At 55.8% G+C, this 137,180-nt stretch overlaps 6 protein-coding genes across 15 annotated transcripts; 2 read left to right on the plus strand and 4 right to left on the minus strand.

The window, feature by feature from the left end:
* Positions 1-1,753: 1,753 nt before the first annotated feature.
* On the minus strand, positions 1,754-28,503 carry KIFC3 (kinesin family member C3). 5 transcript variants are annotated; one of them, XM_064519376.1, is made up of 23 exons: positions 28,267-28,503; positions 19,311-19,425; positions 19,148-19,195; positions 17,426-17,568; positions 15,197-15,305; positions 12,956-13,152; positions 9,802-9,867; positions 9,305-9,445; positions 8,972-9,211; positions 8,515-8,688; positions 8,235-8,382; positions 7,952-8,082; positions 7,689-7,800; positions 7,303-7,484; positions 7,066-7,170; positions 6,494-6,624; positions 5,492-5,615; positions 4,804-4,933; positions 4,296-4,525; positions 3,377-3,511; positions 3,070-3,178; positions 2,840-2,868; positions 1,754-2,666 (listed from the first exon to the last, which is right to left on the minus strand). In XM_064519376.1, the coding sequence occupies exons 1-22, from the start codon at positions 28,486-28,488 to the stop codon at positions 2,864-2,866; spliced, it is 2,997 nt and encodes a 998-aa protein (XP_064375446.1). In that variant the 5' UTR covers positions 28,489-28,503; the 3' UTR covers positions 1,754-2,666; positions 2,840-2,863. The 5 variants fall into 5 exon arrangements, with proteins under 5 accessions (XP_064375446.1, XP_064375445.1, XP_064375449.1 ...); XM_064519375.1 differs by lacking the exon at positions 2,840-2,868; XM_064519379.1 differs by lacking the exons at positions 2,840-2,868; positions 28,267-28,503 and adding an exon at positions 20,477-20,608.
* Positions 28,504-33,507: 5,004 nt separating this feature from the next.
* Positions 33,508-69,801, minus strand: CNGB1 (cyclic nucleotide gated channel subunit beta 1). The gene is made up of 32 exons (XM_064519522.1): positions 69,697-69,801; positions 69,361-69,412; positions 69,101-69,203; positions 68,749-68,878; positions 68,431-68,473; positions 68,020-68,098; positions 67,589-67,670; positions 65,637-65,679; positions 65,099-65,255; positions 64,929-65,004; positions 64,267-64,300; positions 60,286-60,460; positions 58,137-58,196; positions 56,129-56,258; positions 55,344-55,386; positions 52,806-52,950; positions 47,685-47,792; positions 46,471-46,628; positions 45,552-45,731; positions 44,571-44,779; positions 43,226-43,276; positions 42,688-42,774; positions 42,224-42,288; positions 41,553-41,675; positions 41,156-41,297; positions 40,663-40,822; positions 39,762-39,859; positions 39,592-39,675; positions 38,859-38,977; positions 38,053-38,199; positions 37,190-37,385; positions 33,508-35,666 (listed from the first exon to the last, which is right to left on the minus strand). Exons 1-32 carry the CDS (start codon positions 69,799-69,801, stop codon positions 35,463-35,465), a joined length of 3,588 nt encoding a protein of 1,195 aa, XP_064375592.1. The 3' UTR covers positions 33,508-35,462.
* A 10,045-nt stretch (positions 69,802-79,846) lies between these two features.
* Positions 79,847-91,081, minus strand: ZNF319 (zinc finger protein 319). Of its 2 annotated transcripts, none has more exons than XM_064519383.1 (2): positions 90,799-91,081; positions 79,847-88,345 (listed from the first exon to the last, which is right to left on the minus strand). In XM_064519383.1, exon 2 carries the CDS (start codon positions 87,959-87,961, stop codon positions 86,294-86,296), a length of 1,668 nt encoding a protein of 555 aa, XP_064375453.1. In that variant the 5' UTR covers positions 87,962-88,345; positions 90,799-91,081; the 3' UTR covers positions 79,847-86,293. The 2 variants fall into 2 exon arrangements, with proteins under 2 accessions (XP_064375453.1, XP_025959795.1); XM_026104010.2 differs by lacking the exon at positions 90,799-91,081 and adding an exon at positions 90,180-90,709.
* Positions 91,082-91,095: 14 nt separating this feature from the next.
* On the plus strand, positions 91,096-97,809 carry USB1 (U6 snRNA biogenesis phosphodiesterase 1). 3 transcript variants are annotated; one of them, XM_026104013.2, is made up of 7 exons: positions 91,096-91,478; positions 91,817-91,977; positions 92,915-93,098; positions 93,677-93,730; positions 95,144-95,249; positions 96,157-96,240; positions 96,547-97,809. In XM_026104013.2, exons 1-7 carry the CDS (start codon positions 91,375-91,377, stop codon positions 96,649-96,651), a joined length of 798 nt encoding a protein of 265 aa, XP_025959798.2. In that variant the 5' UTR covers positions 91,096-91,374; the 3' UTR covers positions 96,652-97,809. The 3 variants fall into 3 exon arrangements, with proteins under 3 accessions (XP_025959798.2, XP_025959799.2, XP_025959797.1); XM_026104014.2 differs by having other exon boundaries at positions 91,820-91,977; XM_026104012.2 differs by lacking the exon at positions 91,096-91,478 and having other exon boundaries at positions 91,493-91,977.
* A 3,104-nt stretch (positions 97,810-100,913) lies between these two features.
* Positions 100,914-110,297, plus strand: MMP15 (matrix metallopeptidase 15). Of its 2 annotated transcripts, XM_064519384.1 has the most exons (10): positions 100,914-101,356; positions 104,614-104,762; positions 105,189-105,311; positions 105,643-105,950; positions 106,122-106,283; positions 106,464-106,687; positions 106,894-107,032; positions 107,446-107,596; positions 108,365-108,480; positions 108,804-110,297. In XM_064519384.1, exons 1-10 carry the CDS (start codon positions 101,231-101,233, stop codon positions 109,265-109,267), a joined length of 1,962 nt encoding a protein of 653 aa, XP_064375454.1. In that variant the 5' UTR covers positions 100,914-101,230; the 3' UTR covers positions 109,268-110,297. The 2 variants fall into 2 exon arrangements, with proteins under 2 accessions (XP_064375454.1, XP_064375455.1); XM_064519385.1 differs by lacking the exons at positions 100,914-101,356; positions 104,614-104,762 and adding an exon at positions 104,817-104,974.
* Positions 110,298-117,689: 7,392 nt separating this feature from the next.
* On the minus strand, positions 117,690-129,356 carry CFAP20 (cilia and flagella associated protein 20). Of its 2 annotated transcripts, XM_064519387.1 has the most exons (6): positions 129,008-129,353; positions 122,405-122,484; positions 121,209-121,320; positions 120,635-120,823; positions 119,059-119,169; positions 117,690-118,177 (listed from the first exon to the last, which is right to left on the minus strand). In XM_064519387.1, the coding sequence occupies exons 1-6, from the start codon at positions 129,089-129,091 to the stop codon at positions 118,172-118,174; spliced, it is 582 nt and encodes a 193-aa protein (XP_064375457.1). In that variant the 5' UTR covers positions 129,092-129,353; the 3' UTR covers positions 117,690-118,171. The 2 variants fall into 2 exon arrangements, with proteins under 2 accessions (XP_064375457.1, XP_064375456.1); XM_064519386.1 differs by lacking the exon at positions 117,690-118,177 and having other exon boundaries at positions 119,050-119,169; positions 129,008-129,356.
* Positions 129,357-137,180: the final 7,824 nt, after the last annotated feature.

The following is a 137,180-nucleotide window of genomic DNA, read 5'->3' on the forward strand; positions in this document are numbered from 1 at the left end:
GGGAGGAGTGAGGATGTCACCTAAGGGCTTGCTTAGTCTAACCACACCTGAGCAGCCTTATGGAGCAGTGGGGGCTCACCTGATCTAGGCACAGATGCCTGGTGTTTGGTTCGCTCTCCCTAAAGTGCTGACAACCCTAATGTTAACAGTTAGGTCCCAGCTTGTATTCTGCCATCATCTTCGTGCCTGCAAGCCAGTCCCGATGCAGGGAAGCTTTGGTCTGCTCCTGCCCAGAACGGTCACTGCTGCAAGCTTCCTGCACAGTCCCAGCTCACTGGTCTTCATGGTCTGATATGGCTCAGCAGGGTTATAGAGGGCACACATGGCTGCTGATGGCTCACGCAGCAAGGGACCCTGACAACAGGCAATCTCAAGAAAGGATGAGCTGGGCTGAAGGTGCTGTTTGCTCAGAGAGCATCAAGGAACACGGGGAGAGCAGGCTGGCTGCCCGCTTGTCTTCACTCTAGCTGCTTGCTGCTTAACCGAGGGGCTTTCTGGAGGTATTCCCATGTCTGGATCCTGACGGAGGTGTGAAAAGGCTCCGACAGCCTCCCACCTCCAGCTCCTAGTCACCCACACAACTGGGAAAACACAAGAGGGAGCAAGAAGCTGTGGTAACAAACCCTGATGCACCGGGAAAGTGTGAGAAAGCAGACCGAGCTGGGCAGTAAATACTAGCTGGAACAAAGCTGGGAGCTTTGTTGGTAAGCACTGGAGCAGGTCTGGCAGATGATTATAGTAGGAGTCTAAATCTGTGCAACGCCCGAGGCAAGAAGCAGCTCTGCCCATGCTGCAGTAGGGCAGCTACAATACCGTAGCAGCAGGTGAAGTGCCCTCTTCCTCCACCGCCGCTGCAGCCCCTGCCATCTCCGAGAGCAGCCTGCGGCTCGCGGAGGAGCTTAGCTCCCCGGCGGGGCAGCAGCCGGGTTATGCCAGGGCAGCCTGCTCCTGCTGCAAGGCGGCGTGCGTGGCGTGGCAACGGGAGCCTCCGTGGGGCACAGTTGCAGCTCAGCACGGGGTGCGGAGAGGTTGTGGTTAAATGCATGCATTAAGTGTGGCCTTACCCTGCGCTTCCTTGTGGGGCATCACTCCTTCCACTGGAGTCTTGGGATGCATTTTGTGCATTTGCTTTTTTTTTTTTTTTTTTAATTCTTTTTATTTCTTAGCAGGTTGGGAGCTGGGGGCTCCGCGTTGCATCCAGCTGCCTAACGATGGGAGCCAGCGGCAGCTTTCACAAGGCCGTTCCCACGGAGGCAGCGAGGAGCAGGGCTGGGCACCCCTCGGGCTGAGCCTGCACCCCGGGGAGCGCCCGCCCTCCTCTCCCTCTGCTCCCATGGCCGGCCGTGTCCCCTGCTCATTTGTGAGCACCGACCCGTCCCGTTAAAAAGCCGGGACCCAGCACATCAGGGCAGGGCTTTGCTTCTCCTGCTGACCATGACAGACGCTGCTCCTCCGCCAGCCCGAGCTAATGGGGATTTACCAGCGCCAGGGATTAGTTCTGGTTTAAGGAGTAAATCACACGCTAATTAAGGGAGCTGGATTGCTGCAGTCTGGTCCCAGCATCGCTGCTGGTCGGGCCTGAGCCCTGCAGCCACGACACTGGGCTGGTGCCCGTCCCCGTCCTGCCAGCAGCAGCTCAGTCCTGGGCCGGGGGCTTTCCACCAGCCCTGGGGAGCCACGTTGCAGGGGACGAGGGATGGACACGCGCGTGCGGCAGTCCCTGAGGAAGAGACTAACAGCAGTGCATGAGAGCTGGCTTCAACAGTTTATTTAAAATAAGTTTTGTTACAAAACAGGATTTTTTTATTATTAATTATTAAAATACATAGAAACATCTAATCTTACAAAAGGTGAGATTTATTTTTCCTTTGTTTTAAATAGAATACGCGGCGGAAGAGTAACACGGAAAAGGGCTGTTGGGAGAAGGAGGCATCAGTGCACGCAGTCGCTTAGTTGTTGTAGGAAGAAGCATAACTGAAGGCTGCGGTCCTGGCAGTGCAGACGGGCACCCCAGGAGGGGGACTGGGGCACACGTGCCCCCTCCTGTGACCATCCCACCCTCAGCCACCTGCCAGCCTTCAGTATATATAAACCAAGAGGGGTTTGGGCTGGAGGGGATTCCCCCCCCCGCCGCTTGCTTTTCAGTCCAAGACCACGTAAAGGGGATATAAATATTTCAAACACTTCCGTCTCGACCACACTGTGATCTCGTGCGACATGACAACTCTTAAATAACTTTACACCAGCTCCGGCAGAGCCTGCTAACCTCGTGCCCGCATCCGTGCCCGGGCTTGAGGCAGGGAATGGGACCGGTTGCAGCCGCTGCCGCCTCCCCGGCGGGACCACCGCGTCCGGGCGGTGAGGAGGAGGAGGAGGAGGAGGCCGAGGCTGCCAGCCGCGCACAGTCCTGCGGGTGCCGGCACAGGCCCTGCTCCAGCTTTGAGTCAATGCCTTCGGCCTTCAGCATCCTCGAAGCGAAGCCGGTGAGCCAGAGGGAGCAGCCAGCAGCCCCGCACCCCCCCGCGGGGCAGCTAAAACCACCCGTGAGGCCAAATGAAAGGATACGCGGCACCGCATGTCCGAGGCGGTGCTGACACCTTCACGCCTCTCGAGCAGCAACCGGTCGTCCGCAGCGCTGCATCACACGGGCACCGGCCTCAGCTTCCCTGCAAAGGAGCCCCGGCGGGGTTAGGCCATGGCGGCGGTGGGAGCCGGCCCGCGGGGCCCCAAGGGAGCGCAAGCAGCTGCCACAGCCCGGCCGCACCGCCCTCGCGCCAAAGCAGCGCCCTTCACCAGCACCGCTGCCCTCAGCCGAGCCTCCTCGCTCGCCTGCACTCACCTGGGAGCCGGGGCCGCCCCTAATTCATGCTGAAATCAAAGGGGAGAGAGAGGTTCGTCGCCGGCGCTTCGCCCCCGTGCGGAGGCGGCCGCCCCGAGAGGGCTCGGTGCCGTGACCGGGCGCCATTTTGCTCCCACATCCCCCCACTGCTGCAACTCAGGAGAGCGGGGCAGCTTATGCTTCGCTCACGGAGCCCTAATTAGTGATTAGCTAACGAGCTGAGTGCCCACCTGAGGTCTGGAGCTTCCTGCGGATGGAGGTGGCGCGGCCGGCCGGTGGCCCCGGGCTGGGCGACGAGTGGCCCCGTGCGGCGGGCGGCGCGGCCCCCGGCGAGTCGCCCTGCGGGGAGGGGAGGGCCCGGGGCCTGCTCAGCCGGCGCGGGGAAGGCGCCGGGGCCCCACAGGGAGGGCTCGGCTACCGCGATGGGCTCCGCGGGGAGAGGAGCTGGCTAGTGGCCCCCAGGAGCGCACGCTGCGGAGAAACGGGGGCACGAAACACTGCCGGGAGCGAGACGTGACATGGCGGCGGCTTGGTTACCTCCAGCTGCTCCTGGCTGGGCCAGGAGGCCAGCTCTGCCCGGCGGGACCCGGGGCCCAGCTCCACGGAGCGAACCCTCTCGGCGAACTTGAGGGAGCAGAGCGTCTCGCTGGTGTTCTTCTCGGCCGGTGAGACCTGCGGCCGGAGGGAAAGGGGCGGCGTGGGGCACTCCCCGGCGGGACGCCTCCGGCCCACGCGCCGCTATTATTAACCCGCCTCGCCCAGGATAGCGCCGTCCATTTGCCCGGAGTTCAGCAGCCGACTCAAATATGTCCCTCATAACCAACCCCTGCGCCCCCGTCGGTTACAGGGGCCATATTTGTCCCGAAAAAGGGGAACCGAAAAAAGCGACAGCAGGTGGCAACGGTTCAGCGGCTCCCCCAAACGGGAGAAGGGCAGACACAGGCATTCGGGGGATTTAGGGTGAATTCCTGGAAGGCAGGGGATGGAGGAGCGGCATGAGCCTGAAACCCTCCCCGGCACAGGAGGGGACGGCGAGTCTCCCCCCACCACGAGGACACCATGCCCATAGGGCACGGAGGTGTCTGGGGCATCATCTCGAGATGGTCTGCAGGACAGCCCTTGTAGGCAGCTGATGTTCCTTGGTCCCTGGCCAAGCTCCGGCTGCCAGCAGGAGCCTGATGCGCTTGGTCCCCCATCGACAAAATTTTGTGCCCCCATGGACAAAATTGCTCCAAGGGGCTGCTTTCTGCAGCCAAGTCTGCCATGTTGCAAGCTCCGTTTTCTCCAAAACGCACCTACCTGGGAACAGCACCGGCCTCCCCAGGGACACCCGCTCACTTTAGTGGCCAAATTTTGTTCCCCACCTTTGCTCTCATCACCCTGGCAGGAGCCAGCCAGGAGTTTTGCCAGTGCTCCGTGCCCAGCCCCTCCTGTGCCAGGCGCCCGCTGCCCCTACCTGCACCATCATGAGGGTTTTGCTGTCTCCGCTGAGGGAGTCCTGGAGCAGGTAGGTCAGCTTGGAGTTGCGGAAGGGCACGTGGCCCTGCCGGGAGCGCAGGGCATAGATGACGTCCCCCAGCGCCGACAGCGACTTGTTGATGTACTGTGCCTCGCGGAGCCGGCTCCCCTCTGCGCCCGACCTCCCCACCCGCTCCGATCCAGCCAGGTCCACCAAGTTCAGCTTCCCTAAGGGCAGAGACCCCAAAAAATGAGAACAACCCCCCCGGGGCACATGTCAGGGCTGCAGCACCGAGCCCGCAGTCTGCAACCCCATGCCAGTGCAGGTGCCACCCATCCGGGGTGCCAGCTGTGCCAGGATCAAACCCAGCCCATGAGCTGGCACTGGGCAAAAGCAGGGCTGCAAGGACACACTGCAGTGCACTGGACCAGGCTGTGCGGCCCGGGGTGTCCTGCGCAGCACGCAGCCCTGAGGCCCCGGCGAGGGGCCCACGCAAGGCCCCCACCTGCGGTGCGCAGCCCCGTGCTGCGGTCGAGCCCGCGGACGGTGACGATGAGGAGCGCGTGGGAGCGGGAGCTGTGCTCGTTGAGGTTGGTGCACTCCGTCGCCCGGTGGACGTGGCCGAACTCGAAGACCTGCGAAGGAGGCCAAGGCACTGAGTCCCCATGGCCCGCCACGCTGCGCGGGACCTGCCAGCCCCGGGGTGATAACCTGACCGCCAGCTCCCCAAAAGGTGCCCACGCCTCGGATGGCACGCTGCCGCCCACCAGTGTGATGAGAGCTGTCAGGTCTCAAGCTAGGCGACATACAGGAGTGAGATGGCAAACGACAGCCAGGGCAAAGTGAGCGTAAAGCAGGGAAGTCTGGTATCCTGCTAATCCCCAAGAGCCACCCAGGCCCCAAACTTTATTCTTTTTAAACCCTCAGGAGCCTGCAGCAAGAGTTGGTGCCTTCCAAGCTCCTCATGGCACGGTGCTTGTCATGCTACACCCAGGGCCCTATTTTTGGTCGCCGTTGCTCCCCAGCACTTCCCAAATGCTCCTGATGCTGCAGGGATGAGTGACTCCCATTTCTCCCTCCCCAGCAGCCCTGCTGTCCCCTCTTGTTATTTTCGTTATTTATATTTTGCATCAGGACAGAGCAACCATGCAGGCATGGAGAAACACAACCCAGAGCCCGCTGGCGGCTCTCACCTTGTTGATGTCCTCCACGCTCTGCACCCTGAACTCGGTGAGCCCGGGCACGTAGAGCTGCCCGCTGCCGTCCGGGCACAGCTTGATCTCCAGCTTCTCCTGAGGCTCCTTCCCCAGCAGGTCCCTGCGGAGAGGGGACCCTGAGCCACCCTGCTTTGCCCCCAGACGGCCTCCTTGGTCCCTAGCGGCCGCAGGCGCTCGGCCGGCTCAGGGGCAGCGAGCCCAGCCAGGTTGCAGCAGGAGCCGTTTCCTCCCGGGCTGCTCCCCAAGCTATTTATAGCACTCGGCTCTCATTTCCCGCCGGCTTCCCGCCCGGCCGCGAGACGCACTAACGCGCAGCAGATGCGCGGCCCCCGCGCTCCACCGCCCTCTCCCACCTGAGCCAGGCCGTTCTCGCCTTTTTTTTAGTCCTCCGCTACGATCCCTCCCCGCGCCGGGCCGTTTCCGCCGGGCAGGCGGCTGCGGCGACGCCTCGGGGCCCTGCCGACCGGCGGAGAAGCCGGCAGGGAAGGCCAATGTTTCTCATTCCCCGAGCTCCTCCTTCACCGTTTCTAAATATAACGGCCGGAGAGGCCAGGGCAGAGCAGAAAGGCGGACTCCCCGCGCGGCGGTTTCAGAGCCCTTAGAGGGAAACCAGGGCAGGAGTTGGGGCGGTGGTGGGAGAGGGAGCAAACGCAGCCGCCGTTCGGACGGCCTTGGCACGGCAAAGCAGACGTGCAAGCGGAAGGTGGCCAAGGAACGGGGGGGTTGGGAGCGATCCCAGCCGAGCGCTTGGAAAGGGCGGCTGGCAGTGGGAAAAAAAAAAAAAAACACCCTTACACGGCCAAATCCACTGCCCGGAGCGCCGGGAACAAAATGTACGGCCAAGGAATAGCTGTGCAGCAGGGCCCCCGCGGCGCCGGCTCTGCCCGCCGCAGAGGCGGAGGAGCAGCGAGCCCCTGGCAAAGCGGCCCCGCGCCCCAGCTTGCCCTGCTGGCGGTCGCCCGGCTCCCCGGCCGCTACCTGAGCGCCTCGTTGTAGATCTCGGCCACGCTGACGGTGATGGCGTAGTCCCAGTCGGCCGCCTTGCTCCGCACCTCGGCGAAGAGCAGCTGCAGGGCCCGCTGGTTGATGCCGGGGTTTGCAGACGTTCCCTAGCCGGTCGGAGAGAGAAGGGGATGAATGAAATAAAAAAGCACCCTCATTACCGTTTTTTTTTTCTGCGCAGAGGATGCAACCAAGCAGAAGCAAAGCCTGAGCTGGGCACGCGCAACTTGGCCATACATCCCTGGCGCCAACAGCAGCAACAACCTGCGCTGAGTTTCCACCTGAGCCTGTTGTGCACTAAATTGCGGGCTGCCAGCAAATACTGCCCGAGGCACGGCCAGCACTCGGCTGCTCCAGCTCTGGGGTCCTTGGACCGAGGGGAGAGCTGGCAAGCGGTCACTTGGGACTGGCACTTATTCTTGTAGGGACCTGGCCACTGGCAGGATCACCTGCCTAGAGGAGCGACGGTGCCGAGACGTGGGACGGAGCAGGCAGCGCGGGACGGGAAACCGGGGAAGAAGAAGAGAGGCAAAGCCAGGCAACTTTACCTCCATCGTGTACGTTTTGCCCGCCCCTGTCTGCCCATAGGCAAATATGCAGACGTTGTAGCCGTCGATGCAGGAGGTGACCAGCGCCTGAACCTCTTGAAATACCTGTTGGGGACAGGGGAGCGTCACGAAGGCTTTGCCCGCACCTCCTGCGCTGCAGCCCCGGGTGCCGCGGCGCCAAGCAGCTCCTTCACCAGGCTCTGGCAGTGCTGCAGGAGCGGACACGGCCGTACTTACGTCCTCCTGGCTTGCTTGCGGGGGAAAGACCTTGTCCAGCTCAAAGGACACCTGCTTCCCTTTGTGCAGGAGGTGCAGCACAGCGTCGTCGTCAGGGTCAAACGTCACCGCGTTGGCTGCCTCCACGCCTTCCCCGTCCTCCTTCGTTATGGGACGGACTCGCCCAAACACGCGGATGTTGCCTTTCGGAGGAAAGCAGAGACCAACTCAGACCCCCGGTCCATCTTCTCGCCCCGGATAACCCCGCTGTCTCCACAGGCGCTGTCAAACACCGCACGGGCTTAACACAACGTCTTGCCCCACCACAGCCCCGGACCCCCGGAGATGGACAGCCAGGCCACATGCATCCAGAGAGGACCAACATGCTGCTGGCATCTCCTGCGCACCTTTGAGCCGCACCAGCTCGTTGTGACACTTCTTGCGGAGCTGCAGCTCCCTGCGGTACTTCCGCAGGAGCTCCCGGTTGGTGCTGTTCACCTCCTCGATGGCTTGTCCAATCTGCACGAGATGGGAGGCGGTCAGGACCGCCGGCATGGCCATCCCAACCCTCCCATCTCCAGAGTGCTGCAACCTCCTGCGGAGGTGGCGATGGGAGGACATCGCCTCCGGCTCCCCCACACTGCCTGGGGGGTGTCCATGGGGGCCTCACCTCCGACCTGGCGCTCCGCAGGGTCTCTTGGAGGAGCAGGGGGAAGTCGCGGACCTGCCGCTTCAAGCTGTTGTAGTCGTTGGTGAGGGTGCGGAGTGCCGGCTGCAGTGTGAGCAGGTTGGTCCGAACCCCTGCGAACACAAGGCACGCGTCCCCCCACCCTGCGCTGAGCGGAGGCCGGAGAGATGCGGCCTCCGAGCCGGGACGCTTCCCAGGGGACGCGGAGGCAGCTGCGAGCCCCGGGCGCTCAGCCGGCCACGCACGGACCCTCTGCCCGCCTCACCCGCCAGGTTCTCGTGCACCGCCTTCATCTCCACTTGAGCGCGGGAAAACGCCTCCTCGATAGCTCGGTTCTTCTCATCCTCCATGGCCTGCATTTCCTCCAGCATCTGCCCGTGTGCCCGCTCCAGCTCGGCCTCGTACATCATGATCTGGCAAGTGGAGGAGGCAGGTGGTGAGGCCGAGGAAAACACATGGCAAGGCGGCAAAGAGCGACGGGAATCCTTTCCGGCGTGCCCCATGAGCTCGGGGGTTGCCCAGCTCTCCCGCGGCGCCCCGAGTACCTGCGCGCGGAGCTGCGCAGCCGTCTTCTGTGAGCCCTGCAGCTGCTGCTCCATCTCCTTCAGCACCTGCCTCTGCATCCCCACCTGCTCCTGCAGGTACTGGTTTCGGGACTGGCTCTCGCACAGCGCCTGCTTCGCCTTGGATGACTCCACTTCCACCGTTTTGATGATGTACTGCGGGAGAACAGCCTGGACATGAAACGTTGGGGCACGCAGCAGCAAGCGGCTCCCGTGGGGCCCGGCGTGGATCCAGGGGGGTTAATTCATCAAAGATTTTACCATATTCATGTGGCCAAGCACATCACCCAGCTGGCAGCGTCACAAGCTCCAGCTCCCCACCTCCTTGCACATCTCTGAGGGCCTGGAGAGGACATCCCAGCCAGCCGGGCCCTCTCGTTTGGGCAAGTGCGACTTGCCGGGGGGTGGGAGGCCGAGCAGGCTGCCCCATGGAGCTCACCTTGACCTGCTGGGGCTGCGACTTGAGGCTGGCGATGGTCTCCTGGCTGTCGCGCAGGCGCCGGCTGAGCCGCTCCTCCTCCTCGGCTTTCTCGGCGAGGGAGTCCTTCAGCCGCAGCTCCACCTCGGCCAGGCGGTTCGTCTTCTGCTGCACCTCGAGGTCCAGCTCGGAGAGCTTGGCCCGCGCCTCCTCCACCTCCCGCTGCAGCTGCGCCAGCCGCTCCTGCAGCCTGCCGTTCTCCTGCCGGCCAAAAAAAGAAAATGCAGGGCCAAGGCTGCCGTGGTCCCATGGGGCACCGGGCACCCACTGCCACGTCGTCGCCGACCGACTCACCTGGACGTGCTCGCAGGCCAGGCACGGCGCCTGCTGCTGCCGCAGCGCCCGCAGCTCGCCCTCGCGGGCCTTCATCTCCTGCCGCAAGCGCTCGTTCTCCGCCGCCAGCAGGTCGCGGTGCTTCTCCAGGTCCGTGCCGCCCTGCGAGAGCAAAGGATGGGGTCGGAGGGGTGGGAAAAAATCACGCCGCTGCCCCTTCCGTGAGCGGGTTTCGCGGCATGGGGATGATACGCCACCGGGGATGCTCAGGCAAAGGCCCCGCTCCGAAGCGGTGCCCCGGGGCCACCACCTGTGTTGGAAAGAAATTCCCACGGAAAGCAGTGGGCCTCCGTTCCTCTCCTGCAGCCGGGTTAAACGGCAGCAGGATCAAGGGGAATGTTTTGGGTGCCCGTGCTGCTAAGCTGCCCCATCCCGCTGAAATCCCTCCGCTCCCGCCTCGAACAGCCCAGACCGCGGGAGCCTCCCACGGGGGAAAGGCTCAGCCTCAAAGCGCTCACCAGCTCCGAGCGGAGCCTGCTGATTTCCTCGGCTTGATCCAGCAGATTCGCCTTCAAATTTTCAACCTGGCGACACAGGCAGGGTTAGCCAGCGGGTTCGTTTCGTCACCGCGCAGCAGCAGAGACTCGTTCCCGGCAGTGATTTCGTCCCTTCCGCGCAGATTTATTCCCTCCACGGAGCACCCAGCTGCACCGCGGGGAGCTCCTCGCCCCCACCTTCCGCCGCCGGCGCTCGACCCTTCTCTGCCCGGCTTCGCCCTGGTTCCCCCAAGGACAGTTTCTCCTCCAAACGCGCCGGATCGCACCTTTGCTACACCTTAATTTTCTGCTTCTCTATGAGAGCCTGATTCACATGAGCTGACGAAAAAGAGTGTTAATGAAAGGCTTGCTTCTCAGTTAATTTGTCCACCTTGAGTATTAGCAGAAACCATTATTAAAGAAATAACATCTGCTCCGGAGAAAAAAAAAGACCTATCCACAATTGCGTTTAAGGAGCCAGAAACAGCTCATCCTGCCCTTGCAACAGAGCTTTGCTTTGCCTTCTCTTTTGTTGTTGCTTTTTCCTTTCTAGGAAAGTTGCCTTGGAAGAAAGAGGGCAAGCAGAAGCTCTTCAAGGAGTGGAAGTGTCACAGGAGGATGCTCCCAGCCACACCACCACATCTGCCCGGACAGGCCTGCTCAAAACCAGGTGGATTTTAGCAATCCCGGGTTTTTTTGCGCGTGAACTGCCTTCAGTTTGCGTCTTTGCTCCTTCCCTCCCTGCTGCAGAAGGCAGAGAGGCTGCGGAGAAAAAGATGACTGCAGTTATTCAAATTAACTGCTGCAGCTACCGCTGCAGCTGCATCGCGGGAACTGCCGGGTTTTCCGTCGCAGCGGTCACCCGCGTGCTTGATGCCTCGCCAAAGGCACCGGCCTCACCCCAGGCCCTTTCTGCCTGAAAACCCGCGCCAACCGTGTCCTCCCCACGCTTCCCTCCCAGTTCACCCCAAATCCCTGCTCCGGCCGCAGGAATCGGGGGCCTCCCCGAGGCTGGTGTGCGGAGGAGGAGAGGGTCGGCACGGGAAGCCGCGACGCACTTCAATCCCCCCGCCGAAACCGGGAGCAGGATATTGCCCCATCCGTGTAGCCAGCCTTTTATAAACAACCGGGCCACCGTGGACCATAATTTAGAAACTGCTGATTTATAACAAATGCAAACGCGCTCGCATTGTGCTGTAATTAATTAGGAGCGGTTAATTACGCCACTCCTGCCCGGAGCTGCCAGAACGACTGGCGGACGGCGCGCGGCCCCGGCGCGGCGCGCTCCACCGGGGCACCGCCAGCAACCACGGCCCCGACGCGAGTTTTACAAGGCAAGTTTCACGCACTCGAGGCTACGAGCCCAGCTCCAAAGCAAAGCTGTTCCCTTGCCGAGCATTACGAAAGCGCCGCCTGGAACGTGGCTCCCGCGCTCGAGCCGGGGAGGGAAAGCGAGCACTTAGCGCGCTGGCACCGGCTAACCTGTCCGCCCAGCTTGTTTTGGAAAAATGCAGTTTCCAAACGCAGCGAGTTAGATGATTAAGATATATAAAAGCATTAACGTCCACATAGCTTAGCTCTTACTGCAACGCCTCACATGCCTCCCTCGCTGCAGGTCGGCTTATGGCTTAAAATAGCGTTCGGAGGGGGGAGCAGCAAAGACCAGAGCCAGGAATGTTTTAGGAAAGCCTCCGTGCCAGCAAACCGAGCTATCTCGCAAGCGACCATGCACCTAGGAGCCCGCCTCACGCGCTTCCAGCCGCAGGCACGTCCCGCCGCCGTATGCGCTTTCAAAGCAGCACTTCCGGAAGCTCGTAGCCAAACACTCATTTAAACAGAAAAAAAAAAAGGAGCAGGGAGCTGGGAAGGCGGTTACCAGCAGTACGCCCGACATCAGCAAAAAATCACACCGGAGAGGAGCGACTCATCTCTGCTCCCCAGTGCCGGGGAGAGGAGGAGCCGCTCCAGCGCTACCTGAGCCTCGTGGGGCACCTCCGGACGGATCCTGCTCTCCGGAGGGGACAGGGACTCTTTGGCGGCTCCATCGGGCGCGAGCTGTGGCCCTGCCATCCACGAGCCTTTGCGGTGCCGGCTCGGGTTTCGCTCCCAGCCGCACTGGGGAGTCACCAGCCTCCGCCAAGCTGCCGCCCGCCGCTGGCTCACGGAGGGCCGGATCCTGCCTGCGCTCCCAGTTGTGTCACGCAGACTATACCGACCAAATCCAGGACAATTACAGCCACCTTTTCGACACCAGTGGAACAAGCAAAACCTGACTGTAATAGCTCCCACAACATCCACAGGCAAATGCTTTTATTAGCAGCCTGTATTTCAATCTCCCTGCACGGGAAAAGGTCCTCACACCGAGGGACACGTCTGTATTGTTACAGTAAACGTTTGGGCATTTGCTTGTAAAGGCTGCAAAAGGGGGTTTATCCTCAAAGGCAAGGCAAGGTTTTTGTACCGGCTCAAACATCTGTTACTCTCCACTTGATGCAATCCACTCCCTTAGCCACTTTCTCCTTCTTAAGCAGACGATACTCTTCTTTAACGTTCACTTTTTCCTTCCTGACTTTCGAAAGTCGCTAGAATTTATGTGTTTGGTCGGTTTTACAAGCTTATCCTGATAGGCCTTTCTCGCACCAGGGGAGGACTGATAATTGCACTAAGAGCTCTACTTCCAGCTCTCCTGAGCCTGCAATGCCCAGTCCTTACAGGCCATGTCACATCAAAGGACCTGTAAGCATCTGCCAGCGTTGCCGGAGTGTCACAATAACGTCAATTAGGCGGTTACAGCCATCGCGAGGAAGGCACAACGCTGCTTGGCCGAGCGTTGGGTCAGCTGAAGCCAGACAGGCAGCCACGAGAGGAGCTCCAAATATTCCAGCTCCCAGATCCCTGCTCTCATTACTATGCATCCGAGCTGACTGCAGCAGGCCAGCCGAGCAGATGCTCCGTGCTGTTTGTCCACGTCCTAAACGCCTTTCAGATGCATCCCTTGCTAACGGTGTCGCCTCAGGCATTGCATGCAAGCACATTCAAAATGCAGCACTCAAACCGAGCCACAATTTACGCCTGGAATCCTTGACTGTACCTCTCTTTTTTCCCCCTGCCCATCCTTCCCCTGCCCATGCCATACCTGGCCTTGCAGCTGGACGGACACAGCGATTTCTTCGTTTTCCCGGGTGGAGAGTTTCTCCTGCAGAGCCAGCAGCTCCTGCTGCAGCCGCAGCTTCTCCTCCTGCAGGTGAGCCATGGATTCGACCATCTTCTGGATCACCGGGAACTGCCGCGCTCCTGGCAGGCTGGCGCGTTTCCCGCTGTAAAGCCTCCCACCTGCAACGGGAAGAGCATTCAACACAAAGGCAGAGCAGGTCGGGGAAGCCTGCCTTGATGGGGAGTGGGGCACCAGCCTCCCAGCACAAACATAGTGGGTTTGGCCGAATGAAGAGTCCCCACGCAGGCTGCAGTGATGTGGATCGCAGGAAACAAGACTGGCAGAAATACTGCCCGTCCAGGGATGATCTACCACCCTTGCAGAAGTATTGCCCATCTGAGGACTATCTACCAGCCTTGCAGAAGTACTGTCCATCCAGGGATTATCAACCACTCTTGAAGAAGGATTGCCTGTCCGGGGACTATCAACCACCCTGCAGAAGGACTGCCCATCTGGGGACTATCTACCACCCTTGCAAAAGTGTTGCACGTTGGGGGGACTATCTACCACCCCTGCAGAAGTATTGCATGTCAGGGGACTGTTGACCACCCGTACATGCTACAGATGTGTTTAAGCATGTGTAGAATTAAAGTTGAGGTATCCAAGGGGCCAGTGGATGAAATCCCGCTTCTTCAGCACGTTAAAGAACAGTCTATATGCATAATGTCAAGCTCGCTCCCAGACCGAAAAGGCTATGGAGACCAATGACGGGCGGGGAGCCGCATCCCAAGCACCGCGACGCAGACCGTGGCCGGCTGGAGCAGACCAAGGTGCAACACCCGAGAAGCCACAGTGGCGATATGCCACGGGTTTAGGGCTAAGAGAAAGAGGGGCTCAGCTCAGAGCCTCACACAGCCGGTGTTTGAACTTGCGTTTCGGATGGGAGGTAGCTGCATGATTTCCCGTGACAGGCCTTCTTTGCAGTTGCATCTAACTTGCCCACATGCGATGGCTCGGGAGGGACTATCAGGGACCAGCCCTGCATCCTGCATCAGTCCTCCACCCTCAAAACAGCTCAACACACGCTAGCAAAGCGTCCCGTTCCCCTCCCTGGACGGGCTCTAGAGGCAACAACTACCTGGCTAACATTTGCAGCTTCAGCAGATGCCGCAGCAGATCTGCAGATGCCAGCAGAAATGCTGGGCACCTAATGCCATAAAGCACAGTATCTGCTGGGGAGTTTTTTGCACATTTTTGAAGTGTAGGAAGAAACACCACACGTAGATGGCTAAAAACCCAGTTAGGAAGCCAAGCTCTCAGCACATGCGGATGGTCAAATGGAGGTTGGCCGTGCAGCCCCAGTCGGGCCACCGTGCACGTATGTGTTATGACACAGCCCAATTACATGACGAGATGCTCTGCTTTCTACGGCGCTGCCACCTCACTCAGATAACAACTGCCTTTACTACATCACTCTGATTCATCCCCGGAGCCCAATATCCTTTTTTCTGAATGAGCAGGTGCTTGTGGAAAGATGGTATGTGATCATGTTATTAAAGACTGCATCATAACACAGAAATATAATGGAAGCCAAATTAAAATTATATAGGTACCCTGAGCAGCAATGTTGCCTAATCTGTGTGTGTTTGGCTTTATAACCTGCCTAGTATCATTTTAAACAGTTTTCTGCGTGCATTATAGTCATCGCGGCTCACAGAAGCCTACCTGGATGTACATCAGAGCCTGCAAAATTAATCCTTAAATTACTCGGTAGTTCCCAAGAAAAAATGAGCTGGCCCTGACTCATTTCCAGTGTGGGGGTGAGGCTCCACGGCAGCGGGAAGAGCGCCTCGGCGCCCGCACAGCCAGCCGCCAGGACCACAGCTGGACCGCGGCCCCTTCCCCTGCCCTGAATTTAATCCGCGGCCCCCAGGAGCGGCACCGTCCCCAGGTCTGAACGGCAAAAGGTGACGCTGGGAGTTATCTGGCTCTCTGCCACAGCTGATGCTACCCGCTTTATATAAAATGTTTGTAACACAAGAAGCTGGCTTGGCTGCAGGACTTCATTTGGCACAAGCCACAAATAGCTGTGCCTTCTGTTTTAAAACATGCTCGCACGAAGCAGACTTGTTCTATGTTTAAGGGAGCCAGCAGAGAGGGCAAAAATATCAAAAGAGGCTGAAAAAGAAATGCACAAAACCCTCCCCGGCCTCCCCCCGTTACCTGGTTTCTCGAGGCTCATGGCGGGGGCTGCCGGCGTGTCCCGCGGCGGGGGCCGGCGGCTGCCTTCCTCCTGCCGCGGCTGCCCCTGGCGTGCCGCCTCCTGCAAAGCCTGCGCCGGGGACAAGACACGCGGCATGGCATCACCGCCCGAGAGCCGCGGGGGCGGGCGCCGAGACCACGCACGACAGTGTCTGGCGGAGCGTTTCGGGAAGGAACGAACCGGGGGGAGGTGGCAGAGGACGAAAGAAGGGAGACTTTCGATATAAGGAAAGAAAACCAACGAAAAACCAACAAAAAAAGTGCTCGGTCATGGTGCCGGTGGGTGACCTAGTCCTCACGCGCCGGGTGGTTTAGTGATCACAGTCAGGAGGGTCGGACTCAGACTGGCGAGAAAGGGGAAGAAAAATGAGCGTAGCCAAAATTAAATTGGACAGAGCAAATCAGAGTCAGGAGCGAGGCATTAAATCATAGATTGCTCTACCCCATCTACATCGGGCTCAGGACAGAATTACTCCTCCTGCTACCTTTCAGGTTGTTTGTCCCACTTAGCTTCAAATGACCTAGGCATTGGGTCTCTGCGACTCTCCAAGGACGATTACACCTCGTTCTGGGAGATTTTAGCGCCAGGAAGTTTCGATGATGCTTGGCTTTAAAAAAATCTCACAGATCCTCTCTTTGCCAGTTGCTTAGGCCCCGCAAAATATTGCTGGATGGTCATTTACCTCCACCCTTCAGTGTAGTTTTGTCGAGATAACCTTATTTTCCATCCCCTCGATCATTTAGCTTTTGTCTGTGTTCTCTCCACCCTGCCCTAGAAAGCCCCTGCATTGCACGCAGGGTGGAAGGTGAAGTCCTCGTGCCGCCTGGCACTCTGGACTTCTTTGGCACGTCGAGCCAGCCGCCGTGACAGCCAAACGCCTCCCGCCCCGGTGCTCCGCACTGGCAGGTCACACGGCAAGCCGATTCCTGGTTCGCTCTCCAAGGAGCAGTCAATGCCACAAAGCCCCAGGCAGAGGCACCCGATCAGACGGAGCACCATCTCCAACGCGGATAAATCAAGGAGGAGGGAGAGGAATATAGGGAAGGTCAAAAATGCATGCATCTACCCTGTAATTCTACGCTCAGTGGCTTGCAGGGGAAAAAAAAAATCTATTTTTTCTATGGTAGAAAAGGGCTGGTGGCACGCTTTCCCAAAGGAAAGCCACTCATTAGCTGAGGCTGCATAATTCCTCCCTAACCCCAGTCAAAAGTTCCTTTTCTTACTTATATCTTATCTAGGAGCACGTGGCATCATTCCACCAGCAAACAATGTCAAAGAAATAGGTCTCACGCGGGCAGAGGGAGCCCAAGCGGTGAATGCTCATTACAAGCGAAATGTTTCTGAATGCAATTTGGAAGGGGGCAGCACAAGCCACAGAGAGCAGCCAAGACCGGAGAAGTTGCATTTCTAAGGTGCCCTTCATTTGAAATTCTAGAAGGCTTTTGCTGACGGGAATTCATTAAGGTTTTTTCAAGGCTAGCGTGAGATAACAAGGTATTTTCCTTCCTTTCAAAGGAGCAGAATTTAAATGGTTTGCCTGAAGTCCAAAATGACCTGGTGGCAGCAATGTAAACAGCATCCAGGTGTCCTGACACTGTCCCCTGTTGTAACCTGCCCCACACCCGATCGATCGGCAGCCCAGGGTTTGAGGCAGAGCGTTTCCTTATCTCCCTCCTGCTCCAAATTCCTGTTCTTACGCGAGTCAAGAAAAGCCATAGCAAATGGCCCCGTGGTCCGTTCCCCTGCAATTCGGATGCCCTTAAAACTTTCCAGGGAGGAAAGCCCTGCAGGGCTCACCCCGGTGCCTCCTCCGGTCCCGCGGCCCTGCACTGACAGCAGGGAACTTTTAAACCACCTTTTAAGCCCAGGGGGCAGCTCAGCAAGGACACGGGTCCTTCACTGCAGCCCAAGCGCATCCCGTCTCCCTGAGCTCCATCCTTGAGGCGGCCGGCAGCAGCGGCCAGGCTCGGCTCCGCGCCCGAGCAGCGAGGCGCGACAGCGGGAACGCGCCCTCGTGCTAAGTCGCCCTGCACCCTGGCTGGGTGTAAAATTTAGGTGGCAATCACCCCTGTAGACATGCAGCTGGGGACGCTTGGACGCTTGCAACCGGTCCCCACCGGGTGTCGGTGGAGAGAGCAGCACGGTTTTGGTCCCCTGGCTCTATCTCCGCTGGAGCAAGCGTTTCTTACCTGCAGGGTCAGGCAGAGACTGTGCGGACTTGCAGCCTCCGGCCAGCTCACGCTGAGGATTTTCGGCTGGACGAGAGCAGGCAACGCGGGAACTGGGGCGGAGGCGGCCTCCTCACTCACGCCAAGGGAATCCTGCCCACGGCCTGAGACAGAGCAGAAAGCGCCGCTGCACACACCAGCCGTGGACGGACGACCGCCCGGGAGGGACGCAGCCGTTGGGCCGACCCAGCCTCGCTCGGCAAACCCACCTCCCTCGCCCCGCTCCCAACCCCACGCCGGTGGGGTGAAGCCAGCATCGAAGATGCCCCAGCTCGCGGCTGACAGCATCGCAAAAAACCGAGCGCCGTAGGAAGATTCAGCATTATTACAAATGCTGGCGAGGCTGGTGGGCTGCACGGGGGAAACCAGCCCGGTGGACCCTGCCCGCGCGAGCTCACGCCGTCACCTCCAAACACACTCATTCGTCACGCCACCGAACCCAAAGGGACACGTAGCCGGGGCCATAGCAGCTCTTCTTGTGCCCTTTGGACCCAAGTGGGAGGAAACCAGTATCTCAGGGAACTTTTTCCCTGGCTGCGTGCTCCGTCCAAACCACTCTGCCTGTGATGCATGTTGCCACAATCTCATCCCCCCCCGCCACACTCGCCCTCAGCACCAGCCACAATGTGAAGATTTGACCTGGGAAAGCCTCATCGAGCGACTGGTTTCCACCGGGGGTTTCGCTGCCGGCAGCCCGGGCCCACTGGGGACATGGACAGTGCCAAAACCGGACTGTGGGCATCGCCCCGTCCACCCGCCTCCCGCGCACCACTGGTCCCCAGGCCTCCCACCTCGCCGAGAGAGCCGCCTCGTCGCTCTGCGCCTCTCCTTCCCGGCCTGTCGCTAGCAACAACGACATTACACCCGTGCTGGGAAAAATCAGCATTTTGGCGGCACACGCAGAGCCCAGCGTACGAGCTGAGTGTGGGCAACTTGTCCCCCTCCGTCCCCCCTCAGCTGGGAGGCCCTGGGCAGAGGGAAGCCGCCGCGGACACCTCCTCCGGGCTCGGCCCCGGCCGCCTAATGAGACAGGAATGTGCCCGGGCCACCGGGCAGAGAGGAAGCAGCGAAGAAACCCCATTTTCGGGGTCTTTGATGCCGACCGGTTGCACCGCCTCGCAAAGGCACGTCCGTGGTCGCTGCTGGCTGGGGCAGCCCCGCAGCGCCGGGGAGGAAGCAGCCCGCAGATAAGCCACTGCCAGCGCTCGGGAATGCAAACAGCGAAGCCAAAGAGCCCGAACAGTTTCAAGCTGTCCTTTTTTCCAAAATCCAGTGCGCGGCCCCTTCTCCCGCCATCCTGCCGGTGACCCTGGCGCCGGGAAGCGGCCGGCACAGACGGAGGCGGTAACGGCTGCCGCCTCCCGAGCAGGCGGCGGCAGGTTTGGACAAGCAGCTCGCGGCTCGCCTGCCAGGCACGGCGGCGGCGGCGGGAGAAAGCGCTCGGCTGAACTCACCCCCACGGCCAGCGCACCGCGGCAGGCTGGCAAACCCTCCCGAGGAGCCGGGACGAAGGCCGGCAAGGGCCGCGTGGGCTGCCTGCCACGCGTATCGCTCCATTTTCCTCCACACATGTTAAATTTTAACCTTTCTGCCCAGGTTGCTCCCCGGAAAGGGGGCTCGCTAGCACTTTGCAGCAGCCGGGAGGAGGCGAGCGGCACCCCGGGGTGCTCAGCCCCTGGTTACCTATGCGCCGGCTCCCGAATCCGTTTCTCAACGCCTCAGCTCTGACATCTGGAAAGAAATGCGAAAAATGCGGGCTTGCTGGTTCTCCGGCGAAGTGTGAGAAAGGGCGTGAGCGAGGGAGGCTGAGCCTGCAGGCAAGGGCCGGGCCGCCCGCGACACTCACCCGCCGCGGGAAGGTCCTTCTTCGGCCACGCGTCGCTCGCGGAGGGTCCCAGCTCCCAGCTCAGGCGGGAGGTGATCATGGCACGGGGGGCCCGGGTGCAGCGGCAGCTCGGCGCCTACGGACCAAGGGCAAAGAAAGACATCGCCGGCTGCCTTGGATTCGAGCTGGAGATATTCAAAAGCCCAGAAGACTGTATTGCAGCAAACCATGGCAGCTGTAATGTCCCTGACTTGCTTCCTAATCCCACATAAAGTTGCATCTTTCCAGCTTTTAGGAAGAAAAACCCAGAAAACACTAAGCTTGCAAAATGCACCCAGTGGATGTTACATAAACTGTGCCTGCAATTAATTTACTCATTTCTGTATCCTTTCCGGACTCCTCCAGAGGCTGAATGTGATTTATTTTTTTTTAAACTTCAGGGCTGTGCACTCCCTGGGGCAATACCAAGCGCAGGCCAGGCAGCCACCACCAGCCGCTTCCCGGCTCGCTACGCGCCCGAGTTTTTAGCGCGGACCGCTCCGATCGGCCTCTCCGGGCAGCAGGCTGCAGACGAGCACCGGGGCACGGGCCGCCCCGCCGCCGCCCGGGCCCGGTGTCTGCAGCCCCGGGCAGCTGCTGCCGCCGCAGCGGTCACTTGTTGCTCGCTGACCCGGCTGCTGCGCTGCCGCCTGCTCCCCGCCGGCCGCCCGGGCGGACCGCGGCCCCGGCACAGGCGGGCATCGCCGCCGGGCGGCTCCGGTCCGGCCCCGGTCCCGGTCCCGGTCCCGATCCCGGTCCCGGTCCCGGTCCCAGCCCCGGCACTAGACCCGATCCCGATTCCGATCCCAGCCCCGCCATTGGTCCCAGTCCCGATCCCGCTCCTGGTCCTGGCCCCAGCCCCAGTCCTAATCCGGATCCCGATTCCGATTCCGATCTCAGTCCTGATCCCGATCCTGGTCCTGGCCCCAGCCCTGGTCCCGATTCCGATTCCGATTCCGGTCCCGATCTCGGTCTCGTTCCCGGTCCCGATCCCTATCCCGGTCCCTGTCCCGGCCCCAGCCCCGATCTCGGTCTCGTTCCCGATCCTGGTCCCGATCCCGGTCCCAGCCCCGGCGGCTCCGTGCCAGCCCCCGCGGACAAAAGGAGCCGCAGCCGCGGCCGGGGCCCGCTGCCCCGGGGCCACTCACCGGGCGCGGCGGCGGCAGCAGCGGCGGCAGCAGCAGCGGCAGCAGCGGCGGCGGCGGCAGCGGCGGGGCGGCCGCCCCATCCCCGCCCTCCCGGGCCACTTCGGCAACGGAAATGAGGAACTCCTCCCCCGGTGCTCGTTGCCATGGAAACCCCCGAAAACCCCCGGCGGGCGGCGGAGGCGGGCCTCCCTCCCCCCCCTCCCCAAGCGGCGGCGGCGGCGGCCGGGGCGGGCGCGGCAGCGGCAGCGGCAAGCGGGGGGGGCACCGCGGCGCTGCCAGCCCCGGGGAGCCCCCGCTGCAGCCCCCGGGCTCCCCCCCCCGGGGACATGGGGGCCGCCAGCTCGGGGGCAGCTGCCCCAGCCCGGTGCCCTCCTGCCCGTCCAGTCCGGGCCCGGCACACCCGGCACCTATAGCGAGGCCGTCGCGAGCCGAGCAGATGAAGGCCGGATGAAGGCAGATGGGCCGTCGCGTTGGACCCCCATCCCAGCCTTGGGTCACCCTAGCTCGCCGCGGTGATAAAAGAGCCGCAAGCCATAACAAAGTGCCGCTTAACGCGGCGCGTCAGCCCGAAGGTGCCCTGGGCGCCGGTGGCCTGCGCGCCTCCTCTTTGAGGACCAAAAATTTTTGGCCTTCCTCCCCAGCGAGCCCTCGCTGGCAGAGCTCCGCTCCAAAATGCCGTCGCAGACCAGCTGCGCTTGCACAGGGCCGGAGAGCAGGCTGCCAGCACAGCCGGCAATTTCCCCTCCTTTGCCCCAAAACGCCACCTGGAAGTGGGTATGGAAGAGCTCGGCACGAAAAGGTGCAGACGGGGTCGAAGCGGCTGCTGGTTCGCGTGGGGAGAGGGAGCACAGGGCCGCTGGGCAAAACGCTCATCTCCTCCGTGGGGAAAAATGAGAAGAATGTGGACAAAGCACCCGCACGTGGACCCCGCCGCCCGGCACCGAAACGGTTTGGTGGGGACTCGGCTTGCCCGGGGCAGGCAGAGCGGAAAAATAAATTCCAGCTTCTCTTTGGCCCGTCTCCTCCCTCCTTTCCTTCACGACCTGATCAGACGCCTGGCGCTGCCCACTCACATGTCATCTGGTGGTTCGTTAACCCCGATCTCCCAGGGAAAACTATTTCTATCCTGTGCACGTGAAGCAAGCAGCAAAATACGGCTTGAGACCTCTCAAAGGGCTTTCTGACCGTGAATGGAAAGGCTCCTGTATTCACAAATAAAACGTTGTTTCGGATATATTTATATACATTTCCAGCGCATGGTTTATATCTGTCTATATTACACATCTAATTATTATGTTAATCTCTGATTTGGGAGGCGCACGTTACTCATGGTTTGTTAATGGTAATTAACTGGCAATACCGGATATTTCCCACAACAAAATGTAAATGGGCATCTGCGGCGGCAGTAGGCACCCACGTGCTGCCAGCTCACTTCCATCTGCCCACGGCTGGCAGTGTTGCCTGCCGATGGAAAACCGAGGGTTACCCGCAGAGCTGCGGGCGCCGGCATCCCTCTCCCAGCGGAGGTGTTTCCAGCCACGCGTGGGAACCGGGAGCCTGGGGGGATGCTCGGCGCCGGGCAGATGTGGGCATAGGCTTTTCAGCTGGAGCTGGCACGTTTGCCCGCCGGAGCCCCTCGCTGAGCTGGGGAGCAGCTCGCCTCTGCCTTGCAAGACGTGCGGAGATGCCCAGCTGGACAGCCCCGCCGAGAAATGCCCGCTTTATAACAGAAGTCTTGTATTGTGGAGAAGAAAAAAGCACTGTCAGCCAGTGGAAAGCAGTGAATGTGCTGCCTTCATGTGCCAGAGAATTAAGCTAATGCCTCCTTTCCCTCCCACACAGCCCTACTAAATCACAGACTTTCACTGACTTCTCTCGGGCGGTTTAGGGAGCAGGGTTCAGCCTCGCTCACTCAGCTCCGGCTCCATCCCAGCACTTCCCCCCGCCCAGAGCAGCACTAAGAGCAAAATGAGCCCCCGAGCTGGCTTGGGTCCGCTCCATCCCCTGCCCCGGGGCCGGCAGAGAAGTAGGCATGGAAAGGAAAAAAACACATCCGAGCTCTGGCTCTGCTCAGCGCTATGAGCGGCTCGCGTAATCGCCACCCTGCCTTTCTGCCGCAGCTCCCTCGCTCCAGCCGTTCGTCCTAAGCGCCCGCCTCCCTCTGCGAGCGTCTCCTGGGCAAGTGCTTAATCTGCAAGCGGCATTTTGGCGGGGTGCAGCCGCCTCTGCGGAGTGGGCAGCGCGGCGGCAACACCCGGAGAAAGGCGCCGAGGCTCTGCAAAGCGGCAGCGCCTCCCTCCCTTCCTTCTCCGCCGGAGCTTTGCCTCCCGTTTCCAGCACACTGCCCTCTGGGTGGCTGCGCAGGCATGCACACGGAGCTATGCGTCCACGTAGGCCCTGACCAGCAAAGCACGAGACGTATATCTGCGCGGCGTAATGCGGTACTCGGCAAAGACGCGGCAGCTATCCCTGAGCAAGCTGAACGCCGGTGCGGCATGATGCCCTGTCCCCAGCTTCTCGGCGGGGCTGATGGGTCCAGGCGGCACGTGGGGTGACGTGTCCCCACGGCTCGTGGTGGCACCCGCGGGAGCGCACAGCATCTCGGGTGCCTGCCGGCAATGCCTGTTCTCGCATTACCTTTTGCAGGACCCTTTCCTCCGGTAAGATAAACCTGCATCTCCTCCCCAAGCCGTACGTGGAAATACAGGCGGCGGACGCGGGGCTTGCAAGCTGAGGAAACCTTCCCCATACCCTCGATATAAATAACCACGCCACTCCTACGCTTAAAATTATACCTCAGCTTGAGTGTGTCGCCAGGCTGCGGCTGCGATACGGCCCACTTCCCATAACACGGGGCACAAAAACTCCTCAGGCTGGGCTAAAGCATCATAAATCTGCTGCCAGCAGAAGGGGAGTCTCTCGTACGCACCTTATGCAGCACAGACAGCTCTGGCACGGCTACGAATACAAAGAGAGGGGAAACAGTTAGCTGGGGATGATTTGCACAAAGATCCCCTTCTCCACGCAGTTCATTCGGCCAGGTTTGACATAGTATTGGCGCGTGGCAGGTCACCTTATGGGTCCCAATAGCAACCGTAACGCTGCGTTGTCGTTGACTTAATTTATGAGCTGCAGGGGTAAAATCATGCTTATACGAAGTACTTTAACCGGGAAGTAATTTCCTGCCTTTCAACTGCGACGGGTTTTTCTTGGTATTGCAATTACGCGAGGCGCATCAGTTGTATCAGTCACAGTGAAAAAGCCTAAATTAGCAAGGCAACAAGGCATCTGTGCGAGTCCCTCGGTTCAGCGAAGCAGCTCGGGGAATAGGCAGGGCGTAGGGTCAGATACGCCGCCGGATTCGGGCGCCGGCCGCTGCTAGTGTTGGAAACGGCGGGACCAGCCCCCCACCACGAGGGCGGATTTGGGGAAAGGAGGGTTAGCTATTGCTAAGCGGAGGGTTTTCCAAGGGACCCAGCACGTGCGGCAGCGCCTAGGCCAGCGGAGCGTTTCCGGGTGGGAGAAAGCATCGCTTTCCCTAAGGGAGCCTAACGAAAGGGGCGTTTCGCTCGAGGGGCCATCGGAAACGCCGCCGTCTTCAGCTGGCATTTGGCCCCTATGCGCGACAGGCAACCGTAGACCCCCTCCCTTGCTCTGTTTGCAAGGCTTGACCTAACCTGGCTGGCATAAGCCCAGCTCGGCCAGCGCTGCTCCCGCCTCCGCTCCCTCCTGCAGCTCGGCTTTCCCAGCCGGCGCCCGCCGTGGGCTTAGCCTGCAGCGGCTGCCGACAGCGCCGCAGGTATTTTTAGCCACGCCGCTTTGCAGGCGGCCGAGAGCGGCGATAACCGCTGTCGCTTCGCTGCCCGAAGCCCCCCCGGCACGTGTGCTTTCCCAGCTGGGTGCAAAGCAGCCTCCTGCAGCCGAAAAGGCGGCAGAGCGGCGTGCAGCCGCTCTCTCTCTCCTTTTCTCCTTGTTTTTCCCCCCTTCCTCGCTGACGCAGAGAAATAAGGTAGCTGCTAAGGCAGGGAGGTTAATGCGCGTTTCACCCGCCCGAGGCAGCGCGCTGGATTAAGGGGAGCGCCAGCAATCGAAGCGCCGCGCTGCTTGGCGCCTTGCGCGGGAGCCGGCCGCTCTGCCCCGAGCAAATATTTAACCTACATCTGTGAGACCTCCGGGGGAGTGAAAACCCTGGCAAAAATTTAACTCTCCCTCCCCTCCCTACGAGCGATGCCATCGCCGGGCCAGGAGCTGCAGGCAGGCGCGTACCTGGAGCCCCTGGTGCATTTAGACGGTCCTTGGAGAAAATTCCCACCGGCAGAATCAGGCGTAATGCGAATTTATCCCTAGAGAGCAATTAATTACAACCTAGCTCGTTATTATAATTTGGCTCCTCCTCGAGAGCCCCGAACGAGGGGGTTTCTTGGCGTCGCCCAGGCAGGGTTGGTCACAGCCTGCGGAAAATGATTAGCAAAGTCGTAACCCCCCCACATTCCTGCCTCGCTGTTTCGTGCAGAGATATCTAAGCTCTTTAGCAAGTTTTAATTAAGCCCTAGCAGGCTCCGGAGAAATTTGTACTCATCTGAAAGTGCGCACACGGAATTAATTAAGCCCGGTGGCTCCGATCCGGCGCTGGGGCCGTTTCGGAGGCGGCGCGGGAAGCAGGTCGGGGAGGAGGAGCAGGGTTGCACCCGCGGCGCTGGCAGCAGCCTCGGGACCGCGGCGATTTGGGCAGCCGGGGCCGCCAAACCCTCGGCCTCCCGCGCCCCTCTTACCTCCCTTCGCTCTGCAGCGTGTTTTGCAGTCGGCCACCGCTCATAACGCGCAGCCTTCGAGGAAGCGCCCGCAGCTCGCCTGCTAAAGGCATTAATGTTTCATGGCGTCAAGCGAGGCCGGCTCCTGCTTAGCAGGCGCTTCTTGGAAACCGGGCTAAGAATAAGTGCGAGATGTCGCCGCGGAGGCTCAAAGCGCCCCGTGATACCACCGAGGCCGGGAGACGCTGGCGCAGACCCTGCGTGGGGGCAGCTGGATGCAAGTACATTCGACCCAAGACATTTTAACCGGCGAATAAATCATCAGGCCGCAGCGGGAGGCTCAGTCTGTACCAAAACCCCCAAGGAATTGGGATTTTTTCTTTTTTTAGCGCTTCGCCACCCCTGCCGCTCGGAGCCCCTCGGAGCCCGGATCAGCCGGTGGCACCCAGCGCTTTGCTCCCGCTGGCTCCGAGGGTTTCTTCCGCAGCAGCAGCGATGCTCCTTTAAAAAACACGCTCTGCTCTCGGGAGCATCAGCTATTTTTAGTGCCCCCCCAAAGGGTGCTTGGCTTTGGAGAGGAAACGGAGCAACAGCTTAATTAATAGTCATGAATAATTTAGAAATCAGGGTTTGGAGGTGGCGTAAGGGGCTGCAGCGGGCTGCAAGGGCGCGCGGCCGGCACTAATAGCAGCCAGCGCGTTTAGGGACTTGCACAGCTCATTAAATACCCAGGTCAGATTTGCAGCTCGCACGAATTTGTGCAGGGACGCGTGAACCCCGCGGCACCAAGGCAGAGCAGGCAGAGCCTCGGCGGCGAAGGGGAACTGTTTCCGCGGCCCCAAAATCAACGCGCCCGCCGAAAACGTTGCGGGGGGGATCCGTAAGGCTGCTTTCAGCTCCTTTTCCTCCCCCCGCTGCGCGGCGGCAGCGTTCGGCAGGTTTTAAACCCGAAAGCTCGCCAGCAGGAGGGAAACGTTATCCTCCTGCCATGTATCATTTACGCCCGCGATTTATAATGGATGCGGCTGTGCCCGCAGCCTGCGCTTTGCTGTGTGGCCGCTCTGCGCGTGCCGGCAACGTTTGGGACGGTTTTAACCCTCTCTAGAGACTTCGGACCCAGCCAGGTCGACACCTTTTTAAAGCAATTGGTTGAAATGTGTTAAAAGTGGCTGCAATGAGATGGGGCTTCGTGCCTGCAGCGCGTGCAGCGGGCGCGATGTTGGGGTGCGCCTTGGCTTCGGAGAGCCCCATTTCCACTGGTGTTGCAGGGATGTCACCCTGACTTGCGGTGTCCCCACGCGTCCTTTGCCACTTGTGGCAGAGAACGGGCAGCGGGAGATGCAAACCGCTCCTTGTCCAGCACGTGGCACGGCCAGCGCTTGGCACAAGCACCGAGCTCCCCAGCGCCAGGCAGAAACCCACAGCTACGGCCCCACGTCCAACCCACAGCTACTTCCCTACGTCCTGCCCACAGCTACGTCCCTATGTCCCACCCAAAGCTACGTCCCTACGTCCTGCCCACAGCTACGTCCCCATGTCTAGCCCACAGCTATGTCCCTACGTCCTGCCCAAAGCTACATCCCTACGTCCTGCCCACAGCTACGTCCCCATGTCTAGCCCAAAGCTACGTCCCCACGTCCAGCCCAAAGCTACATCCCCACATCCTGCCCACAGCTACATCCCCATGTCCAGCCCAAAGCTACGTCCCCACGTCCAGCCCAAAGCTACGTCCCCACATCCTGCCCACAGCTACATCCCCATGTCTAGCCCAAAGCTACATCCCCACATCCTGCCCAAAGCTACATCCCCACGTCCAGCCCAAAGCTACGTCCCCATGTCCAGCCCACAGCTACATCCCCATGTCTAGCCCAAAGCTACGTCCCCACGTCCAGCCCTTGGATGCAGATGAGGATGCTGTCCCTGCCTGCGAGCCGGGGACCCTCGGGTGTAGCGAGAGCGCTCCCAAAGCGGAGAAACACGTTAAGGGTCGCAGGAGGGATCCACAAATCTGTGTGCACGCTTACAGGCAGAAGTATTTTTTGCTCACGAAACAGTGGGAAGACTAAGACCCAGGTGAGCAGGCAACTGCTACTGAAATTCATGCTCTGGAAAAATAAAAGCACAGGTTCTCCCTCCCATGCCAGTACTTCAGAGACTGCTTTCTGGTGCCACGAACCACAGGATTTTCAAATTGCAAATCAAGCTCTGGCTTCTTGCCTTGAATGGGTTTTACACCCAAACGAGGTCCTCTCCTTCTTGGTTAAGCTGGCGGAAGCTCAGAGGAGAATCAGATGAAACACCAAATTCATCGCGTTAGCCTCCAAACTAAGCCTCAAAGAAACCAGAGCCACACAAAGGTGCGCGATGATATTTTGCACTAGAGAGCGTTTAGGGTGTATGCCCAACGAACATTAAACCACCGCGCGTTTCACGGCTCTGCCGCCCGCTCGGGCATCGTGCTCAGCATCGCACGGAGAGATTTCATCTGTGTTTACAGGCAGGAACAGACCCACACCCGTATTTCTTCGTGTACGTCTCCGAGATCGGCACGAGAGGAGCGGGACGAGAAAGGTGCATTCAAGTCCTCGACACCAGGCGTTTCCCTTCAGCAATCGCTCACAACTGGCAGACCGGGGCACTGCTAAGGAAAATCCTTCTCTCCCAGCTGCTGCGGCATCGCCGATCTGCTCCCTAAGGCCGGCTGCTTTCCTGGGAGAGAGCTGGCGACAGCTTTGGCTACGATTTGCAAATACTGCAATGCAGCCTCCAATGCAAACCTTCCCTTACGCTGCAAACTGGGACCGACTAGCGCTCATGCTACTGGGCTTTTTTTTCCATGCAAGTCTTCCTGTGTTTGGAGGTTTAGACTGGTGTCTAAACGAAAAAGGTGAAAAACAAAAAAGCAAATCTTAAAAGCGAGCTACCCGAGCGGCGACGTCAGGGCTCTCGCCACCGTGGCGAGCACAGGGAGCAGAGCTGAAGTCACCTCCCCCCCACCCTGGGGCCCGGCAGCACCGTCCCCACCCCGCCGTCTCTTACCTGCGCGCCGGGCCGGGCCGCCTTAGCACCCGGGTGGACCTTTCTGAACCAGCCTCCGGCGCCCGGGTGGCTTCGCGGGGCGCAAGCGGGAGGGCAGCGAGACCTCCCGGCGCCACGAGCCGCCTCCGCGGCCGGCGTCTCGCCCCGTCCCTCCCTCTGCTTCTTGTCTCTGCCGAGCCAGCGGTGCACCGAGAGCCCTATCAGGGCGCTTAGCATATACATGGCAGCCCGGCGGCGGCCGGAGGGCTTGGCGAAGCTGAGGGCAGCCGAAGCCGGGACGCAGCCCGACCGGTGGGTTTTCCCGTGAGCGGCCCGCCGGCCGGTGCCGTGCGGCAGTGGGATGCACTGGGCCGGCGTGGAGGGCACGGGATGCCGCGCCGGGAAGCCTTGTCCTTGATCAAGGGCTTTTTGTCCCCCTACAAGCTCTCCAGGCCACGAGCCGAGCCCCTGGACGTCTTTCTCTTCCCTCGCCAGTGACCAAGAAACGTTTTTCCGAGGATTGTCCGCTCCCTGATGCCGCCCTTTGAGGAGTGATGAGGCTGGTTCTTAGCGCCTGCCGCCTTCCTCGGGCTCGGAAGCCCGGCGCAGATCCCAGCCTGACGTCCCGCACACGACGCGGCACCTCGGCTCTCGTTGCGATTTAGCACCGCGGAGCGCTTTCCCGCGCCACGGAGCGCTTTCCCGTGCCGCAGAGCACCTCGGGCCGGCTGCTGTCTCGGCCGAGCCGAACCCCGGGCGGCTCTGACCCATCCGCGCCCGGAGACGGAGCAAGCAGCATCCCCTCCGCTCCCATCTGTCGGTGTATTAACAAAACGAAAGCAGCTTAAAGTCCATCCCCGCCCGAGCACTGCCGGTCCCCGGCAAACTGCTGACACCAGCTCTTTATTAGCATCGACGGGCAGGTGTGTTTTCCACCCGCCTGGGACAACCAGACCGAGAAGAGATTGGGGTTCTTAGGGTCGCTCGCTCTAAATATCGGCTATAGTCGAAAGACGGGGTTTAATTGTAAAGGAGGAGGGTAGTAGCTGCGTATTTTCCCTTTGCCAGCTAAAAAAATCAGTGCCCTGCTTTGCAAACACGTAGCACCGGGCCGCGGGCATGTGGCGGGGAGGCGGGAAGGGGCTGAGCAGGGAGCGCTGAGCCTTGCAGCCACCAGCTCCGCGGGCTGGCGTCGCGCCGCGGGTTTCAGCAGCGGCCAGGAGCTCTCCCGTTCCCGGAGGAAGGAAACCCACCAGGCTCCATTTCCCGCCGGCTAATCTCCACATTCAGGCCCGAAAGGGGCTTTGTAGAAGCCAGCCGGGAACAGTGAAACCGGGCAGCTCTGCAAAGCAAACAGCGATCGGCTGCAAAGCCTTTGGTTACTGCGCTGTAGGGCGTTTGCCAAGACACACAGATCGTATCGGGCTAATTTACAAAAGAAAAAACCAACATAATTAACGTGCAGGAAAACACTTTAATAAAAGGCGCATTAAGTGCAAAAGGCGATAGCGCTGAGAGGTCAAGCCATTTTTAAACGTCGGAAAAACTGGAAGCGGGCACATCTGTCAGGCAAATCCAAATTCTTGAGCTGCGTATGTGTAATATATATTGAAGCATGTTTTCGTCACCTTTTTTAATGGGCTTTCAGGTTGCTAGCAAGGCAGTTACAAAGTCCAGACGTTGCCTGATGACGGGGTAGCAACATTATGTGCTGCTCTAAGCGCCTTAATGTCAGGAGTGCCAAACTCATCCGAGAGAGACTTATGCGACATTCATGTGTATGTCTTCCTCTATTTGAGGCTTAATAAAGATTTTACCATCAGGGTTTCACGCAGCCGACGCTGAAGGCAGCCGAGGCGGCTCGGCCCGGCGCCTCGCTCGCTCGCTAGCCGAACGCATGCAGTAACCATGGCAGCCAACAGATTTTTTTCACGTGATGCTGGTATTTTTGCAGGACAAAAGAGCCTCTTATCTGGACTGAGTCACTAGTCTAGTCTTCGTGCCTCCAGTTATTGCAAAAAAGGAGCGCTCCAAAGAGGAACAGCCCATGAAGATGCAAATTCAGGGTGACCTGCCGGCCAGGACACGGGAGCTGGCAGGGTGCAAGAGGTTGAACGCGCGGGTGCCGTGGTGGTGGTCCTGCTGCAGGGAGACCAAAGCGGTCCCCACTGCTTCTAAATAGCTAAAGGTGAAAAAGGTACTGGCTGCCGTCACGGCGTGCACATGCTTTAAAACTCACCTCGGCGCTGCATTTGCTCAGTAATTGCAACTGCAGAGTCTAAAGTGCGTTGGGACGTGCCGCTCCTCAACGGCTGCATCAGCATACCCACAGTCCAATTTATCCCACTTTTTCCATTTTTTTTTATATTGTCCCCCAACTACCCTTCCAGTTTAATCCAGAAACCTGTTTTTACAGTTTAACTATCTGACCTCCCACTCTCCAAGTTCTTCACGCATGTGAAGCGACTCTTAAAAGCAGAGAAAATGTGCCAAATAAAGCAGGTGTCTTGGCTTCAGACGACTCAAAACTGACTCGCTGCATTTTGTTTAAATTGCCCCAAAACATGCACCCTTGGACAGGGACCAAACTTGGAAAGTTTCACCCCAAAACAGGAACAAGTCAACGAGGAACGGGTGGGAAAAGGGAAAGCAGCATCCAAGGTGAGCCAGCACAGCCGCCGTTAACAAGTGCTGGCACGTATAGCCATGCATTTCTATAGTTCTCCATATGACCCCGTCCCAAACGGTGATCTGGCCTTCTCTCAGTGCATTAATTGCAGTGGGAATATTACTACACCTATCCACTCCATTTAAAATGAGAGTTAGGCTTCAATATATCACTAGGTCAAGGCCAGAGAAAACAAGGACTCGTATTAGCTCCATTTTATAGCAGGGTAAAGATGGATTCAGGAGAACTGAATTGCAACCGCAACTCAAAGCAGATTTACATGACAGAAAAGAAATATAGGGAGAGAAAGTGGTTTGCAGACTGTTTACAGAATTAAGAGCGCGTCCTGCTTGTTCAGATCTCCAGGTTTCCAGATTAGAGTGTTTAATTTTATTTCAACCTTTATAATTAAACGCCATTTAACCGGGCTTTCCATTTATCCTGCAATTTCTTTACAGTCCCAAGACTAATCCACAAACCTGCTTATTCGTTTTTACTTTCATTACAACCTTATCGGCGATTAACCTGCAGTTGCTCTTAATCTTTTTAAAAGATTGCTCTGCCCATGGATACGGAGAGGATACCTGCCCGTAGGGCAGCAACTTTCTACGCAGTTAAGTATCTTTGTTGGGCTATATTGTCCCTTTTGTAACTTGATCTTTCAGTCCGTGATATATTCGTTCTCAGACTTTGTACAGACCATTAAATCAGCCTCAGTTTTCTGAAAGATAGAACAGCACAGCCTCAGAGAAAGTCTGGCATCTGCCATATGAATACACGAAACCACCAGCAAAAAAACACTAGTGATTTGGGGGCAAAAATTAGCACATTAATAAACATCTAACAGCAGCATACTCTGCTATTGCCTTCGACAAAGTTAGTTGCCCATTCCACTTGCTACTCAAAAGTAGCAAAGGGTAAAATATTGCTGCAAGAATATCTAGTTTCCGTGAATATGGACATCTGAGAAATCAGTTATCAATAAAGGGAAATATAAATCAGTAGACAGGACGGCACTGCAGAACTTGCAGTGTGATGGTTGGTGCCGGATTGGCAATAAGCAACCCATATACTATATAAATATTATGCAAGGAACAGAGTCACCTAGATCAGATCGATCCAGCACTTGGATGACATTGAAACAGAAGGGGCAAAAGCTAATAAAGCAATAAAAATATATGGAGCATGACAAAAGCACTCAGGAATGTTACGAGGGCAGTGGAAACAACGGACTAGTGATAAGCGTACGCTGTAGAAGTATTTAATCAGAATGGTTATAAAGGAAACCCGTCGCAAATGCAGCAAAACTGGAAAGTAGCATGGCATGGTAAATAAATGGATTTGCAAAAATCAGCAGAAACCCAATTTTATGACAAACTCCCAAACAACAGAGACCTTAAATGGGCCTAGAGCTGCCCATCTGCTCAGCTTACGTAGAAGAGCTGGGATTTCCAAATAGTCCTGCACAAGAAATGGATCTGGGCTCACATCTCCAAACTGCTAAGCCCGGCCCTACCTTGACCTGAATTATTACCTGGGGAACAACCTCGAAAGGACTAAAGCCGTAAGCAGATCACAGAGGAGGAGAGCTTTAAATCTTCCTGAGTTTCCAGAATTACCAGTTATGTTTCCACTATCATCTTGAAAAACCGAGATCCTCATGCGGATGTATTTATCAGTTTAAAAAAACCCTCTTTTTTCCTCCTTATGGAGATAAAAAATAATACATAAAAATCTCAGCTGCTAGAATTGTGTGACCTCTGACCCCATCAAAAGTTTACTGGAAAATTTGTGAACCAGCGCGGCTTGGCTTTTTCCTCCTGTCCTTGTCTCCGCTGGATTCAGGGAAAAGCCTAGGAGGGCTGTTTTCTCATTCAGCTGGAGCAGAAATGTTTCCAAAAGAGATTTGGTTTTTTTTTCACATAGTCTGAGCACTGCAGTAATTTCATAGGCCACAATGCTTATTTAAAAATACACACATTTTAGTATTACGGTCTTGAAATAGTCCCCCAAATTGTTTAGGAATGGTTCTTTCTTACTAATATTTACCTTGTTTTTCTGCATGTGAGTGAATTTGAATATGAGTAAGTCATATATAAGTCATATAAGAAAGTTCTGATAGATATGCTCAACATATAAACATTGATGTTCATCATGTTCATAATGTTCATCATGTTCATAATGATGGATTCAGACTTTTAATTTGAAGTTTAAGAACATATGCCCTATACGCCTGCACATCAATTCTGCTTTCAAAAGACTAAAAAGGAGGGAAACAATTGGAATTTTGAAATAAAACCATAGAAAATGAACAGTAATCTAAGTGGGGTTTATTGTAAATACATTGGATCATGAAAGCCATTAAAGCATACTAGTTATTTAAACTATTCTTATAAACCATATAAAAATGCAGCATGAAATCAGAATCCTGGTTTGACTTTTACACATTTTCTGGTTTGATCATTTAAATGTTTATGCAGTGAAAAAATACTTTACCCTCCCCACCAAAACCTTCCACCAGGAAGGGCATCAGGGAACAAATTGTGAATGATTAAGGAAAAGAAATATTTAGAGAGGTTTTGATGCTCTTACCAGAGTTCAAGCTTTCCTCTGCAACCTTAAGGACAGTGGCAGCTTCAGATCCTCAGGTAACATAGTGGGGTGTCCTGAAGTTTTACTTAAAAGAAACCAAGTCATCACTGATTAATATATATCCTGGCTTTTTCCTCCACAGGAAACCATGTATTTTCCAAGAGAAAGGAAAAAAATATGGGTATTACAGCAAAGCACGAAACCCCATCATGAGGTAAAGAGCAACAAAAAGGTTCTTTATGAAGAGAGGAATTTTTGCAAATAACTACAGGCGTAGATGACACCTGCACCATGATACCTTTTATTCGGAGCTCTGCCATTTCATAGGCAGACTCGCCAAACCTGCAGCGCTTGTCTGGGTATTTGCTGAGCAGCCGACATTTGCCTCGACTACACCTCGGTGACTGCTCCATGCAGCAAAATGCGGCTCCTCTTTTCCTCCAGAGGAAGGAAAATCGGCTTCGTTCAGTGGAGCGGGTGATGCCACAGAGACCTGGCAAGCAGAAACCTAGGGGAGATGATCTGCATCTTCCCCTGGTTAAGCATCATATTGAGAGCAGCCGACTACTGCTGCCTCATCCGAGGAAAGCAAAACTCATGTTTTTGGATTAGAATAAATAGCAACGGAGGAATAAATGAGCGGGGCTGCCGGCAGACGCAGGGAGGCCAGGCTGGACTTTCTCCGTCTGGGAAGCCTGACTCCTCCACACAGTCATTGCGTTTCTGCTCAGCAGCTTGTCTTAGAGTAATGACGAGGTTAAGGAAGCTGAAGGATTGGTGATGTTGGAGAAAAAGCATTAGCCCGGGGCACTCGCCTTCCCTCCCAGCACCCTGTCCTGGCGCCGCATGTCTTGCCGTCAAGCGGGGGACCAAGGCGTTGATGAGCGCCCTCGGCAAAGTGGTTGAGATCCAACAAAGTGATGGGAAGGGCTTGGAAACGGGCCTTTAGAAAGGTTGATGGGTCACGGGCTCACAGGGAGGCACGCGGTGACCAACACGCCATGGGATCGACAGCACATCCACTTGTGCACAGCCAGCTCTGGGCTGAACATGAAATAATGGCTTGGAGAGGATACCACTCATCTCGCTTTTCTTTCCTGGTCCAGCAGCAAGGCTTCTCACCTTCTTAATTCTGTTTTCCTCTTCTGTGATGACAGAACCGTGGACAACCAAGGCTGGAATGGCTCTGCAGAGGCCATCACCTGGCCCAAGATGGGCTCAGTTTTACTTCTGTTGTCGCTGAAAGATTGTTGTCAAATCTGTCCTTAAAAACTGCCAACAATGGAGAGCCTACAACTGCCTTGGCAGTCCGTTCCTGTCAGTCACTCTTCTTTCCAACGGCAAACTTGAATTACTCCTGACGCAAAGTAAGACTTTTTCTCTTGTCCACTCCTTCCTCATGGAGTGCATCTTTTGCAGTTTTGCTCATTTTTGCATCCTCTAACTAGGCTACACCTATATGGAGCAGCAACCTGAGCGGAGCAGAAGGGGATGCTCACCTGCCTTGAAGCCTGTGCATGTCAGGGCAGACTTTGATTTTTTTCACTACAGTACTATTTGATCTCTGTTCAGCTTGTGAGACTAACCCAAATCCTTTCCAGATGAATCACTCAGTAACTGCTTGTGACAACCTTGAGGCCAACAGAGGAATCTTGTGGTTTTTTTTTCCTTTGTGTTTGTCTCTGGCTAAGCAATGACTCAGATTTCAGAGGAGAATAATTCTTCATACTTTATCTGAACAGACACTCATTAACCACTCAGAGTGGTAAAAAGCGGTTGCTTAGAGTAATGGGTTTTATCAACAGTGGGTGAAGGTCTAAATAAAAAAGAAAGGCAGAGCCTATCGACATCTATAGCTAGCAAAGCCTATAGCCACTGCATGGAAATTATTAACGAGTAAAAACATCTATTTGTCTGATTCCTACTCGTGGCACTGGCCCCAGAATTTGCTAGTTTTTCATTTTACTTCTTCTATCTCTGAAATCTCAGCAGAGAGTATCTCTTCGTCCTCTTGTGGGGCGGAAATCAGACGAATAGCGACTAAATTGTCCGAAGACGTTGCGATGATTTCTTCTTCCTTTGGAGTGGCTGCTTTGGGGGAGGCTGTGGGTGATCGCTGGTGTACTGGTGATTTTGGTGGAATTGGACTGAAACTGGAATCCTGAAATCCAAAAAAGGCAAAACATTAGGAGACCCAGGTCCATAGCAGGGTCCCTTAGCCACTACCCCTGCGCTACAGCCATTAGGGCTATTCCAGTTTGTGTGTTTGGCCATCCATCAAAGACGGCAAGGCATTTTGGAGAGTTTTACCACACCAGACCTCATCTTCAGGATTTCACCCTGCTGCAAAAAATTATCATTGAGAGAAGGGAAGCTAGATTATAACCTCAGCATCTTGAGACAAATGTGCAGAGACGAGTGCAATGAAGCTTTCTCACACCCTGAACTCTAGCTCTTTTTATGCTCCTGAAGCATCTAGAGGGTTTGCACGGGTTCATCTTGGCAATAACTTTGCAAAACTGTTGTCATGATGAAATCAACCCCTGACTGTCCTGTCTTAGGGCTCAGATTTCCCATTATAGAGAAGTGGCAACAGGTTCAGAAGCCCCTTCTCCAGACGTGCCCTTAGTGAGGGACGAAGCCACAGGTCCGTTTAACAGGGCACTGACTGGCACCTGGGGCTCTTAATTAATGCACCCAGTGGTGATGGATTTTGTTGCCGACACCATCTGTGCAGCTTTTAACTCATGTTTAATTCGGTCAAACCCTGAGTTGTATGAAGTCTCGCCATGCTTTTGTGAAGGACTGCAGAAATGCATTCGTGGTTCTCTGTGTCTCCCTAGATGTTTACCCAGCCATCAAGGCCACAGTGCACTTCATCTCGACTGCTGTTTCACCTCTCTTGCTTTTACGCCTTCAGATGTGACACTCTGTATAACTCCACACTGAGGAGATTAGTAACAAGGTCTGCATGGAGATATAATCTTTTTTTATGAGACCAGCAGAGGGAGTGGAAAAAAACAAGAACTGGTGGGCCATTATTTTTTTCAGTCATTTATGACACAAGGCTAAGGGCAGTTTCATTCCGAATCGTACAGAGCTAGAAGGACAGGGCATCTGCTGGTGTGTGGCTCTGCCCAAACCACGCTGTGAAAGCTTTGCAGATATTGACTGCCCCATCGACGCTGGGTGCCAGCATCACTGTCCGTCCCGCCAGCCCATCGATTAGTTATGAACGGCTCTAGGGCTGCAGCGTGCATGAGACTTTATTCTGTGGCTATATCCCAGCTACTAACTAGAAGAGGCTTAACATTGTCAAATACTGGGCAAAAAGGGTACCATGTTTCCCTTTTGTGTTGCAAAACAAACTAATGGATGAGCATAGGGGATGACGACCCTCTCTCAAGGCCATATATAACCTGGCTGGGTCAGCCCTTCCCGTTTATCCGTACTACTTCAGACTCAGCTTGATGGTCTGAGCTCAGTTCTTCAAGGTGCCTACAGCAGCTTTTTGGCTGTCCTAGTTGGAGAAAAGCAAAAACAAGGACTGAGACACCAGGCTTGATGTTGTCTAGGCTAGATATAAGCTCCGTGAGACCCTTACTCAATCCCTAGAGCCCACGGCGGAGAGCAGCAATTTGGCAGTTAATGAAGCAGACCCAAATTCCCGCCCGGTCTGCTGACCTGCATGGCCTGCATGGCTTTCAGCTCCCTGAGCTTCCACCGGAGGTGAGCGAGCTTCCCTTTGCCTCCCATCCTCCCCGCGGCAGCCAGGGCAGCCTGGAAGAGTTTCGGCGTGTCGGGTTTTGGGGGAATGATGACTGAGTCTCCAGGCACTCCTTTCTCATCTTTGGGTTTATTGTTGGTTTTCAGCATTTTCCTGCAGCAAGAAAAACAAGAGACGATTTCTGTCCGGGGATATGTTATATTAGCTTGGTTTTATAATGCCAAAAGATCGTAATTTTATTGTAAAGGGACCTCTAAAGCTGTGGCAAGGACAGACTAACAAATCTAAGCAATGCTAAAACCAAAGAGGATATTTTAATAACATTTTAAATGAATATACTTTGGCCAAGTTTGTTCCCAAGTTGTTTTGTGGTGAAGCTTTACAGGCTCAAAAATACCGTTAAAAATGTCATCTACCCTGTCACTCACCCCTCATTAGCTCTGACATGGTATCGTAGGAATAGCCCTTTTTTTTGCGGAAAGCTGCAAAACAGCGCGTTTGGGACCTCTCGCTCTCACGCCTCGCCCAGAGACAGCGGTGCCGGCAGCCCCGGCGGCAGCTAACTGCAAGGGACGGGTGCCCTCTGCTGCCTCACCAGCAGCTCCTTAAAATCAGGTTTTGTCTTCTGCAGATTTTCCATAGGCTCAAGCATGCTTCACTTCTGGGGGCTTTATGCTTGTGGCTAAAGGGAAACGTGCCCACAGCCTTTGGCGGGTGCAGCCTGCGTTTTCCCAGCGCTTTGCATGCAGCTTCTGCCACTTTGAGACCTCTGCTCTGTCTTTTTAAGGACCCGCGGTCTAGAAAGCGGCCTGACACTCACTTAGCTTTTCTGCGCAGCAGCTTTTGGGACTCTGGGTAATGCACCAGAATTTCGTTCAAGTCTTTCTTATCCAAAATGAAAAGATTAGCAAATCCGTGAGCTACGACGTTTGCCGTTCGGCGATTTCCCCCTCCTGCTGCCAGCAAGCTGCGTAAAACACCAAGAGATGTTAAAGCTGCTGTTAACAGGCTCAGTGCAACATTCATATTTTTAACTCTCCCTTTCCCAGCATGTGCCTCCATCACTCCATTTCAGAGTACACAGAGTTTAATTTTTACCCCCAGTGAAGTTTTCCAAGTCCAGTGTTTCAAGAATGCTGTGAAACATTGGCTCAGGAAAGGCTATATAAAAAATGGCTTGCCTGTTTGTAAAGTTTAAATATTGCAATTTAAAGCAGGTGAATATACAGTGGGCTCTAGGGAAGCTTGCTCTACCGCTGCGTGACAAATTGGTACAGCAATTTGAGCACCCATGCGAAGGGTATTAAGAGCTGGGGGCTGTTTCTGGCTAACAAACCACCTTCCCTTATTCGTTTTTCTTTCCCTCCATTTCTGTCTGTGAAACTATAACCAGCTCCTTGGTCAGGAGACAGCACGATGACAGCAATATTTAAAAGCACCAATAAAACGCTGCAGCAGACATTCATGCAGCAGGCACTGCTCAGTGCCTATGGCTTTTAATTACAAAGATCAGAGTGATGATCTGCCTTCCCAGGCCTTGTTTCCCAAACCCTGCTGATCTGCGCACCTCCCACCTTAGTCTCCCCAGGCCGATTTGCCGTATTTCCCCGGCAATGCTTCGCTGACCTTATTTCTCCAAACACGGATCCGGCTTTCAGAGTTACCAGCACGCTTTTGCCGTCGGGTCCCCCGAGCACCTGCACTTGGCCCGCCTGGATGATGTACATCTCGCGGCCGATTTCTCCCTGCAACACAGATGGGAGCAGGCAGCGCAGGGTGCACAGCTTGTCCCTGTGTGCCCAGAAAGAGCCAAACTGGAAACAAGGAGATCTCCTGATGGAGACCCCTTGCCCCTATTCATACAGCTCTCTCCAAGCATGCAAACTGCTCTGTCCGGATGCTATTCCCTCCAAGAAGCCTCATCTAACCCCAAAGTCTACTCCAACTCAGCAGACTTTTCCCAGCACTCCTGCTGTTCAGGGCTCTGGCAGAAGAGGTCAGTCTTTGCACAGGAAGATCAGGAGCAACACTACTAATTGCTACTGAAGAGGGTTTTGTTGTGAATTTGCTTGCCCTGAAGTGGCTCAGCGCCTGCCGTGCTCGGCCAGGCCCAGCTTTTGCCCTTCCTTATGGCCCCAGGTGCCTTGCAAAGCACCACGCAGCATGTCAAGCCCTGGAGGGTGAGGGAAGCAGCGGCAAAGCATCAATTCACCATCTGCTGCCTTTCGGGTTTCTTTGGCATCCATGCAGCTCCTTGCACTTCTATCCCAGGGCCATAGCACGCGGCAACAGGTGTCTGCAGCAGACCACATTGCTGCCGAGATGCCGGAGAGAATAGAGGGTTCAAGGGGCTCCTTACCTTCTTACACACGTAGTCGTTAGGTAGGTAGACAACCGATCTGAGCCGCTTCAGCATGTCAAAGATCATCTGCCTGTCACAGCCCTAAGGCAAAGTAAAGCCGACAGCGCCGTTAGTGTGCCGCAGCATGCCCCGTTCCCCGTGTCCGGACCTGCAGGCATGAGCGGTACCTGGAAAAGTGCCACTTTGCTCACGATGTTGTAGTTCACATCGATCGCAATATCCAGCCTCATCTTGTCCGGCAGCTGCACCAACAGCTCTAACTCATCTGTGAGGGGCAGAGAATGCAAAATTGGCTATTCACAGCCTTTTGTCCAAAGTGTCAGAGCACGTGCTTGATGTCTAACAGGGAAAGTTGCCCACATTTTGGCAGGAAAACATAGGAGCCAGCTGAACCAGGAGGGTCTCCTTGAGCTTCTGTGGGCCTGGGAACCCGCAAGTCTGAAGGCTGATGGGTGGCATTGGGTAACCTTTTGTGTTTTCCCTGCTCTGATGGCTCACAGGAGTAAAACAAACCTGTCTCTCAGGCCACACCTTACAGCAAGTCCAAATCTATACATTTATGATCCTGGAGAGTTGGTCCAGGAGCACAGAGGGGATGGGGCAGGGGACCCCACAGAGCTGTCCTGCCACAGAGGCACATCACGGAGGCTGGTCTGCGCTCCGCTCCTCCAGCCCAGCTCAGTGCAGGCTCCAGATCTCCAGAGCCAGGAGGTACAGGATGATCTGCTGGTAGGATAACTTGGTGGAGCTGTTGTTTGCCACGATCTGGCCATTGATTTGAAGTCACTGTTCTCCGCCCGCGGACAGAGAGTGGTGATGCTGGGATGGGTGCGTGCTGTGAGTGACGCCAAGTCACTACAACTCTGCATCCCGGCAGCAGCCTAACGTGTTATATGGGTGGGCAAACAAGCACATGCAGACAAAAGAGCAAAATAAGCAACACCCTGAACCTGCAGCACTAATGCCCTACTGCTGTTTTGGCAGTAATACTTTACCTCTGCCAAACAACTGCAGCTAAACAGTGCAAGCCTTATAAAGACATTAATCCCCAAAGCAACTGGCACTCACCTAACATGCCTTGGGAATGCCACGTGTACTCGTACCACGTTTTGACCCGGTTCTGAACAGTTCGGGGGATTTTGTAGAAGTTCATGTATTTAATAGTACTGTCCATGCAGCTCCGATAGTAAGTTTGGCCTGCGGTAGCGGCGCCAACCACATCTCTCATCTGAATCGGAGGAAGAGTTGGAAGAGATGGTTGATTTGTTGTTACTTATCCATCATGCTGATTAAATAGTCTAGTGAACATTAAAGTGGACATATACGGAACCTAACAGAGGTTTTTTAGCATCTCCCAATTCCTTTTTGTCTGCTGTTGATGCCAAGCTAAAGAGCCCTTGCATCATTAAAACAAACCTGAGAATAACCAGAGAATGAACTGATCGGACCAAAATTTTTCCGTGTCTGAGAGTGAGAAGTCCTGCTTGCCATTGCATCGCAACACAGCTTTGGGAAGGGATGGTAAAACAGCACCTCTTGGAAAATGGAGATTCCCACTCACCTGGCCTATCATTACAGAGAAAGCAAAGACACCCGTGAAATAGTTCAGCAGCTGGAAGACAATCTCAAACAGCGTCTTGGGGTCCGGCAAGCCCCCGATGGTGATGAGGGTTTTGACTGCCCAGTAATAACAGCGGATGTAACTAGAAGGATAAGAAGAAGCGGTTTTGAACAGGTTGCCTTAGATCTCAGTCCAGCCATAGCCTTGCAGCACCTTATTTTAACTGCACCGATTTCTCATTCCAACCCCCTCGTTCCAGCCATTCTCCCTGTCTCCTCGTCCTCCCTCCCAGGGCACCCACCTTGCATCAGGGATTTTTAGGAACCCAGCTGCATCCTAACACCTTCTCTTTTGCTCCTGTTCATCACCCTAGGCTGTACCAAGGCCTGGTTTGTACCTGTTTCCTTCCCCATCATAGACCCATGTGGTAGAGCCCAGTCCTTCATATGCTGATGCCCAGTAATAGAGGCAGGAGTTCACATGCAAGCTGTAGAGTAAGTAGGCAGTGGTCCGAATCACTCTGCCAAAAAAAAGAGGTAGCAAGAGGGAAGATGATGTGTTATCTGCTGGGAGAAACATGCCTGACGTCTCCCAAATGTCACAAGTAAGAGGAGATAGGAGTTTTAGGGAGACGAGCTGAATTTTGACAGTATAAGTCGTGCTGACCCAGGAATCGGAGTGCTCCCAAACGTGCAGTGCCCCACTGTTCCCTCCAGCAACCATGCAGCAAAAACACCAAGCAACTCTCAGAAAATTGAAGAAAAGCAGCTTAACTGTTGGTTCCACCTGTTCATTGTGAACAGCACTATCACTGCTGCTTCAGGGAGAAGGAATCGTATGTTTGTGGGCTCCGAGACCCACGTGGCCCTGTGCTGCTGGCGCCTCCAGAGCCTCCAGAGGAAAAGGCCAGAATTACTGATGTATGTTTTATCAAATATGGGGAAGTGTAAGAAGCTAAGTTGGAAACTCAGAATTGGTGAGCCAACCCAAAGGGAACTTATTTCCCCACTACTAAATAGCAACTCCACGATATCTCCCCGCATAAATAATTCATCTGTAGTTTCTCACCTGTAGATGTACGCCTTGCTCAGGATAGCCTCAAGGCGGTTATTAAACTCAAAGAAGGCCATGTACTGGGAAGAGAAGGAGAGCAGCGTGCTTCAGCTCCCAGCAGCCACAACCAAGAGCTTCTTCCAAGCAACTTCCATGAGAAACCAACTGGGAGCATTACATTTTAGCACTGTATCCCCTTAAAAGAAAATCTAATTTCTCCTTCCATTTTGCTCATACAGTCACTCTGCAATAGGAACTACCAAGGACGGATTTTGATTACGATCGATACATACCTTTTTATTAAAATGTCAGTGTATTTTAGGACTGAAATGAAGTATTTTATCAATGATTTCCTCAAGGCCTTAGATATAAGACTTCCCTTCCATGTCCAGCAAACAATAACTTACCCCAAACAGTGTTGGACTCTGTTATATCCATGTAAAATGATCTTCTGAGTTATTCTGTAAGCTCCAACTTACCTTCAGACAGCGAGGGAAACGTAGGAGCGGATTGACCCCAACTTTGAAGTAGAAGAAATCGAGAGGAAGGAGGCACACCATATCCATCTGAAATCCCCACAAAAAGAAAACTCACTACGGTGAACTGCAAGCGTGGCAGGGCTCGTCTGCACCCCGTGTTTAGTTGGGAAGAGCTACAAGGGGGCCCTCCCAGCCTCGAGGGCGTTACGCCTTGTCAGTCCTTATGTGTTGTAAGCCCTGTGCTCCTCTCTCATGTGGGTAGTCTCCATCCAAGTACACACATGGAGAGAACAGGGGCCTAACGTCCTTTCCTCTCCCTTCAAATCCAGTCAGGTCAGCTTAAGTACATCCTCTAGTACACTGAAAGACCTTTCCCAGCTCTACCTGCCCCTACTTGAAAATACTTCAGATTAATGGTTCAAATTAATATTCGAATTGATTTTGAACACATGGCAGCATGTCTTCAAAAATAGGGCTGTATCCCAGGTGTCCTTAAAACAGCAAAACGTACGGGACAGGGAAATAAAATGTGTCAGACCTTAAAGCGTTGTGATTTCAGGTAGTTCTCCTTCATGGCCTTTTTATCGCTCTGGTTGGGAATAGGAGAGAGAAAGCGAGATCATCACTTGCAGAAAGGAGAGTAAGCACAAGCACAGTCATACCTTGAGTTCCCCTTCTGCCCTCAAAGGGGAATATGCTCCCTTCATGCATGGGAGGGGAACCAGAGTGAAAGGAGCAGAAGAAAGCATGGCCTCATGCCATCTCCCCACCATGCGCCACAGCCACCGCACCATACCTTCTCCACCGGGGAACGCAATTTGGCTTTTTGAAAGCAGGGAGGAGAAGGAGGAAGGTGTCCAGGAGCAGCCTCAAAAAGCTTCACTTCCAGCCTGAATCAGAGTAATTTTTTCCTCTTATGCCACATCCTCTCCCACCTTGTGGGGCTGCTGGGCCAAGGAGACAATTTGCTGTAGTAGTCTAGACTTGTAGTCAGTCTAGACTGGGAGAGGGATGGTGGAAGCACAGTACCTGAAGAATGTCTTTCCTGTACACATTTTGAGGTCATTTCTTAGGAAATCCCATGCTCATTTTGCATCCTGGAGGAATGCCGCACAGCAGCGTCAGCACCACGAACGTTGGAGTTTGCAGGAAAAGCCTTTCTGTCTATGCATTTGCTTGGACAAGGGGAAGGCTCTACCCTCAGGGCTTTGTTTTTCACAGCTTATTTCTTGGATTTGGAAATGAAATCAAGGGCTTTCACTTCATCCTACATCTCGGACGGGTGATCTGTGCGTTCAGATCGCAGCCCCTTTTTTCCTGTCACTAATACATGCTGCCTAGTTGTGCTCTGGGGAATTAAACCCAGAACTGATTATGCCGTTTGTTCTTAGCTAGAGGCATATAAGCTGCTGGCTACACCAGAGCCGAACAGCATGTGTCTCGCTCGTCTTTGGCAGAACCGCCCCGCGGAGCTACCCCCACGGAGCAGCAGCCACCTGGGCTGGCGTCTGAGTATCCCGGATCTGGGAACGAGGGTGCCGGGGATCATGCATTTTCTGAGTGGGCCGGCATTGACTTTATGGGAATAATATATACGTTTGAAGGATAAAAAGGCTGCCAGCTTATCAGTCGCACGGCAGGAGAGATGTCTGCAATTCTTGTTTCTCACAAGAATAGGCCCAATCCCGATGGTAAATGGTGAAAAGGAGTAAATCACGGCTGTGACGGGAGTGCTGCCTGGTGGTTGGGAGAGCTCGTTTCAAATACTTAGGATCAAAGCTGTCCTCACCACTTTGGGTGATGGAGTCGAGAGGTCCTCGACATCAGCCAAGGACCCTTAGAGGAGTTTCCCTCCCCAGGAGGCAATGCCTACTACCACTCACTATTATGTCTCCTCCTCGGACAAACTGGAGACGGGTCTGAAAGACGACGATGTCCAGGAGGTAGATGAGGTCACAGAGATAGTCCATGAGCAGCCAGTAGTGGATGTTTCCTGGCGTCTGGTAAGGAAAGGCCCAGCGGACGGGAATCAGCCAGCAGTTCCAGTTCCAGGCCAGAACAACGAAGAACAGCCACAGCACGTAGAACAGGTCTGTGCACACGGAAACACGGGCCAGGATTAGCTAGCAACACTTCCTGAAGTCATCTGAATCCACCACACATGGAATTTTTCGTCTCCTGTCCTGCCCTAAGTACAGTGATGTCTCCCACGAAACCTGCAGGAGATTTCAGACTTCTCCTCTCTACAGTATTTGATTGCAAACGCCAAGCAGGGTTCAGCAGAAGGATGGCAGAGCGGGACTCTAAATGCCAGGTTAATGCTATTTGTTACAGAGCACACCGTTTTTTGTCAGGAATCCCCTTCTAACTTCATTGGTTCAACAAGGTTCACTTTAGCTTTGCTCCCACAACACTAATTTAGTTTCTTTCCTTTTTTCCCTTTGAGACTATGCTGGGCTAAGAGCTGGCTGCCTAAGACTGGTGGCTTCGAAATGACCAGAAAGTAGAAAAGGTTAAGGAAGGAGTTGGGTTGCTGTGGGATTTGCACGGTACAGTGACTGTGTTTGCCCACTGAAAGGACTGAAAAGCAGAAACACGCTGGCCCTTCACCGCCTGGTAGTGCTCCTGACAGTCACAGCCATCAGGGAATATTTAGAAAAGCCTATGGATTATAATGGAAGCTGTGACTCTGATTTTTTTGCAGTCACATCTAAGCATAAATCAGTCCTTTCTTAGCTTTCTTCCCTTCTCCATAGCTTCCCATTTCTTGCACTTCCTTGCCTGCTTCCCTCACGTTTCCCTCTCTGCTTCCACTGCCAGATTTCTCGCGACCGAGGCGGGCAGAGCCACTCTCCATCACTCACTGGTGAGCGGATCTATGCTGCTTGGGAACCGGTAGCTTTTCATGCGGCCCAGCCAGGGCCGATACTTGAACGTGCAGCACAGCATCTCGCAGTAATGCTCATCCTCCACCACCTTGGCCGCCTCCGGCTCCTTTTCCGGGGCAGGCGGCGGAGCTTCCGCAGGGGCTTGCTTGGAAGGGGCTGGGAGAATCCACATAATTATTTTCCATAGCAGAAAACCCTCTTACAGTCATTTGTTTCAAGAGCTTTAAACCATTAATAAAATAGCTGTCTTCCTGAAAACACAGCGTGCATGGGGACCAATGAATTAAACGGTTGCTGTGAAAGCCTGGGGCTTTTACAATCCCATGCTCGCAAAGCTCCCCCCAGCTTGAAGATTTCAAAGCACTGACTGTAAAGCTGGAAATATATTTAGCTTCATGGCCTTCCTCCTGAGCTGGGAAAGTATAATGACTCCATAAACACTTAAAGCACAAACCAAGTCACCTGAGTTGCCCAGAAGAAGGGACAAGGAAGCTCCTGATTCCCAGCCTAGGGCCTTGGCCAGGCCCCTAGAAGGAGGAATTGGAGCCTTTTATTTCAAAAAATGAGGAACTTCAGTAAAAGCATCAGTCATGTCTCAGGAGAGCCCATGTTGTTCATGCTCACTGCTCTGGTTCACCCAGAGCTCCCAAATCATATTTTATACACAAGGAAGGCAACCTGCTTCTCTTCCTGCATCCCTGAGGATTTTCTAGGAAGACAGCGAAGCCGTTAAGCTTCCAGCTTATAAAACCAATAACCGTTTCTATTGCTTGAACGTCTCCAAGCCACAAATGCTATCTGCAGACCTACATTTTCTCCAAGTCAGCAACTTCTAATTTTCCCCCCCAACATTCAACATTATCAGTTTTGACCTCCCAACTCAACTTTAACTCACATGCCACAGGGGTCTCATCGTCAGATGTGGCATCAGGGTCCGTCAGCTTCTCTTTCACCTTTTCAGTCCTCTCTTTAAAGAGCTTCACCAGCTCCTGGAGCCGGTCGTTGATGACTGCGCTGTTCTGGCTTGCAGCTGAACCAATGCGTTCAGGCAGGCTGTAAAGAGACCATCAGACATTTCACTCATGTAGGAAAGCCCAAGAGTAGCTTCTTGACCAATTTTTTTAATGTATAGGAGCATTAACTGTATTTACCTAGTTGTTGTATAGTTAGAAGAGCATGTGTGACCCGTAACATGGATTCAGTAAAATACTCTCAACAACATCAGCGTGATGTTTGCTTATGTTTGCTCTAAGATGGAAACCACACTTACAGGTGTTTGGGAAGCCCCAAGGTCCCATCCTGGATTTCATTTTCTTGGGACTAGGAGGGCATTTTGAGAGAGCTGTGGGCTGAAAATGTACTGGAAGCTTCTGAATCTATAAACTACACTGTTCTCTTTGCTAAAACTAGAGCAGATTCAGTTTAGGATGTTTTACCTAGAATGATGGAAAACAATTAATATCAAGGAGGACAGAAACTAGCCACATTTAACATCTCAGGGCCTGGCTGTTTATTACTGTAGCTCTAGGCTGGTTTATCGCGATAACTGACATGGCAATTTGTATCCAAAAAGAAGACAAAATCCTGTATAATGTGGAACTGAAGTCACTCCCCAAGGCTGTGCTTCCTAATGAAGGCAGGTGCCTCCAAGTCTGCCCCATGGGTGTGCAGGGTAGGGAAGCCAGGACCTAGAGTGCATCATGCATAACTTGTTTTCTCTTTCTAAATGGAAGAAAAAGTTTATTTCCCAGCAATCAGTAAAAGCGAGGTGTCCTGCTGTGACTGTAATGTGTGCGGGTTAAAGGTGCATCATCTCTGTGGTTAAACCTGGTCTGAAGAAGAATGTTTCTATCTGGATAGAGAAAGCAAGAAAATAGTTTCCACTCTGGGAGATATCACACTTATTGGTTTTGGAGAGGGTCAGTGGGAGAGAGGCACATTATTCATTACACAGCATTAAACCCCCTACGTGCACTGCTTCCTCTCTCTTTGGTATCCCAGTATTTCTAAGATCTGCATTTCTGCCCAAGCACCAGGAAATGAAACCCTAAAAGCCAAGCCGATTCCCAGAGAAGCCTTGTGCCTATGCTCCTTGCTCTAGCTGCGCACTTTTCTCTCTCCTCCTTGTCCTGGCCAGGCCACGTTTGCACAGGAGATTGGCTTGTTGAGGCTAGAGGCACCTCATCCCCGCTGTCTTCTGGGGTCTGCACCTTCCTCCTAAAGAGACAAATGCAACAGTCAAAGCTCAGAGCACAGGAAGAAACTGAATCTCCCCCTTCCTCACCCAATTCCTCATCCTTCCTCTCCTTTTCCCTGCTCTCGTCTGTTCTAACTTTCCCTTCTCCTACTTGTGTCTGCTTTTCACTAATTCTTGACATCACCTGAGGTCACCTTGTGAAAAATACCCTGCTCCTTTCGCTACTAAAGAGCTATTCCTTTGCGTGCACCGAGTCCATGGCTAGAGAGGCATGCAGCAGGCCGGTGTGTCTTGAATCCCCTCTTAGACAGCCTTGCCAGAGGGCTGGGAAGGAGGCTCTGCTCTCTGCCCTCCCCAGACGCCGCAGTGCCACTGCCCTGGCGTCTCTACGAGAAAAGCAAGGAAAATCCAGCTACTGAGAGAGTGAAGCAAAGAAGTGAAATTGGGGGAAAAAAGGCAACTGAAAAGTACCTGGGATACAACATGGCTCTAAACTGGCTCTGTGACACTTCACACCCCTGAGACAAAGTAAACTGCAGGGCAGCCGAGGAGCATTTAAGACATAATATGGGCCCTCCAATGGCTGCTGCTACCTGTAAAGCAGAGTGCAAAGTGTAACAGCCAAGGACGACTCAAACGTTGAGATAAGCCCTATAAACACTGCCCTTGAGATACTAAGCTGCCCTCTTCCTAAAAGATATGCCCTAACACAGCTGGTGCATCTCCAACGCTACCGAAAGGTTTCTGGGAGAACTTCCTTAAATATTGTTTGCAAGCTATCTAAGTGGTGGAGGTAGATCTAAATGTGATGATAATAATGGCAAAAATCCAAACTAGCTTGCAAACCTACAGTTAAGTCCAGAGGGGAGTAATTTTAACAGCAACAGAGAAATTGGCTTCTGCCACCACCAACTTTTCCTCAAAATTAATAAGGATTTCAAATAGCAAACAGCAGCAGAGCACTGATCTTTGTACAAAATATCTCCGTGTGACCTGCAGAGCTCTACTTCTCTACAATCCCATTCCCAAGCGTGGGACTTTGGGAACTCAGCAAGACCAAGCAGTTTATTCAGACCACTTCCCCATAAAGGCCCCTAGGCACAAACAGGATGGCCAAGAGAGGTAGTCATGCCATTACAAATAGCCTGAAGAAAGCCAAAAGTGGCAGAAAACAGCCATCTCCAGCTTTGCTGGCTCTCAGACGTGCCCCTCTTGAACATGAGCTTCTGCAGAATCTGGCAGAGATGAACAAGGTCAGCAAAACCTTGGTTACTCAAGCGTGAGATGTAAAGGCAGAAGAGAAAACAACCCCAATGCTCCCATTAAAGTGCCGTCATTTCACAGCTTCATATGCTCAGTTATGGACTGAGAGGTTCCCAAAACCACATCAGTGTGTCTCCAACAGAAATAGTCCTTCCAAGTGTCTTCATGCTGTTAGGACAACTCCATCACCTCTCACCAGTCTACACAGCTTCCCTTCCCTACATTTTCCTTCCTCGAGGGATCAGGCTGTCCTCCTCACCCAAAAGCAAGCCAACTCCATCAAGCACCTGATGGACTCCAGTTTGAAAATGTGCATTGCTAAAAGGGTATCACCATCTCCCCTCCTTGCCCACAGTATTTCACCTGATGTCCCTCAAAGCTCACTCGGCTTCCTCTGAATATGCACCAAGTTTTTTGTGTCAGCTGTTGTTTGGAAAAACTTCTCTAAGTTTTTTGCTTCAAATGAGCAGAATGCCCTTCGACAGATGTAAAAGATGATAAACATCCTCAGGAAGGCTGTACATCTAGAGATTCAGAAAAAAATCCTTTGATATTCTCCAGTGCCTGCAACTCACCTACTTTCCTGACAGATGCTACTATCAGAGGGAACAGGAGCTACCCAAAAAGGAATGTAAATCTCAGCTCATTTTGAAAGGTTGTGGGTAAAAGTTCTGAGGGAATTGTGGAGATTATGTTAAATCCTATGGAGGAACACATACATGTGCAACCGAGTCTAAAACCCTATCAGGTCTCAGTTTCTTGGTCATCTTTGGGAAAAAAAAAAAAAAAAAAAACCAAATGAAGCACTGTGTGGTAATCCCCTGGACAAAATCCAGTCCTTTGATATGCTCCAGCTGCTCTTCCAGTGGATGTTGTTTGGGATAGGACCTTCAGAGCAGTGGTCAAATTGGCCCTAAAGACCAGATTTTTCCACTGATACATAAAGACTTGAAACTGCCTCTCCTACGAAGTGAAGTGAACCAGCAGACACACAGCTAACTAACGCGAGGAATGCATATATGCAAAGTAAAAGCTAAAGGTGAGCAATCAGATAAATAAGCAACACAAGGAACTAAGGAACAAATTCCAAAGTCTGTTGTGTATAGCCAGAATTTCGCCTTCCACAGTGAATGCGCTTATTAATGGCCATTGAAGTAACTGAACCATTGCAATATGATCACTAGTTCACTAATAAAGACATTTTTACAGTGTTGTACAAGATGGAAATCAAATCCAACAGAGCATGCAGCCACGAACCTAAAAATAGCAAAGTGAAAAGAGCATTTTTAGAAGTGGAAATGTGCAGTGCAGGTAGGAAGAGATGCACAAATCGAGTTACAAAAATATGCAGGAAGAAAATTATGAAAGAATTTGAATACAGGCAATAAAAATGTAAATTGCCCCCTCAAGATCCCCGACGGGGAGTGTAAATGCCTAAATAAAGACATAGCGTGAGACCTATGCAGGATGCACAGAAAGCTAAGGCTCAGCAAGAGCTGCTGCACCAACGTCTAACCATGCCCAGGGGGACTTCCCATGGGCGCTGCCTTACGATAGCGTTATCCCGTGTATCCGGATATTTATCGTCTGCAGGAGTCAGCCTATGTTATTTAACCAGGTGAACTTTGGCAACTGATAAATGAATCAAAGCAAACAATTATCAGCAAATATATGAGTCCATGCTTGGAGAGCATGAGCTTGCAGAGATTTTTGTGACATTGTGGCCACAGAGAAGAGGAATGGGCAGTGATTCCCGCAGAATCTATTTCCAAGGCACCAGTCGCACAAAGATCAACACAGATTCACAGCCTGGATTTGGACTCCATCTCTCTATAATGTTTTTTTCCCTGGATATGGTCTGTGTCCAGTTCAATGCCATGGTTTCCTAGTACTTTCTTTCTGTATTAAAATAATGGAATTTTATTTCTTTATAGAATGAAATACAATTTGCTTGCTTTTAAAAAGCTCTGTCAAGGGACCTCCATTAGTCTGCTTGAGACACACTACCTGGATGCATGGCAGAAAGTTGTATATGCTCATACACAAAGCTGCGAATATGCAACCTGCTCCTTCATCACATGGCTAAAAAATAGCATAAGAAGACTGAGATGCTCCAAAAAACGTCCACTTCGGGGAATACTGAGCTGTTTTTCTGGTAAAAGGTGGGATGAGTGCTCTGTGCTGACCTCTTCTTCCTCTGACTGCTGCTGTCTTCTTGAAAATGAGATACCTTGCTAGTGTTGAAAGGGGCATTAAGAGAAAAAAAAAATTGAAGAAGGAACTAGAGCTTGCCTGTGATAAAAGATGACTGCAGGAGATGGATTTGTACATCGATCTGATTGCATAAGCTAAGCCCATGCCCATGGCTAGCTGGCTCCTTAGCTTCAAACATGCCTGAGCTTTGCTGGGATGCTTAACACGGGCATTATTCTGAATTTTTGTCCATTTTCTACATCTGTTGATGGACAAAAGCAAACTCAGGAGCCTGAGCCAGATTCAGAGATGAATAAGCATCTGCATCAAAGTTACACATCTCAACCCTCTGCTGATAACAAGAAGGCCAGATGTCGTGGGGAAAATAAGGGGTTGGGCAAACACCTAATGTGACTCTTCTCCTTTCCAAACAGAGGGGGGTACACAGATTTAGCTAGTGTGCAAGGAAAGAAAGATGAACTTAAGCTTTAATGTCCTTACAATGAGAATTTATCTCAAGGAATAAGGCCAAAGACTGTTTTGGGAAGTGGTTATGCCCGTGATTGAAAAGAATGGCTAGAGCTCAAATCAGTTACCCAAACACAGCACCTGGCACCTTTTGAGATACCTCCCAAGACAAATTACGGATGCTGCTGAAGAGGAAGGAGTAGGAAAGGCTTCCCTGGGGCAGAAGCCACATGCCGCTGGCCGGAGCCCAAAGCGACGCATGGTGCCATGCAGCAGGCAAGGAGGCAACCCCCAAGCTGGCCCACTTGCCAGCCGGGCTGCGACACGGGAGCTTTTCCGTATCAGAGAGTAACCTGTAATTTTCATTAACCCAAGAGAGAAAAACTCATCCTGACCAATAACTGCAAAGGGTCCCAGCTGTGCCCAGACTCCTTTTAAGCACCTTTCCCCCCCCTGCTACCGCCTGTATCAGCGCCCAGAGAGGAGCCGTCTCCTGGCTCCAGAACTGGAGCCGTTAATAGCATCGCCCACTGCCCTCTACTTCGTCAAAAAGAGAAGTCATCTCCTTTCCCAACCTCCTGTCCAAAAACCAAGCTCTGTCACTCGGTTTTACTGGGCGCTCAAAGCACATGCCCAGTTCAGATCACTACTACAGGCTCGTCTCTAAGGCTGTTCAGCAGCGGATTAGCTTTGCCGGCTCTAGCTGGGATCCTCTCGTCACCGGAAAACTTTCATCACTGGGTTAATAGAAAAAAAAAAAAAAGGCAGTAAAATTCAGTGGGTGGTAAATACCCGCTGAGTGGGCTGCCTCAAAGCTGTTCGGATTTACACTGCAAGCGTTTCGTAGGACTGCTTTGAAGCTGGTTCTCTCCATCTAAAACCCTATTCAATAGACCGGATTATGGACACCTTTGCTATTTCATTTTTTTCCAGCTGTTGCAGGAGCTTGTTTACTAAAAGATCAAAACCATTCAGTCAGGATGGATATAACATCTGGTTGGCAGCGCTTAAAAAACACCCCATTTGCTATTGCTTTGCAATAGCGAGCCTGAAAAACCCTCCAAAACGATATTACTAAGGTGCAAAGCGGGGAGAAGAGCAAGCCCTACCTGGGGGAGGCTGTCACCGCATCGGGCACCGCCAGCGCATGGCTGGTGCTCAGGGCCGGCGCCAGCAAGCACCCGCCTTCGCTCTCCTGAGCATCAGCTGGGCCGTCCACGTCCTTGATGCTTACGGTGGGGTATTGACGTGGCCCTTGAAGAAGAAGAGCATTGCAAAGTCAATCAGTGTTTTTGGATTATTCCTAGCCATGGCTTTCCCTCAAAATGAGCACTGGCCTGTTGCTCTTAATTTATATTTAAGGTTATGTGAGCTGCATCACTCGGGTGAAAGTCTCTCAAACAGCCCCAGTTAAGGGCTGTTTTTCAGCAATGGGTCCAGCCTGCAGCTGGGAAAATCCCCCAAACCCCATCACCCTCCAGCGAGGCTCTCCTGCTCCTCACTCCCTTCGAAGCCCTCGGTGCACTAAAAGACTCTCCTTTCACTCCACGTCTTTTGCCATTTCCCTGTCACATGGCACTCCTTTCTCCTAATATTTTGGAATGTTTAATTTTTTTTCCCCCCCAAATTTTTAACAAAGTAAGAAAAACTGCTGGTTGCTCCCTTTCTGCTTTCACGCCTTGCAGTGATTTAAACTTCTCAGTGCCATTGCTTAGCCTCCGGTAGGGAAAACTATGAAGAAATTACTGGGATTACCAGCTGCAAAAGCTGCCTCCTGGGTTATAGAAAAGCTCCCGGGTTTTCTGAATATGAATATATTTATGCAAAATACCCTCGGAGCAGGGCTGCCTGCCTAGCAGTCCCTCGGGGCTGCTGCAACCTTGTTATGCTGCTACATCTTTATGCTCTGTGGGGGTGATTTAGGCTCCAAATTACAGGACTGTGTGGTTTTCATGCAAAATAAGGCATTATTCAAAGAAGCACTTAAGGCCCCTCTGGTTGGAGGAGGTAATAGCTGCTCCCTGCAGTAAGCGAGGCTAGGAGCGGAAAAGACAGTTGTTTACAGTAGCTAAACAGAGATGTCACCTGCCCGATGGAGAAACAACTTGCCACGGGGGGTTAGTCTGGTTAGATCCCTGCAGCCGGCTTGGTTGCAAAAAAATCACCCTTTTTCTTAGCTATATCACCAGATGCGAAGAGTCCTTGCAGATTTTCTTCGAAGGGGGAATTGCAGCCATCTAAAGACCCTGGGCAGCCCCTCTTCTCCGCGTGCCGCTTTGCGTTGCCATGAAGGGCCGCGCGTGATGGGGACTTGCAAAGAGCAAAGCTCCAGCTCCTAGTCTGAACGAGTTGCACAAACGATACAGAGAAAATGCACGTGCTGTGGCTACTTAACCCTCTGCCTGCGGGTCTCTCGGGGGAGTTTTGAACCACCGCAGTGAGTATTTATGGCTTGAAAATGTTCTTTAGGAGTTGAGTTAGAAGGGGACGTAATTACGAGGCAGAAGCAAAAATCGTGCTACGCGACCATCTGTTTTGTTCCTCAGCTTCTGTGATGCAACATGAAGCAGGCTTTTATTAAAAAAAAGCAACAAAGACCAACTACTCCAGGACTAAAAGCCGCCCCCCCCCCCAAGCTACGCAAGCACATGGCCAAAGCTAATGTCGCTACTACCTAGGGCTTGGGCAGGGGACTGCTCCTGATTGGAAAAATTGGGGTTGACAACCCCAGCCTTTGGCTTTCTGGAGATGAGGACGGGGATGCGGGAGGCAGCGGCGGCTCGGTAGCTGGGGACATGGGGCAGGCGCTCTACGGCACCGCGGCGGGGAGGGGAGACGCTCCGGCGCTCCAGCGGCTTGTCGTGCACCAGCCGGCGGAGCTCAACGTCTCGGGCGCGCTCGGCCATGCTGCTAGGCGCCTAGGTGCTTCAAGCAAAGGGCAAGGCATCGGGAGCTGCAATAAGAAACAGAGTCGTCTGAGATGGGACGGTTATTCTGGGCACCTGGAGAGACGCGGGGCCGGCGCGGGGAGCGAAGCGAGCGCCGGGAGGCTGGCTGAGCTGCGGCACTACATTGCAATGCTCGGCCGGGGCTGCAGGAACGCGCTGCTGGCGGCGGAAAGCAAAGAAACCTCCAATCTATAATAGGGCCAGCGTCGAAGTGTCCCTTGTGCAACGCCAGCGAAGTCAGCGGAGTTATGCCAGGAACTAGCGTCTCTCGCTCGGGCTGTGATAGCAGCTCCGCAGCTCATTTTCATTACCAGTCCATTACCTCCTAAAGCATTATATTAGCATGTACTTTGTGCAACCAGTTATTTCCCAGACTGAACAAAGCGGCAATGAAAATCCTTTTCCCCACGCTGCCTTTCTCCTTCGGCTGAAGGAGAAGCTCTTATTTCGCGTCGGGGATTATTGAATCAATGAGACTAAGTACTGGGTAAGGACCAGGCCTTCATATCTGGCTCCAGCTAACAGTGATACTGCCAGCGTACCCTTCCCACAGGATGCTTTCAGCTAGGGAAAAACCCAAATTGACCAAGCAGGCCCATGCGGTCAGAAGGACAAGGCTCCGGTTTCCCCCTCCCCGGGCATCTCATCGCCTGCTTCCATCCGTGGCAATTCAACATCACCCCGCGTTGTCTGCTGTACCTTCAACATCGGCTTCAGCGGCCTCAGCTATCTTCTCTTCCACCTTCAAAACCCAAAGAGCCAATTTAAGGAGAAAAATATCTATTCCAGCCATAAGCGAAACAGACTTAGCATTTCTGTAAGGTTTTAGGATGTCCCTGGTATCCCCCAGGCCATACACCAGCTGCAAGCTTCTCCCCTGGAGCTGCCCTTCTGTTCAAACATTTTGGAGCAAAAACTAACCTCAGTCGTCCACAGCTTGTCAAAAAAGCACTGCGTTATACTCCAGGCTGCTTTGGAGATCCATTGATAAGCTGATGCAAGCGAGAGCATGCAGTGTGACCCCAAAAGCCCCCAAAGCCCCATCTGTCCCCACCATGCCGTATGCGCCCCTTGCTTTTCACTGCACCCCGCTGCTGTAGACGGCAACGGTGTTGCCAGCGTTGCAGAGCCCGTAGCTTTTCTCTTTTTTTTGGCAATTCATTACTTCAGGCTCCTCTACGCCCTCGCAGTATGGATTTTAACTTAAATGTCATAGGGCTGCTTTCAAAAACGGCAAGCTGTCAAAACCCGGGGGACTTCGATAGCATCCCACATTTCCCGCAGGGAACAGTCCAGCGCCGTCACTGCAGAGACAGGGGCATCCCCGGGCTGTGCTCCCCACTGCGGGGAAAACGTTGCCAGCATCTGAAGCGGCTCCTGCCGGGATCCCCCAGAGATGAGCCCCGACTTCCAGGTACCCAGTGCGTGGCAGACTGTGACTAGCTTATTGCAGCCCGAAATCTAAGCAAAAAGCATTCCCATACCTGTATGAAAGTGCCTTCATGATCACTTAACTCGGTGCCTTTGAGGTCTTCAAAATCAGGGGGGTCTTCTACAAAGAAGCCTTCATCCACCTCATCATCAGCACTAAGGCCAGGAGGCTGGAGCAGGGGTCTGTGCGACATGGAAGGAGCAGCGATGTGAGGCCAGGAGTGCTTTCGGCCCTCTCTGAGGCCAGGCATGTTACGGACAAGGCGTCCTTGCATCGATGCAAAGGATGCACGGGTGACCCAACAGCAGGCCGTTCGGCCAGCCGCTTTGCAAGCCCCGCTTGCAGATGAATAAATGCACATGAAGGCAGAAATCTCAGCTTACTGCATTAATTACACAGAAAAACTTACCACTTGGATTAGAAGAGACTTGAGCATAACTTCAGAAAAAATTCCAGATGAGTAGTATGGAAAATAATAAATAGCATGGAAAAATACCAGGGAGCCCAGGTGGGAGGTATATAAACTACGCAGAGCATTTTCCGGAGATTACATTTCTCTTGCTATACAAAATAATTTCTCATATAGTTAAAATTTGCCAAAGAACAACCCAAGAGCCCAATTTCCATGCAGGAGTACATCATCCGAATCCCACATTTGTCAGTATAAGGTATCAGTAGGACCCATAATTCTTATTTTCCTTTTCTCACTGCCAGTTTCAGCCCCAAGCGCAGGCTCCAGTTCCACCACGTTGACAAATGGGGCTCACAAGATTATTTTTATTGGTTTAATATGACTTTATAACTGGAAAAAAAAGTGATCATGCTGTTCTGAGCAATTGTTTGCTGCTTTGCTGTTTGCTGGAGAGGAAAGCAAAGGACCAACTGGGGATGTTGAAAAAACTTAGAAGATAGCTAAATCTGTGAAAACCAAGAAACCTTCTGCATTTTCAGCTGGTCCTAAGCCACAAGACTTATCTAACAAGCAGTGGCTGATTGGTTTTAAGCTCCATCTCTTGAAAAATGATTATTTCACAAGTTTGGGGGTTTTTCCTCCATTTTGTATGTTTAACCCTCTCCTTCCAAATGCAATTGCAACCCTTTTCATCCTAGAAAACCTCTTGGCTTCTCTCTTTTCCCATAAACATACGAACACACTGAAGGCTGGAGCAACAGCTCGTCCACCCCCTAACCAAAAGGCAAATCTCTGCAGTGCACTCGCAGGAGCGTGCAAGCTGGAGCGCTTGAAAAAGAGGCTTTGATTAAACAAAAAGGTAACGCTGAATAATCATGCAATGTCAGCTTCTTGCTGAGAATCCAGCTGTTTGCAAACAGCAGGCAGAGAGCAGCATTGCAGCACTAGTTCTAGGTAATAAACCCCCAAATGTTTACAACATGGGAAAACAGAGCAACCCACGAAAGCACGCAGATTTTCTAAGCACTGTCTAGCCTGAAGTTACCACCTATAGCAGCTGACAATAACAGCTATTTTTTACACCAGGAAAAGGCGTAAAAACGTACCTACGTGTCTTACGTAGCGTTTGCAGGTACAACGGATAATCCCATCCTTAAATCCAGCTCCATGTTATTCGTAATAATCCCCACTGCACTCAATTAACATATATGGGTTTAAATAACCTGGAGCCGCTTGCAGACCACGGTTTTCTCACCCTGGTTTTGTCGTCCCTGGACAGAGCTGCAGAGGTGTTTTCCTGCCGACGGGGCCGGGCGGCCGGGGCGAGGGCTGGGGGCCCCGCGGGCTGCGTTGCTCCGGGGAGCCGTGCGGCTCCCGAGCTGGGGACCGCGTCGCTAGGAGACGCTTGCTCGTTACTAGGTGCCGCACGGCAGCGGATAAGCCCGGTTTGCAAAAGCATCCTTTAAAACCGGCCTCCTCAAAGCAGCCCCCTTGCCGCTCCACTAAACTGGTCTGCCCGTGAACGCGTTGGACTTTACGGCTCGTGAACGCATTTGAAACGACGGCTGCATTTGAATTTGTTTCCACGGAAATGGGAAATGCAACGGGAACGGCTCTGGCGGTGCTCGTGGCCCCGAGCGACACTCACCCCGCGCCCTCCGTCTCCTCCTCCTCCTCGGCGCCATTCGGGGAGCACGACACCTCCAACCTTGGAGAGGGAGAAGCTCGGTGGGTTAAATAGGAAAAATACATCCGACCCTTAAAAGAGCAAAGGGATTCCTGGCACGAACACCGCTGGCTTTATTTGCAAGGCTTTGCAATAACCTTCCCATCCCGGGCGGCCTGAGAGGCTCTGCCGCCGTACCCCACACCAACATCTGGATGGGCACGCCAGCCACCGGTGGGTCGCCACCCGCTATCGCCCGTGGCCTCCGGCGCCTGGGAGGGAAGGCAAAATGTCAACGGAGGGAAAAGGGTTGGAAGCACAAGACCAGAGTCCTGGAGACCTCGCAGTCCCCTTGCCGTGCTGGGAGAGGGTACGCGGAGGGGTTATTTGCTGCCGGTTTTGAACAAAACCGCACCGTTAGTGAAATACCCCCTCCAGGGCAGGGAGGCACTTGCTGCCAGCTTCTCAGGTCTGTATGCTAAGGACAAAAATCTTGAAAATACTTTTATAAGAGGCCCCTTTGGCACAGCGAAAGGGAGCCCCGTTAAGCGGCGAGTCACTGAAGGGGACGCCGGGGATCGCTTGCCGTTAGCGCAGTCGGTTATTCTAAGGTCAAGTAATTGGTGCGAACGAATGGGATTTACGGCTCCCACGCTAAAAACCTATCAAATGCCAGGCCCAGGCCTGCAGGTTGCCATCGCGGGCAGCAAGCGGCATCCCGCTGCCAAGGAAGCCACGACTACAGCTCCCAGCATGGCGGGAAGATACAGGGAACGCTCTGCTAGACCTGCTGTGCTGCTGGTTTCCCCCTCCACTGTATTTGCACTCGGCGCAAGCTGCGTTTAGCAGGGATTGTGCCTCTCAGAGGGGATTTGCATCGCTTTCGCTGCAGCCAGGCAGAGGAAAGGGAGCATATGGGATGCAAAATGTGAGAGCGGTTTTAGCTGCTGACTCAGGGTGGCAAAGAAACTGGGAGCCGGAGGCAGCAGTGCACTTGTGGTCAGCAGGCCCAGAGCGAAATCTCTCCACTGCCCCATGTTCCCGCTTGGAAAAATGTTGTTTGCTCCCTTTCAGGTGTCTACACCAGACACCGGAGGAGAGAGAAGTTGAACGGTCAGCCCTCCCAGGCTGGGCGCGGAGGTCTCAGCCTGGAGACTGGCATTTCCCGCCAGCCGGAAGAAAGCCTCAGCTCCGCAACCCTCATGCAATGCAGCCGGGAGCGTCTGGCTCCAATCCTGCTCCAATCCTGCTCCGCAGAAAGCGGTGACAAAACTTCCTTTGACTGCAGTGGTGTGCGAACGGGACCTTGGGTATGAATGGCTCCTTTCATGAAAGTGATTTTGGAGGACTTCTCCATAGAGTTAAATAGGAATATTAAAACTACTGAACAATGCGGCATATTTTAGAGTCTGCACACCACGCACGCATGGCACAGCAGCCGTTTAAGCCTGGACATGACTTGCATTGGAGTATCTTGCACAATGATGTCTTTGCTATCAATCTACTACAACAACTTTTGCCTAGAAGAATCCCAAACTGCTTGGGAATGTATATACAAAACCTCGCATCTCACTGCTGAAACGCAGGCCCCTTCTGGCACCAAACACTTTACCCCGTCCTTGGGAGGAACTCAGCAGGAGCTTCTTTTGGGAGAAATAGGATGACTTACGTGAGGAAGACTACAGTTTCCAAATTTCATGGCAAATGTATGTGACATTGATCTCAAAGAGGCCAAAACTTTCTTTCTTTAGGGCCTGAGTCTACTTATTAGACACTTAGGAGGAGCCACCCTTTAGTTGTCTTCTGCAGGATTCGTCTCAGCTGCAGCGTGAAGTAGCCAGTGCCCTGGACTTCACGGGCCTGATACGCTCTGCTGTTGCTCCTGAGACCCCAACACCAAGGAAAGCAGGAGGAAAGGCGGTTTGCTTGTGCACCTTTCAGGTCCTTTTGCTACCCACCACTTTGGAAACGGGCATCTTGGCCAGCTCACCCACCCCCCACATCGAATGCTCACAAGAGGGTCGTGTGGGAGGGTGTTTGTCCCTCCATCCCGCAGCACCACGACGGCCTCTGCATTCATAGCAGAGGAGCACGCCAGGGCTGTCCTTCAAACTGAGCGCACATCTCCTACCTGTATTCTTCTTCCTGAAGTTCCTCTTCTATGGGGGGAAGACGATGAGCATCTGCCACCAGCTTGGCCTCCTGATCCGAGGCCATCGTCATGTACGTGGCTTCGTTACTCCCGTCATCATCCATCTCTTCCATGATGAGATCTGTCTCCACTTGATTCCCCAGGGGGATGTGAACTGGGATGGGAAAAGAGATGAAGAAGTAAAAGTAGCACATTTTGGAGGGGCCTGTCTACATCAGAATGTATCCCACATTCTAGTTGTACATTACAACCATTACTAAGTGCGGAGGTGCTGCTGTGTGCCGCTCAGCCGTGCACAGATTTGTACGAGTGCTGGTCTCTCCTGGAGCTGTGCCAGACGATGGCTGGGGTATGTTTTACGGAAGGAGGAAGAAAGCTCACCAGTTCGCAATGAGCATGTCGAAAGTCCCATGAAAACATCCCCCTTTGTCTAGTGATATCTGTCAACTTCCCTAAGGGTGCACTCGCCTCCGCCAGCGGAGGATTTAGCCTGTCTGTGAACAGGCCACGTTTCAGTTCTTCTTGCAAGCACAGGGAGATGCAAGCACAAGCAACCATGGGGAGCTGCTCAAAGCCTCCTCCTAGCACAAAAGTATAAACGGCTGCGATTACCCCTTGAGTCCCAGCGAAACCCTGCACATAGGAGACGCGGGCCCCAGTTTTCCACACCGAGACACCGCGTCCCCACGCAATGTCTCCCGCGCTTCCAGAGTCAGCCCTCGCTCCCTGTGAGCAGGGCACCACCAGGAACCTGTCGCGGCAGCCACCACCGAGGATGCTGCATTGACTCCCAAAGCTATCCCAGGTACTGACTGAGCACTCGGCTTTGGAGATATCCCTCATCCACCAGCTACTTCCCAGCACTGCGGAGGGAGACGTATGCAACTGTTATTTGAGAAGTCATCAGAGCAGCTTTCTGCAGAATGAAGAGCACAGGTCCAACCCACAGCCCCGTTGCCTGTAAAGGGCACTTTCCCTTGCCCTCAGTTGATACTGGCCCAGGTCCCACGGTCCCTATGCAGCCCCTATAGCGCTAGTCATGTGCCAGAAAAACAGGAGGAGGAAGTACATCCACATACTGTAAAAACAGTTTATTGGGAGATCTCACTGACAACAAAACTCAGGGGAAGTTAGATATCCATAGTGAAATTAATAGGAAACATGAGCAAGTTTAAATACAGACAGGTAGGAAAAAACCCGCTTTAGATGCTGTCTGCTCTGCATTATATTTATCATATCACACGCTCGCCTGGGAGTGGTCCACGCAACCTCGTTCCAATACCACGCTGTTTCCTTTGCTTTTATTCCGTTTTCTCTAGATCTACATTCCCTAAAACACAGCACAAGGATGTTTTGGAACATGCTGCAACATTTTGATACATTACATGGAAATGGGGCAAATGGTAAACTTGCAGCCTGCTGCCAGCTGGGCTCAGTCCAAACACAGAGATAGGACCTGTTAGTTTGGTCATTTGGATAATAACTCATCGTTAAGGCTGCCTATCTTGTCCTAAAGGGATGCAAAGAGCAGGTGTGTATTAAAACGGTGGTACTTGGAGGCTCTTGTCCAGCTCAGCACAGGGTGCCTGTGCTTCCTACGCCTGCCTGCACACATCCATGCGGGAGATCCCCACGGGAGGTGTTCTCCCTGCTGGGAAGCTCCCATCTCCGTGTTTCATCACTGCTTCTAAGAAACTACATCGCATCGGGGAGAGCAGCAATAGTTCAGGATGTATTAAACACGCTCCTTCCCGTAAGGAAAGCCCAGGCAGAGGCTTTTAGCCATTAACTCCTACCTATTCGTCTCAGGATTAATCTCACCCTCTGGCATTTGCTGGTGCAAACCAGACCCTTTTCCCCTTGCTGGAAGAAAATACTCAGTTAATGGAAGAAAAACAACACGAAGCTGCTGAGAGCCTGAGGAGCTTTGCAACGTGACGTCTCTGCGAAGCAGCAGCAGATTAAAGGAAGTCTGCAGGCTTCAGCTGAAGGTCTCGGTGGGGAGTACTGGTACACTATGGGGGTTTTGAGAGGTTCACGAGCAACTGGAGCAGGAAGCTTTTTGCCTAAGAGGTGTTCTGACTGATGTTTCTCTTTCCTCACATAAATTACAGCTTTTGTCTCACAGACACTAGTCCCAGCCCTGTTCTGCACAGTCAAAACCTCTGGTTCACAGAGCTGTCAAAGCAAGCAGAGGAAAAGACACTGCTGGCTGCAAGAGCATGAAAGTCAAGTCCCCTCCAGCAGCCAGGAAAAGGTCTTCGCCGATGTTCCCTGCAGAGGACGCGTCAGTCCCGACACACTACGTCCTACCGCTGCCATCAGCCGCAGGGGTCCTGGGCCACACAGCCAGCATCCCTGCGGCGAAGGCAGGCGCCAGCCTTGGGGCACCTGTACCAGGTGTCCAGGGCTGGGAAGCAACTAGAAACCTTTAGCAGACTCCGCTTTGCTTTTCCACCCCAACTGCGCTCTCTCTTCAGGTTGGGTTCATTTTACTGGGGGAAAAGGCTGGCTCTCCACCGTCTTCGTTTTCCATTTGTTTCAGAGGCGCTAAGCCCCTTTGCCCCCTGAAACAAAAGGAGAAGGAAAACGTTAATGAGCCCATTGGTGGTGTGGCACGCGAGCCCACGTCTTGCTCGATCCAAGCGCTTCCTTCATTTGTCACATAAAATTATTGGAGAGGCCACAAGACACCGAATCGGGGCTTTAAAGCGGGCAATTATGCATGTAGGGTGAATGTGTATCCTGGACATGCAACAGCAACCTGCTAAATCCCCGCCAAAATCCTTCTTATTGCCCCCAGAAAGGGTCGGAGCTGCAGGCGGGAGAGAGCATGCCGATCCCCGGAAGATTTGGGGGCCTTTCCTCTCTCGGCAAGGTTCATGGCAATAGCCAGGTCGCCACTTCTGCACGAGCCCGCAGAGAAATGCCTTCCCGCAGGGTTTCCTGCACAGAAATCCCACGAGGCTGCTTGCTCGCTCGCAGAGAGCGGCTCTACTCTTCCTCCCTAACGGGACACGTCACCGCGCTGTGCATCCACGCTCCCGGTCAAGGTGCCGACATCCGCATTCCCATAGGAAGATCTCACGCTCCGGCTGACAACCCCGACTTCCGCCTCCGGAAACAGCACCACGCGTTGTGCAAGGATCATTTGAAACTAACCCCCAATAACAACAAAAAATCACTGCTGTGCTTCCAGCGAGGCCGCGCAGCACATGCGGTGACAGGCAGGCTCTCCTGCCCTAGCAGGGGCATCCATAAGGATCATTTTTGCTAGAGTTATTCCTTTTGGCCATGCCACACATCCATGGGTATGGGCGAGCGGCAAGGCAGACCCCTAGGTATTTTCCCACAAAAGCGCATACTTGCAGATAATGTATTTAAACCTACTAGTGATAGTTTTTTTGTTTTTCCAAGGTACCTCTTAGATCCTTTGCACCAGGCTTTGAAAACGCCCTCGAGTTCAGCAGCAAACGTGAAATGGGTTAACTAGAAGGGCCGCTTTGGGTTTCATTGCTAGTGTGCACCTCGGTCAAATCCCAACAGCTTGGAAAACATCCTTTGGCATAGCTCGAGGATAGACCTTGATCTCAAAAACTCAGATTTAAGCATCCCAAGGCTCTCCTGTCTCCGCTGCATTTGGAGACATAATCCCAAGGGGTGAATCTGTGCTGGGAGCTCTGGTCTGCAGCAGGGCTCCAAAAATCACTAGAGCTTTCCAAATTGGTGCTCCGGCTTTCCAAGGATTGTAGTGGGATCTGTTCCCTGCTCCCCGGCAGCAGTAGCTGCCGACGGCCTCGCACGGCTGCCTGGGCATTTTCGGAAGCTCCCAAAACAGCACCAGCAGCAGGTTAGCATGCGAGACCGATGACTACCCGCAGTCCCTCTTCCTCAGCCACTTCATTAAAAGTGTCTAACCTCTGCAAGTTAAGCGACGTGGGGGGAATGAGAAGCACTTACTTTCTTGCACAGGAGTCAAGGTTGCTGCTTCTCCCTATCAAAAGGAAAAGGAAAGCGTGAGACACTGTCACCAGCTCCTGGTCGCGCTGTGCGAGCGCGTGTGCCCTCGTCTTGGGCCACCCAGGGACCAACACATGGAGCCTCTCACTCCTGACCCACGACGAGGCTGGTGCCCCAGCCCAAAGCCTTGTTACTTAGAGCTTTTTGGAAGAAATGCCCATCCTCTGTCCTGATTATTTGTCTCTGTTTAAGATATTGCTGCCCTTTCTCGTACAGCAAGACGAATTATTCCCAGCATTCAGTAAAAGTGTCCATTTTGCCCTAAACGCCCCATGCAATTTCTACCTGACACCTTTTCTCCACTGGGCTTCCACCTACTGCTGTGTTGCATTAAATGGACTCTTCCCCTGCCAAAATACTACTTTTTTCAGCTAAACTGGAAAACAAATACAGTGGCAGGTCTCGGGGATTTCTCCTGGGAAGGAGCTGGTCGGGAGGGAGCGAGGCGAAGCATGAGGCACCCGTGAGCCCGCTGCGACCCGCGGCGCAGCCAGAGGCAGCGGGTCCCCCAGCCTGCAGCGCCGAGCCCCGGGCTGGCTGGCTCAGCACCGCGTGGGATCCTCTGCCCGCTCGGCACATCGCTTCCCAAGCGGCCTACGTACCCGAGCATCCTGCGGCGCTTTGATCACGGGCTGCGGCATCACCTTCTCCAGCTCCTGGACAAACCAGCTGAACATCCTGCGCAGCAGAAACCCTCGTCAGACTCCGCTCTGGAAGCCCGCTCAGCTCCCGCAGCGGCCGTCCCTCCCCGGCCCCGCGCCGCCGTCGTTACCCGCTGCCGTCGGTGGGCAGCGACCGCGGGAGCAGGGGGGCTCCGGGTCCCGGCTGCGTGGCGGCCGCTGCCTGCTCCACCGCTCCGGGGAGGCTCTCGCCAGTGCTGCCTTTGGGCTTCGCCCGGGTTTTACTCCCTTTTGTGTCTGCTTGGGTTTCTTCAGAGAGAAGGGAAAAAAGGCAACACGGTAGTAATTTTATAATCAGACAGGGAGGACGACTGAGGGAGGATGATTCACCGCTGTACAGAGGGACCCTGGGGAGTTCCCCATCAGCTTGGTCCTGGGAGGACCCAGCCCGGGACGAGGACAAGGGCAGTTTGGGAGCACACATGGGGTTCGGATACCCCTATCCCGCCCGTCCACCGGCTCTGCCTGCCTAAGCCAAGAGCGATGCTCTGCGCTCAGTAACACGTGGGTGCAGGCAGCGTTAAAAGAGAAATTAAGGTTTTAAAGGGCGTGCCGGAAACAAAGTGCAAAGGGGGGTCTGGCGGAGCAGGACGAGCGCATCTCCTCCATGCCCAGTGGGAAGCTGCTCACCTCGCGCCACGGCCGCCTCTTCGGGCCTTTCCTCTTTCGGCGCCTGCGGCAGAAGGACACAGAGAGGGACGGATGCAGCAAGACCCCGAAGCGCGGCCGCCGCCACCCCCAGCCCTGCCCGAGGCAGGGGCCGCAGCAGGCTCCAGCTCGCCATCATCCTGCCCCACAGCGTCCCTCTCACCAAACCATGTTCAAACGCTTTAATAAGCAACCACAGGCCAGAGACCCTAAACTGTAATTTTGGCCCCATTTTCTTTATATGGGCCTTTAAGTCCCATGCTGGTCCCAAATGGAGAGGGGCACAGACCCCTGTGTGCAGCCAGGCTGGGGAGCGCCGGGAGCAAAGTAAAACAAGGTTTTTCTCTCCCTCCAAAGCTCTCAGCAGAATCTCTGCGGGGTTTTTTCCCTCCCTGGAGAGGTCTGAGCCTGAAGAGGACGAATGCAGGATGATGAAGAACACTCTGCACTCTTTGATCCCTCCTGATCCAACTTGAACGACAGCATCCTTGAAGCTGGTGTGCCCTGCTCGGGATAAGGATGCTTCCGCAGGAGAATCCTGCCTTTCAATAGGAATCTGTTTATTTTTAATCCTAAAGCAGTTTTCATGTTGAATTTTCCCTCCCCTCTGCTTTTTTCAGGCAAGGCAATGTCTAGCCTGAATAGGAAGACACGTCTGGGTGCATCCAGCAAGGCTCAGAGAAAGCAAAGCGGCCCCTCGGATCCCTCTTTCCTCGAGCTACAGCTCTGCCCGGAGGTAACCCTGCTGGTTTCCCGTGGCAGAGGCGACCGCTTTACATCTGGAGCAAAGCGCCCTCCACACTGCGAGCATAGACTTGCTTCTCGGTGAGCGACCGAGCCCCAAGCCCAGCTGCGCCACGTCCAGACACGTGCCAGAAACCCAGCAAGCTACTGCGAGCTTTAAGAGCTGGGTTCATGGCCCTGGTTCACCCATGGCTCAGTCTTCCCAGCAGCCGGGATGAGCCCAGTGCTCAGAGATCGGTGGCCGCATCCCGCTCCATCCCAGCCAAGCCTTGGGCCCTGGTTGCACGTTGCCTGCTCCGACAGCTTTGTGTGGCTTTTGGACCAAACTGTCGTGACCGTGCAAGCTTTTAGGCCAAAAAAAGCCAAGAAGTGCTGAGGAAGACATAGTTTGGTTAGGTAAAAAACATTATCTTAAGTGTTGCTTCTGCTGGAAACGCAGGCTGGGGCTGTCACCGCTGGGCGACGAGGCTGCAGGGCAGCGCGTGACCTCCTAGATCAGGCGTCCTCAGCTTGCTCCAGGCTAAGCAGCTGCATCCTGACCTCACACAGCGGGTGGCTGCCTGGCATCCTCCAAACACAGCATTCGTGCATTAAGCAACCAGAAAAATCCCATTCAAAATGAGAAAAGCGACTGCCTTCCGCTCCTCCCTGAGGACAGCGCTCCTCCGCCAAGCAGCGCGCTGGGCTGAGCACTCTGGTTTCTGCAGAATGGAGAATTGTGCTTGCAAGGCTGATTTGTGGTGGGAAACATGGGGGTGGATCACGGCTGAGACCACGGGACAACCAGGGCTCCGAAAACATCAGTGCCCCACACGCATGTGGGTCTGAGCCTGTTAGACTGAGCTTTGAATATGCCATTTTTTGAGTGTGGTGTTGACCGACACTGTAATGGAGGAGGCATTTGCTGCTGCAAGGAGCTTCGGACCAGGAGGCCAGGCGCCGCTCTGCTTGGCAGCGAGCGTGGGAAGAGCAGCAGGCAAATTCCCGCCTCCGCAAAGGAGGTTTGAGGTGGATGGTTGTCTCAGGAAAGGAAGGATGTAGCAACGCAAGCACGTCTGGCTCTGCCCGTACCTCCGTGTTTAAGGAGAAGCCCACCCTGGCACCAGCGTGCACGCGGTCGCGGGCACACGCCGACACAGCTCCTGGCGGGCTGCAACCCCTCCGGTTGCCTCCAGCTGGGTTACACTCACCTTGGGCCTTTTCACCACCTCCGGCTGTGGCACCATTCGCTCGAAGCCCTGCACCAGCCAGCCGAAGACTCGCGTGGGCCCCCTGCGGAGGGAGCAGGCCATGTTCGCCGGGCTGGTCCCACGGCCCCCTCCGCTCCCGCCCCAGCTCCATCCACCCTGACCTCCTCCACGGATGGCATTTCTCCCAGCTCCCACCTCCAGCACTGACTGAGGGACCAAGGCACCTTCGTCTCCGGGCAGCAAGGGCAACCTGCTCCGAGCTTTCCATCCGGGGCCCCTCGCCAATGCGGAGGCACCACTGGAGACGCAGGAATGTGTCTCTCCAGCAGCTTCACTATTGCCCCGGGGGAATATCTCAGCGGAGATGCAAAACCCCAGTCGGATGGCGGCCGGGGAGGGCTGGACCTCTGCAAAGGCACCACAACACCTACCAGTTCTCTGCGGTGTCCGAACCGGCCTCACCCTCGCAGGCTTCCAGCTCGTCTTCCTCCGGATCGAAGGGGGTTATCTCTGCAAGCGGAAAGGATAAAGAGAGGACGAAGGGGAGAGAGCAGGGGCCTGAGGGGAGCGCGCCCGGCACGCAGGAGTAACCAGCACCGCTCGGTGCTCCCAGCTCCTCTCCCACCAGCCCAAGGCACGGCATTGGCCAACGGAGAGGATGGAAACACTCCCAGGATACGCACCCGGGGCTGCCCCGGCATGCATGACAGGGTATTTAATTCAGCTTTCAGGATACGTTGATGTTTGGCCTCAGTGCGGGGGCTGGTTTGAGCGGTGCACAGCAAGGGCTGGGCACCAGCACAGAGCTCCGAGCTGCGGCCCGACCACGAGTATCGCCTTACCTAGCGCATCCTCTTCCTCATCCTTGAGGATCTGGACTTCAGTCTGAAAAGTCAAGCGCAGACTGTTACCAACCCAGTGGCCAGAGGGCTTCCCGCACCAGAAACCGCAGCCACCGCTGGGCAGGACACAGGCTGCCCGACAGTGGTGGGAAGGGAATTTGCCCTTTCCCTGGAGATGCACGAAGGCAGGAACCCAGCGGGGTAGCGTTTTTGCCTGGAGAAAGGGCCTGCGCTCCTGATTCGCACTGGGAGAAAGTGAGAAATGGGGAAGGAGGGGAAAAAAAAATCAAATAAAACAAAATATCAGGGGTCACCCACCTGATCGGGAACATCGATGCTTGTCTCGAAGCTCTTCCCGAGTGCCTGCAGTGTCCCTGGGGCCTGGGCTGGCTGGGGAATGACCTTCTCCAGCCCCTGGGACAGCCAGGAAAGCACACCGCCTCCCACGCTGTGAGGAAAAGGGTGGAATGAGGGGCTGGGAGCGGCGTGGAGCCGGCTGCCGCAGGATACACCTGGCCGGCAAGGTGCTCCAGCACAGGGCACCCATGTCCATGCAGAGCCCCCCACCCTAGACCTTCAGCCGTCAACCGCAGCCAAAACCTGGGTGAACTGGGGGGGGGGGGGGGGGGGGGGGGTCACAGCCCAGAGGGCGCCCGTGCAAGAAAAATACCTCTCAAACACAGACGTCGGTGCTGGGTCCTCAGGAACTGCAAATTCAACCTTCTTCTCCACCGCTTCAATGACAGCAGCAAAGAGAAGACACAACCGGCGTCAGCGCCTTGGCCGCCCCCAAGCACCCGCACTTTGGGCGCTGCGCAGAGACCGGCCCCGCGGGCGCAGCTCCACGTGCGTGGCAGGACAGGCAGCCGTCGGTAAATGAGTGTTGATTAACGGCCTGAATCACTGTGCGTCCCCGCCGTGGGAACTTACCCTCCGCGCAGTCGGGAGCAGCCTTGGGGCCACCGGTGTTCCCTTTGGGCAGCTTTAGGGTGAAAGAGTGAAAGGATGGTTTTGGATGAAGAGTTGGGCACGTCAGCATCCCTAGCTGCGTTTTTTCCTTTTCTGCTGCTTGGACAAGAAGAACGTGCCCCGGCCCACATCCCCCTGGGAACGCGGGGGCATCGATGCTCACCCACGGGGTTTCCCACGCTGTGCCCAGCCTAGCATGCTCATGGACCGTAGCGAGAGGCTGCTAAGCCACTGAGCGTCCCTTCGCCCGGAGCATCCCTCATCCAGCTCTTCTAGCCCAGCTGATTCCCCGCTCACCTTCGTCGGCTCCACATCTTGGGTCTTGGGTGCTGGGCTCTCGTCCTTCACCGCGGGAACGGGCTCCGGAGGCTGGGGCACCACCCTCTCGATCCAGGCGAGCATCCTGCCGCCTGCGGGCAGCAAAGCCGGGTCACTGCTTCCCTCTGGGAAGAGGAGCAGCAGCAGCAGCGCCCACGGTCCACGGTGTGCTGGGAGCCCCAAAGCACGCTGAGAGGCGGCACCCCAGCACACGGGCATTTGCCATCATGGGACATCCCCTTGCAAATATCTACCTGAGCACAGCCCTATTTTCTGCTTTGATGGGGACATGGGGTGAATTTCCCCCCACCTTATCCCCAGATACGGTGCATTAACAAAGCAGGTGCCCTTTAGAGCAGGTTTTGGCCTTCCTTCCCTCTCCCACATCATGCAAACCCAGACCAGGTCCTACTCACCACCAATCCTCTTGCCATTACCATGAGCAAATTACACCTTCTATTTTAAGCTCAGACACTCTGTTAAACTGGCTCTTCCCAAATGTAATCGTACGTTTAGTTTTTTCCACCTTGCACGTTGTTCCAGCAGCACAACTATCCATTGCTGGAGTTAGGAAAGGAGAAGCGCGTATGCAATTGTAGCAGATAGCTCATCGAAACTGTGATGCTCTGCTCAGGGTCTTTATGTTTCCCCAAAGTGCTGAAAGTCATTTGCTCCAAGGGATGCTAAATTACAGTAGCTCAAGCAGAATCCATTTGTGGGCAAATTCATGTGCTGACGTACGCTTCTTCATTTTACTTCCAGGGAATGGCTTTGCTCGACTGGCGTTCAGCCATTTGCTGTGTGCTGAACAAATTTCCAAGACACCAAGTTTCCTTGGACCTTGCACCCTCTCTTCCCACATCGCCTTGCCCAGACGCCTGTCTCCCAAAGGCTGCAGCCTTTGCGCACCCCCGTGCACCCGCTCCCAGTGCCTGTGCCCCCACACCTTTGCCTGGTCCCAGAGGCCTGCAAGGAGCTTGGAAGACAACATTTTGCCTGTTTTGGATGGGAGCTTTTTTCTGCCTCATTTCCCAGCTATCTGCAGTGATGTGCGGGCATCTCAGGCAGGCCCAGCGCTCTGCAAAACTGCCCCGGGCCTCCGCTTGCAGGAGAAAGCATGCCCAAAGCCAGGCATCCTAAATTTGCAGGCAGCTAACAAAAGCGGGCAAAGGTATTCGAGAAAAGTCCTCCCAAGAAATGCAGAATCCAATTTAGAAATTGCCTTTTGCCTGCAGCTGGGTGTATTGGATTAAGGAGCTCTCAAGAGCTGCGTCACCCGGGGATGGTGAACGGGACGGCCAAGATGACCTGGTGGCACGGCGCTGTGCGGCGCAACGGCTACTCCACCCGCGCTCAGGGACGCCCGCGGCTCTTGCAAGAAGCAGGGGGAAAGCAGGCGCAGCTTACACCAAAAAAGCACGAGTAAAGCCTCCCCAGGCCGGAGCAAATCCCCTCCAGCAACCACGGTCTCCTTCCCTGTCCTGGATATAAAGCTTGTGCAGGTGTAAAATCCTGGAGCTTAAGCCCGTCCCTGGCATGGGAAGGACAGTGCCGGAGCTGGGGCCATATATCAGAGCAAGGGAAGTGCAGAAACATTTGCAGGTCCCCAAAGAAGCTATTTGCTGGAAGAAATATGAAATAAACAGCCAGAGATCTGTCCGTGAAGGCACCACAGACCGGGCAGCTACTGGGGGAAGCGGTACGGCCATCGCTGCTGCACGGCGGGCAGGAGCGAGTGTCTCGCATGCCTTCTGTGCCACAGCCCACGATGGCCACCGCGCCGGCTGGCGAAGGTGCCCCTGCTCAGCCTCCAAAAGCAGGAGCAGGGTGCAGACCCCAGCGCCCCCATTCAGACCAGGCAGCACCAGCTTTCATGCTGTGCTTGCTCAGATCCCCCCCTCACATCTTCAGGGGCTGCATCTGGCCTCAAACCCGCTTCCATCCTTCCTCCTGCACCCAGCAAGAAGTGCCAAAATCAAACGGAGCTTGCAAAGCACCTTGGACAGGCTGAATTTACCCTCCTGGCTAAGTGAGGGGGGAGCCACCGCTTTGCTGCCTCAGTTACCACCCAAATCCCCTCCGGCTCACGTCCTCTTTCACTCCCTCTGCTTCAGCAGCCCCCGTCCCCACGGGAAACGCGGATCAGACCCTCCATGCTCTCCACGTGAGCCACCTTGGTTGCCCCCTTCCCGGCCACCTCCCTCACCTCCATCACAGGCCGAGGCCACGGGGCGGCCCCCGGAAAACCTCCACCGGGACGGAGCGGGCTCCCGCGGCCCCCGATCCCGCAGCCCACCCCAATCCGCTCAGGGTGCTGCGGGGATTAGCCGAGCGCTAGCCCCGGTGGGATTACCAGCACCCAGCTGTCCCATCTCCCCCCCACTGGGTACCGGCAGGGAGCTGCCACCTGCTCACTGTGGGCCGGCACCCAAGGAGGCCGGGCTGTTTGAGCCCAGCTTGGGTGTGGGATGGTGCAGACAGACCCCCCCCCCCCCCAAAACCGGTGCTAAAGGAGCTCCGGAGCGGCTTACCGTGTGGGTGCGAGCCCCGCTGGGTGCCGGCAGCGCTGGGAGCGAAGGCTGTCCTCTAGCTGGGGTGCAGGCAGGCGCGGGGACATAAATCCGAGCGGCAGCGGGGCCGTCTAAAAAACCACGGGGCCCTACAGGGAGAAACCCCCCGAGCTCCGGGCTGCGGTCCCCGTCCCACCTGCAGCACCGCGATCTGGGGCAGGAGGTGGGAAACCCGCGGCGGGCTGGAGCGGCTCAGCGCGGAGCTAATCCTGCCCTTGCTGAGCCTGCCGATTGCCGCTTGATCCGTTTAGCAGCAGCCCTGGGCAGCTCCCCGCTGCCCCCAATCTCTCCCGGGGCGAGCACAACACCTCGGGGCTCAGCGCCCGGCCACGGGCGACCCAGTGGGGAACAGCACCCTGAGCCCCTCGCCAGCCCGGTGCTCCCCCAAAAGGGAGCGTTTTGTCCCGAGCCCTGGCCCCGGCCCCTCTTTCCGCCACCCTCCCCAGAGCGTGCCACCACGGTGCTGAGCCCTCGGGTGCTCCTGCGGCCCCCCGCACCGGCCGCTTCGCACGGGGCACGGGTGCAAGGTGTCACCCCGGGGCCAAGCATCGCCCTGCCGGCCCTGCTCCACCCACCCTCAGCGAGGGAACAAAGTGGCTTTTTGGGGGACATTTCCGCAGCAGGCAGAGGGCCCACGGGTGCAAAATGCTGCTTTTTGGGCAGCCCAAATGGCAGCGGGGAATACTGCCCCAGCACCCTAGCAACCCGGCAGCCAGCACCCACGGCCCGTAGTGGCTTCTTGTTGCCACGGGGAGGAAGAGGGCGGCAAACAGAACAGCAGGAGCCTGAGCCAGACCCGGGGCCAGACTCGCTCCCGGCAAGGAAAGCCAAGAAAAATTGGCCTTGCTGCCACTTTAGGCATTTCCCATCTTACGGACTCTGCAGCAGCAGCATCCAAACTTGGGAGGCGGCACCGAGTAACGCCGCCGAGCGCAGACTCTCTCCCCCACAAAAACCTTGCTGCCTTCTTTGCACCCTCCTGTTTTAAGGAATTAAAACACAACCAGGCCGGGGCCCGAAAGTTTGATCTGGAGATCTTAGCCCAGAGGTAGTTGAGGGGGACACGGTCTTGCAGAGAGCCGGTGGCGACTGAAGCTTCGGCTCCAGCAGGACTGAGCTCACAACCAGCTGGGCAGAGGAAGGGCCGAGCAAAAGCCAACCTGAACAAGCCAAGTACGTATAAGACCTTGCTTCCCTAGGCTGTTTGCTCCAGTGGTTAGTAGAAATTAGTTTTTTCCACTCCAACAAGCTTTCCCTCTGCCTGTGCTGACTATTTTCCTCCTTGAGGGTTCCCCTACAAGTGGCCTCCCTGTTCCCACTGCATCTGGTCCCTGCTGCTTCGGGAGGCTGGATGCAGCCGCATCCCAGGGAGAGGACGGGACCCTGCACTGGGACCCATGGCAACGTGCTCACTTGCTGCTCCAGCCTCCCCGTGCGGCCTGTGATGGCCGAGAGACACGTGGCACTGCTGTGGCCAGGGGACAGCTGCCGGGGCTGAAGGAGGATCTGTACCACCCCGGGCTGCCGACCATCCGCCACATGGACATGGACACGGCCACGGGCGAGCTCCCGGACTGACACGCCAGAACCAGCACGCTCTGCACCCGAGGTGACGCCGCCGAGCACCCGGGCCCTCTCGCAGGCAGCCGTTGGGGACCACCCATGGTGGCAGCTCACCGAAGCCTGCGTGACCCCTACGGGCATGGCACAGCTGGCTGGAGACAGGCGTCCTCGTCTCCAACAGCCCAAGCTGCTCTGGCAGCTCCTGGCTGGGTCGCAGTAATCCCTTCTCCCATCTCCCCGTTCTCACCCTTATCTTCCAGCCTCCCCAAACCAAAGCTGCTCCCCAGTTAGCAGGATAGAGGTGGTGTTAGCACGTCACAGAGCTCTTTGGTTTCTGCCAGGGCTTGGGGATGCTCAGGTGGCCCAGCTGTGCTCCAGCTCCAGCTGCGCCGGAGCCCCTGGACCTGCTGCAAGGTGCATAACCCAGCCCGTGGGTGGCTGCTCTGGGCCGTCTCTCTCTTAGTCGTTTAATCCAAGCCTGTCTTCTGCTGAGCAGCAGCTTGATTAAAACAGGTCTTCTGCAAATATGGATTTAAGGTGCTCAGGAGGTGGGGAGTATCGATCTTTCGTCGCTCGCGGGCGGGCTGCTTGCTCCACAAACAGGACAGCAGAGAGCAAAGCCGAGCCAGACCCTGCTGCCAGCGATGCTCGGAGCAGCACGGAAGCAGCCTCCCAGGGGGGTGGGCATGTACCGGAGGCGCCCACGCTGCCCCCGGGGCTGATTTCCCCTGTCCCATTCACTGCAGAGGACTTCCACAGAGCCTCCTTCAGCCTGCCGGGGATGCCCTGCCCACGTCTCCCCAGCCTGGTGAGCAGCGAACGGCCACCCGGCCCCCAGCCCCCCACTATGGGCAGCCAGGGGGACCCTGTCCCCTTAGCTTGTCCTGCTGCAGAGGGTGGAGATCAGCCCCAACGTTTAATAAACCCGTGGTTTTAATAAAGTACCCAGTCATGCGTGCAAGGGGCAAGCTTGGCGCCCCGGGCACAATGGGCGTCTCAGCAGCACTTTCCCGATGGAGTTTCCTGGGACTTCCCAGGCCACGGGGAGCCAAGCTGTAGTGCAGCGTTGGCAGCAGGATTCGCTCCGTTCCCAGAGCGGGTGGATTTGCTGGCTCTCGTCCGCATCCTAACACTCCGGGCTGTCCCTCCTCCTCCTCCTCTTCTGCTTTAATCGATCACTACTGAGGAGCACGTTGCCAAGCCTGGAGCGTTTTCTCTGCGAGGAGTTTGCTGCTGGATTTCCCCAGGCAGGAGCATGGAGCCGGCTCCGGGCAGGAGGGAGCAGGGCAAAGCTGCCGGGCCGGGCGAAGGTCCCAAAATGAGTGGCCAGCTGGACTGAGGGGTGCCAACGTTGCTATTACATTGCCCAGTGCCTCCGTAGCGCTCCCCATCTCTAGGGCACCCCACGGGTGATAAAGAGGGTTTGAATCATCAGCTCTGCTCTACAGCTGGGGAAACTGAGGCACAGAGCTGGGCGGCAGCTTGCCGGGCTGCTCCAGGAGGGCAGAGCTGAGCGGACAAGCCCAGTCTCCCAAACTGCGCCCCGGCTTTCCACCTATGCGGCTGCGTGGGAGAAGCCAGCCCAAACGCACCCCTGCTCCTCTCTCCGCGCAGGGATTGCTGGAATGGGGCCCGCTGCTCGCCGCGAGGGACCGGGCTGGTAGGGTGGCACCGGGGGTGCCCAGCCGTCATGGGGAAGAGTGGCCCAGCTACACGCAGGCGGTGGATGACTGGTCCTGCTTCGTCTCGTCGGCTGCAGAATTCGGGCTGCCCAGCGCAGGTGCAAACGGGGAGGGAGAGCCGCAGGGCCCGGCTGCAGGTCACGGTTTAGCCGCCACGCGCTGGCCTGCTATGCGGGCCGCTCACCTTCCCTTTATTAAAACTCGAAACCGTCACGGCCGACAGACAACGAGGTGGCATGCACGGAGTGACCCTAACCAATGTGAGCCTGAAGATGGCTCAGACAGCATGAAATCCCCTGTGCGGCCAAGACTGTTCACTCTGAAGCAGAGTGATGACTGTTTACCTTAGCCACCGATTACAATGGCAGAAACATGGCCCACAGGCTTGCTGCACTGTGCCAGGTCCCACTCCCCCTGGCTACCATTGCCCAGCCTCAGCTCTTCCCTCCTTCCCACCCCGGCACTCCAGCTAGTGAAGCTGTTCCCTGTCCAAGCAGGAATCGGCAGCAAACAGATCCCTGCGGGTCCCGAGGAGCATTGCAGCGGGTGCTGACACTCTCTCGCTCTCTCCCGACAGGGCCTGGGTGCGGCCGCTACGCAGGCCGGTCCCTGCAGCCGGAGATCACGCAGACGTGGCGGGTGAGCACTCGGGGCGCCCCGGGGCTGCTGCGGGTGGTGAGCCGAGAAGCGCGACCCACGGGTCGCACCGGCATCCCCTCTCACCGTGCCGTTTCAGGACTGCTTCCAGCAGGACCCCAGCCTGCACAGATACGGCCAGATGCCTCTCCTGAAGAGCAGCTTGTAGGTAGCCCCAGGTGGCCGTGATGTCCCCGCTGGCCCCATCCCTGCACCATGGCTCAGGCTTTTCCCCCTCTTCCTTGCAGCGATGTGTTCAGGAGCTTTGGGACGGTGTACAGGTAAGTGTGGAGGCACCCGGTGGCACAGGGCGGGCGGTGGACACGGAGAGCCACGCCGGATGGGAAGCCTCACTATGGGGGAGACAGCAAGAGAAAAGCTTCCTGCCCAGGCCACCTGCCCCCAGCACAGTGCTGGCCCCACTGTCACCGTCACGGCCTGGGGAACGGGAACAGGTTTGGGAGGACCTGCCCCGGGGCGGCCACACAAGGATGCCCAGCACGCAACGGCTGCGGCTGCTGGTGCGTGGCTTCCTCCGGAGCTCCTGCCTGCTGGGACCAGCCTGATGGTCCGAGATGCTCTGAGAAATGATCAGCTTGGCCCCAAAAACCTCTGCAAAAGAGCTCTTGAGAGAGGGACGCCAACCCTGGCGGCAGACCCTGAAACACCACTGCAAGTGCATCGGCACCCCAGCCTTGCCCGCCGGCCAGGTCCCACGCCTCCACGCACCGGAGGCTCCCAGCAGGATGACAGGCCCCAATGGGAGGTGACAGCCAGTTGTGCCGGCCCAGAGCTGGCTGCCGCGGGGCCGGAGATGCCACCGTCCCAAAGCCGCTCTTCCCCTCCACCTGGGCAGCACCAGGTGGGAAGGGGGATGGACCGTTCGGCGAGTCGTGGAGGAGTTTGCGGGAGTTTTGCCAAGCGGCAAGGAGCCCCGGGCTGGGGGAGCAGCGGGAAGGGGAAACGCCTGACGCTGATGCTTTCTGGCCTCGCAGCAGGGAAGGGGGCTGCGCCGCGGCGGCAGGGCTCTGGCGCGGGAGAGGCAGCTCTGGGCACCCCATTTCCACCCTCGCTGGGGTCAGCCGGAGCCCGCGGCCAGCACAGTCCTCGCGTGCACGTCGCCGAGCTGCATCCACCGCCGAGCCGCATCCACCGCCCGGTCCACTTGCCTCTGCAGCCGCTCGCACTGCCTCCAGCCCTGGCGCTAGGCAGCAGCAGCGGGCAACGTGCCGGGGGACCACCCGAGGGCCGGGTGGCAGCGACATGCGGCCCTTCCTCGTGGCAGTAAAAACAAAACCTCCCTGCAAAAAGATGACCGAGGCTAACCCAGTGCCGCAGAGCCCCTGGCTTGCATCCGGGAAAGCCCTGAAAGCAGGGCATGGGGGGCTGTAGCATAATGCCTTGAAAACCCTGGATTGCCAGGAAAAACGCCCCACGGAGGGAGGAAAGCTGTCACAGGCCAGGCTGGAGTGGTACCCGGACAGCCCCACGTGCTGGCTCCTCGGGAGCCTCACTCCTCAGATGGGAGATGCATTAAATTGGCTTATTGCACCTGGAGCAGGGTCCAGCACCTAGCGAAGGTCCTGCTGCCGGTTACAAGGCGAGCTGAGCAAGAGGGGGGCCCTGAGAAGCAGTACTCGCTGGAGACAGGCGAGTGAGGGTGCTGCTTCTCCTTTAGTGACACAGATTGCCCCCGACAGCGTAAGCCCCGAGCGGCAGCCAGCACGCTGCAGCTGCGGGCAGGGTGCAGGGAGAAGCCCGGTGCCAGCTGTGGCCCTTCTCCGCTCTCCCCTTCCAAGCGGCGTGGCCAGAGGAAGCCTGGTCCTCATCCTGGTTGCTGCCCACGTCCTCCCTAAAAAGGCAATTCTGCTTGAATGGCCAAGTGACAATGTCACAAAAGATGAGGGACCCTCATCCTTGGAGACAGTTTTACATGGACTTTTGCAGGCTCAGGCTTGTGAGACCCTTTAACGGGTTCAACAGAAGCAGCATCTGCCGATGGCTAGACCTACATCTCCTCTGAGTGCTTTCACACCAGGTACACCCCATCTTCAAGTCAGACCTGCCTACAAAGGTCTTTGACTTATTTCTGCAAGCAATGTCCAGGGAGCCCCCAGGGAGGAGGCGAGGGGAGGAAGGCCTGGCTCCTCAAATGGGCAATGCTACCAGCACTTTGGGGACATTGGCTGGAGCCTCACTCAGCCCCTCTGCATGGGTCAGGCAGCAGAGCTACTTTCCATCTGCTTGTGCTTTCTTTCCATTTGCATGCCTAGGTTGTAGGGGTTCATGGGATAAGGGAGGAGGGACTGTGCATGACACTTACACAGAAAACACTGTTAAGTCTCCGTATCAAACCTCAAGCAGCTGCTAGGCTAGGAAAGGTCTTTTGGAAGAGCAACCAGCTGTTAAGTGGCTCTTAAGTGCAAGAGGAGGCATTTCTGTGGTAGTCTTCACCCAGGGTCCTGAACCCTGAAGCTTTCCCAGCCGGTGACACAGCCAGGTTTTCCACCCTCAAAGCAACCAGCCGAGGAGGATACGCACCACTGATGGGGAAAGCGGGGCCCAGACCTGCAAATGGGCAACGCCAGTGTCACAGGTAGAGTCCTCTGTCGATGCCTGCCGCAGGGGGAGAGCAACAGCGATAGGAGCAGCGCTGCTGGGGCAGAGGCAAGCTCAACTTCATCAACAGCCAGGGCAAAGCTGCTTCTCCCCTGACCTTCCCTAAACCTCCTCCCAGTTATGCTCTAACTGGAGCTTAACGCTTCGGTGCATGTCCAGATTCTATGGCTTTACCATGATTTAGTGAAATCAAAGACAATCAAGTAAAAGCCTGTGCAAAGCACCAGTGGTTTCCACGAATTTTGGTTGCCTGCCCTGAGGATACAGCATATTTCCTGAACGCTAAACCCGCAAAGTTCAAACGGTGATGCCATTGAGGACTATTAAATGCAGTTTAAATGTTCACCTTCCCATGGAAATCATCTGGCAGAGCACAAGGCAGTAGGGTAGCTGGGAAAGGCACTGCCCTTCAGCCAGTGGGCACGATCCCAAACGCTGCCTGGGGCAGCACAAACGTCTTCCTTGGAGATACAGCACAGCTAGGAGGAGAGAAGTCCTGTCCCAGCGATAGATCCAGCTGCCCACTGTCATCTCTGATCTGACATGGGTGGGGGTTGGAGAAGTTCACTTTATCTGCAGGTCTCCAACCAACCCAATGCATCAGGCTACTCAGCTGCACTCACGGGATGGGGGTCTGCAGAAACACTCCTGCAAAGCAGCAACAGCCAGGCACACAATCGAGGTCCCTGGGGTGCAACATGCACCCGCTTCTATCACCCAACCATGCACCTGTTTCTGGCCGTTTCTGCCCAGAAGCCTTTGGCACTGAGCTTCCCTCCTGAGAAAGAGCAGTCCCATCTTTAGCAAGGGGCAAACCACATCTCAGGCTCTTCCTGCTGTTGCTTTCTGCCAGTGGATGCCTGCCCACGCCCCGTGTCTGGACTCTCAGGCAGCAGGCAGGTGAGCCATCATTTCTCCATTGAAGCAGTTCAGGAAAAAAAAAGAAAAGAAAGAAAAAAAGAAATCAAGCAGAGCCAGACAGAGTGACAAAAACAGGCAGGGCAGGCAATGCCCTGCATGCTGCCTCCACTCTAGAAATCTTACACACCCACAGGAAGGTATAAATAACTATAAATTTATTAGTAAAGCAAAACCATTCGACACACACAGAAGAGCGGGATGTGTTAATACAATATATATACACACATACATGGAATATCATCTTAGAAACACATGGAGAGCAGTGTTAAAGGCACTGCAAGCCACACAAACCTCATCATCCTTGGCTACAACTTCCCACGGCCCCGGGAACTCGGCCAGAGCCACAGCCACAGGTTACGAGGAGCCTCCGGGAACCTCACTGGGGCTGCAGCAAGGTCTCCGTCTCAACAAGACTCCCCAGCAATGAAGAACTGGCCCTGAAATCACTCAGGTCCACCACTCAGCAACATTGAGAGAGAAGCCCAAAGTGCCTCAGGGTACGACTGCAACCCGAGGTCCTGCTCTCTCGCCAGCGGACATCGTGAGAGCGGCTTCTTCACGTCCAGAAAGCGCTCGGAGACGGCTGCCGAAGAAGTGCTGCAGAAGGAGCCTAGGGCCTTGCAGCTCAGAAGAGAAGCTGTGCTTGCCAAAGTCCCGACGTAGAGCCGTAGCCCCCCAAATCTTGCTTGCCCGTCATTATTGCATCTCAACGTTATGTATGCATGTGCAGGGACCTTCCCGCAGCGTAACTCACCACCCAACAGGGAGAGTCACACTCTGAAGAACAATGACGTAGAGGTTTTTTGCTTCATTAGTTAACACCCAGGCTCTGGTTGCAGCCCGGACTTGACGGTGAATACCCAAAGAAAGTGTAGAAAGTGCTCTCCTCCCTCCTAACAGTGCAAGGCCAGACTTGAGTGCCAGGAGACAGTCCCAAACCATTGTCAGAGGATGCTTTCCCCCTCACCCCCCACTCCAACACATGGGCCGCAAGATGAGAGCGTGTGCATCTTCCCACCCCGATTACAGGGTGCTCTCCAGAGTGCTCCTGGGGCAGCCTCGGCGTACCTGCAGTTCCAGGGGTTTCCACACCGTGGTAAAAATCAGTTTAGCCATCTGTGCGATCTGCCGAGCAGCTCAGCAGGCATTCCCAGGGGGATCCAACAGTCAAACTGCAGCCCAGGCAGCTCCATGATTTCTCCCCAGGAACACCTGACAGCCCTACACTGAATTAATCCCCAGTCTTGGGGATATGGTAATGAAAATGGCAACTCTAGCCCTGGTGCCTGTTTCATACAGCTCTGCTCTGGCTCCTACCCCAAAGCAATGGGACGCTTGCTCAGACTAACTTGCTAGGACTAGCTGTACTACAGACACAACCCAATAAAGCCAAGACTGCCAGGCCACAGGGGTGTTGTTAGCATCACACAAGCCCAGCAAGACAGGGGGCCTCATGGGGGGATGGACCCAAAATACCCACTGGATTCCAGTGAGGTTCACAGTCCCAAACACCCAACTTCATTTTCAGTGGTTCCCATATCACCTGGAACCAGCCTCAGCCTGAGAGAGGAATCTGAGGGGAAGGAGAGGGGGAAGAGATCTCGCAGAGACAAGCAATCAAAATGGAAAGGGGGTGAAAACAAAGCATTGCTTACAAAGAGGAACCCAACAAAGGGCAAAGAAGCCTAGAAGGTCTTACAAAAGTATAATCAAAATAACCGTGGAAGGGAAGGAGTCAAGACACAGATAAAGGCATCCTGTACGTAGGGTAAGGGGAAGAGAAGGTTGATGAAAATCCCCAGGTGAAAGAGACTATCTTCTTCCTGGGAGCAAGCACAGAGCAGCCAGAGAGCAGGATGCGTCTCCTGGACAGCCTCCAAACAGCCTTTGGCCAACCTAACCCACCCTCCTCTTGCCTTCCTGAAGATGTCTTATGTTCAAACTGCCTGTTTCCCACATGGGAAAGCCAGAAGAGAAGAGCCCATCAGAAAGGACTATTCCCTACTCCAGCCCTAGAGAGCATCTCCAAACAGCTTGGCAACCGGGTCTTGAAGACACCCATGGGCAGAGTCCCTCAGCACTCGCTAAGGGCCGATACAATACCAGCTCCAACGTGCTGACTGCATTAGGTACTACAGGTCGATGACTAACATGTGAAGCCAAGTAGAGGCAGCACAAAGAAACCTGCAAGTCTCTTGAAAGAAATATCAGAAGTGAAGTGCAACAGAGGTACAGAGTAGAAACGTGTTTTACTCCAAAGAGGCTTTGGCCACAACTGCTCTTTGGTTTGAAAAGGAAATATGAACAGTTTATAGGGAGCCCTTTGCAGCGTGACACCCAGTCTGTCCCCCCAAGCCGGCCCCTGCCTCCCCACCCAGAGCTGCTCTCCTGACACCCAAATGCCTCATGCTATTTTCATCACTTCTCCTCCCACAGTAAAAAAAACAAACGTGTCCCAAAGGCACAGCAACGGAGACCAACCTGCTCCCCCAGCCCAACCTTATGAAACGGAGCTGCTTACAACTAAACAATCTCCTTATAAAAATATAATCAAGGCTATCAGTGGCTGTTCAGTAACGCCTGCTCCACACAGGCCTGGTTCACAACCCGCCAGCAAAAGACGCGGGAACATTCACCCGCTAGCACTGAGGTCTAACAGCAGAAGCCATCCCCTGTTCCACCACTAAGACTTTCACTGGATTCGGGCTGCTGTAGGGCAGCAAAAGAGATGACGAGTCCAAGTCACCACTGGCCTGCCGCCAGTCCTACTCAAAGCTGATTTAACATGACACAAAGATGTTTTCAAACATCAACGCTTGAAAATAAATGAAGGAGATACATGGGAAGCACCTGGATAAAGGTGACCAGGTTTTCTAGTGAGATGGCAGGAGAGGCGCAGCCGCATCAAGCATAACGCGGTCTGCGAGTGTTCAGTGCCCCTGCACAGCCTGGTTTTTACCTAGGTGCCTACTCACAGGCACTGGGTTTGAAGGCGTGGATCTGCAGACTTGTCCTCTAAGAGCTCTCTACAGCATCTCCTCTTGCCTGAGCACAGCCCTTCCCGTGCGCAGACCTGATGGTGCTCTCCGCTTGGTGTACTACACTGTTTCCACGTGCTGAACAGGGAGCCGGGGCTCCTTCCCGTCCCTCTAAGGGCTTTCTGTGCTGCTCTGCAGCAGCCAAGCAGAGGGAAACGTTTCCGGACAATCGCCTGCTCCCAGCAAGTGCTGATTCAAAGGGGACAGGGCTGGGCAGCGGCGTACCCAGAGCAAAGCACATCACAGAGCCGCGTCTGGGACCCACCACTATCCTCAGATCGCAGGAGAGAGGCCAGAGCTGCCCCGTTCTCTCCTCTGCCCCGAACACCAGACTGCCAAAATCAGAAAGTGAGACTCCTTCTTTCCAATGACTTTGCCAAGCCACCGAGGCAGAGAGAAACTGCAGAATCACTCAGGTCCCCGGGGAGAGGAGACAGTAGAGTACAGCCAGTTGGTGTCCACGTTAGTGATTTCTCCAAACCTCTCCTCCAGCCAGCAGCTGACTCAGAAGGAAGCAAAGCCGCAGAGCCTCTCAGGCCAGCAGGCTCCCTTTCACACTCTCCCACTACGAAGGTGAGCCTCCCCTCCGCCTCCTCCCAGCTCCGGGCCCTGAACCGGCGACTAACCATACGGCCGGGCAGAAAGAGCTGCCAGCGTCGCGCTCAAGCGGGCAGTCTGAACGCCCTGCTCTGCAGGACCTGTCTCCAGCCAAGCACAACACTTGCGTCGGGCTGCTTCGGGCAAGAACAGAGAGTTAACCACAGCCTGAGGAAGCGCTGACGCCAGACGGAACAGAACAAGGGTTCACGTGGGTGCTGCATTTCTAAACTGGCTGCGAAACCATGGAGATGACAGATCGTGCGCTCACAGCTAACGAGTGGACACCTAAGCAAACAAACCGCAGCTGGGAAGGCAGGAGGAAGGGCCCGTTTCTCAAGGAAAGGAGTCCCTTGTCTTGCCTATCTCCCCACTTGAGAAGGGCTAGATGACTCGAAGTACACAGGTATATCTGCCTCCACAGCCGCCCTCCTTATCTCGCGGGTGTGGTATTTACTACACAATAGCCTGTTGTTTGCCATTTGACCACTTCAAGGAGTCTAAAGCGTAACACTCAGCCCGTACGCCCACACCTACCAGGCAGTGCTCCCACTACCAGCATGAGTCCAGAGAGCACTCAGAGAGAGATCTTCACTTAATTTTAAAGCAGCATTTGTTAACTCGTGAGCCAGTTCAGAAGTGCTGGTTATTCCCAGCAAGTCTCCAAGGAACGAGCACAGACCAGCACACCAAGGGGTTTTAGAGCTGGAGAGGCCAGCTGCACAAGGCGACAGCACTTCGAAACCACGGGCTTCAGTCCCCCAGCTCTGAACCTAAACTTCAACCAGGGAGGCCTCCAGCACCACCAAGCCCAGCCCTTCTATAAAGACAAAGTTAGCTTTCCTCGTTTTCAATTCATTTTTACTCCTATAGTTAAGCATACACTGGACTCACTATATATTAAACATCAAAAACCAGCTACCTAGAACTGGAGAGGTCTTTAAAAATCCAGGTTATGACATCTCTCTTCTTTTTTTTGTTTAAAAAGATCCAGTATGACATCAAGTTAAACTATACAGGATTTTTTTTAATGAATATTAACAAACTGCTTAGAAAAAAGCAAAAAATGGAAAAAGAAACAGAGACAGAAAAACTTGGTAGGAAGTTCTACATCTTTGAGGCAGCGTGAAGTAAGAGGAGCATCGGTTCCTCCTCTTTGGGCAGCAGAGAGCAAGGTTTATTTTAAACTCCTTAAAGCCGCACATGAAGAAGCCTCAGCCCCGGGGTCAGATTTGTCACTGAACTGTCCCAGCCCCCTGTGGAAATGCACTCTGTTCCCCCTGACAGTGCTGGAAATGGAGACAAAAAGCCTTCCTCCGTCTTTCAGATTAGCGTCCACTGCAAGCAAAGCAGGTACAGCCCGACTCTCTGCAAGGTTAATCTGTCTATATTTGCTGGGGAGACATTTATTAAACTTGTCCTCATCACCTGGGCAATTTATTGGCTACTGCTCAGTAAAACAGCTAGCCAGAACACTCCTAACTCAAATGAGGGCCAGGAAGATGGAGAAGGGAAGGCCAATGGGCAACTTAGTAAGTGCTCCTTCAACCTTGAGGGCATCTAACTGGCACATAAAAGGCTCTTGGTCATGAGAAGACAGCAAAACCCTGCAGAGGAAAACACCTGAGGCTGCATCAATCTTGCTAAGGGGAAATTTATTTTTAAGTGATGTTTACAGGAACTGTGCAAAACCTGAAAAATACAGAAGAGAAGAAGAAAGAATAGAGCGATAAAAAGGGACTCCCATAAGAGGAGGAAAAATATGCTCCTCCTTTACCTCCTGCTAACCTTCCCCTTCCCATGGAGCTGACCCCACAGGCCAGGAAGGACTCCTCCCTGCTCACTCTGGACAGAACTACTGTGCTCCCAGCAAGTCAGACACCAAGCCCCAGGCGCACAGCGTGGGTTAAAGTTGAAGACGGCCAAGCTCATTTCTGAAGCTGTAGGTTATTAGTAGTGTTTGCCTCACCCATTAGTGTTCAGCCGCTAGGATGTCCCTTTGCTTGACCCCCCCTTGGAGGTATGCTAATGGCCCAGGCGGTACAAGGAGGGAAGGGGCTTGGAGGTAAGTCTTCAGAGGAGAGCTAGGTCCCTCAAGAAGCAGACTGTAAACCCCAGGCTCTCGGCCAGAAGTACAGCGCAGAGACTCTCCTCGCCACGCTCTCAGGTAGCGTGCAGTGCTCGTTACTCTTCCCCTTGCTGCCGGGCAGGGACGGGCAGGCTTGCTTGAAACCCTCGCAGAGCATTACAGCCAGCGACTGCAAAAGCAGCAATGCCAAAGTGCGTTTTGGACCTGTGCAGCCCCACGGCTTTTCCCTTCCTACACTCTAGAAAGAGGGAGAGCAGGGCAGGTCGGGGCAGTCAATCAATGCTACCGATCTGAAACAGTCCTCGTGAGTCACTCAGTTGAACTCGGACTAACAAAGCTGGGAGATCCCAGCAGTGGAAACCTTCTGCTCTGTCGCTGAGCAGCGCACCCAGGGAGAAGGGAGGGCTGACTCGGCCTTGTTCCCAAGCACTCTCCGAGAGGAGAGTTACCCAGCTCTCTCCACTGACGCCACCGGACAGGACAGGGGAAAGAAGTCCCGTGTGAAGGGCTGCTGTCCATAGAGAGCAGCTGGGCAGAGACCTGCCAGCTCTCAGCACTGGAACTGCAGATATAGTGTGAACTACAGTCCAGGGGACACCAGGCAACTACAGGCATCATTTCCTCTCCCCACATCCCTCCTTTCCTCTCCATCCCCGTCAAGCTTTTCACGTCATCCATCACCTTTGGAATATAGGTGGCACATCAACCACAGAGACCAGAGGAAAGTTTACCCGACTGCCCGCCCTACCTCCCCTTTCCCCCACGATTCTCTGGAGGCCATCTACAACCGAGGAGAGGGAAGGGGAGGCCGAGGCTCAGGAGCGTCACATGCAAGCTGAAAGCCGCCGAGGGGCGGGAGGCTCACGGCAAGCAGGCAGCCACCTGGTAGGCGCCCTCGGCCGTGTGCTGGACGCTGTGCTCCTGCAGCAGGCCCAAGTCCAGGAACCGTTCGCCACACCACATGCACTTGTACTGCTGCTCCCGGGCGTGCACGCTGTGGTGCTTGTTGAGGTGCTCACGCTGCTTGAAGGCCTTCTCGCACGAGGGGCACTTGTAGGGTTTCTCGCCCGTGTGCACACGCCGGTGGCGCTGCAGGTCCGAGGCGTACTTGAACCGCTTTTCACAGTCGGGGCACTTGAGGGGCTTCTCACGGGCCGGGTCGCAGCGGTGCTGCACAAACTCGGAGGAGGAGAAGAAACGTCTCTCACAAAGCGTGCACTTGAGCGGCTTCTCGGCGCAGTGGGCCAGCTGGTGCTTCTGCAGGGCCGAGGCCCGCTTGTAGGACTTGTTGCACACCGCGCACTTGAAGGGCCGCTCTGCATTCTGCACGCACTTGTGCCGCAGCAGCTCTGAGGACTGGTTGAAGCCCTTCTGGCACACGTTGCACTTGAAGAGGTTTTCTATGCCGTGCACGTGCTGGTGGTACACCAAGTGTGAGGGCTGCACAAAGCCCTTCTCGCACAGGTTGCACTTGAAGGGCTCCTCGGCCTTGTGTGTGCGGCGATGGCGCATGAGCGCGTACTGCTGCTTGAAGCTCATCTGGCAGAGGTCACACTTGAAGGGCCGCTCCTCGCTGTGCGTGCGCTCATGCTGCCGCAGGTCCGAGGGGCGCTTGAAGGCCTTCTGGCACTCCCCGCAGCGGAAGGGCCGTTCCCCGCTGGGCGTGCAGGGGTGCTGCAGCAGCTCCGACGACTCCTTGAAGTGCAGCTCGCAGACGTTGCACTTGAAGAGGTGCTCCCCCGAGTGTGCGTACATGTGGCGCACCAGGTGCGAGCGGTGCTTGAAGGTCTTCTCGCACACCGTGCACTTGTAGGGCCGCTCCGAGCTGTGCGTCCGCTTATGGTGCACCAGGTGAGACGACTGGCTGAAGCTCTTGTCGCACAGCGTGCACTTGTACGGCTTCTCTCCCGTGTGGATGCGCTCATGGCGGGAGAGCTCCGAGAGGTGCTTGAAGGTCTTCTGACAGATGGAGCAGCTGTAGGGCTTCTCTGAGGGGTCAAGAGGTTGCGAATGCTCTGCCTCGGGAGGCTTGTAGGTCTTCTCGCAAATAGAGCACTTCATGGCGTTGCCATTGTGGACATTGTGGTGCTGCGCCAGTGAAGTGAGGAGAGAAAAGCCCATCTTGCACACGCCGCACACAAAAGGCTTCTGCTCCACCTGGATGCACTGGTGTTCAAGGAGGTCGGTGGCCTGGTGGAAGATCTTCAGACACTGGGTGCACTGGAAAGAGCGGTCATGGCCTGGCAAGCACTGATGCTCGTGGGGGTTGGACAAGTGAGCGAGGTCGTGGCCACACACACCGCATTTGTGGGACGGCTCTCCAGCCTGGATCGGAGCGTGCTGGTGGTGCTGCAGACTGGGGTCCGGCTGGAGCAGGATGCCGTAGACGGCGCAGCCCAAGGGGTTTTCAGCAGTGCTCGGTGGGATGGAGTGCTCTGCAAGGGTGGCGGCCCCCGTATGGTGCTGCTGCGGTGGTGGTGGCGGCTGCTGCTGTGGTTGCTGCTGTTGCTGCTGCCAGCTTTCTGACATGCTTGGGAAAAAAAAACGGGGTTTTAGCAGTGACAGCTTCAGCTTCTCGGTTGAAAAGGTTCTACTAAAAATAAAAATCAAAAATATCCAAGATCCTGATTCTCTGTAGCTAATCCTGAAATCGAGGATAGGAAATCCAGCCCAGAGCCAGGATCTTGGGAGGCAAGGAGAAGACAGAGATGCCACAGGCTCTTCCTTAGATCAGCAGAAGTTCTTTGTGGACTCAGTGTTGGGTTTGGCTTTTTTTTTTTTTTGGGGGGGGGACAAAGGAAAAGGAAGGCAGAAGCAAGTGTCTTGAAGACAAGAAGAGGCCCTTCTCCGTACTGGCTGTGACAGGCTCACATTTGGGAAGGGCGAGGGACACAGTCCAAGGAACAGCTCTCTCTGCAAGGAAGAAGACAACTCATGTCAATTCTCAGAGGAAAGCCAGGCAGTTCTCTAGTGCATCCCCGACCCCATGGCTCACTTTGAAAACTCTCCTACACTCCTGTAAAGTCACCACGAAGCCCAGCGTGGGGGAACTGAGCAGAACTGGTGCACCACCCGCTGCTGCCAGAACAACCTGGGAAAAGGTGGGCCCAGCAGCAGAAAGGGACAGGAGGCTCCCCAAGCTCCTGGTCAGGACCGGAGTGCAGAGAAGCGTACGTGGTTACCCTGTAGCTGTTGGCCACTAGTCCCTAACCCCGCTTAGGGCTCAGGCTAAGAACCATCAACAACTGCTCCTTGAGCGCTCAGAGAGGCACAGACCAGACTTATTTAAGGAAGATTCAGTTCTTGGTCAAGAAGCATTTCTATCAGAGCAGCCTGGCTTAGGGACAGTGGCAGGAGTGTGCTAGTTACAACATGCACTCAGCTTTTTAGATTCTTTCACATAAGTCTTTTCCGAAAAGCATGCAAGGTACAGTCTAACTAAAAGGCTTCCCTCTGGAAGCTCCCAATCACCTGCCGGAGCAACTTTAACAGGATAAACACATTTACCAGTCTCTCTGCAGCATGGGCTAAAGTATGCTAAATGCTGCACATGCAAAAAAACCTACAAAGTGAAATTTTACAGATCTCGGAGTAAATTCCAACCTGATCTGATCACAACTCAAACACTCTGCTGAAGTCCCAAACCTCTTTCTCAAGCTCTGATACTGGGCACATTAACAATTTATAGCATCAGAGAAGTGAGGCACTCAGGAGATTTTTCCTCTCCCCATAGTATTTGCAGCCAGAAAGCTCTGAGAAAGTTTTGCCCTTTGGGGCTGCTCTCAGCATTACCCTACTTGCTGACTAAACGCAGCACCCACAGGTATCGCACACAGCACTCTGAGTGGAGATAAAAGAAGCGTTAATGCAATTGCGAGGCTGAGCACTCCACCACACCACGAAATAAAAACACACTGAAGCCCAAGAACTTGCACGAGATATACTCCTTGGCCTTGCTACGATGCATCACAGGGTTTTGGCTCATAAAAAAAGTTTCAGACCTTCTCAAGCATAAACACAGATGTTCCATAAAACCTGAGCTCAACTTAGAAAAAAGTTAAACCCACTGGTGAGCAGCAGATATGAACACCACCAGCACATCCCAAGGGAAAGGAAGTGTCCAGGCCTTGGCAAGAAAGAAGCAACTAGTATCCCTGGACCACAAGCCTCCGCCCGCGCTGAAGAGCATACCTATTTCTGCATAAAACAACCTGCCCTGAGGCAAGCTAAGTCAAAACCTTGCTCAGGAAGATGTTTATTTTATCTTAAACTAAGCAATAACGAACATTAGAAAAACCCCACTTCCAAACATCCCCATCTACTCTGGCGTGCAGCTGAGAGCAGGCTACACCTCACAGTTTGGGAAGCAGTAGAACATGCTTCTGCCTACGTGGACATTGCATTACTTTGTCCTTTGGCACAATTTGGGGCAGTAAAACACCCAGAGGCACCATCACGGCCCTGCTAGGACACAGTTCCCCGCCAGGATCTCTTATTTCCTTCCTACATAGCTCATCTTGACGGTCGACGCTGCCGTCATGATACCTAGAACGTAAGCTGACGATAAGATACAAAATTTCACATCTTAGAGCACAGACCAGTCCCTAACTTCCCCTGCAGGCTACGTTAACCGTGACACCAGCAACGCACCGGGAGCGGGGACAGCATCCCAGACCGTCTGGGCTGCCGGCCTAGCGCAGGTGAGAAGCTTGTATAACACCAGAAGAGAAGAGTGAGAAATACCAACCTGGTTCACCAAGTGCTCTACACAAATAATTGAGCTAGCGCCAATTCTGAGTCTAACTCATCCCTCCGTGGGAGGTACAAAGCGACAACCATTTAAGGAGAGAACGGCAGAACGAAGAGGTACTTTCAAAAGGGAGAAACGGGCCGCGAGGCAGCCCCCTCCGGCACAGTCCGCTCCGATCCCCGGCGCGTCTCTCGCTTGCCGGCTCCCCCGACGGAGCGAAGCGCGGCGGCGTCACGAAGAGGAGAAGCGCTCCATGGCGGGGGGCTCAGAGTCCGGCCGCCCCGCAGCCCCCCGGGCAGGGCCGCAGCCCTCGGCCCGGCCCGCGGCGCCGGGCTCCTCCGCCCATGGGCTGCGCCTGCCCCTCCGCCGCCCGGCTCCGGCCGCCCTGCGGACACGCACGTCTCAGGCCCCGCCGAGGCGCGACTCGGCCGCCCCGGGCCCGGCCTCGCCTCCACCTGCTCCCGGCCGCCCCCGCCTCGCTCCCCGCCGCCCCCGGCCCCGGCCCCGCGCAGGGCGGGGGGGCCCTGCCCGGCCCGGCCCGGCGCCGCCCCCGGCCGCGGCCGCCGCGGGAGGCCACACAAAGGGCGGCGGCGGCGGCGGGCCGGGCCCCGCTCACCTGCGGCGGGAGGCCCCTGTCAGCCGCTCGCCGCGGGCGGGGGCCGCGGCCTGCGCGCTCCGCCCGATCCCCGCGCTGGCGTAGCGGCGGCGCCCGGCGCGGCGCGGCGGCGCTGGGGGCCCGCGGCCGGGGCCGGAGGCGGGGCGGGCCCGCTGGCGGCCGGCGCGGCGAGCGAGCGGGCGGGCCGGGCCGGGCCGGGCCGGGCCGGGCTGGGCGGCGGCTCGCAGCCTCGGGATGGAGGGAGCAGCCCGGGCCGGCCGCGGCGGCGGAGGAGGCGGGGCTGGGCCGGGGGCGGGCCCGCGCTGCGCTGCCCCCTGCCGGGCCGCGCCGCCAACAGCGTCGCCGCCCCCGGCCGCCGCCGTGGCGAGGCGGGGGCGCAGCCGCCCCCCAGCCCGGAGCGGCAGCGGCGGCGGGGGGAGCTGGGTGCGGCGGGCGCGGTGCCGCCGGCCGGCCGAGCGTCCCGGCGGGTGCCGCGGGCCCGGAACGCCGCGCCGCCGGCAGCGGGTTCCGGCGGGCTGCGGAGGCCGGCGCACGCCGAGGCCGCGGGGGGCCGCAGAGGCGGGTGCACGGCGCGCCATGCGGCGGGCCGCGCTGGTGGGCTACAGCAGCAGCAGCTCCGAGGAGGAGGAGGAAGGGGAAGTGGGGCGGCGAGGCGGCGCGGAGGAGCCCCCCCGGGCCAGGTGGGTGCGGGCCCGGCCCCGCCGCGGGGCTCTTCGGGGGCCGCCTCCTCGCCTAAGCTTCCTCCTCGAAGCAAGAGCTGACCGTGGCCCCCGGCTTCCCCCTCGGAGATGAACCGCGGGGGCAGGTTTCCCCCAGCGGGCGCCCCGCAGGCCTGGTCCCGTCGGTGGGCCAGGAGCATCCCGTCCCGAGGTCGCCTGGCCGCAGGACGCGTGCGAGGGAGGGGATGCGGGTCTCCAAGTGGTGCGTCCGGCGCTGCGTTCAGCAAGGCCGGGCCGTTCGAGGGGCACGTGTGGGAAACGCTCCTCTCTTTTTTTTCCGGCTTACCCCACCGTCGCAGCAGCAGCGAGGCGGCTCCTCGCCTACCTGTCCCGGACAGCGTGTTGAACATGTTCAAAGAGCAGGAGGAAGAAGTTGTCGACGACAGCTCCAAGCACGGCGGCCGCGTGCGCAACTTCCCGCACGAGCGGGGCAATTGGGCGACGTACGTCTACATACCCTGTAGGTAAATGTGGCCTTACCGCCTTCCCTGCCAGGGACAAGGAGGGCTGGGGTAAGGGAAGGATTGGGACCTCCAGGGAGCAGAGCTGTTTACAGCAGTCAGTGGTGTTGCCCGGTCAGATAAGGCATGAAAGACTGTGTGCGCCCGGCTTGGGAGCTGAGGAGCAGGAAGGAGAGGACGGGCTGAGAGAGAGGGCTGCAAAAACCAAGCTGTCATCAGTGAAACGAATGTTGTGGCCGTGCCAGTCTCTGCAAACGCTCTGCAAGCAGAGGCCTCGTAATGGGCAGGGATGGCTCCTGTTCCTTCGCACAATCAGTAAATGCACTCACCTCTCAGACAAGTCTAGAGAGGCCTTTTCTTCTCTCTGAAGGTGCACAGATTCTGTCAGGATCGCCTGCTGTGGCTCTTCCCAGGAGCAGGAGCGACTGCTGTGTTAGCAAGTCCAGTTATCTCTGATTTTAATGCCAAGGTCCCTGATGGAAGGGTGGGAGAAGGGCAGCTTGCTAAAATGCAGAGTTGGAGCAGGCACGTGTATGTGGGTTTTTCCCTGGGCTCGTCCTGGTCTGTGGTCTGGTAGGAACAGCGGTTGCTGCACTGGCCCTTTTCAGGAGTAAGGCAAGGCAGCACTGCCGTTAGCAGTGTGCCAAACTGGGAATTGGGGGGCCGGGGTATCGTTCCTGACTTGTGCCTCAACTTTAATATCTGCAAGTTTATATTATAGATAATACTGTTCCGTGCTCGCTCAGGAAGATGTGCAGCTCTCTTAACGCTTGATAAAGTTGAGATCTTGAAGCACGTCTGGGAGCGCAGAGTACTGCCAGCCCAGACAGGCTGCTTCTGCACAGCCAGTTACCGCTGCCTCCCCTGTCTCCGAGATCTGTAGCAAATGCTCTGGGGAGGGAGCAGGCTCTGACTGTGCTGCTCTTTGCCCTGCAGATGAAGTCCGGGAGGACTTCTTGGAGTTGCTGGACCTCCTGGTTTCCCACGCTCGCACCTACGCTTCGTCACTCACTGCCATGGAAGAGTTCCACATCAGTCTCTCGCAGAGCGTGGTGCTGCGCTATCACTGGATCAACCCCTTCGTCCAGTCCCTTAAGGAACGCCTGGCCTCCTTCGACAGGTAGGGTCAGCAGAGCCCCGGGCAGAGCGCTCCTGCACATCTGTTCCCCTCTTGCTTTGGGTCTTCACCAGCGTCCACAATCTGCGTCTTCCCTGCAGGAGCTGGTGCTGCACCAGTAAAGCCCTGGGAAGGTTTCTGTCTGCCTCAGGATCCAGCACTGGACAAATCAGGCACATAGGCGTTGTGTGCCAGCAGTGTTGCGGTGGTGTACAGGAACTCCAGTTTCAAGGACAAGGCCAGAGTTGTATCATCCTGTAAACCATGGATATTCACTGCTGATTTTGTTGCTTATGTTTAGCTTAGACACCCACTGAGGATCTATTTTAGTGCTGCTGTTGCCATCTGGGCGGGCTTCAGAAGCCTGGAAACACAAGGGGGTAATGGAGTGATTCAAGCTTGAAAAGGTTTCAGTTGCACCGATTCACTCTGACTGGAACAAGTGCTTGTCTTTGTCTTTCCACAGCTAGGCAGAAGTTCTAACAGTTCCTGGTGGGAACCTCTCTCCCCTCCCCCCCCCCCCCATCTTCTCCTTTTTTCTTTTTTCCCTTTTCTCAGCTGAAATATCTTTCTTATTTCAGATTCTTCTGTCTGGCTGACCAAGTGAAGGTTTATACCAACCAGAACAAAACCAGGTGAGTGAGTGGCAGGGCAGCCTGGCTGCCTGGGCAGAAAGGTGGGGAAAGGCACGGGTGGATGGAAGGTGCAATGCTGCCTGTCCCACACAGCCCCGGTGAACAGAGGGAGCCATGTGAGAGGGCAGGTGGATGATCACCTCATCTCACTGCCTCATTGACTGAGGTTTCATATCTTTCCCCAGCTGCTTTCAGGAGTGGCCCAAGGTGCGTAGATTTTTAGCGTCAGCACAGGTTTTCAGTACTGGCAGCCTGAAAAGTTTTTATCGAATTATCTCTGCCAGCGAGTACCTCTCTGCAGTGACTGAACCTCAGGCTGCAGAATCTCAGCCTCTTCGAGAGAGGAGATCTGTTCCCAACATGACCTGGGGCAGACCTTTCTGCTTGGGTTAGATTAATGCTCCGGTTTCACATCAGCTAAAGCTGGCACTGCTGCCAAAAGGAGGCAGCCCCATTCACCGCCGTCTCTGATCTGGTTTGTTCTGTGGTTTCACAAACACTTGTGCCAGCTAAGGGAGTGGGTGGTGGGAACGCGCAGCCTGGGGCGAGCAGAGTGGGGGCCGCCTCTTTTGGCAGCGGTGCCAGCTTATGCTGTAAAATTGCAGCGCAGGTCTTCAAAGAGCTTGAGACAAACAGCTCAGACAGCGCCAGTTCTCTCGGGTGTCAGCTCAGAAGCCTGATGGTGCTGATTCCAATTTAATGCAATTAAGTATTTTACATGTCAAAGCATATTAAAAAGAAAGGTGATTAAAATTATGAAAAGCTGCTGAACGTAAGGGAAATGGCAGCCCACGAAGATGCGGATTCTGGGTAGGACTTGGGTTTTCCCTCCCCTCCCTGCAGTTGGCTACATGAGTGTGGGAAGTGTCGCAGAAACAATCCTTGAGGAATCTCTTTGTCACTGCTCTTCAGCTTGGTACTCCCCCATTCAGGCTGTTCATAGCTAGTGCCTTTGTGGCCGCTTCCCCTCCCATTGTACAATTCTTACAGTAACTTTTATCTTAGTCATAACTACTACTCTGACACAGGGCACTGCTCTACTGTAATACCCATTAACAATATCGACTGCATTTTGTTTGCCTGGAAAATGAGTTTTCATGTCACGGAAGGGCACTGTGTTAGTCTGGTAAATCTACACAATACATCTTCCGGTCCTGCTTCTTGTATTCCCTCTTTTCCCCCCACCCCCCATGTTGTTATTTATTCTTTTCTTCAGAATACAGTCAGTATCCTTGAATGTTTTGGAACTCAAATGGCTTAGGCCTGCAGTTCCCCAGATTAGTGTGGGGGGGGTTTCCCCCTTAGATAAGGGCTAGGGAATTTACCTGGTAGGAATGCAGGGTTAAGTATGCTTATGGCTGGGCTTTCTGCAGTCTGAAAGGATGTGTGCTGTCTCTTCTTGTCCTTGTTTAGGACCTTTATTGGCTTGGAGGTCTCTGCTGGGCATTTCCAGTTGCTGGAACTTGTCTCAGAGGTGGACAAAGTTATGCAGGAATTTGATCTGCCGATGTTTTACAAGGTGAGGTGTCAAACTTCCCTACTTGTCCAGTGATGTTGGCTGGTTCCTTATAGACGGGTGGGGGGCTGCAAGTTCATGAAATGTCCAGCTCCAGATATAAGGGAGCGAAGAGGTTAGACTCTGACATAGTCTCCCACAGGCCAGTCAGTAACGGCCTGGTTCTGGGTGCTTGTCCATAGTAACCCCCTGCACAGGATTTTGCTGGGAATGGGACTACCACAAGCCTACGACATCTATGTTGTGTCCTCTCCAGAAGAGCAACAATGTTAACTGCTGTCTGGTGGCCTGCGAGAACTGGGTTACCTGGGGCTGAGTCAGGTGCCCAACGGCACCATCAGAGACACTCCCCCACGCTAGATGGAAGCACGATGATGTCCTAGGATTCAAAGGGTTTGAGGCAAGCACTGTGGGATAAGAAGGCATTGCTCGTGCCTCTTCCTCAGCCAGTTTGCCTCGTACTAACTTCTGGGACAGGTTTGGATTTTGAAGAACCAAACCCTGATTTCTCCCTCCAGAATAGAGCAGGGAGCTCTGAAGCGTTACCCAGAGATGACCCATCTACCCACTCCGGTGCACTCTGGGAGAGGTTCTCTCTGTGTGTTTGGAAGAGCTTCTGCAGAGCTGACGGGAGGGAGGCTGGGAACGAGGCAGCCTTGCCAACCAATGTCAGAGCAGGCTCAGAAAGGGAGCCCAGACCTCATCTCATTTCCAGCTGTGCCTTGTATCGGCTCTGTGTCCACTGAGCTGGCTGATAGGACTCCCTGCTTCAGGATCCTCCTGCCCATGTATTCAGGGCGCTCTGAGATTCCAGACAGGGCAGCACTGCACCGCGTCTCTCACTGCAGCTGCTTGCTCTGAGCAGAGGCTCCTCTAGTCCCCGAGATCTGATCCTTGTGTTTGCCCTCAGGACCCGTCGTTCCATATCAGCTTGGCCTGGTGTGTCGGAGACCTGACTGGCAGGCTGGAAGGGCAGTGTCTGCGGGAGCTCCAGGTATGTTCCCGTGCAGCATGGAGGGGAAGGGAGGAGTAGAGCTGCTGTCCAGCCATGTCTCCCTTCCCAGCGCTGGAGAGAGAGAGAGAGAATTTTCTTCAGTGAGAGAAACAAAAACTTCACTGGATTCAAAGAAGAGAAGCTGGGGGGAGGGGGCAGTCAATGAGTTAAATTGCCCTCATGAGCCCTAGGGGAAGTCAGAAGCTTTCCAGCCACAAACTGCCTGTCTCTGACATCGTTCATCCTCTGCCAGCTGGCAGATCCATCTTCCTTATACCGACTCCTGCTCCTGCTTGTATTTTCCAGGACATTGTGGACAGGTTTGAGGACTCGGCGCACCTGCTGCGTGTCCAATGGGAGCAAATCCGTTGCAAGTCAGGGAACAAGTACTTCTCCTTCCCCTTGAGGTAGGGCCCAGCGGTCTGTGTGTCTCAGAGCCCTGAAGACCCTGCTCTTCAACACAGAACTGTTCTCTACCGCAGCCCTGAGCAGCATGGGCTGTCACATGCATCCCGCACCCTTCTTGTCTGCTCAGCAGCTCTGGGGAGTTTGTGGCCTCGAGCCGGGCTACTTCCAAGTTTAAGCTGCTGGCTGAAGAAGTGTGTGTTTGTAGCAGATTTCTTCCTAGGCTGCTGACAGCACCCTGCTGTATGTGCTGTAGTCAGCACAGGAGGTTCCAGCCATCCTACAGTTGCTAATTTTGCTGATTTTTTTTTTTAAACTGTACAGAAGCCGTAGATGCCTTATGGTGAGGAGAAGGTAGAGTGGGAAGCTGTTGCTAAAGGGAGAGTGTCTCGCACAGTTGGAAATAGCACTGACTTGTCAGGAGGCTCAGAGCATGCTGACTGTACTGAGCTCAGAGTCTTTAGCTTTGATTTGCAAATGTGAAGACACAGAGCTAGACTCTTTCACCAGCACATCTTCCACCTTAAGCCAACTCAAAGAAGTTCCTGTGTCACGTTCTGTCTCCCTCTCGCACCGTTGCTGCCTTCACAGAGGAATTTCAGTATGAGATCCTCCTGCCAAACAGAGAAAAGATTAACTCTTGACAGAGAGATTGGATACCCCATGTGTTTCAGTGCTAACTAGTCTGGCTCCAGACTGGGTTTAAAAAAAAGACTTTGGTTTAAGATCAGGTGCTTGTCAAAAGCACCAGACTTGAGGCGGAGGGGGGACATTTCTCCTCAGAAGTCTGCTGTTGTGTTAGGACAAGCCCAAGAGAGGGCGGTGTTGGCTTTTGCATCTTGACGAGCTGGAAAGGCAGTGCCTGCTGATGAGCTTCGGCTGGGTAAGTGGAGGGGTGGCAGCTTTAACCCATGTTACATGCACTTTCCTATGGAAACAGCACCCTCGATGCTGTAATGACCCTGCTGATTGTGGGCTGAATTCTTCCTGTTGGGAGAAGGTCCTTTTTAGCCTGTGTTCCTGCCGGGAGGTCTGCTGCAGCCTCTCAGGTATTCTGAGCAGGATGCTGATGTGCCTCCCTTGAATCTTTCATTCAACGTTTGTCTGATGAAAGACTGTGAGACTTTTTCTGAGCAGTAAAATCTGTCTCCTCATGTCTTAAAATTGTTCCTGTGGTATATTTCAGCCATTCGATTTTGGACGTGCTGGGCTTCAGTAGCTCCAGCAGATTTCAAATGAGATGATGTCTGCAAGCATTTCATGGGCTGGGTGCTGCACTGCCCTTCCTCTCATGGGCAAGAGAGCCCGGGGGCTTCGGGGCCATTAAAACATCTGCCTCAACACAGGTTTTCTTATGCGAGCCAGCTCCCTTGCAATAGCTGGTTTTCAAAATTCCTGGAGGGGGCTATAGGGGTGACAGCAAATGCAGTGTCTGGTTCACTTAAAATGAAAAAAGTCTCCTTTTCTTTCTGCTCCTTCCTCTGTTGTAGTGTTGTTGGGGGGGAGGGGGGGGGCACTGACACCTGATGTTCCTAGTGCTCATTCACTGGTTTACTTCTGAGTCATTAAGCTGGGTAGCTCAGCACGCCAGTGCTGGCAGAGATCCCTTCTGCTTGCGCAGTTTCACATGTAGATGCCAGGTCCATACGACCTGTGAAGACCCACATGAAAGTCTTGATTTCAGGGAGTCAGGATTTCACTGCAGGAGGGCATGTTATACCAGTGGTCTCCTCAGGAGACACTTGGTCTCTTCCTGCTCTGAAACCCAGGCACCTGGCAGAGCACTGTCCTGCTTGCTGCCAATTTGAGCATTCCCTTTCTCCCTTTTTATGCAGACCCTGTTTGTAACCAGTTAGTTTCTGGGATGGGGATTTGCCCAGGCCTTAAGTGATGACAGCCTGAGGGTGGTTTTTTATTTTTATTTTTTTTAATGTCATTGACATTTAAGACATTTAGCTCCTGGAGACTTTCACTGAAACTTGGCTCCTGCAAGACAGAGCCTGGACACATTTCTTTGTGGTTTGAGTCCATCAGCGAAAGGTTAATGCTCAATGAGTAACCATGGCAGCTGGCTGTGCTCTCTCCCCAACAAAGGCCAAGGTTGGCACATCCCAGAGTTTTGCAACTCCACCAGGCCTCCCTCACACAGCTGGTGTCATTGGTTAGGCCAGTCCTCAGCCCTCCCAGCTCAGCAGGGTGTGGGGACGCCCCGGCCCGTTGTACGTGCTCCTGGGGTCAGTCTGCGTGCTTGTCTTTGGGAACGCTCCCCTCTGGAAATGCTGTGCGATTCCCCAGAATGTCTTGATACAAAAGCGGCTCTGTTAGGGGAGGTGGGAAGCACAAACTCAGTGGGCAGCAGAGTCATCTCACAAAGAGAAGCCTTCGCTAAACTCGGCTCCTCGCTGCTCACCAAAACGCAGCCAGACGAGCTGCAAAGGCGGTTGCATTTGCAAGGAAGACGGAGCCTGGGGCGTGCAGCCTTGGGTCCTCGGAGCTGCACTGTGTGTTGAAGCAGGCAGAACGACCAGGCCCGGGCAGGGCGGAGAAGCGCTTGGCACGTTCCCAGGAAGCACCCTGGTCCCTGGAACAGGCCTCTGCTCTGTGCGCACTTAGCAGTCCCCTGCGCCGAGGCACCGCGCGTTGGCAGAGCTTTTCTGAGCTTCCTGGCAGCTTGAGGGAAACTGTCATCTCCCCTCCGAACCCAGCTCTGTCCTCTTCCATTTAGCAGTCGTTTCCCTTCCTGTGGCCCCGCCTGATGGGAACGGAGGAACGAGCCTGACCTGCTTCCTTATCTGGGGGATGGATTGCCGCTCACTGGAGCCGGCGGCGCAGGGCTGTTTGCCTCGAGGAAAAGGCGCTGCGGGACTGGCAGGGGGAAGACACTCCCTGCCACTCCCTGGCTGTTTGCTTTTCTCCTCCCAGGCGTGGGTGAGATTTGCAGAGCTCAGCCGCCTTCCAGCCAAAGGATCCTGCAGGTGAAATGGAGACGCATTGCCTCTGGGTTTCCTTCCAGCTCTCCATCATGGCAGGGTACAGAGTAGGAGCACTCGAGATGCTCTGGATTTGCACCAGTGGTGACTAAGCAGTGTCCAGCACTGGCTCGGCGACGTGCGGGGGACAGCGCTGGCTGAAGGAGGCCCTTGTGTTTCTCAGACTATCGTGCCAGAGGGAGCAGCTTGCTGGGCTGGGGCAGCTCCCGGTGACGGACCTCGGGCTCTAGTGCGTGGCAGGCTGTGTCCCCCTCTGCCCAGGTCCCACCGAAGCTGTGGGCTCTTGAGCTGCACTCCGTTCCCCTCCTGACCCACAGCAAGGGGCAAGGCCGCCCACCCCCAAAACTGGCTTGCTCAGGCCCTCAGAGGTGGCTCCTGCCCACGTGGCTGGTTTCCCTCCAAGCAGGTCTGCGACAGGACTCAGGCCATCCCGAGAGCGGGCCTTGGCCTCTGGGGAGGACGAAGGGAAGCGGCGGGTGAAGGATGTGTTTAGCCCAGCAGACATTTATGGAAAGCAAATCCCGCCGCGCCTACGCGGATGGCACGAGCGCACGGGGACGTGGCCCAGCTGGCCCCGGGGCACACGTGGGGCAGCCCTACGCGGCGTGGCGGGACGTTTGTCAGCGAGGCCTGGCCCGGGGAGCTGCCCGCGAGACCAAAACGGGCCCAAGAGCCAGGCGGCATCAAAAGTCCACCGAGGCCGTCGCCGCCGGGCGCCCTGCGACCAACCCCATGCGGCGGGGCGACAGCCCCAGGGCGACGAGCGAGCCGGGTTTCTCGCAGCCCGCCACCGAAACCCGGCCTGTCCCTGGGGCGCTTTCAAACGCACCTTTGAGCCTCCTGGCTGCCAGTCAGCCCTCGGAGGCTCCCCCGCAGCGGGGACAAAGTCCAGAAGGCGAATGTTTACAGAACGGAGCAGGGGTTATACAAACGTAAAAATAGCAGCTGAGGAAGAGGGGGAGGCTGCGAAGGCCCCGGGCAGTTTGACGCTGCCCCTGCCTCGGGGCCGAGCGGGCCCCCGGGCTGCACCGGGGTGCGCGCGGGGCTCCCGGCCTGTGAGGGGGGCGAGGGGCGAAGGGCCTCGCGCGCGGGCGCCCGCAGGGCTGCCTACCGCCTCGAGGGGCCGCGGGGCCGCGCGGGACCCTGCTGGGGGCGCGGGGCCGCGCCGCGTGCCCGCGGGGCGGCGCGCTCCCGGCCCGGCAGCGCGCGACGGCGCGCCGCGCCCCTCCCCCGCTCGCGGCCGGCCCCGGCCCGGCGCCCCCGCCCCGCCCCGCCCCGCCCGGCCCCGCGCCCAGCCGCCGCCGCCGCCGCGCTCCGCTCCGCGCCGCAGCCCGCAGCGCCCGCGGGGCAGCGCAGCCGAGCCGGGCCCGCCGCGGGCCACATGGGCCGGGGCCCGCCGGCCTGAGCCCAGCACACAAAGGCGGCCCGGGAGGCGCCGGGCAGCGCCGCCCATGCACCTTCGCCGCAGCCCCCCGCGGCGGCCCGTCCCCGGGCCATGAGGGCGGCGTAGCACGGACAGCGCCGCGCCGCCCTGCCGGAGGGCAGCCGCAAACCGGCGGAGCCGCAGCCGCTGCGGCGCGGGGGCCGGGCCCGGCATGGCCGGCGGTGCTGGGGTCCGGCGCCGCGGCGTCTCCCGCCGGCCGGGCTGCGGCCTCCTGCTGCTGCTGCTGCTGCTGCTGCTCGTCGTGGGGGCGGCCGCGGGCAGCGAGGTCAACGCCGAGGTGAGCGGGGGCGCCGGGCAGCGCCGGGGGCGGCCGGGGGGCTCGGAGCCCCGCGGGGCTGGGATGGTCCCCCGGGAAAACCTGCCCGCAGGTGCTGCCCCCTGGATCCTGAGCTGCCCCCCAGGACGCCCCAGCTCCTGCCCCACGGGCTGGCCGCAGGCCGAGGCGCGCTCGGGGGGCCGGGATGCCGCCCGGCTGGGCGGTGTGGACCGGTGGGGGGCCGGGCCGGGCCGGGCCGTCCGTCTGGCAGCGCCAGGCTCGCCGCGTGCCCCCGTTACCTGCCCCTTGGCCCCCGGCCCGCCTCCTTCCAGCCCGCTGCCCTCGCCCGAGCAGCGGTGCCGGGGGAGCCGGCCTGGAGCGCGCGGCCGGCCTGGGGCGCAGGTGCAGGGAGCGGGGGGAGCCCGGGCGCCCCTCGGCGCTGCCCCGCTGCCGGACCCGGCCGTGGGGTGGGAGACCGGGCCGGCGGGGGAGAGGAAGCTCTTTGTGCCTGCGCCGGCTCGTGCGGGAGGAGGGGGTGAAAGGGCCCTTGATAAAGTCTCCGCTCCACCACCCTGGCTTAAAAAACCCGAGGACGCTGGTGCAGGAAGGAAGAGACCCTAAATGCCTCCGTGGCGCCCACCGACTCCCCCGCCAAGGGGGAGGCTGGTGCCTGCTGGGGGAAGCCGGTGGCCCGCCAAGACAGAGGTGCCCCCCCGCCGCCGCCGCGCTCAGAGCCTGCCATTGAGCTCCCCCGAGGCCGGGGGCTGGCGGGTGCCGCAGGACAGAAGCCCCTTTGTGGGCGCCGCGCTGGGCTCCCATGGCTCATCGCGCCGGCTGGGGACGGGGAGGGGGGTCCCGGGCGGCGGGAGCCGCGGGGGGATGTGTGGCTCGGCCTCTCTCCCCGCCGGCGAGGGCAGCCGAGATCCCAGCACCGCTTCCACCTCCGGCTCCGGCCGCTCCGCCGACCTCTCTGAGCCGAGGCCAGGCTCGCCGCCGGCGGGGTCTCGCCGGGGGACGCGGGTCCCGGCCTTTCGGCCCGTGCCAGCTGCCGCCTGCCGGGGGTGTTTTCCATAGCCCGGGTGCCGCGGCTGCACCCCGTTTCCCCGGGCCGCCCACCCCGGCCCGGCTGTCGTGTTCCCAGAGCGGCTCCCGGCAGAGCCCCGGGGACGTTAGCGCCGGGTGGGGAAGGGGCGGCTGCAAGGGGGGCCGTGCTCTGTCCTGGGTGGCTTTGGGGGCTGGTTTTTGGCTCTGCCACAGAGCAGCCTTGCTTAACCTCCCCGCGTCCTTGTCCTTTCCGTAGGGCTGCGCGTGGGAGCCGGGCTCCCCGCGTGCAGCACCTAGCACGCCGGCTCAGCTTAGCGGGGGGGTGCTGCCTCGGTGCGAAAAGGAGAGGGACAACACGAGGCCGTCCGAGCGCGGCGCCCGGGTCGGGGCTGGGGGAGGCTGCCGGCGTTGGAAGGGGCGCCGCGGCCCGCTCGGCACCATCGGCCCCGCCAAGCCGTGCGGCGCGGGAGCTGGGAGCGGCGCTGCACCGGGCTTGGGGGCTGCCTCGGGGCAGAGCGGGGTTTTAGCTGGGCTGGGCGCACCTGGAGGTGCTCGTTCGATTTGCTGCGGGTAAATTGCTGTGCTCTGTGCCTCAGTTTCCCCACGCCGGCTTGCTCTGAGCACTGGGGCAGTTGCAGCCTTGCTCAAATTCCTCTTTCCCCGTGCGGTGCCTGCGAAAGAGCTGTGGGGGATCGACCCACCTGGGGGGGAAGAGCAGCAAATAAGCGGTGCCGGTGCCCCTGCTTGGTATTCCCCGAGCATCCGGGCACGGCTCGCTTGCGAGGGACCCGTCACCTTCCCCGGGCAGGGCTGGGCCAGCGCTGAAGGACGGATCCTGCTGTTGATGTTGCTGTTTGACCTCGCGGCCTGGGGTGGGGAGGGGGCACGCGTGTGCCGAGGCCCTGGGGCTCTCGGGGGGTGCCGAGACCTGGCGTAACTCTACCGAGCAGCTGAGCTCTGCTGCGGGTGAGGCGAAGGCGCCAGGAGCCAGCGGCTTCTCACGGCAGGGCCTGGCAGCCGTCTTGCCTCTCCCTGTGAGCCCAGCGCGGGCAAAAGGGCTGTTGCTGGGCTTGGCGGGAGGCGGGAGCGCACCGCGGATCCCGCGTGCCGTCTGTTCCTGCCCGGCTCCGGGCGAGGGCTGGGCCCTCCCGAGCCGTTTCCCAGCTGGTCTCTCTGGCTGAGAGCTGTTGTCCCTGCAGCGTGTTTTGGGAACCCTTCCGGCATTGCAGGCTGGAAGAGGTGATGCAGGGCCTGATCCTGGCTGGTGCTGAGCCCCCATCCTGTGCCTGTAGTGGAGGTCGCTGCATCCCGGTGAGGCTGGGGTAGCCCAGTGCCAGGTGCTGCTCTGCCACGTGCCCCCGACCCCCTGCCTCAGTTTCCCCCTCTAATGTCGGTCAGCAGGGTGAAGCGCTGCTGTTTTAGAAGCACCCAAGTGTCTGCTATGGCTTTTCCTGGCCCCCAGCCCCTCTGCGTCCCTCAGCCCCACAACATGCTCCCCTTAATGCCTGTCCTGCGTCGGGGGGCACCCCAAGATGCCAGCTCCCCAGGCAACCTTTGGAGCTGGGCACCCGTGGAAAAAGCGTCCTCCAGAAGGTGCTGAGCGCTGTAGCTGCGTGGAGGCAGGCAGGCCCCGTGGCCCTGCAGCCGATTCCCGTCTCCCATGGGTCCGAGCTCCTCGGAGACCATCACTGCCTCCCTCTCCCATTCCCACTGGGATATTGAGCAGGCGGTGGTGGGCAGAGGGCCTCCTCAAATCTCCCCCTCTCCGGGCTGCCCTGGGCAGGGCTGAGGCTCTATTCCTGGCCTCCAAGGCGATGGCCACATGCTAAGACTTGCCCGGCACTGCCCACCTTCCCGCCGTGCTGCCTGGATGCAGCGTTTCCCCGCCGGCAGCTGGCACGCCGAGCACCCTGCAAGCACAGACACCTGATCTCGTCTGGCGAGGAGGGAGAAGGGCTGCTCTGGCTGGGCAGACACGTGTGGAGAGCAGTGTCAGAGGTGCCAGTGGGTGGTGAAAGCAGACCAGAGAATGGTGATGGGCTCAGGATGGACAGATCCCTCCTGGATGGATGCAAGGATGGGCTCTCTAGGAGCTTTTTCTCCCAGGAGAGCTCCAGCCTGGGTTGGCAGTGAGGACATCAGCTTGAAGGGGAAGGTTTCCTCGTCCTTGCCGTCGGCCTGTTCCCAGGGTGTGGGGAGCAGCCCACCATCTCACGCTCACCTCTCTCCCACAGGCCTGGCTCCGGCTCTATGGCTACCTGCCGCAGTCAAGCCGGCAGATGTCCACCATGCGCTCTGCTCAGATCTTCTCCTCCGCCCTCTCTGAGATGCAGAAGTTCTACGGGATCACGGTCACTGGCGTCCTGGATGAGGAGACCAAAATGTGAGTTTCTCCATGCGCTGCCCCCTTGCTCGCACAGAAAGGAGCTCGACTCTCTCCTGCTCACCTCTTCCACAGGCCAGATACCCTTAAGGGGAGATTGGCCTGGGGCCGACAGCACCAGTCCCCTTTCCCAGAGTGATGGAGAAGACTGGTCTGCTCTCAGTGCTCTGCATCACTCCTGTCATCTCCCATGCGCAGTGAGCCCCTGAAGGGTATGGAAAGCTCTGCCTGCTGGCCCCAAAGCTCTGCCTGCACCAAGCGCGCACTGTGTGGGTGCAGCCTCCCCTGGGAGCTGCGTCCCTCCTCTCAGGGCCTGTGCCCCTGCAGCCGGGACATGTCCCCTTGCTGGCCCCAGCTGCTGTAATTCCTCAGGGTCCTTTGCCCTGGCGTGGTGCACTGAGCCCTCGCTTGATGCCCTCCTGGCAGGTGGATGAAGCGTCCTCGTTGCGGGGTCCCAGACCAGTTTGGGGTCCAGATGAAGTCCAATATGCGGCGGAAGCGGTACGCGCTCACGGGGCGACGCTGGAGCCAGAGCCATCTCACGTTCAGGTACCCAAGACCCCCAGAGCTTTCCCCAGTCCCTATCCTTGGAGACCCGGGGCAGCGCGCACCCAGGAGGGGTGGGAGAGGCCAGCAGGGTCCGTGGTGGCACGGAAATGTCACTGGAGACCAGGTGATCTTTTCATGTAGGCATCACAGCCCCTGTGCCAGCATGTCCCCAGCACCCACCACGGGACAGCATCTCCCAACTTGGGATCTGCTCGTGGCCACGGGGGGCCACTGGCTACAAACCCCTTTGGGCTGGAGCAGCAGTGGGGTCAAGGGGAGTGGGCCTAGCCCTGGCTGTCCTGAGTGAGCATCCCTGCTCTTGTGCCCATAGCATCCAGAACTACACGGAGAAGTTGGGCCGGTACCACTCGTACGAGGCCATTCGCCAAGCCTTCAGGGTGTGGGAGCAGGCCACACCGCTGGCTTTCCAGGAGGTGCCTTACGAAGACATCCGGCAGAAGCGGAAGAAAGAGGCTGACATCATGGTGCTTTTTGCCTCCGGCTTCCACGGAGACAGCTCCCCCTTCGACGGCGTGGGGGGGTTTCTGGCTCACGCCTACTTCCCCGGCCCGGGGATGGGAGGGGACACGCACTTCGACTCGGACGAGCCCTGGACGCTGGAGAACACAGACGTGTCTGGTGAGCCAAGGTGGAGAGCGCAGGTGGGAAGGTGATCCGAGGAGCCTGTCCGCTTGGGTTTCATCACCAGTGGGGCCGCTGGCACCCAGGCGACGTGCTGCCTGGCAGGGTTCGAAGGGAGGGTGGGCTGCCCTTGCCGTCCGCCCTCGCTGACGACACCTTTCCCTTCAGGGAACAACCTTTTCTTGGTGGCCGTGCACGAGCTGGGGCACTCGCTGGGCCTGGAGCACTCCAGCAACCCCAGCGCTATCATGGCCCCCTTCTACCAGTGGATGGACACGGAGAACTTCCAGCTGCCTGAGGACGATCTCAAGGGCATCCAGCAGCTGTACGGTGAGGGAGCTCGCTGTGCCGGGGCCTGGCGTCCCCCGGGACGTGGCCTGGGATGAGGCCCATGGGTGCTGGGCCAACTCGGAGGCTGGATGCTGTGTCTCAAAGCCATGCCTGGCATACAGGGCAGTGGCCGACTGGTCTGCAATCACCCCCACCCGTTTTCTTGCCCACCCTTTCTAGGTACTGCAGATGGGCACCCTCAGCCCACCAAGCCCTTGCCCACCGTGACGCCCCGGAGACCCGGCAGACCAGACCAGAGACCCCCCAAGCCACCCCCACCAGGGAAACCAGAGAGGCCCCCCAAACCTGGCAACCCAGACCGGCCTGACCAGTACGGCCCCGACATCTGCGACGGGAACTTCGACACAGTGGCGGTGCTGCGAGGGGAGATGTTTGTGTTTAAGGTACCTACCGGGACCCCTTCCTCTGCTCCCCCTGCTACCCGTGGGGTCTGCACCAACCCCATGTTGGCTGGAGATGTGGCAATCCCTGGGCAGAAGGGCCCAGTGTGATGACGGGTTTGGGTACCGTGCTTAGAGCTACGCTGGCAGCCCCTGCCGCGGGACCCTGTCCCTCCACGACCCCCTGCGGACACCCCGTCTTCCCCCAGGGTCGATGGTTCTGGAGGGTTCGGCACAACCGGGTGCTGGACAACTACCCCATGCCCATCGGGCACTTCTGGCGGGGCCTGCCCGGGGACATCGATGCTGCCTACGAGAGGCACGACGGGAGATTTGTCTTCTTTAAAGGTGAGTGGGGCAGCTGGAGCTGGGGGCAAGGGCCAAGCTGGAGGATGAGAGTCCCCACACCCACCTGGCCCCATGTCATGGCCCGGTGCCCCCCAAGCTGCCGAGTGCTGGATGTTTTGATCGCATCCTGACCTGCTTCTCTAGCCTGCCTGGCCCCAAGGCTCCTGGCAAAGGGACAGGGTGGCCACAGAGGGGCACTGCCAGGATGGGGGCCAGCAGAGAGCTCCTGGTGCCAGTCTTGGACCCGTGCATAACAGCGGGCTCTGTGCGCAGCACAGCAGGAGCAGAAAGGAGACCTGGGGCAGAGCAGGGGACTGGGACAGACAGCATCATATCCCCATCCAGATGTGCGCACGGCACAGCAGTTAGGCATTGCATCATCATCCACCTTCTCCGTTTCCTTCCCTGCCCAGGTGACCGGTACTGGCTTTTCCGAGAAGCCAACCTGGAGCCCGGGTACCCGCAACCCCTGACCAGCTACGGGCAGGGCATCCCCTACAACAACATCGACACTGCTATCTGGTGGGAGCCCACGGGGCACACCTTCTTCTTCCGCGGGGACAGGTGGGTGCTGCCCTGCTCCCGGGTGCCGGGGCTCCCAGCTCCTCTGCTGTGCTCTGCCTCTGCCAAGTCTCTGTCCTTCCCTGTGCCTCGGTTTCCCTATCTAGAAGGGGGATGATGCGTGCTTGGAGATGAGAGAGGGAGTGCTCCAGGAGGGAGGGCTGGATGGGGCAGGCTGATGGCCAATGGCTGGATGGAGGGATTGGTGAGTTCCTGCAAAAAAATTGGGGGAAATTTGGATGTGTGGATGAAGAGGTGGGTCAGCAGGTGGACAAGGGGATAGGACGGCTGGAGCACCCATGTCACCCACCAGAACAGCTTCCCTCTCCCATGGGTGCAGCGGGAAGGACCACCTTCCCCTACTGAGGGTCGTGTTGGGCAAAGGACGTGGGAGACTGTGGGAAACAGGATATGGGGGATGTGCTGCGCGTGCCTGGAGCAAGCCATCGTCCCCAGGGTGCTGTGGGATCGGGGAGGGGAACGCGGACCAGGGGGACACGGAGGGAGGGGAAGGATGGGGCTGGTCTGTCACCAGCAGAGCCCTGAGGAAGAAACCCCACATCTCCTCAGCCTGGGGCCACAGGTTTGAGCCCCGGCTTCGGGTCACCGTGGCCAGGGGGCTGCCGGCACGGGATCACCCGGAGCGGAGTGGGCATCGTGGGCACCTCCGGGCAGTGGAGCCCCCCATCCCGCCTGCAGCCATCGTGGCGGGTGGGGGGCAGCGCGTCCGTGCCCCTCACCTGCTCACGGGGCCCCTTCTGCCCCCCACAGATACTGGCGCTTTAACGAGGACACCCGCTCGGTGGACCCTGGGTACCCAAAGCCCATCTCCGTGTGGGTGGGCATCCCTCCCTCGCCCAAGGGCGCCTTCCTCAGCTCGGACGCCGGTAAGCGGAGGAGGCTGGAGGGGTGGGTGGGTGGGTGGGGAGGGGGGGACTGGCGGACATGCAGCCCCCCCCCTTGCCAGCGCTGGCTGCCCATGGCCAACAGATGGTCACCCCACGGCAGCGCCAGCGCCCCTCCCGCTGCCTGCGCCCAGGGTGCCCAGCTCCCCCGCGCTCCTCTCCCCGCCGGGCAGGAGGTCCCGTTTCCTCTCCTCTGCTTTGTGGGTGCCAGAGCAAAACCTGGTGTCGTGGACAAAGGGTGCCGGGGGCACCCAGGGCAGGAAGGGGACCCGTCTGCTCACCCCTCGCCTCCGTCTCTCCCCCAGCCTCGACCTACTTCTACAGAGGCACAAAATACTGGAAGTTCGACAACGAGCGGCTAAAGACAGAGCCGGGCTATCCCAAATCCATCCTGCGGGACTTCATGGGCTGCCACACGGAGCTGGTCCCCGACCCCAACCCCAGGTGGCCCGACGTGGACCGGCCGCCCTTCAACCCCGACGGGGACGGAGGAGAGCGCCCCGGCGGCGGGGCCGAAGCCGAGGAGGCCGAGGAAGAGGAGGAGGACGAGGAGGATTACGGCGAGGGCGGCCCCGAGCCGGGCGGCGACGTGGACGTGGTGGTGCAGATCGACGAGTACACGCGCACCATGAGCGTCGTCATGGTGCTGGTGCTGCTGGTGCTGCTGCTCTGCATCCTCGGCCTCATCTACGTCATCGTGCAGATGCAGCGCAAGGGCGCGCCCCGCATGCTCCTGTACTGCAAGCGCTCCTTGCAGGAGTGGGTCTGACCCGGGCCCCTTCCCCGGCCCCCTCCCGCCGCCATGGTGCTAACGACGAAGCTCTGACCTCCCCCCGTGCCCCAGCCCCCACGGCCTATTTATACCGAGCGGCTCCTCCCGCGGCCGCCTCGGCCCCCCTCCGCCCCGCGCTTGCTTGACGTCTCTCAGGCTTCGGAAAGCGGAGGGGGGCCCGCATGCCCCAAGCTGGGGTGAGGGGGGTCCTGAGCCCTCTGCACCCCGCCAGCATTTGTGTAGCCAGGCTCCGGCCCCCCCGGGTCACGACCGTGGGATGTTTGGGAAGCACGAGGAGCCAGGGCTGGAGGGCGTCTGCATCCCGCGGCCTCGCTGGGCTCCTCCTCGCTGCTCCTCATCGTCCATCCCATCACATCTCCTGCGGCGTCCCCTGTCCCATGGCGTCACGCGGGGGGGGCCCTGACAGCGTGCCCCCGACGGAGGCAGCGAGCTGGGGCGCAGTCGCCTGCTGGACTGTGGACTCGTTTCTGTGCCGGCGAAGAGGCAGAAGAGGCAGGGAGTGCGTTCAGCTCCGTGCTGGGGCCTCCTCCCAGCACCGCTCATCCGCGCCACGAGCTGGCAGGTCTCAGCGGCGGGCACCCAGGGAGCTGCCTGCACCTGTAGCCGGGCTGCGTGTCCGCCTGGGAAGCGCGGCGGGAAAGGGAGGGCTGAGCTCGCTGCCATTTGTTTCCTGTTTAACTGTTTGTAGCTGGGAGACGGGGGGGGCGGGAAGGGGGGGACGCGGCCAGGCCGCGGTGCCTAAAGATAGCTCGGAAACCCGACCTGGGAAAGCATGCGAGGGGCCGGCGCCCTCTCGCCGCGCTCCCCCCGGGGCTCGCGGGAGCCGCTTGCGAGCCGCCCGCTGGCTCCCGTTCAGCTCCTTCCTCCTCCTGCTTCCGAAACGAAGCCGAGTCTCCGGCCGCTGGGGGAAGCGGCCCTCGGCTGCGCTGGGGCCGGCGGCCTTCCCGCGAGGGACCCGGGCCCGGGCGCTCGCCTTGTATCGCATTAAACCGGTCGGGTGCGTGGAGAGCTGTGGTGCCGTCCTTCCCCCCCCCGTCCAGCCGCGCGCCCCCGGGGTCGCCTGCGGCATCCCGGCCCCTCAAACAGAGCCGCCTTTCACGGGCACCGGCAGCTGGGGCGGAAAGGCCTCGCCGGGAACACAGCGCGCCTTGTTCCCCCCCGCCGGCGTTGCGGCTTCGCCCTGCGGCGCTGCCGGTGCCCCCGCGGCCCCCTCGGGGCTTCCCCCCCCCCCCCCCGGGGCCAACGCGGCTGCGGGAGCCGGGACCCAGAGGCCTGGGTGCCTTTGCACCCGCATCATCTCCCGCAGCCGGCTCAGCAGGTACGCGGCGCTCCGCTTCCCCGTGTTTTCCCTGCGCTTTTCCCATGGGAAAGAGGCTTTTGCATCCTGTCCCACCGCCCTGGTGTCTTGTCGCATGTGAAAGCAGGAGTCGGCGCCCCTGCTGCGAAGATCAGAGGAATAATCTCGGGGAGTGGGCGAGGGTGGGCCCGGGGGTAGGAACTGGCTTCATCCGGGGGAAAAAACGTTAGTCGGCCTTTAATGGGATGGAAAAATCATGGAGAGGCTGCGTGCAGCGAGTTAGGCACGCAGCACCGCTGGAAATAATAGCCGTTTCCCGGCTGCCGCTGCTGAAGCGAGCCGGGTCCCCGCAGTAAATTACCCAGAGCCTCCCGCTAAATAAACGGGAAGGCCGGGCACTGGCTCCCACCCCGCTTTCCCGGGCCACCGGCCCCCCGCGCCGGGGGAGCCCCCGCTGCCAGGCCAAGGCAGCGCCCGGCCGCGGCCCTGGGCCGCTCCGCTGGGATCTGCGCGCGGCTTTGCCGGCGGCTCGTTGCGTGCCTGCGAAATGCACTTGGCGCAAGCTCAGCGAAAGAGAAGGCAAGCGCGGGGACAAAAAAAAGCTGAACCATCGGGAAAAACAATCCGCACGGCTCCGTTGCGGTGCTTTCCGTCTGTGAGGCCGGCGCCGGTCACTTCTCTTCAGCTTTACCCCCTTTCGGTTCCTGTTTTAACCTCGATTTCTCCCAGCTGTGCGTTTGGCCGAGGGACCGGGGCCGGGAAGGCGTTGCGCTGCAGGACAGCCCACGAGGCCGGGCTGCCTGATTTAGCAATTATCGCTTTGGCCCAGGAAACTGGAAAAACCAATTCCCTAGCGACACCGATGCATTTTTCCCGCAGCTCCCGGGCGGGTGAGCGGGAACCTCCGGCTGTTCTCAGCGCGGCAGCGTCCAGCTGTGCTCAGCCCCGGGAACGCTCCTCCAGGGCGGCTGCTTGGGATGGGAAACGGGTTTGGGGGACCAGGGCCCCCCCCCGTGCTCAGCCCGGCCTGGGGCGCCCCAGCCGGTCCCAAACCGGGGCTGGAGCCCTCGCCATGCCGCAGCCCCATGCAACCAGCAGCAAAAGCGGCACTGCAGAAATCCCAAAAGGGATGAATTTGGCCAAAAAGCAAGGCAGCGGGAAGCTGTCGCCTGGCTCCACCGCTCTCCTTGCATGCTGGAGCCTAAAGCAGCCCCCGAGATGGGTCATGGCGGGGGATTAGCGGTGTTGGGTGCAGGGCCCCAGGCTGCCCTGCTTCGGGGGGGGGGGGGGGGGGTCAGGCCACCATTTCCCACCCCTTGCTTTTCCCCGGCTGCTGCAGCCGAGCCGGTGCCAGGAGCCCGGGGCCATCTGGAAACGCTCACTGACAGCAGCGAGGGACCCCGCCGGAGACAAAAACCCGGCGTTTCGGCAGCCGGGCTCGGAGCCACGGTGCCGCCTTCCACTGCCACAGCCTCCTGGGGCCCCCGCTGCTGGCCTGGGGCACCGGGGCCTGGGTACGAGCCACAGGTCCAGCACCTCCCCGAGGGCTGCCACTGCCCAGCACCGGCAGCCCCAGGGTGGACACCCCTCCCCAACCCCGCCAGCGATGGGGCAGCCATGCCGGGACCCCCCCTCCCCCCCACCCCACCCCCCCCCGGCAAGGGGCAGCTCCTTGCCCTGCCTCTGTGGCTTCCCAAAATAGGCTGGAGAAGCTGGACCTGGAAAAGCCCCGTGAGCTCAGCTTCCTCCAGGCTCTGCCACGGCCGGCGCGCTCCCGGCTACGGCTGCAGCGGGGCGGGAGTGCGGCCACGGGAAGCCCCCGGCGCCCGGCGAGGTCCCAGGGCTCCTCCTGCACTTGGGCCACAGCCCAAATCCTGCCGGCTTGGCTGGTGCCAGGCAGACGGGCAGGAGGCGACCGGGGCTGGCAGAGAGGACAAGAGGACATCCGGCGGCTGTCCTCAGCCATCCTGCGCCCACTTCCTCCACTCCGGAGCGCTCGGCCTCGGCTCAGGATGAGACCGGAGCCTGTAGCTGCACGAGCTGAGGCGCCACGGCGTCTCCCAGCTCCCGGGGCTGGTTTCCCCCTGCTTCCCGAAGGCTGAGCACCCTTGCGGCTGCGGGGAGGGGACCCACCGCGGGGCTGTGCCAGGCTGGTGGCACCAAGCCCTGCTGCGGGCAGCACCCACTTGCCCTGAGGGCGCCGGCGAGGTATAAAGAGCCACGGGCAGATAAGCAGAACCTCTCTTTCTTCCAAGCAGAGCGTGTCCTGCAGGCAGGAATGGACGTAGCTGCTCAGCTGGGTGTCCCCCACCCCGGTAAAACCTTCCCAGGTAGGTGATGGGGGAAACTGGGGCTGGCAGAGACCGAAGGAGTCGCCCTTCCACCAGCTCAGGGCTGTTGCAAGAGCCAACGCGCTTCTTCCTGCCCCAGATGGAGCGGGCGATGCCAGAAACTGGCGCTGGGGCCGGCGAGGGGAGGAGCGTGGCTCCCTGACCTCAGAGCAGGGCCCACCTGCTCGGCGAAGGAGCCAGGGAGGCCCAAAAGGAGCCTCCGCCCTCCTCCTCTTCCTCTCCGGCCAGGCACACTCCCCCCCTGCGGGCCGCTGGGGAGAGGACCTGGAAAGCAGCGAGGAAGCGGGGCTCGGCACGGAGGAAACGCTCGCGTTTGGAAACCCCGACCGGCCTCAAGGCCAGAGGAAATCCAGCTGCGGGAGGATGGAGGGAAGAGCCGCGGGGCCCGAGGATTCATGAAAAGCAGCAAGTTCCCTGCCCGGGGCTGCAGGCGAAGGTGCTGCTGCCCACCGTGGCTCGGCTTTGTCCGCTCCCGCCCGTCACCAAGCGGTGCTGGGGCTGAGCTCAGAGCAGCGCCTACAAACCCGCTCTCTTCAAGGCAGACATGTCTGCTTTTCCCACCCATAAACCCAGAGATGTCCCCTCTCATCCACCCCACAACCACCAGCCTGTTCCCCTTGGGGATGGACCCTTTGTTTCAGGGGAGGCAAGTCATTTCTGGGGACACGGGGACAACCCACAAGTCCCCTTGCCCCCCCCTGCCCCCCAGCTACAAGAGCTGGTCCCTGCCCCAGCATATGCAGCTCACCCATCCCACCCGAGGCCACTGAAAGCTGGACGCGTGTCCTCCAGGAGGGCCGCGTGTAGCTTGGCTAAGGCCCGCTCAAGGGACCAGCCCTGATGGCGAGGCTGGGGGAAAAGCGCCAGGCAGGGATCAGAAAGCGCACTCCAAACACCTTTCCTCACTCTGCCACCCACATCTGTTGCGCCCCACAACAGGGCAGACCAGCCTCAGGCCGTGCTACCCCCTGCAGCTCTGCTCTTGCCCCCAGCCTCACCGGCCACCCCAAACCCCAGGGAACCTCACTCCGCCAAGCTAAGCTGGGGCTGCCACATGCCCCAGGCCTTCCCCTTTCCCCCAGCCTACAGCACAAGGGGTCTTGCTGTCCTCGCAAGACGTACCAGAGCGGTTCCCTCCGCTGGGGGAAGCGAGGTCTATTTTAGCACAACGCCACTTAGTGGCCATCAGCTTCTCACCTCCGGCAGCTCCACGGCCTTCCCCATCACGTCCCGGGGTAGCTCTCAGGGCACACAGCCATTCCCTCATCCAAATAAAACCTTGCTTGGGTGGTCCCATTTTGCAGCTTGCCTGGGGGAGCTCTAACCCCTCTCTCACGCACGCCAGCAGGGCAGGAAGATCTGCTCTCCCTGTGTGCAGAAGTGGCCAAAGTCCCCAATATGGTCATTCATTTTTCCTGGGCAGTGGCCAATGGCAAAACTCAAAATAAATATTTCCCTCGCCTCCAGCACCACCCGCCCCATGCTAGACAACAGCTGCAGAGGATTAATGTCAGCCAGGAGGAGCAATCCCTCTACAAAGAAGGCCACATTTGGCCCAAGATGTCCGGGCAGACACAGAAAGGGAGACAAAGATGGAGAGATGCAGTTTGGCCCAGATTTTGGTGATTCCTGGAGAATCCCCTTGATGATCAGATTAGAAGCAAATCTGACTTTCTCCTCTGCAAGGTAAGGAAAGGAGAAACCGCAGCACAGTCCATGAAGGCTATCTGTCACTCTCACCACACACTCCGGGGATCCCAGCCTGGGATCCTGCTCCTTCACATAAGGTGCTTACATCAGCATCTGCTTAACATGAACAGGACAAAGCAAGAAGCAGACCCAGGAAGGGGAAGGTCACAGCCAGGGACAGACACCAGGACACCCGCTCCCATACCAGTTTCCAGCTCCACCGGGCTGGACTGCATCTTGCCTGGACCGCTTCTGTCCCAGCTGCAGCGCACGATGGGCGGAAAGCCTTCTAGGAACATCCCGTCATCCGCTTTCCCTGCCAGAGGCCATTCACTGCTGCCACCTGCCTGGGCAGAGCTGCCCCAAGGAGATCAAATGGCAAGAAAAGTCCCAGAGTTGGCTGGCCCTACCTGCTGACCATCGACTGCTTGGCAGCACTCCTGGTCAGGACGAGCAACCCCGCCGGGAGCCGTTCCCCAGCCCGCCGGCGGGCCAGAGGAGCAGCACAGGGGAGGGTCGCACTCCCATCGCTTGGCTCCAAGGTGCTGCTGCCCGTACGCTCGACATCTTCCCGTGGCCAAGATTTCAAAGAGAAGCTTTGCCTTTGATGTAGAAAGCAGGCTCCACGCACTTCTGTCCCGATCAAAGCATGCGCTTGCAGGACCTCGCCCCAGCCAATGAAAGAGGAGGACAAAAAGCTCGCGGAGGCAAGGAAAACTCATCTTTGGACAGACCCTGCTCCGCCCTGGGTTGAAACTTTCCGAGGGCTCCCCGTGAAGAGAGATTCCTTTCTCTCCCACTAGACATGAATTGCAATAAAGCTTTAAGAAGGAGCAGGCCGCCCACAGAAAGGTGAATGAGCAGGAGATATTTAAGACCTATTTTCTGCAGGCTGTCTAAATTGAGCCAGAAATCCCCCCGCCTCTTCTCCTTGCCCCTCATATGTGTCCCAGCCAGGCCAAAAGCCAACTGAAGTGTTAAAAAGATGGGCCCTTCATCGCAAAAAATTTGCTAGCATGCTTTTTTTCTAGAAAACTAGTGCTGACAGGATCCCTGTGATGTTTTGGTCTATCTGCCAGCAGCATCCTGCTTTCCCAGGAGGAGGGGGAAGAGCATCCAAACTTCACTTTCCCTCACACCAGCGAGATAGTTAAGGATTTGATAGGAGAATGGGACTAGACGAGGAAGATTTTTCAACTACACTATGCAAATCCACCACCATCTGGCTCTAAAGGAAAGACCCAGTATCAAATGATGCTCCACTTTGTACAACATGTAAACAGGAAGATTCAGTATTTTGTTTCATGTTAAAAAATACACAGAGGGCCCACGTGGATGCCAGGGTTTGTGGCTGGGAATTTATCCCAGCAAATTTGCTGGCACAGCTTCCTAGAGGTCAGGCAGGAATTGGCAGCAGGGCCTAAGCTCTCTACCCAGGCAGCCGGCCCAGGGACCCGGAGAGCCTAGCCAGCTTTAATGTGTTAAGGTCACTCACTCAGAGCAAGTCTGAATCCTCAGTGGACAACGGGTGACTGGTCCCTGCCTGTTACCCACAGCATCCTCCAAGATGGGCCCCAAGGGGGCAGGGAAATGCAGTAGTCTTTCCCAGTGAGTGTTCGGCGGCCAGCGACTACCAAAAACACATGCTCATGAGCAAAGGCTTGTGGGAAAGGATGCATGCCTTACCTTGCCTGGGCTTGATGGATTCCCTCTGCCGCTGAGGCTCCCCCACTCCCCCGGCCCTGGCAAGACTTGCAAATGTGTCAGGAAAGCCTAGCAACGGACTTCATTAAGGCCAAGCCTTGGCGCAGGATACAGTGCGATTCCACTTAACAAATCTCAAGTCCCGCCAAGCCTAGACAGATGTCAAGGCAAAATGGATGGTGCCTTCCCATGTGGGCTTCCTTGGCTGGCCAGAGCTACCAAGCTATTCAGCCTTTCTAACAACTGGAAAGGTCTTCTCCAGAAAGCCTTCTGCAAGTGCAGCCCAGCACCTAGCGTCAGCATGAAGTCAGCCCCTCTGTTTCAAATCCTGCTAACAACGATGCAAAAAAGGCAGCTGCATGCTAGCGCACCCCAGACGTATAGGCACACCCCAGAAGTAAAGCAGGGTCTATACAAAGGAGCTGCTGACTCTGACAGGGCACAGAGCCACCAAGCCTTTAAACCAGCTGGAAAGGCAGCAGTCAGGATCAAACTGAGGACGTGGTGCAGGTTCAGGGCAGATGCCCCCAACATGCTCTCCTCCTCGGAAAGACCAGCTTTGTTTTAAGGCACAATAATATAAAGGCAGCTTTCCCAACTCACTGCACAAGTCAGCACGGGGGACGGATCATTACTAGCCTAGGTACCTGCTGACCTCATTAACTGCTGGGGGCTTGGCCCCAGGGAGGAAAGGTGTCAGCTACTCCCAGACTTTCTCTGTTGCTGGTGGAGGTTTGCAGCCTCCTCTCAGCAAGCCTTTCCACAACAAAAGCAAATTGGTTTGAAGCAGGGAAGGGCTGCTTCAGAACAGGAAAAGACTTCCGCTTCTGTTATGCTGCTTTGCTAAACCTCCCCTTTGATCCCCAGGGAAAGGGACAATTTGGCAGCTGGAAGGCTATTGTGTGCCTTTTGCTATAAGTAGCTGCTAAAAGCTTGGTTGAGAGCTGGAGTGAGTTGTATAACTACACAGCTAACAGGACTACACCCTACCAGGCAGGTAAGACCAATTTGTCACTGCGGAGAAAAAGGCTTCAAATTAGGGGATGAAAAACCTGTTTCCACCTACCAAAAGTGAACAGCATGAGTTTTGTTATAGGTCGATTATCATGAACCTCAGGGACTGAAGTCAGCCACAACAGACAGATCCCATCTCCTGTATTGAAACCTTAGTGTTCTTCCCCTCTTCAGATTACTGTTTTCCATGGCTGTGCTCTCCCTTAAAAAGGAGACTGCCAAAGTCAAATTCAGAGGCAAATTTTAACAACTGGGTTCCTAACAAAACTCCCCAGCACTTTCTGAAGTGCTAACATGAGCAAGTGAATGGACCCATCACAAGAGGAAGGCACCAGAAGCAGACTTACAAACAGATTCAAATGTTTAATAACTTTCCAAGAGTGAGTATTACATCCATATTTAGAGCATATATAAAATAAGAGATGGAAAACCAGGGAAGGAAAATAAAATTGGTATCTTCAAGCGGGCACATTTAACCCTGTAATTCCTGCTGAATCTCTCTTCAGATGCACAATGGCCACTTTCAGTGACCCCTCTGTGCAACACAAGAAATTGGGTACCATGACACTTGCATTGTTTAGACTAAGCATTTTAGGAATGGCCAGGAAATCTCTGATTCTGTACAACTCACACACCAACAACACAGTCCCAGACCTGTTACATGGTTAATTGTGTCCTGTCCAGAAGAGGGATCCCAGATGAATCAAATTTACCCTAGGCGAGGTGAGCTGATCTAAAACTTGGTTTCAGTAGGGCCTTCTCTTCCACCTGCTTTTGTTTTCCTACCGACCCCAAACATTTCTTGCGTCTCTTCCCAACATGGTGTTATTGCTGGACAGAGCAGGGAGAGGAAAGGAGACACTTATTAGACACTCAGCACACAGGCAGCAGCAAGCAGACTGTACTGGGAGGACTCAGAGTGTTCCTTGGGCACCTCTGCAAGGCTGCAATAGCCCAGAAAGTAGTGACAGGTTCCCCCAAAGGTGTTATCTCTTGAGAACACTGCCTTCTACCTCCCATTAAGATCAGCGCCTGAGACCTCCTTCCTTCAGCTAAAAGTAGAGGCATCTGCACTGGGACAGCCTGGCCCCGGCAAAGAAGGTGCTTCCTCGCTTGCTTGAGGCTGCTGCCAATACACTGGAGACTCCTGTCCCATCACTGTGAAAGCAGAGCTCAGCATCTCCTGCTGCCAAGCAGCCACAGTCTCACCCACCCCCTTCTCACTTCATAGCACTACCATCTGCACTGGGCAGGGAAAAGAATCAGAGGGGAGCAAATTTGGGCTGGAGGGACACAAGTGGCATCTCTCCTGAGAGACAAGCATGGAGCTGCAAACAGCTCTTACAAAAGCCACTGTATTGAGTCATGGATGCATCTGAAGGTTACCAAAAGATGCCGGGAGGCTGCTGCTCTGCCCAGAGTCCTTGAACACTACCTGGAAGGACACTGGAAGCAGAACCACAGCTCATCCTGCTCCTAGATGGGAACAACAACTTCCATGTTGTTCAGCAGGAAACTCATTCAGCAATCCACCGGACAAAATGCTCACCCTGGCACCAGCAAGGGTGCTTCCTGGCTATAGGCCAAAGCGTAAAACAGCTGATAAACACTCCACTCCTAGGAGAAACTTTGGATCGCAAAGACAGGGGGAGGAGGAGTGTTAGCCCTGGTCCGGCTATTGCTCCCACTCTCCTGGCCCATGGCTAGCTCACCTTGGCCTTGTTCTGGACAGGCAGATACAGCTTGAACTCAGCTGGGAGCTCATCCTCGGAGTAAAGCCGGTCGGAGAAGTACACCCGTCGGATGCGACAGTTGGCATGGATCTGAGAGTCAAAACAGAGAGAGAGTCCCTTTTTCCATATGCTCTCTCCACATTCAGTTTTGCCTTCATGCAGCGGCCTGGATTCCTTGGTTCAGCAGCCTGCCCCCTCTGAAGCCCTTCCAGTCCGCCCATCGCTGCAGGGTGGTTTCCCCCTTCTGTCTCAGTGCCCCCACTGCTTTCCTCCAGGATGTCCCAGCATGCCATCAATTCTCAGTCACTGTTAGGGGGACTGAAAGCCAGACCTACAGCTCAGTGACAGAAACCAGCAAAGCATCCTGTTTGTTTCACAAGGGGGGAGACTTATTTTGGCTACCCTGAGTAGCCTCCAGCCTGAGTCTTCTCAGGAGCCCTCACTGCCTCTCTCCAAATCTGGTAGTGCACCACAAAAGAAAGGTTGGCCCATGCTCTCTGTCCTGTGCTAGATGTTCTCTCCAGCAACCTGAGCTGCTCCAGAAATTTGGCCAAACTCTGGCATCTCCACAAATTCAGTTCTACCTTACTGGCTTAGCAGCAGCAGGTTTTTTGCTGTGAACCCACCTCCATTTCCCCGCTGGTGTCAGCACCAGCGAGGGAGACACACTCAGTCTGCTACATTTTTAACACTCCCTCTTTAGGACCTCCCTGAGGACAGGAATGAGACTGCCCAGTCTCTGCCCAGAAGGCAGCACTGCCACCAATAGCAGCCAACAACAAAGTCGTCGCTCCAGTCCCCTCATGGGACAAAACACACATGTGAGAAGCTAGACACTTCCCAGGTGTTTACCCTGATATCAGCAGACACCACCGCAGGGAACTGCAGCAGTTCCATTATATTAAGGGAAGAGGCATCTCTCTACACAGGCATTCCTCACAATAACTCATGTCATTCGACATAGTGAGTGTGAATCCCCAGCACTAGGGCCAAGTCTCACATCCTCAGAAGAAACAAACATTGCTTCAGCTCTGGTTCAAGAGAATTGGCAAAGGCAGGGCCACTCCACCACCTTTGGAAACAAGCCTGATCGTGGACACGTAAAGGACATACCACCCTGTGCCTGCACCAGCCAGGCACCCCCAGGGATGACTGTCTGATTCAGTCATGCCTGACCCGTTGCTGTCTGGTGTGTTTGAACAGCGCCACGCTACACAGCTAACTGAGCAGATAGCCTCCCAGGAGGACATGTGGTGTTCTGCTGCAAACTAAGTAGACTGCAACTCTTACCCTAGCTGACAGTCAGAAAGAGGAAAAAAAAGACAGAGATGGGCTCCTTCACCCCAGAGAAGCCTGGTGAAGTGAGGCAGAACTGAGATCTCCACTGTCTCAGAAGGGCCTTCGCTCTCCTCCCACAGTGTACCGCAAGGGGCGGGACTGGCAAAGGAACCAGCTGGGGTAAAGCCCAGATTCCCAAACTCCAGCAAGGTTGTCCCAGCTGGTAAGAAGGCTACCACCAGGTGGCCTCTGTATGTAGGACAAACCTGTTTCGTACCTGAACTCTCAGGGTCTCAATGTAATTCGTCCCGTAAGCCCGGCGCGTGAAGTCTGAAAGGTTGAACTGGATTTGGTTCCAACCATCATCCAACCGCATGGGCATAGTGCAGATGAAGGGCTTCACCCGAGTCGTGCTCTGGTAGTTACTCGCTCGGAAGCGGCGGCGTACGTTCTTGTCATCCAGTACCTGGGGTGGGAAAGCAAGGCAGCTGATTCACAAGTGAGCGGCTCGCAGCTCTCTGAGACAGCAGCCAATCTAGACTCAAGCTCTATTTGTCCATAAGAGAGAGCTTTCCTATTCTTACCCCCTCCATTTCATAACGGAAGTATTTTTAAGACAGCAAATAGACCCAGTTTCAGAAACAGCCATAAAGTGCTCATGAGCTGACTGGTGCTCCCATACTGAGACCTGACACAGCGTATGACCAAGAAACCACAACTGTTTTGGGGACCACACACTGCCTGGAACAAAGACAACAGTAAGACTGCAGGCTTCTTAGGACCTTGCTCAACAGTCACTGCAAAGACACTCTCCGGTCCCTGGAGGGACCTTCCCACTCTGCTCTCCTCACCTGCACTTCAAAAGTGAAGTATTTCTTCAGGTTCTTGATGATCATCACTAGGAAAGGTAGTTTGATGCCTAGGGTCTTCTTTGGGTCAGCAGGGCACGTGATGTACGTGGTACTGAGGGGGACAGAAAGATGCTTTAGGATCTCACACGGCACAAAGCACGCAGTCCAAATCCCAAACCTCTTACCTGACCTAACGGAGTCCTGGAGGAGAGGCAGACAAAAGAGAGCTGTGATAAGATCTTAGCAACAACCTATAGGGCTCCCTATAACAGTGGGGGAGAGTTTCAGAGGTAGTAGCACAGAACAAGATAAAAGGCCCAGAGAGTGTACTTCAAATCAGTTTTCCCACTCAGGCCACTGAACACCTTCCTGGACAGCTTCATCTTCCTAATTTCAAGGCCATGTCAGCACAGTTTCTTAATACAACCTCCTCCTAGCCCTTGACTGAACAGGTAGAGCCCTCCAGAGCACAGCAGAAGCCCTGTGTACTGTATATGGCTAAGAAAACAGAGGCCACGAGCCCTAGAAGTACACGTCACATCTGGCAAGTTCTGTATCAACACATCTTGGGATGAAGAGAAGTGTTGGCTCAGCCTGTCTGTAGGAGAAGAGTCTCCACTGCCCTTATAAGGAGCGCCCTGCTCTCAATCTCCCCTGGAGAAGCCTTGGAGACTCCGAACCCATTAATGGAGGAGCCTGCGTCTCTCCCTCTAGTCGAAGGGGACGAGGTTGCTAAGTGAAGCACCATAAGCAATTCCCCTCATAAATCTCCCTTTGATCTTCCTTCCTGCTGTCAGGAGAGTAACTGTCACGTGGGGAGAGCAGCAGAGCAGGCCTAAGACAATAAAGATGCAGAAGGCAGAGTGCTGCTTTGTCAGCAACTGGCTGCACTACGTGGGGACCAGGTATCAAATCTGATTTTTTTTCCTAATTGATAGAAAAATAAAGCAGCTTTTCCCGTAGTCCCACTGAGGATGACAGAGGGCTCTACAAGTGTGTCAGAGAAAGGCACAGTAGTTCCCTGGTGCTATAGAAGGGTGGCAGTGATCTGACCCCAGATCATTTTCTTCCATTTATCGATTAAGAGATCATAGTAATGTCTGAAGGAAACGTCTGCTGGGCACCAACATCTTTCACTGCCCTCCAGGACCAAGCCCCCAGGGTGTGCTAGGAGAGAAAGAGCCGCCTTCTCATACCTGACATTAGTTCCTTCGATCTCCAGCACGAGCGACTGGATGTCATTGTCAGTGATTCGTTTGATGTGGCCATTCCGTACCTGGAACAGAAGTGGGGGAAACAACACAGAACATCACTTGCAATGGAAACAAGAGACACGACAGCTCCAGTGAGAAGGGGACAAAGCTCCTGGGAGAACCTGTCTATATTCACTTCCCTCCTGTTGTCCTGGATGTCACTATTTCAGAGACTTCGATCATTACCCCAGAGTGCCAGAACTCCAAGAAAGAGTTTATGGCCCAGCACACTGCACGGACGCTGAGCATAAGGCTTCAATCTATCAAAATACACTACAGCGAACACGAATGACTCAAGCCTCACACAAGAGGCCCAAATAAACAAACAGAAAAATGTTAGAACAAGATCAGACCAGACTGGGATAAGGAGTAAAATCGAGAAGGATCAGGAATACAGAGGCAAGGAAAGGAAGGCACTAGCCAGCCACTAGTCACCAAGAGGACTTGCTTTCTAACGCTGGATGTGACTGACTGCCTCTATAAAAAAGCAAGACCAGAAGACAGCTTGGCTAAAATTCTTCAGTTACAGAGCACTCAAGTGCAGAGCTATTGTCTGCTCTGTTAAGTGGCACGGGGATTCAGCTACACGGATGCAGCCACCTCCCCGCAGAGCTCAGGGAGGCCAGAGCAGAACCAGGAGCCAACACAAACTCACTTTTCTCTGCAAGCAATGTGGCTGAATCCCAGGGTCCAAGGATTTATTTTTTTAATGAAGCAGCTCATTTCCCATCAAATTTATCTCCATTTAAAAGGCACTTTTGCTAATTAAGCCCTCTCCTCTTCCCCGACGCTAGATCAGCAAATTGCAGCGCTCTTTCTGGTTCTGTGAATTAATTTCTTTAACACCTATCACTGCTGCTAATATATAAGATACATTAAGCTTCTAATGGGATGGTTGCACTCATGAGGTACAAAATGATTTATAAGCTTGGCAATTCATCTTCAAAACTGCTAAGTTCATTTCTTCATACGGACCTACCTGGGCAATGCTGTATACATTTGCTGGAAGAAAGAGATAAGACTTGTGAACACCCCACCTCCCTGGCCCGTCTCTACATTACATGCAGTTTCAAGAAATCTAACTGCTGCTGATAAACATGAGAATGCAGCCTGCCCTGCCAGACTGCTCTTAACCTTGTTTCAAGCCCACATAAATACTTGAAGAAAACATTAAGCTCAGAGAGAGGATCCTTCCAGGATAACAGTCTTTCTCCTTTGCATCAAGCCATGGATTTATAGGTCTGCTCAGGAGAAACTGAATGCGCAGGCTCTGGATGAGTTGGCAGCTTTTTTTTGTGTTGTTTTTTTGTTAAATTACCAGAGACTGGAACCAGCCCAGTAGAAGCCCCATGTGCCTCTCTCTATTAGCAGGAGCAATTGGCATATGGGAAACTAAATCCTGGAATCCACGGGGATATTGTGTGCTCACTTAACACCAGGAAATAACCCTGCTTAACCAGGTCACAGCAGTACACAAGAAAGCCTGCCTCCACACCATGTAAGACGGTTTTCACTAGGGGTAGCTTGCGACTCCTTAGAAGGGAGAAGGTTCTGGTTTGGGCTTCTCTGGAGAGGACTGTAATAGAGAAGACAGTTAGCTAAATATGCTTTAAACTGATTAGTCAGCAGTGTCTCTCTCTGCAACCAGGTCACATTCCTTAGCCTGTGAAAGCTTTTCCTTCCCCAGATTAAAGAGACAATGTAAGAGAAGCACCTCTTCTTCCTCAGCATTACCAGAAACAGGATGAAAGACAGCAGAGAAGAGAGGAGATAAGAAAGAAACATCGACAGATTGTGGCAGAGGCCTTCATTCTAGTCCCAGCACCGTATAAACTTGTGTTAGCTGCACCGCCACAGCAGCAGGAGAGATAAGGTAGGCAGGTCACGCAGGCGTCCTTCCGCACAAAAGACGGCCTGTCTGAGCGTGCCTGCAGCAAGCTCTTCCAGGACAGACAGATATTTATGAGCATGACATCAGCCCAAAGCTCCTGACCCAGAGGCAATGCCCACTGGATCAGAAGTCCAAACAGCCTCACCATGTCAATAAGATAAGGCTGAGCTGCACTGAAAGTGCTCCCAGCCAAGAGGGGCTCGAAGCATTGCCTTTCAGGGCACAGTGGCACACCGAGTCCCTTCCCCAGGCAAGCGTTCACACTCGGAGGGCACTCGCCGGCTTCCCCTCTCCTCCCCTCCACTTTTATACAGTGGCTACCAATCCGAACGCAAAGCGAGAGGTGACCGCTGACTCCATCGGCCACATTACCCAGCAAGAGAGCTCTGTTCATCACCGAAAGGGGAGGGACGTGCGTTGCTAAACTAACAGCCGTTGCTCAGCAATAGCTCCAAGTCTTCAAGGGTTTTCCACTACTTCAGGGGTACTCAAAGACATAATTTCAGAGAATTTTTGAAAGCAAAACAAAACACTCCACATCTCTATTTGGCCAATATTTTCCAGCCATCTTAAGCCTAAGAAAGTGGATTTTTGAAGCTGGAGGAAAAGCTAGTTATCCTCTTAAAAACAAAAACCCTACAAATGCCTAATGTACTCTAAATTAGGACAATCAGGAAGTTATCTAATGTCTAAAGACGTATTGAAAAAGCCTTTTTTGCAGATGCACATCCCAAAGCTGGCAGGGTTTAGAGGAAACAACAGCTTCAAAGACAGCTGTGTCTGAAATTTTATATATATATATATTTTTATATATATATATATTTATATTTTATATATCTATATTTCTATATATAAAAATAATATATATAATATAAATAATATATATAAATAATAAAATAATATATAAAGGCAGACGTTGTTGCCAGTAACATATTGCCAGACAAACGTAACAAAGACCAGAGGAAAACAAGTAGATGAGTCCTCCACAGGCTGAGCTGCCCTTCCGCCAAGCACGCTGGAGGGCCAGGATTAAGCAGGCCGAGGCTGACCTCTGGAGGCCCATTCCCGAATTGTTTCTGTCTGTCCAAGGCTGGCACCGCCGTTGTTAGGCGATCGGCTTGTGTGTGGCTGGAACCATACGAGCAACAGCCAAGCAGAAACACGGCTGTTGCCATCTTCATCTCCCAGACTACTGTTGGTATGGGTACACCCTCACCTCTGAAGGACCTTGCTAAAAGTTCTCAAACCAGGTGGCAAGTTCAGAAGGGGCATGAAGCCTTTGTGCTACCTTCCTCCCCCAAGAAGGGAGAGGGGGCAAAACAAAAGGCAACAGACAGAAGCTAAGTGGTGTTGCTGTAGCTTTTGATGCACAGATTTGCAAGGGGGGTAAACAGTACAGACTGTTACACTCAAGATGCAGAGATCTGGGACAATCCAGACTGGGATGCCGTGGTAGAGAAATGAAGGAGGGTCTCCACCGTAACGAGTCAGAGAACTGCTGCAAGAGGGGACTCGGCCACAGCATTAGCAGGGACTCGATCCCTGCTGTGTTAATCAGGGCAATTGCTGTCTGTGTTCTGACAGCAGAGCACTCATCTGACATTCAGATGGATATTGAATGCTAGCTGACCTCACATCCTCGCAACAGCATTTGAAATTACTACGATATTCTGTCTTGATCTGTCAGCAGGAGGAATACCGAGAAATTAGCAAGAGGATCGATAGATTTGACAAGTCCCATTGAACTGTTTCCATTTGCTCTGCAGAAAAGCTTCAGCGAGTCCCCCGGGGATTGCTAAGTGCACGTCTGGGCACTGGCGGCAGAGGGAAAAGCATGGCGGTGGGACACTTCAGGAATAAGCAGAGGGCTCTGAATAACTAAATGCAAACAGAGTATGCCTTGCAAACAGGTCTCCAAACACAGCACAAGAAGCTCTGGAAGGCAGGAGAGGAAGAGATCACAGGCCAGCAGTTATTAGCTCTCTACAAACACAGCTTAAAGTGGAAGTTTTGCCTGCAAGGATGGTGGGATAGTTACCGAGCTCTTCCCCAGGCCTAGCCACTTCAGTCCTGCCAGAGTCCCCTGGGACGGGATGCTGGCATGCAGCACAGAGCAGATTTGGTAGGTCTCACTGCCAAGGCCTGCCCAGAGCTAACCCACAGCCCGCTGTGGGGAAAAAGATGACAAGGGAAGGACAGCATCTTAATACACAGAGAAAGTCTAACAAGGAACAGCTTCTACTGCCCAATTTCCACCACTGTATTGAATGAAGAAGCCTCTAATTCACATCTTACCATCTCCATTAAGTCATCAGCACGAAGAGTACATATCCTACTAGGGCTAAACAAGAATTTTTTTTCTCCATGTCACAAAGCTCTGAGATTCCATAAATTCTTTATTTTGCAGGAGGGAAAAAAAAAAAAAAAAAAAAAAAAAAAAGATGTAGACAGAATCCACATGAAGGCAGATCAGAATCTGCTAAATGGGGCCTTCACCCAGGACATGGGAAAACTCCCTTGTTTTCAATCCACACCAAAACTATAGGTGCATCTCCTGCACCCCTGGAAAGGGCAGCGATCACTCACTGCCAAGTTTAGGTTGCTTTTCCTCCTTCCAGAAGCCTCAGCCTAGCCCTAAGTAGCATTCTCCAGTAGAGATGCCAGAGCTGGAAAATTCCTGGGATGTCTGGGTTTGGACAGATCAACATTTTCCAACAAACAATTGCACTGGAAAATCCCTTACCAAGTGTGGACATTTATTCACTTAACGTCTGCAATTGCTCCCTAAGCCCTCTCTTCCAATATGGTCTGCAAAAGCAGCACGCGGTCACTACCTTCAGCTACTGTAAAACCACTCAGTCCAGTAGCAGCCACCAGCCTGGGGCGCAGCCTCTGACCGAATGTCTCCATCCCACCAGTAAACATGGTAACAAATGCAGGGTACAACCTCGCTGGCATGAGCACGCTGCACGGGTCAAGCATGGGGCTTGTCCTAGTGCTTTGCCTTGGCAAGTTCTTGCATCGAGTCAGAGATTTCAGCAGCAGCTTAGCACCCAGTCCCTCCCTTCCAGCAGGCTGCACGAGGCCATCAGCACTCAAAACAAGAGTGGCATTTCCCCAAGGTATAAGTCCACACAATCTTTAGAGCATCCAACAAATGAGTCAAGAGCACAAGCATGATTTTCCGAAGGGACCAAGGAGGGGAGGGATGATAATCACTCCTTAAAGGGTAAAGACTTGCAGGGACTCCTCTTCCTCAGTTCCAAGGCAGCGTGATGTCTTCCTAAGTGCCCCCCTACATTTCCCATTGCTGTTAACATACTAAGGGTGTCGGATCAGCAATGACAAAACTGTTATAAACCCCTCACCCCAACTCCTTTCAAATGGAAAAGCGAGTTCAAAAGACTGAGCCATGCTGATACCCACAGGCAAAGAAGCCAGAAAAGCCACTCTGATTTCACTCCACACCTTGGTGAGCCGTGGTCATCCTCACAACAAGCTGGCCCAAGCTGGACATGCTTCCTCGGGACAGACAGGTGTCTGAGCAAGGAAGAGCACCTGCACACAGCTCTGCTGCTCACAAGGGAGCACGGATATTGTCACCGCAAGCCCTACAGCAGGTGATGAAAAGCACCCTGCACGCAGAGGTACGGTTCTCGGGAACAGCATTGCTCCCAACAGCCCAACTTTCTGTTAATCTTTTCAGGCCCAAACCAGTGATGTTTTGCACCTGAATGGATTGGTGCTTTATGCCAACCCCTGCAAGCAGAGTTGCTGCCTGACACCCCAAAAGCTGCATGGTCTCTACTGTGTCACTGTGCAGAGGATCATAGGATAAATCACGTTGGAAGGGACCTCAGGAGGTCTCTAGTCCAAGCTCCTGCTCAAAACAGGGTCACATCAGGTTGCTCAGGGCTTTATCTTTGTCTAAGCATCTTTAACGTGTCCCATTCTTGCATCATCCAGATAAGCTGCTGATCCCTCTTCAGACCACAAACACTCAAACACAAGGCCTGATGCACTCACAAGAAACAGTGCAACGGACACATTTAGGTATACACACACAGTCAAAACAGGCCAGCCCATGCCAGGCAACACAGTCCCTCATAGAGGAGCACACACACCCTGCTGACGGGAAACAGGATGGGTGAGCAGTGCCTGTCCCCCATTTTGTGCCTTGTAAATATTCCCGCCACCCTCCTGAGGTCCAAAATATAACACTGCTGTCCGCTTTGGAAGCTTGCATTCCTGCTGAAACTCCCTCAGAAATTCAGGTTAGGTTATAACATGACAATAAACATTGTAAGCTTTGAGGGGGGAACCAGTTCTTAATGGTATAGCAATTATTTTGCAGAATCACGTTTAAGCAGTAACAATAACCAGCACGGATTCGCAGACAAGGAGAGGGGGGTAACAGCAACAGAAGCAACACTTCCAAACGTCCCAACACGGGCAAGAGCTCACAGATACCTGAGATACCCGGGAGAGCGTAGGGAACCTTCAGCATAAGCACTGTAGAAGCGGCCAGGAGCAAAAAAGAAAGGGAAGAAACTTCCCCGGAGCCCCCCGCCCCGCCGCGGGAGGCCGCCCCGCAGCCCGCCACGGCCCCGCCGCGCTCGCCGCCTCAGGAGGCCGCGCCGGGCCCCGCCGCGCACCTTCTTGTCCCAGATCTGGAGCGGCTTGCTGCCGATGCTGTACAGCACGGAGAGGAAGCCGCTCTGGAACGTGTTCTTGAACATGCCGGGGCCGGGGGAAGGGCGGCCGGGCGCGGCGGGCCGGGTCGGGCCGGGCGCGCTGCTCCGCCGCCGCCGCCGCGCAGCCGAGGCGGCCGCTCCGCGCGCGCAAGGACACGGCGGCGCCCGCGGATCCCTCCGCGCCCGGCTCGGCCGCGCGCGCCACGCGCCGCACTTCCGGGTCGCGCGGCACCGCCGTCACTAGGGAACTACTTGACCGCGCCGCTGCCGCCTCCGCCTCCTCCGTCGGATCTACTTCCGGCCGCCCGCGGAGGGGTCGCGCGTTGTCAGCGTGCGCGTGCTGCCCTGGCAACGGCGCCGCGCGGGACGCCCCGCCCCGCCCCGCGCTGCGCCGCCGGGGGGCGGGGCCGGCCGGGGGGAGAGGGTCTGTGAGGAGACCTGGGGAGAGGGGCGGCCGTGGGGAGGGTAGGGGCCTGTGAGGAGACCTGGGGAGAGAGGCGGCCGTGGGGGAGGCCAAGGGGAGAGGGCCCATGAGGAGACCTGGGGAGAGGGGCGGCCAGGGGGAGAGGGCCCGTGAGGAGACCTGGGGAGAGGCGCAGCCCTGGAGAGGCCGAGGGGAGAGGGCCCATGAGGAGACCTGGGGAGAGGGGCGGCCAAGGGGAGAGGGCCCATGAGGAGACCTGGGGAGAGGGGTGCACAGCAGTACCCAGCGCCACGAGGGAGCCGCTCGGTCCCCTCGCTGAACATGGACTCGGCAGCAGCAGCGTGACAGGCTCCGTGCCTGATGGCTCCGCGATTAACGGAGGACAAAGCAACAGGGCACAGCCCTACCCGGTGCCTAGACTTGGGGGACCTACATCTAGTCACCCTTCTTCCCGGTCTCAGCCCTGCTGTTTGGCACCTGCGTGTCACTACTGATTTCTGAAGCGTCAGCTGAAAATGCTGGTCCTCGGGGCTTCATGTCAATATATATATGATTAACATAGAACAGGATAGCGCAGGAGGGACCTTGAAAAGCAGTCACGTCCGACCTCTTCTCCTGCTAATGTTAGTGCACCAAGAAGCCCTTATTTCAGCAATGAATCAGAACGCCTGTCACGGGAGGGAGGGAAAGCGACAGTGGCTGGTGAGAGTCCCCGTAACCATTTAAGATGCCCCAGGGAAGAGAAATCTTTGTTGCGTGTGACTGGCAACAAGACGTACCGCACACGTGATGCACGATCCTCTGTGAGTGCCCGGTGTCGGACGGGCTCCAGGGGCAGCTCCCCCTTGGAGCCTTTCCAGCTGGGAAACCTGGAGCCTGGGCCCAAAGACCCGCGCGTTGAGAAGCCGCTGTCGTGGCCGCAGTTGCCACAAGCAGATATGGAGACAGAAGGCTGCGCTGGGGAGGGATTGCTCCCTGGCACTGCTACGTGTCTGAACCCCTGTGTATGCTGCAGAATGACACAGACACAGTTGCCCGGCAGTGCAGGTTGTACAGGCAGGTAGGTCCAGCATGGCCTCAGCACCGGGATGCCCCCCTGAGCAGATGCCGGCTAGGAGAGAAGTCCTCAACACTGTGAAATCCAGGCCGAGGCCAGGCCTCTCTCCTATTATGCCCCATGGCTTTGACACATCCATAAAGCATCGCCAGGTGGAAGTCACGGGAATGGCCTCTCCATCCCCTTTTCTCGTTCACTCAGCAAGTCTGTCACTGAAGCCAAAGTTGTTTGAGGCCACACACCCATAGCCAGTCCTTTGTAGCTAATGAACTGGCTAATATTAAATCTAATGAACACTTTTGACTTACATGGACACATTTTTGAAATGTCCCAATTCTCCCCCTACAGTTTGCAACCACTGGCCAAAAGGAGGCTTCTTGGCCTTCTGTTTCTGACAATACACTTTTTTCTTTGAGTATTTCACAGTTTTGGATCTCCTGTGTTTTGTCCTGGGGGCCTACATTTCTCTCTTTGCTGCTTATAAAAGAATGGAGCATCTGGACAACGTTTGCATCACTTTGGTACTCCCCTTAGCCTAGATCTTGCATCCCAAATTCCCAAGCTTAATTTGCCCCATGTTACTATTGGCAGTGGTCATGCCCAGTAGGTGACATTTGGCTGTCCAGGCATTTGGATACTGCTCTGAGTAGCTTGTGGACATTAGCAGTTACACATACCAGTTAGAAATCCAGCATGATTATTAATGCCAGAAGCTCCATTAAAAAGTTATAAACGTAGTTGTTCAGAGATTAGCCCATCATATGGGAGTCTGGGTTTTGCATTACTGCAAAGTGTAAGTACCGGAAAGCAGCTCACATTACTCCCAAGCGATCTTCTGACTCAGGCCTTCCAAGACATTTCCAGGTCATTTTCTGTATCTCCATGGCCAAAGGGAATGCCAACACCTTTGGTCGGGATGGAAGGGAAGATCGTTGCTGTCACACAACGACTCCCAGAGCTGCAGCCTTGTGCTCAAAGCTTTTCATTTCTGCCGAGCACTGATGCAGCACTAACAGGGATGCTCCAGTGCCAGAGGCTGCTGCCTCCTTAGATCAGAAACTGTTGGAATGTCTGCAAAATCCGCGTTTTCCAGAAAAGCCTCCTACGCACCAGCTGATGCAGGAGATCGTCCCGTTGCAGCGTCACGCTTGTTCTTACGGTGGCATTTCCCCAGAGAGCATTTCAGGCCAGAATTATTCCATTTCAGTGTGGAAATGGGCCGGATTCTGCACTCACCGACACCAGGCATACCTGTCATCAGGCAGACCAGCCACAGCAGGAGGAAGGGGCAGGAAAACACTCAAATATAGCGGCAGCGGCACCTTCAGTACAATAACTCCAGCTTCTGCTTAATGCCACTCGCATTTGCTCTGAGCCACGCAGAGAAACGCCAGCGCTGTGCAAGGATCTCTTCCCAAGGGAGAGAGGGGAACAGCTCCGGTTGCTCAGCTTATTTGTGCTGAAACACGGTGATCTGTGCTCACGTGAGGAATTGGATTTCTGCATTAGCGGGAAGGGATGTGTTTGCATTCCTAAAGCAGCGCTGACCCCCAAACCAAGGAGTACTCTTGAGGGGATTGCACTGTTGCACTCTGCTGGGAGATGGGCAAATACAGCCTGTTCTTTGCAGGAGCTTGGATCAGACAGGACCAGACAAGATCCAGCTCCCACTGACTTCTGTGGATGTACCCAGCTCGGTGCGTGCAAGGACAAGTGGTAAAACCCAAGCGCGGAAGTATTTGCCCAAGCTGATGCAGGTGCGTGAGGAGTGAGGCTCTGGAAAAGCATCCTCAAATGACAGCAGATGCAAGAAATGAAAGTGGCTTTCCAGGAATACAGAAAACAGATGATGCGATGTGGCTGCACGTAGGAGCCAGGGACTCTCCCTCCCTGCCCTCGGCCAGCCCAGCCCAGCCACCCACTGCTACTGCTCAAGCCAAAGCGGTGGCTCTGCCTATTGCCACGACCGGTAAGAGAAATCTGAAATCAGGATTCACAAAAAACTCCTCGCACACAAGCACATGGTCGGTGGGCAGAGCTCTGCGCCTGCTCCGTATGCTGCCAGGCTGCTGAGGGACCACTTATTTTCCAAGAAATCTCTGTGGCACAGGGACACGAGCCAAATCCAGCTCATCTTCAGAAACAGTCCTTATCATGAGCAAGAAACAGCGCCGAGCTCGGTACAACCCTCATTTTTCATGCTGTTTACTTACTCCTCCTTTTAAATTGTTACTGCTTTCAGCTTTGGCCTAGCCTCCAGAAGAAAGCTTTATCTGTTGGAATAGGTCCATCTTTATGCTCTGAGATAACCATGCGAGCAATAACCCTTGTCTTTGACTGTGTAACTACAAATAAACTCTTTTTTTTCTCTCTGTCAACAGCGATAAGATGCAGTACCTTGCCAATGTAAAGGGGGGGCTGATGTACAGCTTTACTGGTGTGAAAGTGCTTTCAAGTATAGACCAGGCCTTGCACAGCTGAAGAGACTTAAAAGGGACAATTTCAGCCAGAAATTACGTTTTTAAACAAAAATATATTAAACTTCTCCCTGCTGTAGTAACAAACGCAGCCTCTATCTTCAAGGTACAGACACTAAATAGCATGAAAATTACCATCCTGCATCAACTTAACAGTCCTGCAGCTTAACTCCAAGCCCCTTTATAGCTCTTGTTGTTAACTAATGCTCCATCCAAATCCCATCGATGGCCACGACGTTGTTCGCTCGTTGTGCTTGTCTTTCCCTCGGGCCCCAAATGCTCCGACTGCCCCAAATATGCAGTCCTTTGCAGCTCCTGGTTTAGCAGCGCTTTCTCCTCTGTTTACTAATCTTCGCCATCAGTTCGCACACAAACACGAGGAACACACCAAAAGCAAGGCGTTATTTAGAAATGATCGGCTATATTTAGTCAGTTGGTTAGAGTACACTTTATACAGCACACTCTAATAACTTATTTCCTTAATCAGATGGTAAAAGACAACTGGGACAAATATCCAGCTGCCATTCCTGAACAGCCTGCTTATTCACATGCTCTCCACTTACCATTTTAATGCAATGTTTTGCTGCAAGGGATGTACATTGAAATATGTTGTGGGTTCAAATTGTTTGTCCTTATTTCTCAGTGAATTTTAAAGAGAAATAATACCTGTTGTCTCTCCTCTTCCCTAAAGGAAAGAGCTAAAGGAGAAGGAAGGAACAGAGGAGCCTAATGGGATGTTAACACATATTAATAGTCAAGGCTGCAATTCAAAAAGAAGACTTGGTAAGATATATTTCAATGAGACTCAAGCCCTGATGTCCCTTCAGCACCTTGGAAAAGCCCTCCCCAAAACCATGTTGCACACAGAGCTGTCTGGATCTGCAGCCTGGTCATCTCCCACCAGGTCCAGGACCTGGATCACCAGCTGCACCCCCTCCCCCCCACCTCCCGGGGGGCTCTCACTGGTTCCCCATCAATGTCACCAGGCACTCGCTTGGCAAGAGGTGGTTGGCTCGCCCTGCAAACCCAGGCCCCATGATGTTCCTTGGCAGGTTGTTTCAACCTCATCAGTTGCTGAAGAATGATGTTATCCACTTGGAGGCTGCTGGGAAGGCACTGGCACGTTGCGTGGCCTCCATCCTCACTCCCAAGGTGCTGAGGAATTGAATTTGAGGGAGTGTGCACAGGGAAAGACCCATCCTGACAGAGTAATCTGGTCTGAGGACTGACTGAACAGAGGTGCCTGCTCCAAAAATAACTGTCCGCTAAAGCATTTCCTGCCTTTCAGAGTTCCCCACAATCTGATGCCTTCAGAGGAATGAGATCTTCAGGAAGCTCCTGAAACGTTGCTCCTCTGAAGTTTCACATTGCTGGATGGATTCATGAGAGTAAATGTAGCAGCTCTCTCCAATATCAACAAGTCTGTGCTTGCCTTGGAGGTGGATGCACTTGCTCTGGGTTCATGGCCTTGGAAATCCTAATCTGGATGGTTGCAGTCTGACCTTAAACCATCACTGGAGAGCAGAGGGACTGCTTAGTGCTGCATGTCCCAGCGGGCCAGCTGAAACAACAGTGCTTGGACCAGTAAAACCAGAACCGGATACAGTCTGCATCTCTGTGAGCCCAAAGTCTTTCTTGCATGGCAAAAACAAGAGCAAGGCAAATGACTTCTACAGGCCATGTGAGAGCCTGGCATGAGCTACGCTTTGGCAGGGCTTTGTCCGGATGACTCCAGCAGTCTCTTCCGGCCTGAATTTTCCTATGTGAGTGGGACTGGATGAAGGGCCTCGTTAACGAGGAAACCAAAAAAGGGAATTGGGAAGGAAAAGCATAGCCAGAGCAGGTGAGAGAAGCAAGCTGCAAAAGTGGCTTTGAGTGGCTAGGGAACATGGACAAAGGCTTTGGGATGCTGGCTGAGCTTGTCGCAGTGCAGACTCGCACCAGGAGGAGGCAGAGGAAGTTACGTTGTTGGTAAACACAAGATCAAAAGTGAAAAGGCGGCCTTAGAGGTCAGTGAAGAGGTAGAAGGAGGCTGTGGCAGAGGAAGCCAAGGAAGCAGGACATGCTGCCACAGAGAGATCAGAGGACCTGCAGGAAGGGTGTCAGGGTGGAGCATGGGGGAAGAATGCATCAACCCCTTCTAGCTCTGGACAAACTGAAGACAAGAGATCAGCAAAGCTAATTTCAGACCTATTTTTGGCAAACAACCAGTAAAAAACTAAACCGTAAAAAAATAGTCATTAGCAACATCCTTAAGAGAAAAACGGGGCTGTGGATGGCAGTGTTGTGGGGGTAGAAAGCATGTCCCAGCAGCCGGGGGATGTTAGGAGAGGGAGGACTGAGGTGGCAGTGGCACTCGGTGGTGCGGAGGTGCTGCAGGCACCACTGTTCTGCCTGAGCTAGCCTCACTTCTGCACAGCGCGTGAGAGACCTCGGATGGCCACTGCGCTGGGCTCTTTCCGCAGGGATAGGCTTTCACCCTCAGGCTGGTCTAAGCAGGGCAAGAAGCAGCCTTGGCTGAACTTAAGCACGAGAGAAGTCAGATCAGCACAGCTCTTAGCTACCCTAGGTGCAACAGGGACTATCATTACGCCTTGCCTCTGCAACAGACCAAGCCCTACCTTAAAGCATCAGTAGCTTGAACCCTCCTGCTAGATAAGTACACACCAGCCCCCCAGATCAGCACATCTCCAGATGTTACACATGGATGGTATTGGCATTTCCATGCGTAATCCTACAGGCTTTTGCATGAGGTAGGGCCAGGTCAGAAAAGCATTGCGTGGTTCTGTCTAGACATGAGCCCACCGCTTGCCTTACCCAGCTCCCCTCCCTGGGAACCACCATTTGGGCTCTGTGTTTAACTATTATGGCATTTGCTGGCTCGGCGGTGCCTGCATGTCGTCGCTGGGATCAGACACCTTGCTGTGATGGTAGTGCAGAGACCTGCTCCGTGCCCCTCGCTCTTCCACCTGCGAGACCTCCGCAATCACCCTGTTCCCAGTGAGCCTGCGTGGGACATGGCACCACCGCTCGGATACACAAGCCCACACGTGCAAACACAGCTAGCAAATACTGGGTTTATCTACACACGTGCACACCACCACTTCCAGGTTTTAGGAGGTATTTAGTGAGCTTTCATATTGCTGAAACAAAAATCATACTGGTACAGCTGAGAGCCTTTTCTCAGATGTAGCCTTACCCCAGGCAGCAATGGTAACCAGGAGATCTAGGAAAAACCGTATGAGCAGTGAAGGAATGGGGCAAGGGAAATGACCAAGTACAGTGGTACACAGTCCCACCAGAGGATTTTAGACTGGAGCGTCAAATGTCTGGGTCTGTTAATGGCTGTGTCCAAGCCCTATGGGGTGGGGAAAAAGCACGTACCAGCACCGGCACCAAGGCTGCCACCCAGACAGGCGCTCGAGGACTTCAGGTGTATCCAGGCCTCCAGAAGAGCATTGGGCAGTCTAAAGGGAGATGTCCCAAAAGGTGAGTAGTGGCTCCCTTGCCTCTACCCACAGTGCTAGTTCCTCCTGCTCTTCCTTGCCGAGCCCATCCAGGGAAAAGCTCACGCTGCCAGCATCCTCCAGTCCCTGCCTCGCCGCTCCCTCTCCCCTGAATACTCCTCCTCATGGACTTCTTTTAGAACTTTTATTCAATAATAAAGAATTCTTTCAACTATAATACAGAACTGTCCATCGTGATGCTGTGTCCCCTCCCACCCCTGGCCCTGGAGGAGGCTGGAGCCAGCTGGTTAACCGTGGTCCATCGGAGGTTGGGGCAACAGCTAGGAGAACGAAGGGAGGAACAATTAACCAACAACGGCTTTGCCTACCCTTTGCATTCCTGAGCTTTCTGGGGCAGGAGGAGATCACCAAGGACTCAAAGGCAGAGGAACCTCTTACAGTCAGAAGGAAGGGTTGCGTTTATGAACAGGTGAATACCATCCAGCCAGGCACAGTCTGCCCACTGTCGCTCTACATGCACCAGTAAGATGTTGGATTTGGTTCTCGTTCTGCTTATGGAAAATTGGGAGGAACAGCATTGCACCTGGGGAGAGCCCGGAGGAGGGAAGCGAGGGCCATGGGGCGAGCAGGCAGCGCCCATGCGCCGCAGAACTTCTCTTCCTCCGACCCGGCGAGGCAATGGACAGGATGCTGCCCCAGTGACCTCCCC

This window comes from Dromaius novaehollandiae, chromosome 13, assembly GCF_036370855.1.
Source record: "Dromaius novaehollandiae isolate bDroNov1 chromosome 13, bDroNov1.hap1, whole genome shotgun sequence".
NCBI lineage: Eukaryota > Metazoa > Chordata > Aves > Casuariiformes > Dromaiidae > Dromaius > Dromaius novaehollandiae.

Coding starts and splice junctions, on each gene's coding strand:
- KIFC3 (XM_064519375.1), bottom strand. CDS start 28,488: ATGTATATGCTAAGCGCCCTGATAGGGCTCTCGGTGCACCGCTGGCTC. Junction 9,868..12,955: donor CCGTCCAGCTGCAAGGCCAG/GTATGGCATGGG, acceptor CTGTGTCGCCAG/GTTGAAAATTTGAAGGCGAA. Junction 3,179..3,376: donor CCAGCCAGGAGCAGCTGGAG/GTAACCAAGCCG, acceptor CCCTCCCCGCAG/GGCGACTCGCCGGGGGCCGC.
- CNGB1 (XM_064519522.1), bottom strand. CDS start 69,801: ATGCTCGCCTGGATCGAGAGGGTGGTGCCCCAGCCTCCGGAGCCCGTT. Junction 69,204..69,360: donor TGCTCCCGACTGCGCGGAGG/GTAAGTTCCCAC, acceptor GGCCAAGGCGCT/GACGCCGGTTGTGTCTTCTC. Junction 38,978..39,591: donor ACGACTACGTGTGTAAGAAG/GTAAGGAGCCCC, acceptor TCTGTGTTGCAG/GGAGAAATCGGCCGCGAGAT.
- ZNF319 (XM_064519383.1), bottom strand. CDS start 87,961: ATGTCAGAAAGCTGGCAGCAGCAACAGCAGCAACCACAGCAGCAGCCG.
- USB1 (XM_026104012.2), top strand. CDS start 91,587: ATGAACCGCGGGGGCAGGTTTCCCCCAGCGGGCGCCCCGCAGGCCTGG. Junction 95,250..96,156: donor ATCTGCCGATGTTTTACAAG/GTGAGGTGTCAA, acceptor GTTTGCCCTCAG/GACCCGTCGTTCCATATCAG. Junction 96,241..96,546: donor AGTGTCTGCGGGAGCTCCAG/GTATGTTCCCGT, acceptor TGTATTTTCCAG/GACATTGTGGACAGGTTTGA.
- MMP15 (XM_064519384.1), top strand. CDS start 101,231: ATGGCCGGCGGTGCTGGGGTCCGGCGCCGCGGCGTCTCCCGCCGGCCG. Junction 106,284..106,463: donor GGGCATCCAGCAGCTGTACG/GTGAGGGAGCTC, acceptor CACCCTTTCTAG/GTACTGCAGATGGGCACCCT. Junction 108,481..108,803: donor CTTCCTCAGCTCGGACGCCG/GTAAGCGGAGGA, acceptor TCTCTCCCCCAG/CCTCGACCTACTTCTACAGA.
- CFAP20 (XM_064519386.1), bottom strand. CDS start 129,091: ATGTTCAAGAACACGTTCCAGAGCGGCTTCCTCTCCGTGCTGTACAGC. Junction 122,485..129,007: donor TCCAGATCTGGGACAAGAAG/GTGCGCGGCGGG, acceptor CTTCTGTTCCAG/GTACGGAATGGCCACATCAA. Junction 119,170..120,634: donor TTGAGACCCTGAGAGTTCAG/GTACGAAACAGG, acceptor TTTGACTCTCAG/ATCCATGCCAACTGTCGCAT.